The sequence below is a fragment of the Chionomys nivalis genome, chromosome 8, assembly GCF_950005125.1.
Source record: "Chionomys nivalis chromosome 8, mChiNiv1.1, whole genome shotgun sequence".
NCBI classification, from domain to species: domain Eukaryota; kingdom Metazoa; phylum Chordata; class Mammalia; order Rodentia; family Cricetidae; genus Chionomys; species Chionomys nivalis.
In genome coordinates, this window is record NC_080093.1 from 53,599,039 (window position 1) to 53,732,436 (window position 133,398).

At 50.7% G+C, this 133,398-nt stretch overlaps 4 protein-coding genes across 7 annotated transcripts in view; all 4 read left to right on the forward strand.

Moving 5' to 3' along the window:
- Positions 1 to 5,107: 5,107 nt before the first annotated feature.
- Positions 5,108 to 8,641, forward strand: Mrgpre (MAS related GPR family member E). Of its 2 annotated transcripts, none has more exons than XM_057779788.1 (2): positions 5,108 to 5,244; positions 7,638 to 8,641. In XM_057779788.1, the coding sequence occupies exon 2, from the start codon at positions 7,712 to 7,714 to the stop codon at positions 8,639 to 8,641; it is 930 nt and encodes a 309-aa protein (XP_057635771.1). In that variant the 5' UTR covers positions 5,108 to 5,244; positions 7,638 to 7,711. The 2 variants fall into 2 exon arrangements, with proteins under 2 accessions (XP_057635771.1, XP_057635773.1); XM_057779790.1 differs by having other exon boundaries at positions 5,215 to 5,244; positions 7,644 to 8,641.
- A 16,812-nt stretch (positions 8,642 to 25,453) lies between these two features.
- Mrgprg (MAS related GPR family member G) lies at positions 25,454 to 27,063 on the forward strand. The gene has a single exon (XM_057779700.1). The coding sequence runs from the start codon at positions 25,454 to 25,456 to the stop codon at positions 26,324 to 26,326; it is 873 nt and encodes a 290-aa protein (XP_057635683.1). The 3' UTR covers positions 26,327 to 27,063.
- Positions 27,064 to 35,455: 8,392 nt separating this feature from the next.
- Positions 35,456 to 109,613, forward strand: Osbpl5 (oxysterol binding protein like 5). Of its 2 annotated transcripts, none has more exons than XM_057779028.1 (22): positions 35,456 to 35,484; positions 78,640 to 78,796; positions 80,967 to 81,049; positions 85,422 to 85,502; positions 85,834 to 85,935; positions 86,269 to 86,472; positions 88,071 to 88,155; positions 90,859 to 91,030; positions 91,292 to 91,496; positions 92,690 to 92,874; positions 93,255 to 93,336; positions 94,639 to 94,737; positions 95,103 to 95,199; positions 96,415 to 96,513; positions 102,424 to 102,521; positions 102,893 to 102,982; positions 103,074 to 103,210; positions 103,622 to 103,807; positions 104,236 to 104,362; positions 105,157 to 105,283; positions 106,135 to 106,237; positions 108,428 to 109,613. In XM_057779028.1, the coding sequence occupies exons 1-22, from the start codon at positions 35,470 to 35,472 to the stop codon at positions 108,564 to 108,566; spliced, it is 2,673 nt and encodes an 890-aa protein (XP_057635011.1). In that variant the 5' UTR covers positions 35,456 to 35,469; the 3' UTR covers positions 108,567 to 109,613. The 2 variants fall into 2 exon arrangements, with proteins under 2 accessions (XP_057635011.1, XP_057635012.1); XM_057779029.1 differs by lacking the exon at positions 35,456 to 35,484 and adding an exon at positions 52,914 to 53,039.
- A 17,109-nt stretch (positions 109,614 to 126,722) lies between these two features.
- The window catches only part of LOC130880381 (tumor necrosis factor receptor superfamily member 23-like), an 18,509-nt gene continuing 11,833 nt past the window's right edge, over positions 126,723 to 133,398 (forward strand). For both annotated transcript variants that reach the window (XM_057779380.1, XM_057779378.1), the window contains exons 1-3: positions 126,723 to 126,777; positions 130,714 to 130,825; positions 132,966 to 133,094. In XM_057779380.1, coding sequence (XP_057635363.1) covers positions 126,727 to 126,777; positions 130,714 to 130,825; positions 132,966 to 133,094 — 292 coding nt within the window. In that variant the 5' untranslated portion in view covers positions 126,723 to 126,726. The remainder of the gene's footprint in view (positions 126,778 to 130,713; positions 130,826 to 132,965; positions 133,095 to 133,398) is intronic.

A 133,398-nucleotide genomic window follows, 5' to 3' on the forward strand; every position in this document is an offset into this window, starting at 1 on the left:
CTCCTGAGACCTGGGGAGGCTTCGCTTGCTCCTCAACTGCTCCCTTCCCTCTCTGGTTGGAAAATTACAGCCAATCCCAGTCCTTGTTTCCAGGGTGGTATCTTTTACAGCCTAGTTCCCTGCCAATCTGACCATGGTCTCAGTGTCCCAACCCCCAGTACCGCAGGGTCAGCCCCAGAGAGGCTGGTGGGCAGCAGTGATGGGGGTGCATAGTAAGAGGATGAGGGTCCAAAGTTTTCTGTGTTCTTAATGTGTGCAACCAGCATAGATATCAGAACACTACTGCCTCTAAAAACGGATGGAACTGTTCCTCTCAACCATGTACTATAGAGTTTTGCAAGGTTTAAATGGTCCCCCTCCTTTTCTTTCTGTGTGTGAGTGTGTGCGCATGTGCGCGTGTGTGTGCAAGTGCCTTTGTGTATGTTTGTCCGTGTAGGTACAAGTGTGTGGAGAACAAAAGTCTAGCATTAAGTGTCTTCCATGGTTTCTCTCCATCTTATTTTTTGAGATAGAGTCCTTCAAAGAACCTCGAGCTCAACAATTGGCCCGACTGGTTAGCCAGCAAGCCCCAGAACCTGCCTCTGTATGCCCCTCCTCCCCCAGCACTGGGGTTACAGACAACAAACTCAGGGTCTCGGCCTTCACAGCAGTACTTACAGATGGAGAGAGCTCCCCAGCCCAGGGTAACTCATTTCTTAAATGCCTTAAGGATCCATGGACTTACCAGCTGTACCATTGGAATGGAGAATTATTTAAGGAAAAAATATTCAAATAGAATCCTAATTTCTAGCTGGATGGTGGTGACACATACCTGCAATCCCAGCGCTTGGGAGGCAGAGGCATCTCTGAGCTCCAGAGCTCTTCATGTCATCATTTGCATCTTTGAAGGAGTTATGCCATGTCTCCAGCCCTGTCACATGTGTCTGCACACAACTTGTGTTGGATGTTCCCCACAGCCTCTGAGTAGCTGGGCTCTGTGACATCTGCCTCTGGGCCATGACATGGGGAAGGGCAAGGCATACAGTTGAGTAGTAGACAAAGTACAAGGCCCAGGGTCCAGCCCCCGACACTCTTGAAGCCAGACATAATGAAGCACTTCTGAAATATCAGGACTGGGAGGGTGAGGCAGGAGGATCACTTTGTGTTCAATGCCAGCTTTAACTACATAGCTAGTACGAGGACTGGATTACAGGCCTGTTTCTAAGAGAAACGGGAGAGGCACCCCCATTTGGTAATTTGTATGTTTTTTTTTTCTAAGTCAATCTACATGAAGTTCTCAATTCTATTGTTTTGTTTTGTTTTTGAAGACAAGGTTTCTCTGTGTAGCCCTTGCTGTCCTGGAACTCACTCTGTAAACCAGGCTGGCCTTGAACTCCCAGAGATCTGCTTGCCTCTGCTTTCTGAGTGCTGGGATTAAATGCGTACAGCAGCACCATGCCCAGCTAGAAGTCTATCAGTCTCTTAATACTGTTTTTATTTTACTGATTTTTTTTTTTTAAAAAAAAATATTGTGTCCATTTTCTGTGGTTCTTAAGTTACCTTTCTGTCTTCACAATTTCCTGAAGTTTACTTACTGGAGTTTCTTGGTAAACTCCTTTAGTGCCTCTTCCCATGCCACAGTTAGAGAGTCTTCCAGACGGTACTGTGAGCAAACCCAACGAGACGCATTCTCTTGGGGAAACCTACCCTTCACTACCTGGTACCGAAGTCCTCAGCAGCACTACTTTCTGGTTTTATGATGGGGTAGCAATTCCAACTGGTACTCCTCCCTTATAAATGGGAGTGGAAGCCATGGTCCGTCCCAGGCCCTTAGAAGACATCACCCCATGCTGTGGTCTTTGCAGTATTCATGGCTGCCACAGGGCACTCCCACACTTTTGCTTCATCCACAGCCCATCACAGTGCTCCTCTGATTAACCCTGAGGCCACACATACCCTGACTGCTAGCATTCCTCTTAACGGCCGCCAACCACACTGCCAGACCCAGCCAATGGTGTGCTTGTGGTAGGACTCCTGGGACAATTGCAACACAAGCAGGGACAGTCGGGAGGTAAGAACTGCATGTCACTAAAGAGCACAACTGTGCAGAGGGAACCCTAGGACACCGTAGCCGCAGGGACTACAGGACCTTACTGCAGAAGGCAGCAGCTGCTAGAATCTTCCACACATCCCCACACTTCTCTCCAGGCCTAGGGTCTCAAAGGAGCTGCCATAGTTAACATTCGTTCAAAACCTTGAGGCCACAGTCACAGCTCAGACTTCAGAGGAGGGCAGGCAGCCGGGCTGGCGGTGGGTGTCTCTCAAATGTCAGACAAGAGTGGTTTTTCAAATTTTTCAAAGATCACAAACTGGAATCAGTGGTTTCCACCAGGCTGAGAAAATTGCTGAGCAGTGTGGACTGTAACAAAAACAGAAGCAAGAGAGGGTTCAACGCATGGGCACAGGAGACCACTTCCTAAATATAACCCTAGCAGCACAGACACTGAGAGAAACAATAAATGGGACCTCCTGAAACTGAAAAGCTCCTGTAAAGCAAAGAACACGGTCAACAAGACAAAACAACAGCCTACAGAATGGGAAAAGATCTTCACCAACCCTGCATCAGACAGAGGGCTGATCTCCAAAATATACGAAGAACTCAAGAAATTGATTATCAAAAGAACAAATAATCCAATTAAAAAAAATGGAGTACAGACCTAAACAGAGAACTCTCAACAGAGGAATCTAAAATGGCTGAAAGACACTTAAGGAAATGCTCAACATCCTTAGTCATCAGAGAAATACAAATCAAAACAACTCTGAGATTCCATCTTACACCTGTAAGAATGGCCAAGATCAAAAAAAAAAAAAAAAAAAAAAGAATGGCCAAGATCAAAAACACTGATGACAACTTATGCTGGAGGGGTTGTGGGGGAAAGGGAACACTCCTGCATTGCTGGTGGAAGTGCAAGCTGGTACAACCCTTTTGGATATCAGTATGGTGATTTCTCAGAAAATTAGGAAACCTACCTCAAGGCCCAGCAATACCACTTTTGGGTATATACCCAAAGGATGCTCAATAATGCCACAAGTACATGTGCTCAATTATGTTCATAGCAGCATTATTTGTCATAGCCAGAACCTAGAAACAACCTAAATGCCCCTCTACCAAAGAATGGATAAGGAAAATGTAGTTCAGTTACACAATGGAGTACTACACAGCAGAAAAAAATAACAACAGCTTGAATTTTGCAGGCAAATGGATGGATCTAGAAAACATTATACCGAGTGAGGTAACCCAGACCCAGAAAGACAAATATCATATGTACTCACTCATAAGAGGCTTTTAGACATAAAGCAAAGAAAACCAGCCTACAATTCACAATCCCAGAGAACCTTGACAACAATGAGGACCCTAAGAGAGACATACATGGATTTAATCTACATGGGAAGTAGAAAAAGACTAGATCTCCTGAATAAATTGGGAGCATGGCACCATGGGAGAGGGTTGAAGGGGAGGGGAGACAGAGGGAGAGGAGCAGAGAAAAATGTATAGCTCAATAAAATCGATAAAAATAAAAGAAAAAAAAGGGTTCAAAACGTGAGGTAGGGCTGGGATGGCGCTCAGGCGGCAGAGCTTCAGCCTAGCAGGACCAAAGCCCTGATTGCATCCCCAGAACCACGTGAGCAGGGTGTGGCGGCACAGACCTCTAACCTTGGTTTGCAATCTCAGCACTTGGGAGATGGAGTCAGGAAGATCAGAGTTTCCAGGTCATCCTTGGTCATATAAAGAGTTCAAGCCACTGTCTTAGTTTTTGTTAAACTGCTTGTTTCTGCAACCCTCCCTCCTGCAGTCAGTGAGATGCCAGGGCGTGGTTTCTGCCTTTAAAAAGCCCTGTGTTCTGGACAGTAGGGGCCACACCTAGGTCTCCCAAACACTTGGGTGTGTTTCCAGCTGGCTTGAATAAAGAGTTTCAATTGGCTGTAAAAAAAAAAAAAAAAAAAAAAAAAAAAAAAAAAAAAAAAAAAAGAGTTCAAGCCAAGTTGGAATAAATGAGAATTTCAAACAAACAAACAAAAGATGTGCACTCACAAAGCCCGAGAGAACCCTCCTCCTCTCCTGCCCTGGACCTCTCTAGCGCTCCCTGTTTGTAGAGCCTCCCAGGGATTGTCCAGCAAAGCCAGAGGCAGCTTGCAGAGATGTGGTACAGCATTCCAGCGTCAGAGAAGCAGGTGGGAATGGAGCCTGGAGCCATCCCAACAGGTGGTGCCCTTGGGACTCAGATGCTAGCAGTCAGCAGACACCATGATCTCCTAAGTGTGACTGTCACCCTGGGATCATGAAGGGTGCTGCCACGGCTTCAGGTTTGCAGTCCAGGTTTCTAAAGGGACACTACCACAGCCAGAAACTTGTCCCGGCTTAGCTCCACAAGGATAGGAACACAGGTGTCATTGCCATGGGAACCGTTTATACTTGGTGGATTTTGGGGTTCCTCTTGAGACTCTCCCACAAGTCTAAGGTTTTCCCCACAATACTAAGGTGAGGAAGAGTCACTGGGGTCTGTACTTCTGGAGATCCTGGAACTAAAACATGTATTTGCCCTTCCTCATTGAACACCAGCTGTGATCAGTGACCTGTGGTTTTAATATAATCATAGAGCCCCGAATTATTAAAGTTCACTCTTACAAAGCTGCCTCTGGTCCCCTCTTTGCTGGAGACTGTACACACTGGCTCAACACCTCTGCCTCTGCCACAACCTGGGCTGCCACAGCCCCGATGCCTGGAGTTGCAGGGTCCAGCAGCCTCCATGTTCTGCTTGTTAGAGACAAGCTTGTTAGACCTTGTCTGGCACATGGTGGTCCTTCTGTGTCATCAGTAGAGCGAAGTGGTCTCTAAAAGGCCCCTGGGTGTCTGAGTCTAGACAGGAAAGCCTGTGAGGTCATTACTGGGCGTGTCGATGCTCAGAAGGCTCCTCTGAGCTATCCTGATTTCCTCTGAGCGCCAGGCTTGCCAGGAAGGCTGACAGGGAGGAGCTGACTTTCTCTTGTTGTTCATACCTGGCCAGTAACTGAGCTCAGCTTAAGAGCAAGGTCCCCAGAGAGGCTCTTTCCTGACCTACCCTATCCCCTCCAACACCATGTGACATTGAGGAGCCAGCTGGCTGACGCTGAGCCGGAGCACCCGCCTGCAGCTTGGTAGCTCCAGCAGCGGCCAGAGCCTTGATTCCCTCCAAGGCCCAGGGTGGAGCAGGGAGGACCAGAACGGTGAGCAGCCAGGGGACAAGGAAGAGCTCTGCGGCAGCCCAGTAGCTGGGTGTCCTCTGGGCAGTGGGGGGGATGGCGGCTGGGCGGGTGGGGGAGGGGCAGCTACATGAGCCTGGCGGGCCTAGCCTCCATCCTCTGACTTGGGCTGGGTCATCTGGCTTGCAGGCAGCCCTGGGCCACACCAGAAGGGCAGCTGAGTTAAACAGCACTTCCTCCACCTGTGGTGAGGCTCTGTCCTATCAGGTCCCTTATGTGTGCCATGGTGTCCCTTGAGGGAGAGGAGGATGGATTTCACTCCATGGAGAGTACAAGAGACTCAGGGGACAGTCACCTGGGCACTGTTCCTCAATCCTCACTGTCCCCAGCCAGAGCAGAGCCCGGGCAAGGGGGACTCCATGCCAATCTGTAGAAGGCAGAGCCACACCTATGTCCTATCCCAACCTTCTGTGTTTCCAGGGGGAACCTCACCATTTCTCCTCCATTGTTGTTTTCCTCCCTCTTCATCCCCTCCCTTCTACCCACAGAGTTTGTAATCTAGTTCTTCCTACCACCCAACCCTGAGATTCTGCCCCCCAACCTCCAGATGGACAGGTGACCCCATACACAGCCCCCACAGGGTTCTAGTGGGAGAAGGACACTGGCCAGGCCTGGCTAAGCCTTGCCCTGCCTTTCACCCCTAAATTATTGCTGTTGTTATCATCCCCCTGGTGTGGCTACAGCTTTTGTTCTCGTTCACCTCCCCACTTCCCTCCCTCTTCTCTTCCTCTCCCTTGTCATGTGCTCTCTCCTCTCCCTTCCTTCCCAGGCTTTCCCTGGGGTCAGCAGGGCTGTGCCCTTCCTAGCCCCTGTCCCTAGCTGGCATTGAGGCCCTCGGTACACAGACAGGCCCCTTCAAGTACAGACATAAGGCATGCAGCTCAGGAGAGGAGAGGAGGAGCTTGCAGAGCCATGGTGAGAACCTCAAGGTTAGCGAAGACCACCTGGCCCTTCAGAGTCTGAGCTTCCCCAGGGTCCTGGAACCAACTCAGTGCATGGCTGTGTGGAACTGAGTAGTTGAGAGGGGTCTTCTGTCAGGGGTGTCACCTCTGAATGTTCCCCCTTGACGTGGCAACCCATCCAGGCTGCCTAGGTGTGGAAACACTGGCTAGTTCCATCAGTAAGAGCAGTTTCCTGGCCACGCATAGTGCTTCCCTCTGTGAAGTGTGGGTTCAGGGGCCACCCAGCTGGTTGTTACGGGATGATGGTACTTTAGAGAACCCAGCACCACTACCTGGACTCCACCTACCCCCACAGCACCACCAATACTCCCGCCCATTGCCCCACAGGCATCCCAATGCTTTGGGAGCTAAGATGGAACACGTAGCTAGAAATGGAGTCCTGAATCTCCACCTAGGGATTGACATGCTCTTCCCAAAGGAGACAAGAGGGCTGGCTACACCAAGGCAGGAAGAAGACTCCAGTCAGTCTCTGGGGAGAGGCAAGGCCCTGCCCTATCTCTCCAAAGCACAAGGAAAGGCTGAAGATAGCGATGGGGACAGATGACCACAGGTGGAAGGATGGGACAGATGGCCATAGGTGCTGGGGTAGACGGGGAACTGCAGGTGATGGGAAGGACAGGTAGCCATGCTGGCAGGATGTGTGTGTTGCTGAGGTCTGGAGTTCGGCGGCCTCAGCGTCACAGCCACGGTTGTGTTGGGTCAGGGTTGTGCTCCTCTCCGGCCCGGCCCTCCAGCATGCAGTGAGCCACTGTCACAGGCATGGAAGGCAGATGAGGACCCTGTCCAGCATCACCCTCAAACAAGTACCTCTTCCTCTCAGGGAAGGAGAAGGACAAGTGAGCAGCATTTGAAAAGGAGGGGCCTCCCTAGTCCCTGAAGGACTGGAGTACTGTCACAGGCTGCAGGCACATGGCCAAGAGAGAGGGACAGTTGCTGGGTCTCCCTTGCCTACATGGGATGGCAGTCAGCTAGAAAGTCCAGAGCCATTTGGCAACACACCCTCATGGAATGCTCCAGAAAAGCCTAGAAGACTAAGCTTTTCATGCTGATGACAAACACAAGGGGGCCTCCAGGTCCTCAGAGTTATGCCTTCAGCTCCCCTTCTCTCTATACAAAGGGAGCCATCAAATCTGGGCTTCTCTTCCTCTCCCTGTGTTCCAGGCCATCCAACTCCTCCAGGGAAGTCCAGAGAGAACAGTATTAGTAGGCTCCTGGAACAGGGCTCTGGAAGACGGACATTTCCACTTCATGCCTCAGACAGAGAGGGGGGTGATAAACAGAAATGGGTGTCCTCCACTGGGTGTCATCATTTCTGTCACCTATGATTCCCTGGCTACCTGAGTCCTCAGACGTGGGCAGGGACAGGCTCAGGTTCCTAAGTTAGTGTCATTACAGTTGCAGGGGTGTCCGGAGAGAGAAAACACAACACAGACTTCTGCAGCCTCTGCTGTGGTCACCTTCGCTCCACAATGTCACTGAGAGTGCACACACAGTTTCCCAGAACCCAGGAGGACATGGCATTCAACCTGACCATCCTGGTCCTCACCGAGCTCCTAAGTCTGGGTGGGCTGCTGGGCAACGGGGTGGCCCTTTGGCTGCTCAACCAGAACGTCTACAGGAATCCCTTCTCCATCTATCTCTTGGATGTGGCCTGTGCTGACCTCATCTTCCTCTGTTGCCACATGGTCACCATCATCCCCGAGCTGCTGCCGGACCAGCTGATCTTCCCGGAATTCGTACACATCAGCCTGCTCATGCTGCGATTCTTCTGCTACATCGTGAGCCTGAGCCTCCTGGCGGCCATCAGCACAGAGCAGTGCCTGGCCACTCTCTTCCCCGCCTGGTACCTGTGCCGCCGCCCACGGTACCTGACCACCTGTGTGTGCGCGCTCATCTGGGTGCTCTGCCTGCTGCTGGACCTGCTGCTGAGCGGGGCCTGCACCCAGTTCTTTGGTGCCCCCAGCTACCACCTGTGTGGGATGCTGTGGCTGGTGGTGGCAGTTCTCCTGACTGCCTTGTGCTGTGCCATGTGTGTGACCAGCCTGATCCTGTTGCTGCGAGTGGAGTGTGGTCCAGAGAGGCACCAGCCCCGGGGCTTTCCCACCCTAGTCTTGCTAGCCGTCCTCCTTTTCCTCTTCTGTGGTCTGCCCTTTGGCATTTTCTGGTTTTCCAAGAACCTGTTCTGGCACATTCCCCTCTACTTCTACCACTTCAGCTTCTTCATGGCGAGTGTGCACAGTGCAGCCAAGCCTGCTATATACTTTTTCTTGGGCAGCACACCTGGCCAAAGGCTGCAGGAACCCCTCCGGCTGGTGCTCCAACGGGCACTGGGGGATGAGGCTGAGCTGGGGGCTGTGAGAGAGGCTTCCCAAGGGGGACTTGTGGACATGACTGTCTAAGTCCAGTGGGTCACAACTGCAGCTCCGGCCCATGGGGGCCAGGGAAACTGCCTGGTATAGGTAAGAGTTGGGATCAGAGCTCCATCAGTAAGACCCTGGAGGGACATCTTTGCTGATGACCCAGTCATGTGTGCCCTGGGAGGATGCTGGGAAGGGGCAGACAGAGGGTGATGGTTTTTGCGGAGGGCCTGGGATTGTGCACATTAGTCAGAACTCCAGGACCACTTCATGATAGCTACTTCCACAGCCACCCTTCCCCCATGGCTACAGCAAGAAGAGATAGGCCAGTCATAGTGGTGGGCGCCCGCTCCTCCACTATCAGCATCCTCTTAGCTATAGAGCGTGGAATAAATGATGCTGAAATTGGACTCTTGGTTAGGTATGGGGGAATAAGTGGCTTGGGAGTCCTCCGTGGTAGAACTACAACAGAAGGCATCCTCCTGACCCCACACCACAGCCAGAGATCAAAGCCTGTCAGGGACCAAGCAGAACTGGCACAGGCCTGCTATCTCAGCTGTCTGACAAGCTGCAGTGGGGGAGCGGGGTTGTAAAACCAAGGCCTGCCTGTGCTACATCTAGTTTCAGGGGATCTGTCTCCCTCTCTTGGCTTCTGCAGTCAATTCATGCATGTGGTACACACACACACACACACACACACACACATGTGCACACATGGGCAAGTGCAATGAAAACAGAGTTCAAGCTCAGCTTAAGCTAAAGGGGACCCATTTCAGAAAGCAAAGCAGAGGGGGATGTGTAGGAGAGAGCACTGGATGGTGCAAACCTCACCCAACACTTCAGAAAAGTTGGTGGGCCTCAATCTCTGTGGACAACAAGGCCCCTCTCAGCTCTGGCCACACCCAAAGCACCTCTATCTAGCAGGACAGAGCCTAGAGCTTCAGTGCCCAGACAGCTCCTGCCTCCTTCCCCGCCCCCACATGCTACCTCTTCACCCCTATCCCATCCTGGACAGGATCTACTTAGCAGGGTTCCTCTGAGGAAGCAGCCTGGCTACACCCCACAACAGATGGTTGAGCTCCTGCCTAGCCAGGGGCACAGAGATGAATGGAAGCCCACCAATCCAGGGACAGGTGGCTGAGAGCCAGAACTTGTCACCACCCATGTTATTGAACTAACACCACCCTTACATTTCTGCTCCCTTACGGAATCCAGTAAGTTGATTTATACACACACAGTGTTTGGAGTTGTATCCAGGAAGTCCAGAGAGGATTTTATTACATCATCAACGCTTCAGGCCCACATCCACGATGTGCTGGCCTCCTTTGACATCTGAGTGGGTATAATTCTGACTTGGACCAGGCCCACAGATTGAGGGACATTTGGTCTCTGTCATGATTAAACTTGTACCCGAGTCTGGACAAGGATAGCAGAACCCTGCCTGGCATCCTGGAATTGACGACTCTGCCTCCCCATCCCACTCAGCTTGCATTGGGTTGCATCCTGTGGCATGATGTCTTCACCTCAGATGCTCTGGCAAGTCTAGACAAAGGGATCCCAGGAGGCCAGGAGCTTGCGGAGGCTGGTCCTCCTCTTCCAGAGAAACCCCTTCCATCCCCCATGAGGTCCTACCCTGTCCACCTCCAGGACAGAATTCTCAACCTCAGTTCTTCAGCTTGGAGAACAGAGAGCATGAAGGGAAGTAGCCTGTCCACAAATCCAGTTTTCAGCCTCTGGACACCCACTTCTCCCCGGGGGAAAGTCCAAGCCAGCCTTAAAGATGTCTCCCCAACTATGCATTAGCCCAGAGTCTGTCCGTGATGCTGGAAGGCCCTTCCGTGGCCCTGAAGTCCAGAGAGGCCTGTGTCTGCTTGAGACAATCCTGAACATGGAACAGACTCAGCTTGATGCAGTACGGAGTTGTCTGAGGGATTCTCAGGGAAATATTTTGGTCAGGTTGGCCTGTGAGCATTTTCTTGATCGCTAATAGATGTGGGCGGGCTCAGCCCACTGTGAGCAGTACCACCCCTAGGCAAGTGGGTCTGGGTTATAGGGAAAGCTAGCTAAGCATGAGCCTGGGGGCACATCGGTTCTTTAAGCCCCATGCTTCCTACCTCAGGCCCGCTTGAGTTCCTGCCCTGACGGCCATTACCATCACAGTGATGGACTGTGACCTGGAAGTCTAAGCTTGAATAAACCTTTTCCTCCCCAAATTGTTTTTAGTCATGGTATTTATCAGAGCAACAAAAAGCAAGCTAGTACATACATTTTCTGCCTTGTTGGGCCGGAGCTGGCTGGAGTGTCATAGCCCACCCTAGGTTCCCATGTCTCTTACACACTCAGACCCTTAGCCACCCCGGGGTACAGACACATCAGGGGCTCTCAGGATACACCCTTCCTTGGATGGGTTTGGGACACCTCAAAATTCTTCTCTGGACTTCATGAGTAGTGAACTCTTCCCAAAGATCCCCAAATGCACATATGAAGCAGTCTACCCTACCAACCCTATGGTGTGTGTGTCCCAAAGGCCTGGACTGGATGGCTGTTCTCTGGGCTCAGGTCTGCCTGTTTGGTCTTCTTCCAAGAGACCATCCTACCTTTGCAGTTAGCCCCCATCCTGACCAAATCTCCCCTTCTGCCCTCAGAACAACAAAGGCCTCAAAAAGAACCCCCAGCCATTTTTGACTCCACCCCCACCTAGTGTGACCCTGAAGCAAGGGTACCCAAGTTCCCCTTCCCTGGGCCTCTAGGCAAAGTCAGACCTTGAGAGTCCCAGGTCCTAGGAGAACTGGCCAGGGGACCAGGCTAGCATCCACCGCAGCCTACCCACTGCAGGATCTAGGAACACAGGAGCCTCTTGGGAATACAGACTTCTCAGGAACAAGATGTCATTGTGATGTCACCACTGGATCAGCCAGACATTCTTGGTAGCCATTGTAAGTCTGGTCTCTCCCATGGCCCACAGGGAGCATGGAGGAGCCCAGCCTATGTTTATAAGAACATAGCTTGTTGAGCAGGGACAGCAACCTAGTGGTCAGTGGCCTGAGATAACACCCTAGTGCCCACTCTACCCTGCTGCTTACTAATAACAGTGTTTCTCCCAAGACCTGTGAGGGCCTTGCTAGCCCACGCCTCACCTATCTCTCCATCTCAGAAGGTGCTACCTTCCCCTGGCCTCTGCCTTCTGATGTTTCTACGGTTGTGCATTTCACAATTCCTTCTAGCTCTGATCCTGTGTTCCAGTGTCCAGCCCCTCTGGTGCCTGCAGGGCCAGTCCCCAGAGAGGTCATGTGAGCCTCAGAGGTAGTGGGGTCCCACTTGCTTTCATGCTTCCACAACACTTAACGTGTGGTCACTAAAACACATCAGGCTTGGATCTTTCAATGAGTTAGTGTTAAAATTTGGGGCCCATTAGTGACATCCTCAGGTGTGGAGTCTGCATGGGACTGGGGATCACACAGTGACAGGTGTGATGTCACATAACCTTCATCGGATGCCAGAGGTGGAGAGGACCAAATAGAAGCCACAGCCCAAGGGATTGTGCACCTGTTGGTGAGAAGAAGTGGGTCCCTCTCAGCATGTCACATGGGGCCCCAGCCCAGGGAAAGAAGGACAGGAAGACCTCAGGTGGCCCCAGGTACCCCTTAACTTTAGCAACTCAGACTTCTCTGTGTCCCTGGTCCTGTTCGGTTTCCATGCTGCCCTGGTATCTGGGGCCTCTCTGAAAGACCCCTCCCAGAGCAAGCTAACTTCTAGAGACTCTCATGTACTGGTTCATGGTAACAAGCACAGGCCTGGATGCAGAGCCCATGCCCCTCCTTCTTTCTAGGGTTCTTATCCTCCTGTGGACAGTTCTTCCCTCAGTCAGGTCCTTAGATATTAGGATCAGGCTGGTCCACAAAAAAAAAAAAAAAAAAAAAGTGGAGAACCATCAAGAAGTAGCCAGGGAGTAGAAGCAGAGTGGGCAAAGCCCCCAGCAGGTTATCTAACCCCAAGCACAGAAAGCAGGGCTGCATGCTAAATGCTTCCTGTCTGCTGTATGGAATGCTGTATGCTGATGCCCTGAAATTAACAGGTATGGGTGGTTATTTGAATGCCACTCACCCCATGGCAGTAAGGAAAGCAAGAAGCCTCAGAAGTGGGGTGACCACTGTTTGGCCATTGTTGTCAGCAGTTCAGTTGGCCACTGATGCCCAACTGTCTAAGGATGAGGGTGAAGAACTAAAGGAGTTATAGCTTGAAACATATAAGCATCTTTATGTCCTTCTTATTCTTGAGACTTCCTGAGGGGAAACCACAGCTACAAGTTAACAACCCGAGTTTGCAGCTTTGGAGGTGGAGGATGGGAAGATAAGGCAGGTGCCAACTGTTAGCTGGGACTGAGTGAGACGCAATGATCTGGAAACCTGGGAAGAGGGTAGAAAGGCAACCTTGAGACTGAAGATACAGAAGGGCAGCGCCTGTGAGCCGCACCCCTCTCTCCATGGTTACACCATGGGAAGCAGACTGGGGGGGGGGCACTCTGAAAGGAGGCTGCTCAGGATCCCAGTGCTGCCAAGTAGTTCAATATAATAATCTAGGGGCAAGCTCCATGAAGAGAGGTTCAGGGAATAAAGTGGGTGGCATTCTCTGGCGGGACACAGAGCACCAGGGAATGAGTAAAGTCACTGGCCCCTGGGGATTTGTGTTTTGTTTGTTTTTTGTTGTTGTTTGCATTCTTTAGTATCTCGGGTGAAGGATTCATGAACTTTCAGGAGGCAGCATTGTGTTGCAGTGTCAAAAGGCTGGACCCATCTGATACATTCTACCCTTCAGATCTGAAGAATTCAGGCCCTTCTAGACTAGATCATCATGGCCTTGAGCGTGGCATAAGCCAGACAATCTAGCCAAAGCAGTGAACTCCAAGTTCAGTCAGCGATCTCTCTAAAAAGAATAAGGGTGATTGAGGACTACACCCAACAACGACCTCGGGCTTTCACACGCATGCCTATGCCCACACTCACATGGCACACATGCATGGTGCACATACACGACCCAGCAATAACAGGATTCTGCAGTAGCCTACCGGCTTAGCATGCCACTTTTTCCCTGATCTTAGGACTCATTCACAGACATGTTCTGCTGGCTAGCACACGCAGCATGCTCCATCATGCCAGCCTAGCTGCAGTCATTCTGCTACCCAGCAAGGGACACTGTCACCAGCATCATCTTCACATGGTGCTGATTTGCCCTGACAAGTCCTGAATGTGTCTTAACACCTATACTTTGGCATTCCTGTAGGTCCTGCCATCTCCTTCACTGAAGGCTCCCTATGGTGCCAGCATTTCCTGTGGTGCACAATCTCTGTGCACACTGAATGTATGGATGGTTTCTCCTTTTCAGATGTCTGAACCACCTTGTTGAATGTCTGCTCTCTGAGGACAAGATTGGAAAATTCTAGATAAAGAAATATGTCAGAAGCTCTGCACAAACAAACCATTCCGAGCATTAAGACTGATGTCAGTTGTTGGAATAAGCCTTGAAAAAATTCTCCAGACCCTGACCAAAGCCCTATGTTGAAACTCCAACTCCTTTCTTCTCATTGCCATTGCCAAACTCAGTCACTCACTATGACCCTCATCTTGATAGCCAGGACAAGGCAGCTTCCAAAGATAAGACAGCCTTGTCTGGATAAACAACTCCAGGAGGGAGAAACTGCAGGCTTGCATGTAGTCCTAGCCATCGCATTCCCCAAACTTCCTCTATGAATCCCAAGTTTCCCTTCTCCTTTGGCAAACACCCATTTCTCATTGTGTCTGCCCCGTGATGTTTGAGATAAGCACTCCTGTCTGCTGAGGTCAAACTGGTCTCTTTGATTCTGCCTCATTAATCTAACAACTGGTGCTGAAACCAAGGAGAACACCTGCCCCCTACCCCCAGCCCTCTTTCTAGGACTTTCTGACTTTCTTACTGTCCTTGCCAACTCCTGGGAACTGTTATCTTGGGGGCACAGATGCCTGCCAAACTCACCGTATAAGCTAAACAGCCACCAGTCTACCTCAGACCTCTGGTCCTTAGTGTCTCCATGAGAAATACAAGTCCCACTGATGGGCCTCTGGTTCTGGGGGATTCACTGATATCCTATGTAAAGCTAATTTGGGGCCTCAAGTAAGCCTGGCAGGACCACCCACCTCTTTTCGACAACTAACATTTCTCCATCTTGTTCAGACCTGGGACTCTTTCCAGTGACCCTGAGTTCCTGAAGTCCACTGACAGCTCTAGCTCTGGTGACCGTGATCATCTGGCACTTTTGCTGAGTCTCTTCAAGCCCACCTCACAGGTAGACCTGCCTGTCCATCACTCTCAAGAACTTCTCTCCTTCATCATCTCTCCTTCCCTCATAAAATCAAACATTTCTCTCCTCCCATGTCTCTCTGTTTCATTTTGACTTAGTGTGACCTCCAGATTAAATTCTCCATTTAACCAGACCATTACATCCAACACAGTCAAAACATTGGGAAAACATAACCCATGGGACCTAACTTGGACGCACCTAAGTTAGGTCTTGTGGGCTCATGGAAGCTTCCTTCTGTCTTGTCCTAAGACTCACTTGGTTAAAAGTTTCAGAAGCTTTCTGTGACCCCCATGAGCTGTAGTGATATTTTATTTGTATTTTAATAAATAAAGATTGACTGAAGATCAGAGAGTAAAACAGCCACAGTGGTCAGCTTTACAGACCAGGCAGTGGTGGCACACACCCTTTATCCCAGAAGCCACACTAGTTCACCATAGAAGCCCGGTGGCTGTGGCACATGTCTTTAATTCCAGCACTTGAGAGAAATATAAGACAGGAAGAGAGAGTTATCAGCTCAGTCTCATTCTGAGGATTCCTGGAGGCAGGTTTTCCATTTCAGTCTGAGGTAGAGGCAAGAGCCAGTGGTTGGCTGCTTTGCTTTTCTGATCTTCAGGTTGAATCCTGATACCTGTTTCTGAGTTTTTATTATTTGTGCTACAATGAGCTTTGCTCAGTCAAGAGTTCTGGGAACTCTGCACAGTCCAGCAAGGTTATTTCAGGGAGAAGCTCTAGGAGTTTCCCTGGCCCATTGTCTCTTGACTCCTGGAAGGTAAAATAAGGGCAATACAGTACTTGGGGGAAGCTCCAAGTGATTGGAGCTTATTGTTCGCTATTTTTACCTTGTCTCCACATCCACCTGTTTACTTGGATAATGTATCCTTCTGGGGTCTTTGATGGAGTTGAAGACTAGATAGTTATTGCTTGGTCGGAAGCATCACCTCAGCTCCCTGGTAACCCTTTATCCAAAGAGTCTGTAATATTTGGTTGGAGGCTTCACCCCAGGCCCCTGGCATTCATTTTGGAATGTTGGGTGAAAAGTTCCATTTCAAAGCTCTTTCCCCTGGGAGTTGCCTCAGTCCAAACCCCACCTCTGAGAAAACCCGCCAAATGGTGACCCCTCCCTGGGGAGGGTAAAGACCACTTCCAAAGGCTATTTAAACTCCCCCAGAGAACAAACACATGGTCTCCCCTTTTCCCTCTCTGTGTTTTCCCGGGAGGGCTGCCCAGGAGTGCTGGCATCAATTAAACCTGGACTTCTTCTAATTCGGTCTGATTTGGTTTGATTTGGATTATTGCATCAGCAGAGATATTTGTCAGCCAGAAAAAAACAACAGTTATAGTTTTCCTTAGTTATGATAAAAGATAATGTAGATGTGAAACTTTAGACTCACAAAGATAGGATAGATGATATTTTCTTTAAATACAAATAGACTAAATATTGTAACTGTAATTCTTGCTTGATAACCATTTTGTTATATGTAATTTTACTATGTTAAAGTTAAAACCTTTCTTTTTGGTTAGACAGAAAAGGGGAAATGATGTGGGATGTCTCTCTGTATGCTGTGAACATGTTTTATTACTATTGGCTAATAAAGAAACTGATTTGACCAATAGTTGGCAGAATAGAGCCAGGAAGGAAATCCAAAAAGAGACACTGGGAGAAAAAGGGCAAAGTCGGGGAGATGCCAGCAGTCACTGGGAAGGCAAGATGTGAGGTAACAAGCCACAAGCCTCGTGGTAAAATATAGAATAATAAAAATGGGTTAATTTATGTTATAAGAGCTAGTTAATAATAAACCTAAGCTAAAAAGTCAAAGAGTTTGTAATTAATAGTAAGTCTCAGAGTATTTATTTGGGAACTGGCAGGCAGGAGAGAAACCTCCAGTTATAGTTATGTCTTGTATTTGAATTTTTTAATCAAGTTAAATTCATATAGAAAAGTTAAAATGGCTAAACAAATTATAGATGTTTGACTCTCTAAATACTTTTCCCCCTTCTTGGTTCTTGTTTCTAAAAAAAAAAATGTTCCCCATTCAAGGAAATTAATATCTTTGAAGCTCTCACTTGAAGACAAACTTTCAGGGTAGCACTGAGGAAAAAAAAATGAGTCATGAGTGTTTGCCTTCTGTGGTTTTTAGATCTAAGTTAGTATATTGTAACAGGGCTTTAGTGAGGCGTTTCAAAAATGCAGAAGGATTTTCCTTCATATCTTGAATGACCTCTAGGAGCTTATTATAGTTTACTGGCTTGAGAGCAGCCTCATGGAGATCTGCCAGAAGGCAAGTCAAAAGCTAAAATTCCACCCGGTGTGTTATAAACCCAGTGTGGTTCCTGCTCACTCGGGAACCGCCTTTGACCCTGGTGTGGGGGATGGGGGTGTTGTGTTGCATGTTTGGTGAACCTTGACTGCATGTAGTCGGGCCTGCTCCCAAACTCGCCTGTGCTCTTCAGGAAGTAGGTTATTAGATAGGATCATATAGATATCCTTAAAGGTGAGATTGTAAGACTGGGACTTAGAGCTTAGATAGTAAAAGGCTTGGATATAAGGAAACGCCTTCCATTTGCCTGTGCGCTGACAGTAGTTAGAGAGCTCCCATAGAATACTGAGATCAAAGGTGCCTTTAGGTGACCACTTTAAATTGTTATCTAAATTGTAACGAGGCCATTTTTTGAACAAAGATGGACAAGTGTGGGAATCTGTAAGTAGGGCATTAAGGCCTGGGGTTTCAGGGCCTCTAAAAGGCATCCCAGGGGAGACGCTGGATTGATGGTCTTAGAAGACTTGCTACCCATAGCTGAAACCATGAAAACCCGCCTAAATGGCTACACCACAAGGCTTATAGGGGGACATGTCCCCTCTATAGGTAAGGTGTGATGGTGACAAACACTGTAGGGCAGGTAGGGGAGCGTCCTCTACCTACAGGTGAGGTGCTAAAGCCTGACTGGCTCCAGTCGGGGCAACTCAGAAGCCAGAGAGGCCACAGCGGGGACCACTGATGAGTGGTCCAAAAGAAAAGAAAAGAAGGAGAAAGAAAAATCTGAGGGACCCTGAGCCACCAGTCATGGGAGGACTGACCCTGGGACGTCCAAACACAATTTTAGCTAAGGGAAGCAATCCAGAGGTGAATGTCAGTGAAGGGCTCAACTGTAGCTATGAAGGCAGTGTTTGGGGCTGTCCCTCCCGTTTCTAGGAACACCAAAAGATTTCCGGGAGGTCAATGGTTAATTCCTCAGGTTTGGAGAACCAGTTAAGCTTACCAGAATGGGGAAACTCACCAACTGAAGCCAGTGGTGTGCATAGAAATACCACTCAGGCAGATGGAACATGTGATTGTTGTGGAAAAAATACCCAGTTCCAGATTCCAACCCCAGGAGAGGGGCTAGGGGATGGGAGAGCCTCCAGAGTCTCATGGCACCTATGAAATTACCCGGCGTGAGTGAGAAGGAAACACGGAACACACAACAAACCCACTTAGGGGTTTTACTAGAGGGGGGCGTGTACAGGCCTGGGGAAGTCAGTGTGCAGAGAGAGAGAGAGAGAGAGAGAGAGAGAGAGAGAGAGAGAGAGAGAGACAGAGAGAGAGACAGAGAGAGAGAGAGAGAGAGAGAGAGAGAGAGAGAGAGAAAGCGCTGAAGATGGCATCTCCACCTTTTAAGGGCTGCCTAGGGGGATGGTGTGGTTACGTCATACGCAGATGATGGGAGCTCATGCATGTGCGCAAGGGCTCACACAGCTGTGTCATACATAGATGATGTGATCATGCTGCATGTGGGTCACACAGGGTCCTTTAAGATTCCCGGGGCCATTAGGCACTACTGCCTGAGGGCTTGTGTGGAACCCAAAAGTGTCAGCTGTGTTGTGTGGCTAAATCTTTACACAACCTATCCCTTTTGTTACCCTAGGCATTGTTTTCAGGACTCAGAACTAAACCAGCTGGACTGAAGCCTCTGTCTCACCAGCTCTCAAAAACTGTAGAAAATTTTCAGACCATCTTAATATAGTGATATTTTATTTGTGTTTTAATAAATAAAGTTTGCCTGAAGATCAGAGTGCAAATCTAGTCACACTAGTCAGCCATACAGGTCAGGCAGTGGTGGCACACACCTTTAATCCCAGCAGCCACACTAGTTATCAGTAGAGGTCTGGCGGTGATGGTACATGCCTTTAATCTCAGCACTAGAGTGGAATATAAGGCGGGGTGAGACAGGAACTGGCGCTCTTTTCAGTTGAAGATTTCGTAGAGGTAAGAACTCTCTAGTTGGCTGCTTTGCTTCTCTGATCTTTCAGCTTGAACCCCAATATCTGTCTCTGGGTTTTTATTAGTCATGCTACATCTTAACATCCTTCAGGGCCAACTGGAATCCTCAGCTACAGCAGTGCTCCACAACTAGACCTGACCACTGCTAAGGATGAGATCTGTGCCCTCCTCTATAAATGATGCCGCTCTGTACCAACAAACCCTAGCTGATTTGAGACGGTGCCCAAAGACACAGGGAAAACAGGCAGAGAAGCAGACAGACCTGATCTCAAGAGCTGAGCCTGCTTTATTGGAACAGCGAAGGGCCCCAGCCTTTCTGACGGTTGAAGGTTGCGAGCATTTAGAGGAGTAGGGGGACATGTACATACACAAGCACACATGTGTAAGTAGCTACCAGGAAGTTATAGCTGTTTTTCTGAGGTTTGACTGGGAGCTGTCAAATATTGATACCCTGCATATTATTTCTACAGTGGAGCAGAACGGTTGGATTAGGGCTAAACCATTACTTACGGCTAGGGGCTATTGCCCAGTACAGCCTGACTCAATTCCTCATGAGCCAAGGCTATTGCTCAACAGAGACCCGACAAAAAAAATTCAACCACAAACCTCCTCCTATGTATGGGCTTTCGGGTCCCTCCCTCACTGGCTCCTCTCCTTTATCACTTCTTTGTTCCGTATCATCCCTGTAGTTATGTTTTCACCCGAACAAAATGTTCCATGTAAGTTATCTTAATGGGCCTCACCCTACACCAGCTCCATCTGATGCTGATCTATCTGCAAAACGACCTTTTAGGTGCTACAGAGAAACTCTGGCTGCAAGACCCATCACCCCTTTGACTCCAGGCCAGACACAATCATTTCCATGATTCCTCTGTTGTCTCCTGTTGCTCTGTGACTCCCTATTGCTTCTGCCAGCTCACTCTGGTGCAGCACTCCTGGCAGTGGGATGAGTCCCAGTCACCCTGTGCCCACTTCCTCTCACCAGCTTACCCACCTCCCCCTCCCCACCTCCCAGCCGCTTCCCCGCCCCCTCCCTCTACCTTCCTGGGCAATCTGTCAGTTTCAGTCTATAACCAAATCATCTGTTTTCAGCTCTCTACTGATTATTTCTCAGACGTTTCCCCCAGAAGGCATGATGGCAACCGTATGTCCCATCACAGTCAACCAGGTTAAAACTCTTCTCCTGCTAAGCACGCAGAGAACTCCCTCTTTCAGACTCTGAGCTAGATGGTGCCTACAGATTCCCCACAAAACTCCAGCCCTGTTCCTGGAACCCCTCTCTTCTCTAGTACATTCCTTACTTCTTAAGAGTTGGAATATGTAGGAATAAACTTTGAACAAACTCGCCAGGCCGTGACCAAGGAAGACCCTATGCTGAAACTCCAACTCCTTCCCCCTCACTGTCGTGGCCAAACTCAGTTGCCCACTATGGCACGCAACCTGATAGCCAGGACAAGGCAGCTTCTAGAGATATAACAACCTGGTCTGGACAAACAGCTCCAGGAGGGGAAACTGCAGGCTTGCACGTAGCTCCACTCATTGCATTCCCCAAACCTCCTATATGAACCCCACGTTCCCCTTCCCATTGTGTCTGTCCCGCGATGTTTGAGGTGAACATTCCTGTCTGCTGAGGTCAAACTGGTCTCTTCTGCCTCCTGACCCTTTAAACTGCCTCGGGACTCTAACATCAGTATTGTTAGCATGAGGTCTGGGGTGCCAAGGAAATGACCACACGACCCAAAAGCATTTCAGCTGAAGCGAGCAAATACACCCAGTTGGGTGCCCCCCATGTTTTTGTTCCTTATAAAGGGTCCAGTGCCTGACTGACAGGCTAGAGCAACCAAGTGGGGAAGCAGAAAGACGTTTCGAGCAGAGTGCAGCCTTGAGTTCAAGCAGTGCTGACGCTGGAAGAATTGGAGTTTCTGACGACTGGTTTCTGTGTAATGTCTTTTAGAGGAGATGTTGTCTCGTGTAAGAAATAACAGCACATTTTGTTTACATTTCCCACAGTGTTACCCAATGTCAATGACAAGGCCAGCCACAGGCCACCAGTCACGGAGTAACAAGCCACATGAATTATATGAAACCAAAATAAACAAAAGACAATAATAACCAAAACCCCACCAGGACTGATTGAGACAATGGAAAAGCTGGAGAGATTTGGGGCAGCATCAGGTATTTTCTGCACGTTTATCTGGCGTATGTGCTGCTAGGTGACTCTACAGCAGCCATGCTGGAAGGTCTGCACCCAGCATAGATAATAGCTGGGCAGATGGAAACCCTCCCTGTAGTCTTCCCCAGTGTATACTCCACTCTGGACCCTGAAGATGTGCAGCTTTGGGCAGAACTGCATACAAATGGCTGGGGGAGGGGCGGCGTTGGATACTCAGTAAGGTCCTCAGGACCCTTCCCAGCCCCTCCTTCTATGAGCAAGCCTCTAAAGTCATCAGGTCCACCTGGGATGATCTTTGTCAGGCAGACACAGCCGAACTCGTGAAGATGGCCACAGCTGGCTCAAAGGATGGGAGGATAGTGCTTGCTGTTCAACAGGGGCTGATAATATGGTTCAGTGGGTATAGGTGCTTGCCACCAAGTCTGACAGCCTGGGTTCAATCCCCAGAAACCATATGGTGGAAGGCGAGAACTGACCTTAATACACGCACACTTAAGTAAATAAATGTAACTTAAAATTGAGTGGGGGGGGAGATATTTGGGACAGATAACTTGTGGATGACCCTGGGTATGGGTACCCTGGTCAGCAGGCAGCACTGTGACGGGGCTGGGAATTGGGGAATCTGGCTTAATCACATGAGGACACTGACCTTAGCTTCTTTGGGTCAATTGTCTCTTGGAAACCTCTTGTGTGTCTCAGCAGCCTGGCAGTTTGCCATTCATGCCAAACAGGGTCCAATAGTCTCACTGACTAAACAGGTGGCCTGGTGACTTCAGAACACTTAGGATAGGACACACTGGCATTCACATGGATGCAAGGTAAGATGGCCCCTATTCTACCACCCAAGATAAGTTTGCTGGCCCTTTAATTGGTATAACCACTGAACTTTAGGGCCAGGATTGGACTCTGGTCCTACAGAACAGGGGCTGCTTTCACCTTCTGAGCCATCTTTAGCCTGGGGCTCAAGGTGTTGAATCATACCTTACACTTTTGGTCACATTCACACAGCAGCTGCTAGTGACAGCCCACAGGCCACATCCCATCCAAACAGAATGTCAATTCCACATGCCATCGCATGTCACATGTGAAAACCCAGAACAGTGCCCTGTCCAGTTCCACACTTACATAGGAGAGGTGCTAAGCCCTAGGTCCGACTCTGCTCTCTGCTGCGTCCGTGCTGTGCCCGGGCTCCTGCTGCTGCTGTCTCCTCTAATAACCCAGGCAGATCACCTCACAGCACCAGCAGACCCTGAGAATTATGTTAATCCTCAAGGACGACACCATGAAGAAGAAAAACAACTAAAACCCCACCCGAACAACAAAAACTTGGAGAGATTTGAGGCTGCACAGGGCTGTGTGTATCATAAGGGTTCATCCCACACGGGATAGTCCAGATGATGGTGGCCATGACTGAGTCACCACAGTTGGGCTTTCCTACACGTTTTGTTAGGGGACCGTAACACAGGGCTGTGAGAACATGTGTGTACTGGGTGACTTGGAGGGATGTGCATGGTTCTTGAAGGAGTCCGAAGATAAACCAGAGACATTCTGGCCCGAGAGCACACTTTTGTCCTGACTCATAATGACCCTGTCTTCTGTCCCAAATGCAGAGACCCACTCAGCGCTTGGCTGCCCAGCTCCCCAGGACCTTCCTCTGCTAATAAGTTCACCACTATTTCTCTCTGTGCAGTCCTAGCTCCGTCGGCTTCTCTCCCTCTCCGTCTCCCCTCTGCTGTGTGTCTGTGTGTATGCACATGTGTGCAGCATGTGGAGTCAACATGGGTGTCTTCTTCAAATACTCTCCACTTTGAAAGACATTTAAAATGACATTTTATTGTTGTTTTGAGACAGTGTTTTACTATGCTGCTCTGGTCATCCTGGAACTCTCTATGTAGACTCGCAGAGTCTGCCCCCGCCACACACACACACAAGTGCTGGGATTAAAAGAGTGGCCACCACACTGGTTTAAACACATGTTATTTGTGTGTGTATGCACACAAATGCACCACCACATGTGTCCAGATCAGACGACAACTTTCAGAAATGAATTCTCTCCTTCCATGTGGATCCCCAGAATTAAATTTAGGTTGTCAGGCTTGGTGGCAAGCACCTTTACCCACTGAGACTTCTCACTGGACCAATACCTTATTTTTTTTTAAAGATAAGATCTTGCATTAAACCTACCGACTGGCATGGCCAGTTGGATAGTAGGTACCGGGGTCCTCTGGTCTCCACCCCAGTAGTGAGGTTATAAGCATGCACCATCATGCCCAGCTTTTACCCGGGGCTGGGATCCAAACCCAGGTCTTCATGCTTGCATAGCAAGCGCTTTCCTTGGATCCATTCCTACAGTGGCATCTCTTTCTTTGGTCCTGAGCACCAGGGCCAGGGATTACTCCAGAGCCGGTGGTGTGGAGGCTCTCTGGTTTCTTCTCCCAGATGAGGAGGAGGAGCCGCCCACACTAACAGCTCTGTTTGAGCTCATTCCTTTGGTTCCTGTGAAAAGGTGACACACCCTCCCACTTCTAGGGAACTGGCAGGAGCCAGCCCCAGAGGACAGGAGGGGATTTAGGGGCCAGGCAGAGCTCAAGACAACTGAGTGTGGGCTGAGCGAGCTGGGGACAGCCACTGTCAGCAGGCAGTCAGCAGGTGAGAAGGGTAGTCTGTCCCTCTGCCTCCTCCCCCAAGCAAGGAACACCCCTTCTCTTACCCTCTATAGCACCCCGCTCCCTGCCTGGCTCTCAGAGGGGCACTGGCGACTCTGAGAATGTACTCCGTAAGGGAAGGCAGTTAAGGGAACCTTGGAGGCTGAGGCTGCAATCTTGGAATACACGGCTCTGGGTTCCCCGGAGAACAGGGATGAGGAAGATGCTCCAGTCCACCTTCTCATCCCCTTTCAGAACTAGCTTGCCTCCATCAGCCAGAATCCACACAGGATTTGGAGTCTGGATTAAACAACCCTGGGATACCATGGGGCACTAGGGGCCACCGAGGGAAGGGTTCCTGTCTCTGTCAACACTGTGATGCGTGAGAGGACCTGCACTCTGACCCTTACAGCTGGGCTTGTAGGTTGAGCCACCATCCCTTGGAGGTGCCAGGAAGGATCCTTGGTGACCAGCAGGGAGGTGACACTTATCAGGACACTGCAGAAGTTTTGGGATCAAGAGAGGAAGCAGGGTCGGTGGGGGGGGCTCTCTGGGAGTGGAGAGATAACTAAGGTATCCTCTTGGGCAGGGGACACAGCCCAAGCCAGGAGTGAGGGTACAACACCAACTACACAGTTATCTTTGTCACTGTCTCCTGTACCCCTCTCTGTCTCTGTCCCTGTCTCCTTGTCTGTGTCTCCCCATCTCTGACTCTATCTCTTTATCTCTCTGTCTCTTTCTCCATCTATCCTTTCCTATAGCTGCTCTTCCCTGGCAGCCCCTGTGCCCAGAACTTTGGGCCTGGGTCCTCATATCTGGAACATCCCCTGAGAAGAGGTACTGCCCTGGCATCTCTTCCACTGAGAGCACCAGGAACTTCCTTCTGCTAATCAGCCCCAAGAAGACTCAGGGCCCTGAAACCCATCACCAAAGCCCAGACTCTGGGAGGACGCTTCAGAGGAGTCACAGTCCTTCAGGACCATGGGGGGTTCAGTGTCCTGCTCCAGATGAAGTGTGTAGGGAAGTCCCCTAATGCCTCACCCAGCACAGAATAGAGTACCCTGGAGTCATAGCAGGCATCATCAGAGACCTCTGGGTGGGTGCCATCAGGGCTTTGGAGCCCTCACACTAGAACATGATGGGAAAGGGGGTCCTGCCACCTGTGGCCCCTTTGCTTGAATGTGGTAGGCCTCTGCAAGGGATACCTCACACAGGAAGGGTTGCCCAGCCAGGATGAGGGCAGAGAATGATACCTCTGAGCACAGCAAATGCTGGGGAGGGGGCAAGAGCATGCGCAGCTAGGCAGGGGGCCATGGCAACTCGAACTCCGGAAGCTAGGGACTCATGCTGTCTTGCCTTCCACACTCAGAGCACAGCAGCTGGGCAGCGAGCACCGCCACCCTTTGCAGGGGCCTCCCGGATCACCCGTGGAAGCTAGCCGGGATGTTCTCCATATTCAACATCTGGGGCACGTTCATCAATGTGCTCTTCTACCTCAGCCTCATTGTCAGCCTGGCGGGGCTGGTGGGCAATGCCCTGCTGCTCTGGCACCTTGGCCTGCACATCAAGAAGGGCCCCTTCAACATCTACCTGCTCCACCTGGCTGCTGCCGACTTCCTCTTCCTCGCCTGCCAGGTGGGCTTCTCTATTGCCGAGATCGCCTTGGGCTATGAGGACACACTCCACTTCCCGGTCGTCTTCCTATGGTTTGCAGTGGGACTCTGGCTGCTGGCTGCCTTCGCTGTGGACTGCTGCCTCAACTACATGTTCCCCTCTTACTGCAGCTCCAGCTGCCGCCCCAGGTACACCTCAGCTGTGCTCTGCCTCCTGATCTGGGCATTGACCATGCCAGCCGTGCTCCTGCCGGCCAATGCCTGTGGACTGCTGTACAAGGGGCTGAGCGTGTTCGTCTGCCTCAGATACCACTGGGTCAGCGTCATCTGGCTGGGCGTGCTGGTGAGCATGGCCTGTGGGGCCAGCATGATTCTCTTGATCTGCGGGAACTGCTGCTCTTTGCAGCCACCCCCCAAGTTCTGCAAGGTGGCCCAGTGCCTCGGGATCCTGCTGTTCTTCTGTCGCCTGCCCATGGTTGTCTACTGGAGCCTGCGGCCAGTCATAGCATTTCTGCTCCCCTTCTTCTTGCCATTGGCCACCCTCCTAGCCTGTGTTGACAGCAGCGTAAAACCCCTCTTGTACTACATGAAGGGCCGACAGCTCAGGAAAAGGGAGCCGCTGCGGGTTGTCCTAAACAGGGCTCTAGGGGAAGAGTCCCAGTCAAACCTTGGGGGTCTATCCCTGCCTATGAGCCAAGCATAGAGTGGCCATCCTATGCCCACTTGCTCTGCCCTCAGAGCTGCCCCAGTCTTGCTCAAACCCTTGCCATGTCCCAGCTCTGCTTCTACAGACTTCAGGGCTCCCTCTCATAAGCAGGGGAGAAGGGAAAGAGTCCTGGTTGCATGTTGGACATTTAAAGGACATGGCAAGGAGGACAGGAAGAGAGAGGGGCAGGTGGAGGAAGGTGGACCCCAGAGCTACAGTGAGGGCATGTGCCCTGCATCCTTCTGCCCCATGGTACCCAACCCAAGAAAACTGCCCCTCAGCCCCAGTGGGCCAGATGACAGGAGCTTTGCTTCCTCCTGCCATAGATGGGCCAGGTGACTGGAGACTCAGCACCAGCTCCTAGGGAGCATTCGCCGCTGCTCCTGGGGACACTAGCCCTTCAGCTCTGGGCACAGTGTTGGAGGCATCCATTACAGGACCTCTTCAAAACTGCTGTTTCTCCCTCCCTCATCCCAACGTTTGCTACAGGGCCTTCATAGTCCATGTGACTACACCGGGCTGCCTCCCCAATTCTCCAGCCTGGTGTTACCAATGAAGAGCACGAGGTGGCGCTGTTTTACCACTAAACAGACCCAATCTGTCCTGGCCCCAGGGCCACCCCAAGATGCTGCATCCTGGCTATTTCTGCCTTTCTGGTACCCCAGAGCACCCCTGGCTCCTTCTACTTGCTATTTCTGCTCTCAGTGCCAGCAGGGCTCCCCTGGCTCCTCCCAAGATCCCATCCCCATCCCTCTGTTCCTCCAAGATTGTGCTCAGTCAAGCTGTTTCTGTAAACTCCACCTTGCCTGGCCAGCCAGCTTCACTTGCAGTTAGAGAAGAGAGGAATAGAGCCGCGCTTCCAAAGTACACATTGTTTTTTTGTTTTTATGATGGTTCTTTAAACATTTTTTTTATTAAAAAAAAAAAGCTACTTTGATTGTCATTCATTCTTAAAGCATTCAAGCCCTGGGCTTGGAGAGATAGCTCAGCAGTTAAGAGCTCTGGCTGCTCCTCCAAAGGACCTGGGTTCAGTTCCCAAGATCCACATGGTAGCTCACAACCATCTGTTCCAGGGGGGATCAGGTGAGTGACCTCTTACGGCCTCTCTAGGCCCTGCGTGCACACATGCACAGACATAATACCTGGACACGCACAATAAAAACGGAAAGAAGGACTTTCAGACCTTCCCAAGAACACCAGGAAAAGAGTCAGATGAAAACACAGGGTATGAAAAACAACATTCCACCCGTGTCCCTTTCTGATAGACACCCTCAGAAAACTCCTCCCTTTTGTGTGTGGATAGGGAGGGGCAGGTGTATAGATGCCCATGTGGGGGTGAGTGCAGACACACACACATGTGCACAGAGGCCACAGGCCAACCTCGGGCTGATGTCCCTCAGGAGCCATTTGTGTTTTTGAGACAAGAGTCTCTCGCTGGGCCCTGGAGCTTGCTGATTCAGCCGGGTTCGTGGGCCAGCAAGTTCCTAGGACCCACCTGCCTCCGACTCCTCAGCAGTGGGATTCCAAAAGCATGCATCACTGCACCTGAGCTTTACATGGGGACCGGATTCAGGTCCTTAGGCTAACATGGCATGCACTTTACCAACTGAGCTGTTTATTTTGATATTTTAATTAAAAGTAAAGATTTTTTTTCCGCCTATGTGGGACCCTGTACATTGACCTGAAAGCTACTAGATAAAGTTGTGCTTCCCCATTTGAAAGATAGTATGCTACTCGTTCTGGGGACTCTGGAGTGGTGTAGGAGGATCTTCTTTCTATGTGTTGCTTTCATTGGTTGAATAAAGAAAACTGCCTTGGCCTTTTGATAGGGTGGAGTAGACAGAACAGAATGCTGGGAGAAAGAAGGCAGGCAGATAGAGCCGCCATGGAGCCAGCCACCAGGTCAGACATGCTGAATCTTTCCTGGTAAGCCATGACCTTGTGGTGACATACAGATTATTAGAAATGGGTTGAATCAAGATGTGAGAGTTAGCCAATAAGAGGCAGTAATGGCCAGTAATTTAATTAATACAGATTTCCGTGTGGTCATTTCAGGGGTTAAGCTAGCCGGGCAGCAGGACACAGCCCGCTGCTCCTCCTATTACACTGGAGAATATTCTTAAAATGGAAAGAAAACTCTGCTTGTAGTAGCCCCAACCAAGAGGAACCACCTTTGTAGGGTTTTAATCCTTCTCAGGATGCAACTGTCGCGACCCGGTGTCCCTAACCCTCCTTGAGATGAAGCCCTCTGGAGAGCTGTGAGACCCTTAGATGAAAGGCCAGCATGGGTTCAGGAAGGGTGGGGCCCAGTGGAGGAGGCTGCTTTGGGGAGGCAGAGTAGGAAAGAGCCGCCTATTCTTCATGTTCTTCACACCAGACCCCAAGGAACAGAGTGGTCCTTTCCCAGAAGGTTTGCCACTGGGATAAGGGTGAAATAAACCTGAAGTCACCTGCATCCTCCTTGCCCAAGGACACAGATGCGGGGCCCTGTAAGGCATCCATCTGTGCGTCAGATGCGACAGGCGAATATCACAGCAGCTGACAGTCCTGGGGCATATGATAAATGGCTTGGTCTAGACAGATGGCAGGGTGGGGTGGGGGAACACAGGACCTCTGTTCCCCAGGCCATTGCTGGCTATGAGGATGCAGTGAAACTCAGAGGCAGCAGCCATGTCTACCCTAAAATTAGTGGGGCTCACATAGAGTGTCAAGATTGCTCTTGGGCCAGCTTACGTTGTGGCAGATGCAGAACAGATCTGACTCCATCACAGGATGGCGAGGCTCCTGCCTTCTGGCACCTCTATAGCTAGATGACCTCTAGGGGTCACCGGGCAGCTCAGAGTCAGGTCTGCAAACATTTTCCGGACAGCTGAGCCAAGCATTAGCAGCAGATAGCCCCACCCCAGTCCAAATGACATTAATTTATCTCCCAACACTGACCTCGAGTTTCTTGGGTAATCCTCACTGGTTTGTGATAGTTTATCCACATGGCAGATGCTCATGTTCTGGTAAGGATGTTTACATGTATGTACACAGGGAGTCTGGCACCCGTCCACTGTTGCGTGAACTGTTCCTGGGGAGTCACGAAGAAAACATCTACTCGCGTCAGATGATGCATGGATAGACTAACAGTTTCACCAAGTCCAGCCTGGTGAACCAATGGGCCTAGTGGGGTGCTGGGAGTGTGGGTGACCGCCACCTAATAGCTGCATCGCTGAAAGTCCCACCACAGCATAGATGCTTCCTTCCTCGGAGAGACATAGATGTGGGTCCCCCTTCATTAACCTTCTACTCTATCCTGGTGCCTGCTAGGACCGCATACAGCTGGGACAGAATTTCCTATAGCTAAGAGGGAAGAGCAGATAGGAGTGGCTGGGATCTCAGGGGAGGGTCTATGGCCATCCTACTCACCCTCCTACCGGAGCATCCACAGGCTGCATCCTGAGTCTCTTGTAGGTCATCACAACTGCTCTGATGAGGATATAATGCTATTATGCTCGAGGGGTCAGTGCTCTCGGATCCTTCTCGGAGGTCAGTGCTCACGGATCCTTCTTGGAGGTCAGTGCTCCTAGACCCTTCTTTCCTTGTAAAGTCCTTGAAGAGGTTCAAATGTTCTTTGAAGAGAACAAGAGAGGTTCATTGCTCTTTCTCCCCTCACTGTGAATTTGTAGAAAACTAGTATGTTTCACCAAGGAAGCTCTCACAAGAGCAGCTTCTATTTCTTTTTCACCTGTTTGTTTTTGCCTTTTTTAAAACAAAAACTTCATTGTAGCTGGGTGTAGTGGCGCATGCCTTTAATCCCTACCACTCAGGAGGCAGAGGCAGGCGGATCTCTGTGAGTTAAAGGCCACCTTGTCTACAGAGTGAGTACCAGGATAGCCAGAACTGCATAGTAAGATCCTGACTTGGAATTTAAAAAAATAATAATAATTTAAAAGTGAAGGGTCTGGAAATAAGAGTGAACAAGACCTAGTTCCAGGACAGGCTCCAAAGCCACAGAGAAACCCTGTCTCGAAAAACCAAAAAAAAAAAAAAAAAAAAAAAGAGTGAAAATATAAAAATAGAAATATAGACACCAAACATTAGAATGTAGAAGTTTAGGATATAGGAAGAGAGACATATAAAGCTGTAAACCCAACAACTTTCTCAGTGGATCAGTGAGCTATTTTCTCGGATGCTTGGGAAGCCTCCATCAGTTTAGGTAATTTCATTTTACAACTGGCTGTTTTATTTACAAGGCCAGAGCTTCTCCCTACAAATTGAGAGTAGTGTCCTGGCCATCCCTGATAAACGACAGATGTGAATGAGTTAGCCTTTAGGAGACGGAGATACTGACCTCTGGGTTAGGCACTGTCTCCGGTTTGGAAAACTGGCACCACCAAAGGAGAGGCATGGGGCTCCAGCATACACTGCCTGGAGGAACCAGGAGAAACAGTGGACAAGGTAGAAACACAGATTTGACTAATGAGCTCTGATAATGGAGGTTGTAAAGTATGGCAGTCAGTATCTGAGCTTTATCTTGAGATAGTGTGAAAAGCTTTCTGCTATCTCCTAAATTCTCAGCATAAAACCAGTTAATCCTAATTTATTAACCTTCTGGTATTTCTAGCAGTCCCTTTCTGACTAATTGCTAAAGACACCTGTTTTCTTGCAATTAGTGACTATCGCTGTAATCTCCTCTAAAACATATTTCATGAAATCTGCCTAGTTACCCACTGACATTAGAACTCACTCCCCTCCTTAGGGTCTATGTTAACTGACCCACAGGGTCAGGGCAAGATCATAAAAATTCCTTTGTTCAGAGATAATGCTTGGTGCCCCTACTATAAAATGTGGGTTCAAAAGCCTGCCTTTTGCCACAGCCTAACAAACATCATCTCTGGTTGTGGTCTCAGCTAGCTGATAAGCTTCTGTGCCCGTGATGGTTTTTTGGTTTTTTTTTTTTTTTTTTTAAGTTTGCTTCTGGTTTTCCTAGGATCTGGTTTCTAGAATAAAGGTTGCTTCTGGTTTATTAGACTTGGTGGTGTTCTCTCATCTTTGTGCAACCCCCCTGGACCCAACAAAAGAAGATTGATTTAATCTGATTTATACGTGTGCGTGCTTATGTCTGCGTGAGTGTAAGTGTGCCCATTGCCCAGTACCCATTGGGGCCAGGAGAGGACATCAGAGCCCTTGCAGTGTCTGTGAGCTGCCCAGGGTGGGTACTGACTTCCAGAGTCTCATCTCATGATTAGGCAGTAAGTGTCCTTAATTGCTCATCTTCTATAGCTGCTTTAAATATATAAATATATATAGCAGTGAATATATTTATTTATTTAGCAGAAAATGCTAAAACTTGGAGTTCCTGGGAGGGAAGAGCAACCACCATAGACATACAGACTCTCTGGGTTCCTTTACGTGGAAATTTACGTGTTAATTTACAGTTTGGTGTGCTAAAGGGCAGAATGGGGTTCTGGGTTACTGGGATCATCAGGCCTTACCTAGAGGTTTGGAGGCCAGAAGGGCCCAGAGCTACCTGTGAACACACTTCCCCAAGGCACACCTGAGGGCATTTTCTCCTGACTATCAGATTGTCCTGCAGTATTCCACAGCCAGCTAAGTGGAGAAGATTAGTCACAAGTTATCCTCGAATTTAGGTTTGTCCTTAAAAGTTTTACAGGCTGTCTGCACAGCAACAAATATATCTTCTATGTAGCCCTGGTTAGGTTAGCCGTGAGTTCCCTGTGTAGATCTAACTTGGCTATTCCACCTGCATCAGCCTCCAGTGCTGGGTTTACAGGCATGTCCTTTATGATTGATGTGTAACAAACTTCCACAATGAATTCCCTGCCAGCTTAGGAATCTACCTCATCCTAGCCCTTAGCTCGATAGGAGAAGAAAGTCTGAGGCCCAGCCAAGCAAGGTAACTGATGTAACTGGTACTCAGCAGAGAGGGAGCCAGGGCCTCTGCTTAGGCAGAGATAGCCCCAGCCCCTCTAAACAAGCATACAGTCCCTCCAGCAGGGGCGGCAGGTGGCTAGACAGAGTTAATGGTCTGGAAGACGCTGGCTGCAGGAGGTGCCTAAGAGACGCTGAATAAGGACCTTTGGCAGCTTCCTGTGGAGAGGCAGGTAGACCCAGCTTCACCAAAGGCCAAGAGCCAAGCAGACAGATGGGGCCTCCCCTTGGAATCAGCAGGGCCTGGCAGGGCGCCATCTTCATTAGTGCCTTATTAGATCATGGGTGTGTTGCTTAGAATATGCACAGGGAAGGGGGCCAACTTCTCGCTCAGCACAGGACAGCCACTCTGGAGGAGAGTTGGGGAGCTATTCCCCACCCCAAATATTGCCTCCTTTCTCTCACAGGCTCCAAAATCCTATTGGTGTTGCGCTTTAGTGGGGTAAAGTTAGATAAACTGACCCACCAAAATAGGAAAGGAAAATGACACGGGAGATCTTTTCTTACAGAAGAAAAGGTGGACTAGTGTTGGCCACGAGCAAGAGGCAGAAGAGCAACCATATCACCCAGGTGCTGTGGTGAGAAATGTGGGGGCTCTGAGCATTCAGGAGAGCTCTGGAACTGGGGTGTGGCCTCATACAAGGTCCACTCATATATTCTATATCATCCCTGCCACTACACACCCTTCATCACTGTCACCATCACCACTCACATCAATGTCACCATCACCATCAACACTGTTATTACCACCAGCACCATGAGCACCATCACCATTATCACCATTATCACCACTATCAGCATCATCACCTCCATTGCCACCACCACTACCATCCTCACCATCACCAGTACCATCACGATCATCGCCATCATCACCACTTTCATCAACACCATGGCTTTCTTCATCACCATCATGACCACTCCTCCCCTAAGGCATCCACACCGCCTGCCAAGGACAAACACCAGTCAGGAGATCATGGGATAAGAAGCCTTGCCTTGAACTTGATACTGTCATGATTGGACCGCAGCCAGCTAGGTGCTCGGCTGATGCTGAGTAGAGGAAAGGGAAGGGAAGAAGTGAAGAGAGGAAGGGAGTAGAGAAAATGAGCGAGGAAGAGGGAGAGGAAGAAGTAGGGGAAGATGTAAGCAGGAAATCAGAGAGGGATTCCGGGAGGGAGGGAAGTCGGGGAGGAAGCTAGGTGGGTGGCAGACAAGGAGAGGACTGTAGCAGGCTTTCTCTTTGGGCTGCCATCCAGCTCCCAGATAAAGACATGGAGACTTATTATTAGTTATGATTGCTTAGTTTTAACCTGTTTCTCTTCATCTACGTTTTGCCTTTGGATATATATATATATATATATCCTTTTTTCATTCTGTTTGACCTACTTCCCCACTTTCCTCTGTGGCTGGCTGGCTGACTGGCTGGCAGCTGCCTGGCTGGCTGGCCCAGGGCATCTTCCTTTCTTTCTCCCTCATTCTCTCTACTCTCTTCTCCCAAGCCTAGATTCTCCTCCTACTTATTGTCTCTGCCCCGCCTATCCCTCTACGGCCTAGCTATTGGTCATCCAGCTTTGTATTAGACCAATCAGGTACCTTAGGCAGGCAAGGAAAACAAATGCAACACATCTGTGCATAGCTAGACAAATGCAGCATAAACAAATGTAACACATCTTTACAGAGGACGACAGGGATCTGCAGGTGTCCTCTTGGCCAATGCTAGGAATCCAGCTTCAGCTGCTGGGTTCAGGATGCCCGAGGAAGCCAAGGACACCCAGGATGAACAAAGTGAAGATCTCACACCTACTCCTCATGTCCTGCTTGTCCATAAAGCAGCCTCCTTCTGCCATAGTACCCACCAAGTACACATAGGATACTAAGCTCCCCATCTCTTGAAGTCCCCCACAGTGTCCAGGACAAGCCAGGGAGCCTCTGAGAGGGTCAGTGCCCACATCTACGCTCTAGGCAACAGGGCACCTTCCAGGAGGAGCGTCTGAGAGTTGGGTGAGAGAGCACATCCTTGTGTGTTTACTAAGCACTTATTATCACAAACTGCACTCATCTCTTTACAAAGGTCACTTCTCCTAACCCTTACGAGGTGGGTAAACTGAGACACGGAGAAAACCTATGTTCTGCCAGCAGGTGCCTTTACGGCCTCCTGTTTTCTCTTTGAGGTGGACAGGGCAGGGGCGGCCTGCTAGATTGAGTAACCTCTGCTGCTCAAATCCTGTGGCCCTGACCACTCTCCCCTGAACTCTGAGGTTCACTATCCAGGAGTCTGTGCCAGGGGGCAGAGCCAAGTGTAAGCAAGCTGGTCCTTGTCACATAGCAACTCACAGGGGCAGATACCCACTGTGGGGAGGCAGGGACAGTTTTGCTGACATCCTAAGTACAGCAGAGAGACACTAAGGCTGCCTGTCCAACTGCCTCCCACCCCCACAACTACCCCCAACGAGTCCTTATGGAGCAGGCATGGGGCTTCTTCCCAAAGAGGCTTCCTGGGAGCTACAGGGGAGGAAGGACACTGGACATGAGAGGAGAGAGAAGGGAAAGGACCAGGGAAAGGTTGGGCATTGTGCTGGGAAAAAGCTGGTGCCCACGTAATGCACACTGCACTAGAATACCGAAGGTGGGTCACACACCGTCTCTATGCTTTGTCCCTGGAGGAGAAAGACCATAGGGGGTTAGGGTGTCTGTCAGTAGGGTCTTCGGTGTTTGTTATAGAGCTATTTCTCCTCTTGCAGCGTTACCCGAATCAGCCGCAGAAGAGACAGCCCTGGTGTTAGGTAAGCGCAGCTCTCACCAAGGCAGCTCCTGCTGCATCCAGGTCGGGCTGGATGCCCAGAGGAAGGCTGCAGAGGACCAGGCTGGAGAGGACCGTCGTCCCCGAACATCACACACGGGACCATTGTGGGTCACTATTTGTAAGTCTCTGGGGTTAAGTCCCAGTAGTGAGCCTCTCAGCCTTAAGTTGCGTGTCTCACGCGCCCTCTACACAGACCCACACTTGCCTGTGGCTGCTGCCATCCCGCCAGGAAGAGCCTTCACTGGAGGCGGGGTGGTCGGGTCCTGTTTGCTACTGATTGGTTCTGAGCGGCTAGTTGGAGGCGGGACTAGCCCACTTCGCGGGGCCAAACCCACTGGAGATAGCAGAGCTGAGCGTGGCGAACTGAGGACCAGCCTGCAGGAGAAATCCGCCCCGAGCCCTCATGCCGTGCTGCACGGTGAGTGTGCAACACCCCCACCCCACGCCGCGGAGCCTTGTCCCATCCCTGAGCCTACGCTACTGCGATGCGTTAGGAATCTGGGGGCCTGGAGTCATGCGGGGAGGTTAGGGACCCTTTAGGGTTTTTCTGCTGACTTCAAAGTTTCCTGGAGTTGCACCTGGTCAGCTGAACCAGACGTCGGAGGGTCGGAGGGGCATCTCTGCTCAGGTCTGCTGTCACCCAGAAGTTGTCAGCCTCACAGGCGGATAGCAGGCATGATGGGAGCAGGCAGCTGGTTCCAACAACTCTGAGGTACCTTGGGCAAGATACTGCATTGCACCCACACGCAGGGCCCTGGTCCCTTGTCAAGGTGGCTTCTGTCACCACCACTGCCGGCACTACTGCCAAGAGTGGCGAGGGGGCTGAATACGCTTCCTTGGTAGGGAAGCCCAACAGGCTCAGGTCCTATGCCTCCTCCTGCAAAGCCCTCTTCCAGGCTGGCTCAGACTTCCAGCTTTGTTCACTCTTAAGAAGAAAGGGGCTGTTTCTAAATTCATAACTTAATATTGCAATGGTGAGATTTGGGGCAAATCTGAGGTGCTCTTTGGACGTATCTCTTCATAGTAAGAATGGTGGTGCTGGGGTCAACTGACTTTCCCTGGGTGAGGCTAGCTGAGGTCTTTGAGCATAGTTGGGCTCCTGGGACACTGACTGGTGCAGGTTCCCAGTGGTTCTCCACCTGTGGGTCATGACCCCTTGGGATTACATATCAAATATCTTCCATATCAGATCTTCATAACAGTAGCAAAATGACAGTTATGAAGGAGCAATGGAATAATTTCATGGTCGGGGGTCATCCCAACATGAGGAGCTATATTAAAGGGCTGCAGCATTAGAAAGGTTGAGAACCACTGCCCTAAGGAGAAGTTGACTTTGTGACTGATATGAAGAGACACACTGCCTTCCCCCACTGCCTATAGTCTGCCCCCCTTCCATTGCCTGTATGATGTCTATGTGACTATGGCTGTGTATGAGACATAGTTATCAGCTCTTGGGATGGCTCTTGAGAAAGGAACTGCACTACCCTGGTTTCCAAGAGCACATGTGTGGAGCAAGGCTGGTCCGAGACCCTCAGCGCTGGTCAGTGTGGAGGTGCTGGGGTCACATGAGAACTGCCAGGGGGGAACAGGTGCCCAAGGCTCTTGCTCGTTACTGCAGCTTCAAAGAAGCAGGGTTTCTCTGCAGTTCTAGACCCCAAGGGGCTCTGGACTCTGGGTGGTGGTACTGGTTAGAGAGGACGGAGGCAGTGATGGAGCCTTTGGGACCTCATGCTGCCCAGGTACTAGGAAAGTCGGGGTTACCACTCTCCATGGCCAAAGCCCAGGAGGAACAAGGGTGACGGCTGCTGCCCACTCTCTGCCAGCCTTTATGTAACACACCTTGCGAGAGGCAGCCATAGATCCTTGCCTGCCTACCGGGGAGCCCTGGTTCCTGGAGGCTCTTCAGACTCACGGGCTTTCCACCCTGGTCATCCTTTCCATGTGCCAGCTGAGGGTCCCACCCACCAGTGACTGCTGTGCTCTGGAGTCTTTGGAGCATCATGCCAGAACAGCCCCAACGTTTCTAGGCAAATATGGCAGCTGAGCAGCCGAGGTGGGGAACCTGAAGCTGGAGCCGATCCTGACTCTGTGGCCTTGGAGGACCACAATGCCATTCTGCACCTCAGTCTTCCCATCTGCAAATGAGAGATATGCCTGCATAGGACATGCACGCGCAGGGGGGACAGCAGGCTTGCTGTAAAGGCTTGAGCACCATGCCTTGAAGAACTCGCAGCACCAAGTCACCTAAAACTGCAAGGCAACTCCATGACATAGTCCGGGGTCCAGGGCTGCCACTCATCCTAGGAAGATAGAACTGATGGGGCTAGGTGAGTTAGGTGTGGTCGAGAGTCTGAAGCTGGGGCTACAGGGTCCTGTGAGTCCTAGCTGTCTGCTTCTCTGAAGGTCTTAACAGGACTTGGAGTGCTGTGGCCCTCATTACCACAGTGCCCTTTCCCCCTGCATTGCCTCTCTGGATAGCTCCTGACTAGTTGGTGGAGTCGTTACTGTTTCCCAACTCTGTGGTCCTCTCTGTACCTGGAGAGGAGTCTTCACCCAGACCTGCATCGCTAGGCTGTCCTTGCTGTACCCTCCCCTTGGACAGGACAGCAACAAGTCCTCAACTCCATTGACTGCTGCTGTGCTTGTTCCTATGAGGACTCACAAGCAAGGCAATGGCCCAGAAGACAGCTGCCTTGCCCTCCTTGTCTGTCCCTACTCCTGCCTGTCTGCCTCTTTGCCTCTGACTGGGTGCCCCAGGTAGCAGGCCACATCCCCAGGTGACAAGAACCAGGTCCAGATCTCAGTGTATCCTGTGGCCAGTGGGCCAGTGAGTACACCTGCCAGACAGCCTCTCCAGTGGGCCCTTGTGGCTTGTGGGTTCAGTCTTCACCCTGTTCTCAGATCTACTAGGTAGTGAGCTTTCATAGTGTCCCAGGATTTCTGAGACATCTACTGGACCAGTCAGGACAGTACAGACCCCTCTGCCCTAGCAACCCTGAGCTGGCTTGACATGTGGTGAGCAGCCCAGAACCCAAGGAAGCCCTCGGGAGAGGTCCTCAGGCTGAAGTACTCTATCCTATGAGTTAAGCTTGCCCTGAAATCAATAGCTGGGATGGAGCAGGGGCCAGCCCAGGGAAATGGAAAATGAGACATGGGAGGTCTTCATAGAGGCTCCTCTGACCCTTATCATTGGCCGTGCGTGGAGCCCATCAAATAACAAATGTAAGGTAGGTGGCAGGGACCAAGGCAGGGACAGTGGGGCGAGGTCGTGTTCTCAGAACCTAAGCTCAGATGCCAGTCTTGATATTGCTATGCTGAAGTGAGCATTTATAGCCTTCTTTGCTGTGCTTTTCCTGTCTGGGAATAATACCAATGACAGCAACCACCTGCTGTGTTCGGAACTCAATGCTTGTAGATTGTTTGCATGATAAGTAGTGAGATCGGTGTTTTGTGTGTTGGCTCCGGTGATGGTCAGGCCACTGGAACATTGCTCATTTCCATGTGACATTGCATATGGACAAATTGGAAGTTTGGATTTTTATTCACTTTGGTTTTTTGGGAGAGTTTCCTATAGCCTAGGCTAGTCTCAAAATGCCTATGTATAGCCGAGGCTGCCTGAACTCCTGATCCCCTTGCCTCCACCTCCTGGTTTCTGGGACCATAGGCATGCATCACCCCACCCAGCCGAGGACTCAGAGTTTTGGTACTTTTAACACGTCATGTAGACCCAGGTACGGTGCCCACAGGACCCACTAGCAAAATGTCCTTGAGCTTTGGGTCCCAGCAGGGTCAATCCCCTTCACAAGAAGATACCTCACAAACAAGGGCTACATTGAAGGAGCCTGCTAGAACCTGTATGCTAGGCTCTGCCTCAGGGGCTGCTGTCCCTAAGAGGTAGGACCTGCTGTGCTTTGTAGACACCAGGCCCCTAAGCCCAGGCTGGGCCCCATCCAGACATCTGTCACTGCCTGGGAGACTGGGCCCCATGTACTCTCCCTCGGGGATCTCTGGCTCCCAGTTCCTCGACATTCTTTGTCTCTGGCCGGCTCCTGGCCTTGGCGAGCAGGAGGAGGTGAGGACAAGAATAACAGTCAGGCTGAGAAAAGCCTCTAGAGCTCCTGTTTCCAGCCAAGGAGGAGCGGAAAGAGCGGGGCGGGAAGTGAAGCCAGCAGGTGCTCAAGTGAGAAGATGCCTGCTGTCCCTGAGAGCCCCTGGCTGATGAGGGCCAATTCAAGGCCCTCTTTAACTGAGGCCACAGCCATGGTTGGGGTAGAGGATCTATGAGCCACAGAAGCCAGGAACAGGGATGACAATAGGGGGTGTGTCTGGGTTGGTGGCTGCTGGGGAGGGGTATATCTTACCTGGATGAGGGACAGGGAGGGCTTGACAATACCAACGTCCCAATTTTGGGCTTGTTGCTCCTCTTCAGTCAGAGCCCCATCCCCAGACCTCATGCACCCCAAGCCTCTGGACCCTCATTGCACGAGTCAGACAGGACAGATCGCTCCACCCTACCTCCTCCTCACAGTCTCCAGGGCGAAGCTGGAGCAGGAACAAGGGTACTCGAGGCCTTTCAGCCAGCCAGAGAAACCTGCAGGACGCCCAGTGCCAGGGTGACCTGCGACTCTGTCCTCATCTTTCACCTCCATCTGGTGAGAGTCACACCTTGGCTGAGTCAGGAGCTGTCCTTCAGAGGACAGCAGTCCAAGCTGGCCCATCATTTGTCCTTGTCACGCCAGTGTCTGTTTCTCCAGACCCTGCTGTTCTAGGAGTAGGTGGCTGCCACGTCTTTTTGGCTCTGTCTCCAGACCCGGGGACTGTCCAGAACTACCTCAGACTGGGGCTCCCTGGTATCACAAGAGGTGGGAGACATAGTTGCTGCAGCTGTTGGAGAGATAACAGGCAGGGAGGGGCGACAAGGAGGGATATCCAGGCAGGCTGCCCATCTATCTTTTTGTGTTTAACCATATGCTCCCCAAGACAACAGTCTGCGAGATGGGACTCAGTCTCCCTTGCCACCAGATGGGTTCCCCGGGGACATACAGGGCCTGACCCTCGCCAGATTCGTGTCACTCCTGGGTGCTGACCAGCTGTGAGGCTGCTGCTGGCTGCCCATCTGGACCCTGAACTGGCCTCCCTGGGCTTCTGAGCCAAAGGTTATGACAGGCAAACTCTGCATTTCTCCAGACCTGGGACTTGTCCTTGATACTGGTACCCTGTACCTCACCTCAGCTGTCCTTGTCAAGTGTGTGGGAAAAGCAAGGTCATGCAGACCTCCAGCACAGGTGGGGCCCGAGGAAGGAGGCCCAATAGCAGGACACTCTCCAAGACGTTAACAAAGCTCTGTGGCCAGTGTCAGAATGCTCTCCTCTGCTCTCTCTCCTCGCCAGGCATTGTGGGTCCCTGGCCAGAGCCCAAGTACCTATGTGTGCAGCCAGTCCACACAGACATGCTACATATGTGTTCCCTGGTGATCTCAAAGCCCAATGGGTCTGGAAGCCAGCAGCTCTGCTCAGTGACAGACACAGCTTCTTTGGTTACTCTGTGGAAAGAGCCATCAAAGAAAGTCTGTCAACTGCAAGATGGCTGTGGGCCTCCCCATGCCACCACACTCAGCCCACGGGACCATTCATTTAAATTTTTAAAGATTTATTTTATTTTTACTTATGTGTGGCAGGTAGAACAGGCAACACCCCTCAGCATGTGGTCGACCATGGTGCCTCTCTGCCTAGGCGGAGACTGCTCCATTCTCAGAGACTTTCGACACCATTGTCGAGGTCAATTGACCGTGCTTGCCGGGGCTAGTGTTCCGCATCTGTGTGCCATCAGGTTCTACCTGTGAATTAGGGTGGTTTTTTTTCTAGTTCTGGGAAAATTCATGCATCTTAACAGGGACCCATCAAGTCTGCATGCAGCTTTGGGAAGTGGGACATCTTCAGGAGCAACTCTGGAACATTCCCACCTGCATCCCACCGCACCGTAAGGCTCTTTAAGCTGACATTTAAATTTCCTAAAGTGAGTTCCTGGGTTGCCTACTACACCTTCAGTCTGCATTCATGTGTGCTTGGTGGCAGCCACACCAGGCCACTTTGCTTATAGAATATTTTCATAATTCCAGAAGGCTCTGTAATATAGCATCCTTTTTGGTTGTAAGAGCCTGAAGGTGTCAGAACCACAAGTTCTGAGCTGGGAAGGAGATGGCTCCATTTGTAAAGTCCTTGCCGTGAAAGCACGAGGACCTGGGTTCGAGTCCCAGAACTTCACTTGTAAGAACTGCGCATGGTGGCGCATACTTGCAACCCCAGTGCTGGGGAGGCAGAGACGAGTGGCTCCCTGGGGCTCAGGAGTGAGCCAGTCTAGCCTAGCCTAATTGGAGAGTGCTAGACCAGTAAGGGACTTGAAAAAAAACAAGGTGAACAGTGCCTGAGGAACAACACTTGAGGGTGATCTTGGGGATACACACACGGGACAGGAGGATATACAGAGAGCAAACATCCTACTGGAAGCAGGAGGAGGATGGGGTCCCCATCCCAGACCTGCATACAGTCAGGGAGGATGTGCTCACCCCTTCTTTGCTCTGTCCTCTGCCCCATAAATGAATGTTCTTCTGACTTGTCCCCTCTGCCCTCAGGAATGAAGTTAACTTTCCCAGCTGAGGCCAGAGCAGTGGGCTCACGGAGGCTCAGGAAGGGCCTCTGCTACTCCCCATCCTTCTTCTGAGCCTCACAATCCCATCCACACCACTCCAGGTCACCCTGTGTCCCTTCCTCTCTGGCCAGCAGAATGAGACATCAAGGTCTGAGCTTGGACTGAAAGCCTGTCATAGAGCTACATGGCCTCCAATGGGGCAGGATACACCCCATTCCCTTTCTGTATACCTGGGACTAGGGCTAGGCCAGACTCTGAGCCAAGAGTTGCTCTTCCCAGGGTAGAGGAGCCCTGACACCTACTGCCCAGCTGCTCCTGTGCCGACAGGTTCCTCACCCAGGCAGGATAAGACTATACTCTGGTTCTGCTGGATGCTTGCTTGAGGCCCCAGGGTCAGAGACTGAAAATGCCAGTAGCCTCTATCGCCCCTTCTCATACCCCCAAGAGGGATGTAGGACCCAAGCTGTGCCCTGATGACTAGCCACAAGACCTACCAGAATGGATTTTGCTTTGGACTGGACCAAGTCTGATCTGGGACAGAATGACCTCCAGGGCCTTTCTAGGGTCAGTTGTCCAGCTTGTATCTATCCCATGGCCCCTCCGTACTTGTGTACATGATCTATGACTGTTCTGCATATATGTACATATCCTGTGGCCCCTCTATGCATATGTACATGTCCCATGGTCCCTCTGCATATGTGCACATGTCCCACAGCCCCTCTGCATATGTATACATGTCCCACAGCCCCTCTGCATATGTGTACATGTCCCATGGTCCCTCTGCATATGTGCACATGTCCCACGGCCCCTCTGCATATGTGTACATGTCCCACAGCCCCTCTGCATATGTGTACATGTCTCATGGTCCCTCTGCGTATGTGTACATGTCCCATGGTCCCTCTGTGCATGTGTACATGTCCCATGGTCCTTCTGTGTATATGTGCATGTGCTTTTGGGAGACTGCTCCCTGTCGCTGGCATTTCTTTCCATCAATGTGACTTTCTGGGCAGCTCCAGTTTCATTTCTGATAAATGTGCTGATAAAACACCCTGACAGAAGCAATCTAGGGGAGAGAGGGTTCATTTCAACTTACAATTCCAGCTTATAGTCCACGAGACCTGGGAAGTCAAGGCAGTACATTCATAGTCAAGGGCAGAGGGAAATTAGTCAATTAATTCAGACGCCCTTGCTTGCTTGCTTGTGCTCAGCTCCACCTCTCCGCTATCCCATAGTTCAGGAGCACCTGCCTAGGGACTGGTGACGCCTACAATGTGGCATCAATCAGCTTCATTAAGACAGTCCCCCACAGACAGGCCCACAGCCGCCACCTGTCCCTGCTCCCTGCCTGCCACCATCGTCATGTAGATGATTAATCCTTCTTGAGATTCTCTTCTTCCTGGGTGATTCTAGGCTGTGGCAAGTTGACTCTTAAAGCTAACTGTCACACAGGGTACCATTATAATCCACACAGACCATCTCGATAGTGTACAGCTGTGTGCCCACACTGATGTAACTACTGCCACCACCCATTTGCAGAGCAGACTGGACACTCTAAGAGCAGTCCTGGGGTTTCCAGGTGCCCACCTTGTCCCCTGGCAAACCTGATCTCTCTCCTGTCCCTACACTTCTGCCTTTTCCAGAAAATTGTATGGACAGTGGGTGGGTAGACATTTGTTTGTGCTTCTTCTATGCTGTGGAGAGCTTCAGCGATTCCTGCTTGCTGCTAAGTAGAGGAAGGGGTTGGGGAGGGGATGTCAAAGCCCTGGTGCTCCTGCGTCACATTGAAACGTGCCATCTTGCTTCTGTCTTGAGCGTCTGTGAATGAAGCCAGAGACAATACACACATTTCCGTGCAAATGTCGCTTTGCTTGGGTGGGTGCAGTGCAATGAAGCCGCTGAGTCTTCTAGAAGTGTGTAAATCAGAAGCTGCCAATCTGCCTTCCGAAGGCCAGAAAGCCACTTGGCGTTCATTTCAGCGACACATGGGGGCACTGTTGTTCCATGGTCGCCTACACCATCTGTTGTGATCTGATTTGCCAGGAACTAATGGGCTCTAGGTTCCAAAAGTCCCTTCAAGGGCACATCCCAGCCCCGCCTCCTAAGGGTCTCACCACCTCCCAGTAGTGCCACAGGTTGGACACAAATCCTCCTTACGTGGTTTTGGCAGACACTTCTCTAAGAGGCGGCATGGATCAAGGTTTGTCTGTCTGCAGAGAAAAGGCCAATTGTCACAGTACCTTTTGTTTGGCAGCATGCCTTTTCTCCACTGATCTGCCGTTTCTTAATCTTTGTGTCTGTGTCTAAAACCAATGGCCCATGGATTCCTGGACTCTGCTTCGTTCTGTTAAGCTGTGTCTTTCTTTTGCCAACACTAATACAGCACAGAATTGATTCCTGCACATTTACGGTGAGTCCCTAAGCCAAGTGGCAAGAGCCCTCCCACCACGCTGTGTCAAAGCTGCATCAGCAATTCTACTTTTAAAAACTATTTCTATTTTAATTATGTCTGTGGACATGTGCTTCGGTGGAGGCCTGTGCATTCGAGTGCAGGTGCCTGTAGAGGCCAGAGACATTAGTTGCCCCAGAAGTGTAGTTCCAGGCTGTTGTGAGCTGCGCAGCGTGGGTACTAGTAACCAAATTCAGATCCTCTGCCTGATCTTAACCACTGAGTCATCTCTCCAGCCCCAGCTACTTCAAAAGAGTTTTTTGGTTTTTTTTTTTAATTGTTTGGCAGTGGAGATGGTTTAACAGGGAAAGGTGTTTGTCCCCTCCCCTCCTCCCGCAAGCCTGATGGCCTGACTTCAATTCCTGGAATCCACGTAGAGATGGAAGGAGAGGACAGACTCCAGGAAGTTGGTCTCTGACCTCCACACACATCCTGCAGCATTGTGCCCCCTCCCCACATTACACGTACACACAACAACACTAATTATAATAAGTTTTCAAAAACTTATTAATATACGTGACTTGTACAAAGTAATGGGTTTCTTTTGGGTTTTGTTTGATTGCTCAGGTCCTGAAAGTGGTTTTTATTAGTATTGTGTGTATATATGATCCTCCCCTCCCACTTCCCACATCTCCCTTGGCACCCTTCTTCTTTCGTAAAAAATTTTAAATGTTTACAAATAAACAGGTTTTCATTGACAGTAGATATAACACAACTTGGTATTGCTGGGAACTGAACTTGGGTCCTCTGAGTCTGGTTTGTTTTGCTTAGTGTGATGCCCAAGTCTACCCATTTCATTCTTCATGCCTGACTACAACTCCATTGTGCACATTCATCCGTTGACCCTGAACATGCCTCATTTCTCCACTGTGCATCTGTGAATGCACCCCTAGGCTGTCCCAAATAACATCATGATGAATGCTGCCTATTGGTACGAATTTTAGAATCACCCTGCTGGGCTTTTGTTGGGATCCCACTGAGTCTTAGCAATGATGACTCCTGACTATTGCTGAGATTTCCGATTGTTTTGTCTGTAACTAAACCCTTGGTATATTAAACAGATAGATGCTGTGTGGTTAGATTGAACCTGAGTATTTCCCACACTTAACTGTATGTGAATGCTTAAATAATACCTAGTACTGATGTCTTCATTGTGTTTTCTTTCCCAGTACTTACACACACACACACACACACACACACACTCCACACACACACGCATGCATTCACGCATGTGCGCATGGTTAGGTGTTTTGTTTGTTTGTCAGGTTGACACAAGCTGTTGTCATCTGAGATGAGGGAATCTCAGTTAAGGAATTGTCTCCCTCATATTGGCCATGGGCAAAACTGTGAGGCATTTTCCTGTTGAATGATTGTTGTGGGAGGGTCCAGCCCACTGTGTGTGGTGCCACAATGGTCAGGTAATCCTGGACTGTACAAGAAAGCAGGCTGAGCAACCCATGTAATCACATTGCTCCATGGTCTCTGCTTTAGTTCCTGCCTCTGGGTTCCTGCCTTGAAGTTCTGCTCTGGCTTCCCTTCATGGTAGACTGTGACCTGTCAGCCAAATGAACCTTTTCCCTCCCTGAGTTGCTTTTTGGTCATGGTGTTTATCACAGCAACATAGAAACAAACCAAGACACCAGGGATTTTAAAGCTAGACAAGGGCTCTGCCACTGAACACCAGTCTCTGCCCCATGAAGTTTTACGTGTTGTTTAGTTCTGCACGGATGGGTATTTACACTGCGGATACCCTTTTCTTGTCCCACTGAGTAGTCCAGGACCCATAAGTACTGCTGAATAGCAGCGAGACCCTGGATGCCTCGCTCTATTCCTGCCTCAAGGAGAAAGCACTGATGTTTCTCTGTACCCTGTGATATTGGTAGTGGGTTTTCTCACATGCCCAGAGTTGCAGGTGGTTGTGAGCTACCTGGTGTGGATGCAGGGAACTGAATGTAGGTTCTCTGTCATAGCTCTATGCGCTCTTTTTAAAAACAAAACAAACAGTCAAAAGTAGTTTTGAAAACCAAAAGATTTTTTTTTAATATTTATTTATTATATTATGTGTACAGCATCCTTTCCACGTGTGCCTGCAAGCCAGAAGGGGGCGCCAGGTCTCTTTATAGATGGCTGTAAGCCACCATGTGGTTGCTGGGAATTGAACTCAGGACCTCTGGAAGAGCAGTCAGTGCTCTTAACCTCTGAGCCATCTCTCCAGCCCCCAGAAGATTTTTTTTAAAAAAATTATTTTTATTATTTTTATATCTATCTATCTATCTATCTATCTATCTATCTATCTATCTATCTATCTATCTATCTATCTATCTAGGTTTTTTTGTTGTTGTTGTTTTGTTTTGAGACAGGGTTTCTCTGTGCAGCCCTGGCTGTCCTGGAGCTCCACCTGCCTCTGCCTCCCGGGTACTAGGATTAAAGATGGTACACCGCCACCACCTGGCCAGAATATTTACTCTCTGATTGATTGCTGAAATCCTCAGGATGAACTGGATGTTGCAACAACTGCCCTTTTAGATTTAGGTGTTGTTCCTTCACAGAATCCATGCCCTTGGTGCCTCAGTCGCCCAGTCCTGCTACTGTTTTGTCCCTTGGCCTGGGCACTCCAGTTATGCTTTCTCTTGCACTGGGTAGGGTAGCCACATTGCCACAGGTCTGCTTCTGAAGTTGGTAGGCCTCAGAGCCCCAGCGGCAGCACAGATGTGTGTCTTATGTGATGCTCTCCAAAAGATGACTCTGCTGTCATCATCTTGCTTCTGCCACCAAGGTCAAAGAGCGGGTATGTAATCGTAACCACTGAGCCCTCTCTCCAGCGCCTGGGTTCTGCTGAGTGTTTAGTCTGCTCTGTGGGGAGGACTGTGTCGTTTTTCTTTTTCAGTGTGTTGTGATGATGCAGGATATTGACAGAGTAAGGAATCCTACATGGGCATGGTATTTACATACAGATGGACCTGGTTAGCTTTTTCTGCTTGTTTCTATGTTTCCTCTTCATGTTTTGGAAACAGGGTCCCCCTATGTAGCCTCTGCAGTGCTGGGAGCAGAGAGGAACACAGGGGGGCACCAGCAGACCTGGCAGTCACTGCCTATGATCTGAAAACAGTGTATTCATTCTTTTTTTTTTTTTTAACCTCTGTGTTATGACACTCTCAGTCATTCTCGGAGCATCTGCTGTGAACGCACTCTGGGGAGGGGACTCCTGGAGAGAAGGAAACAGGCTCTGACCTCCAGGAGATTGTGGCTGGCAGATAAGGTCATACGCACTGCATGCCGGCGGTGTTGTAGAAGACAAATGGTAGAATCTAAACCAGTGGAAATGTTGTAAATGCAGTACTTAAGCGTGAAATTCTTTTAATTTTTTTTTAAAATTAAAACCAGAAAAGAATCCAGGCAAGACTGCTGCTCAGGCCACACCCACTTGCTGCAGCCTCCTGTAAAGAAAAGGGCAGCCCCTGCCCAAATCCTGTCTGTGACTCCTTACCCTTTAAGATGCCCCAGGTGCAGGACTCCAGGAGAGAAAGGCAGGCACAAGTGCCCACGAACATTTCCAGGCTCAAGTTGCCAGAGTCCAGGACTTCAGAGGGCTGTGGGGTGGTCCATCCCCCACTTATATAGTGGGTACATGTTGTAATATGAGCAGCGGGGGGCTGCGTCCCCGGCACCCAGCCGCCCGCATGGCTAGCTTATGCCCCGAAATAATTACATGGAAACTGTATTCTTTTAATCACTGCCTGGCCCATTAGCTACAGCCTCTTATTGGCTAGCTCTTACATATTGATATAACCCATTTCTAATATTTTGTGTAGCACCATGAGTTGGCTTACCAGGGAAGATCTTAACCTGTGTCTGTCTGGAATGGGAGAATCATGGCGACTCACTCACTCGGCTTTTTTCTCCCAGCATTTTGTCTGTTTACTCCACCCACCTAAGGGCTGGCCTATAAATGGGCCAAGGCAGTTTCTTTATTAAATGAAAGTAACTCCTCCATCAGGTACACCTCAGCTGGATGTACCCCTCCTCCTCACTGCCCCACATCCACCTTCCTACAATACAAGACTCCCCTTTCCTTCCATACCAGCTCACTGGGAACCAGAGACAGCCTGACTCTGTGAAACCTCTCTCTTCCCTGAGACCTGTAAGAAGAGACATCGATCTCTGATGTGGGCTTGAACCCTCACCAGAAACCCCACCATGCTGTTTATCTATGATGTTGGGGCCTGAATTCTCCCCCAGAGCTCTTGCCATGCTGCTGTCTGTCTGTCCATAGTGTTAATGACTTTTTGAATAAATTTCTTACCAAATGAACACTCTACTTCAGTGTGCCCCAATTAAAAAATCTTGCAACAACGTGCTTTCGACATAGAAAGCATGTGCCCCTCAGTTACCCCAATGGAGATTCGGCACTCCTGGAAGTCCGTATTTGTGTTATCATGAAAGGACAATGAGGAAACCAAGGCACTTACAGGTCAAAGTCAGCTGTGGTAGGGAGCCACCTGGAGCCCTGACCCCCACGCCAGACACTACAGCTTTCCCGTCCTTAAACTGGGAACCTCCCTCCCCATCTTGGACGTCAAAGGATGGGTGTATGTCAACCTTAGTCTCTCCTTTTTGAAGATTTCTTTTACTTTTAATAATGTGCACATACGTGTGTGTGCGTGTGTGCATGTGGCATGCACCTGTGAGTACAGTTGCATGAGGAGACCAGAAGGGGGTGCCAGATCCTCTGGAGCTGAAGTTACAGGAAGTTTTGAGTCAATGTGAACTGAACTCAGGAATTCAACTTGGATTCTCTGCCAGAGCAGCAAGTGCCTTTAACCACAGAGTCATCTCTCCAGCCTCTTGACCTCCTTAAACAAGCCTAGACAGAGTTCCATCCTTTCAGGGGACTTTTGATCACCAATGCCAGGTGCTCTACTACAGAGCCATATCTCTCTGCCATGCTTGTCCCTCTACATCAGTGGTTCTCAATCTGTGGGTCGTGACCCTCCCAGGAGTGTCAAACAACCCTTGCGCAGGGGTCTCATATCAGATATCCTGCATACCAGATATTTACATTACAATTGGGAACAGTAGCAAAATTGCAGGTATGAAGCAGCAGCGACACCAATAATGTTATGGTTGGGGGTCACCACAATATGAGGAACTGTATTAAAGGGTCACAGCCTCAGGAAGATTGAGAACCACTGCTCTAAAGGGACAGATTTTTTTTTCACAATCAAAAATAATATCAATGGGTTGAGGAAACAGCTCAGTTGGTAAAATGGTTGCCTTGAAAATGGGAGGACCTGAATTTGATCCCTAGGACTCAAGTGAAAAGAAAAAATGTTGCCGGGTGGTGGTGGCGCACGCCTTTAATCCCAGCACTTGGGAGGCAGAGGCAGGTGGATCTCTGTGAGTTCGAGACCAGCCTGGTCTACAAGAGCTAGTTCCAGGACAGGCTCCAAAACCACAGAGAAACCCTGTCTCAAAAAAGCAAAAAAAAAAAAAAAAAAAAAGGTCAGGCTGGGCTGCCGTGACACAGGTCTTTAATCCTGGCACTTGGGTGGCAGAGGTAGGCAGATCTCCGAGTTCGAAGTAGCCTGGACTACAGGGTGAGTTCCAAGACATCCAGGCTTACACAGAGAAACCCTGTCTTGGAAAACAAGACAAAACAGAAAACAAGAACAAAACTAAAAAAAGAAAATGCAGGTGTGGTGGCAAACACTTGTAATCCCAACATTAGTGAGGTTAAAGCAAAGGGCTCACTAGTACTTGCTGACCAGCCAGCCTAGCCTCATTGGTGAATTCAAGTCCCAGTGAGAGCCTATCAAAGAGCCAAGTGGACAGCACCTGAGGACCCACACCGGGGTAGACCTGTGGCCTCCACGTGCACACAAAGAAGACCAGTCTTTCTTTTCTCAGAAACCCTATCTTAATCCTCTCCAATCGAAAGAAAACCTAAATCCATACATCTCCTAGGAAGCCCTGGGCTCGACAAACCTCCCAGCCTCCTTTCACCTCCTGCCCTTCTCCCTAGCCACCCCATGAACACCAAGAGCATAGCCTCCTCACTCCTGGCACCTGCTGCTTCCTCTGCCTGGGTTGCCTGAGTTCCAGATGCCACACGCGCTCCCTCCCTGGAGCAGCTGGAGGTGGAAACTGCTCTCGTTATCACCACTTACAGATGAAGAAACTGAGGCAAAGAGAGTTGCACAACTCGCTCAAGGCTGTCCTAGGTGCTGGAACTCAACAGTGTGCCCTTGCCCAACTTGCTCCTGCACAGCCCAGCTCCAAGCCCTTTTGCTCTTGTTCATCTGACAGTCAAGGAAAAGGAGGTCCATCCAGGAGGACACTCGAGCTGGGGCTCAGGCTCAGTTGGTGGAGTGCTTGCCTGGAGTGTACAAGACCCTGGTTTCTAGCCCTAACACCACACGTCTTAGGAGTTCTATTGCTGTGAAGAGACACCATGACCACAGCAATCCTTATAAGGAGAACATTTAATTGGGGTGGATTCACTTACAATTTCAGAGGTTCAGTCCATTATCATGATGGCAGGGAGCATGGCGGTGTGCTGGCTACATCTTGATCAGAAGGCAGCAGGAAGTCAACTGAGACACCGGGTGGTATCCTGAGCATAGGAAACCTCAAAAACCCACCTACACAGTGACGTACTTCCTCTAATAAGGTCATACCCACTCCAACAAAGTTACACTTCCTAATAGTGCCACTCCCTTGGGGGCTGGTTTCTTTCAAACCACCACACCACCTGAAACCAGGTGTGGCAGCACACACCTGTAATCCCAGCAATAGGGAGGCAGAGGCAGGAAGATCAGAGGGTCTGGCTCATCTTCAACTACACAGTGAGTTTGAGGCAAGCACGGGCCACATGAGGCTCTGTTTAAAACCCAAGAGGAATGAGGTGCTACATGGTGACAGCCAGGCTCAGCAGCGGCAAGACTGGAGCCTGCCTCTAGTCACCGCACTGCCTTTACCAGCCAAGCAAGGAACAGGATGGGGGGTTCTGGTCAGCCTAGTTCCAGCTGTGCACCTGTCTCTGAGCCAGACAGGTGGCACGTTCCTCAGCCCACACTTGGCCATCTGGCTCTGGGAGAACCTCATTCAAACTGTCCCCCACCCCACCTCACTCCCCAGCTCACTCTTCCTGTCTAGCCCTCCTACCTTTTTGCCAGTAATCTGGCCCCTACAGTCCAAGTTCAAGTAACAAGTGAAGGCAATTTGCTGAGACCTTGCCCCAGGGGACAGGGGCCTTGTTTTCTCCTTTGATTTCCCCTGAGGATTGGCCCTAGCAACCGCTGTTTTACTAGGTTCTGACAGCCACACCCAGCTTTTTGTTTGAGCTTGGAGCAGACCTAGCAGACAGACTGGTCTCCATCTGCAAGGTGGCCCATACTACACACAGCCCTGCTGGAAGGGCAGAGCCATCCCTCAGATCTCAAGGAGTTTCCACCATGGCCCTGAGCATCTTGTCTGAGCAGCTCTGCATCCGAAGGCCTCGCCAGGTGACTGGGGTTGGACAGGGATAGTCCTGGGGTGAACTGAGGACCAGCGAGTCCAGACAGCCCACCTGGCCTGCTCATCTGTGCACAGGAGGCTGGTACTCGTCCACCAGATGGAACCCCACCACCTAGTCTAGCAGGGTGGGCATGGCTGAGGCTGAGTGGACAAGGGGTCAACAGGGCCTGTGGTTGTATATCCCAGGCTTGCTTTCCACAGCTCTGCCCAGTGGCTTTTAGCAGCAGTGGAGCTCCACAGCCTGGAAGCGTGTCTGCTGGCAGCCACACTCACTGATAATGCAGGAATCAGGTGGAATTCTGCCCACATTCACGCCTGGATTCCTAAAGTTAAAGGTTCTGTTGGGAAAAGCCGCCACACCTGTGTCTGACCTGATTTCAGGGGTCCAGAAATCTGTTTAGGTGGCCCTTGGGAAGGACCCCTTCCACATACCCAAACACCTCATGCTGAGGACTGAGGCTGGAGACCCCTAAGATCAGCCCCTCTCTATGGGTGGTATAGAATTAGAGAAGTGTCTTCTAAATATGGAAGGAATGAGGTATCTAGAGAGTTCTTGTGGGGTGGGAAAGAATGGTAGTCACACGGGACTTTTCTTACAAAAATCGGGACTTCTAATTATTATTATTTCTATTCGTGTGTGTCACATGGTGCAGGTGCCAGTAGAAGCTAAAAGAGGTCGTCAGATGCCCTGGAGCTGGAGTTACAGGTGGCTGTAAGCAGCCTTACCTGTGTGCTGAGAATGGACCTCTGGTCCTCTGGAAGAGTAGCATAAACTCTCAACCTCTGAGCCATCTCTCCAGCCCCAAGAGTCAGATTCTCAGCCAAGGCATCCTGAAAGAAGTCTAGCGGGAATCATGGATGGCGACCTAGGGGTCCCCTTGACCCCTATGTAGGACAAGACTAGTGTGTTTGGTTTCTGGGTATCTTGTGCTTTGGGAAAGGAGGAGGCCCCGCACACAGGTTCACCCCTCAAACAGAAGACCCTCCCTCAAGACTAACCCTGCTTACCACTGTTCTCCCCTTCTCTGGCTATTTGTGGGGCGGTATCCCCAGCCTCGGCACGCAGGTGCCACCCACTTGTCTATACTTAAGGATTCCTATGTCCCCAGCGCGCACCGGGGAGGAGGAGCAGGCTCCAGGCTGGGACTGGATACCCAGAGCGTCTCCCCAGCAGCCGATCCGCCCTCCGTCCGCCCGGGGTTTTGCGTCCGCCTCTCCCTCCTCCTTCCTCCACCCTCCGCTCCCTCGCTCCGCCTCGCCTGGATCAGCCCTCTGGTATTTCCTGCTGCTCGGCGACAGCTGAGCCCCTCGCGGGCCCAGCGCGGCCCGGCCCGGCCCGAGCACTGAGTGCGACCGCCACGGTAGGAGCTGCACTGCTGGGCACCGGGAGGGATAGGGATGGTGGACAGGCCCGGGAAGGCCAGGAGGGGACTCAGCAGGCCTGAGAGGCTGTAGGGCCACGGAGCCGGCGTGGGGGTCAGGGAACCCTCACAGGCTGATCTGGGAGCTCCTTGGATGCAGCTGGGTAGACTCTGGCAGCAGCCGGTACGGGGAACAGCGCCTGGCTGGGAATCCCGGGTGTGTCGGGGACTTCTGCGTGGCGGGTGAGGCCCGCGAGTGGGTGCGGCATGCCCAGTCCCGCTTCCCACTTAGTGGGGCTTAAAGGAGTCAGGACCAGGCGAGTGGGTGGGAAGGTCTGGCTGCCTCCGACCCCGGGTCGGAATACCCCAGCCCAGTCATAGCAAGGAATTGATGTCTAAGAAGTCTGAGATCTCAGGTCTCTGGCTTGATTCCCAGATGATTCGGCAGGGTCAGCAGAGCAAGTGGCCGCTGACCCCACCTTGCCCTTGGACTCTGCCCATCCATCGCCTCCATCCATAGAACTGGGTCCCTAAAGAAAGGGAAGGAAATCGGCGTTGTCGAGATGACTTGAGACTGCGCTTGAGGTTTTCTGGGACTGGGGTGGAGTAGGACCTGAGCCCCTCCCAGCTACAAGTCTAGCTTGGCTTTGCCTCCCAACCAGACATCCTGGCTCTTTAGTTCCAAGTCCCTGGAGTCCCAGTTGTGGCTCCTAGGGGCATAGGCAGACACCTACTCCAGAGCCAAGGGGGCTGCTTCACCCCTCACCCACCTTGGGCCAGGCGGGTCTTATAGCTGGGAGGGGCTTGCTTACCAGAATCCCTGGTTTGAATTTCTTGTTTTTGCCATCTTAAGGTCTCCCCTGGAGGCTTGTCACCCACTTGTCTATACTTAAAGATTCCTATATGTGTCTGCCATTGGCTCCAGCCTCTGCAAGATGCCTTTGTCAGGTCACAGGCGCAGGAGTGGTGGCGCCAGGTCCTGGAGAAGTAGACAAGACCTTTGGGGGTGGCTATTGCACTTTTGAATTTGTTTGTCCTGATTGAGTCCAGCAGCCACCCCCACCCCCACAGGAACACACCTGCTAATAACAACCAAGTGGCTGTGTCCTTACTACCTTTTTGCGTCCCCCCTTACTCAAGTGGGGGCAGGGGTAGAGGTGGGGGTGCTTGCTGACATTTAACTTGGTGGGGTTTCAGAGGAGCCCAGAGAGCTTTGCAGGTGTCAGACAAGTCAGGGTGACCTGGGTAGCAAGTGGTGACATCTGGTTGTCCCTTTCAGGCTCCTGACTGCGGCTCTATTGTCTGCCTGCACGTGTATGGGGCAGCCTAGTGGGGGCTTTTAACACCAGGCTCTGGGTGCCAAGGAGGCAAGTGCTTGTGCCTGTCTGTTTGCCTGACCAGCAGTGTTTAGAGAAGGGTGAAGCAGCTGGGTGAGGCTCCTCCCCCACAGCGCTGTGCCTTGTCTCAGGGAGACTGCTGTGCTGAGGCCCAACCCCAGCAGCACATCCTGGATGTCAGAGGGGTTCTCTCTCTCAGCCAAAGGGTCTGAGGCCTTCAGAACTTGGCTCTGGGCTCTTGCCAGATGCCTCATGCATCCCTTCCCCCACACCCTATGTGTGTCTGCCATGCGGAGCTTTCCAGAGTCAGTCTCTCCTGACACGGGGCTTCTTCCAAGAAGCTCTCTGAGCTACAATAGAGATCTGACAGGCCACGAGGCGGGAAGACAGAAGTGGCACGCGCTGGGGAGTGTTGTGTCTGGCAGCTGTACTGGGGACTTGAGCCATCTGTGCGTTCTGTGGTCAGCCACATGCAAGTAGACACATGCCGCTCCTGACACAGGTTCTGAGCTTGCTCAGGGTGGTAGGGGCGTGTCCCACCTTCGTTCCCATTTATTGTTCAAGAGGAGGGTGGGGCTGCTTCTTGAAAACATGGGGGTCTCTCAGTGAGACCTAGGAGCTTGAATTCTGACTCCAAGATAGTGGTACAAATGACCCCAAGCACAGGGCTGTTGGGTTCAGATCCCTCCCTGGAGCCACTGCAGGCTGTTTGCAGGGTTGGCTGGGCACCCCGGGTGAGCATCTTCAGTGTTGGGTGGGGCAGCACAGTGAGGTTGACCTTTGCACAGGCTACCCACTGAAAGCCATGGCTGCCTGTCCCGGAATGCCCTGTCACTGTTGAAGGCTGTTCTATAGGAAAAATACCTGTGTACTGAGCCTTCAGCTCAAAGACAGGAATTCATAATCTGCCCCATCCCTGAGGGTTTACCAGCTATCCATTTGAGATGTATGAATAGATAGGGAATTTTGAGCCTAGAGTCAGGTACAAAGGCTTTGGACTTGGGATCACATCATTGTCTTTGTGTTGCAGTTCCCAAGTCAGGACTCACTCGGGATCATGCCCATGTGGATAACAGGTTGCCTTGTTCTGGCATCTAAGCCGGGGGGACTGGTATCAGTCATGGACAGGGCTTGTGATGCCACTGGGGCAAAACAGAGGCTCCAACTTGGAGTTCTTTGTCTGTAGAGCTAGTGGCAGAATCACACATGTGAAGAGAGCCAAGCTGGTTTGGGGACCCAGAGAGGAGATCCTTGCCAGGATGATGACAGACCTGTAAAAAAAGGGGTGGAGGGCTTGAAGGCAATTGAGAAAGACCTGGGAGCCACCCAGTCAGACCCCTAGGGTAGCCCTGGTCAACACAGCCTTACCAAGGTCATCCAGGTCATTAAGACATAAGAGAATGCTTTTACAGTTCCAGCCAGTGCAGATTGGGGAAGTGTAGAAGGGCCTAGAATACACAGTGGCCTTTGATCAAGGCTCAGAGCCACCCAGGCTGTAAACTCAAGCTTTACAGGGCTTTGCTAGCCTCCCACCTGCCCAGCTCCTGCATGGAGCATCATTGTTCCCCAGCTCACACCTAGCATCCAGCCAGAAACAGTGTGGCTGTATAACCTGGACTTCGAATCAGAGCCCTTAGTGTCTGTGAGGCTCTGGATTCCACCCCCAACACTGCCAAGGTGCAAAGGTGCATGCGTGTGTGTGTGTGTGTGTGCGCGCGCGCGCGCGCGCGCGCATTTTCATGTAACTTGACCCCTCAGAGCCTTTCTCTGGATAATCCCTGGTCACAAGGGACCTACCCTTGGTCCTTGTCCCCTGCTTTCACCTTGCCCCATTCCTCACTCCCAGGGACTCACCTGCATGCCTGGTTTCCTTACCCCACTGCCCTGCACTGACTGTACTCTGTGGTCAGCTCTCTCGCAGATCTGAACATGGTGAACTCCGTCGGATCCAGGTTCTACCAAGGCATCACTTCTACGAATCGCCCTCTGCCCCTGTTTTAAATTCACTATCTCCCATGTTTCTTTCTTAGCAGCATGGAGCTATGTCTGAAATTATCTTGATTTATTTAATTGGATGTCTAAATACGCAGGGAACAGTTGGGCCAGCGGTAGCCCGAGGGAGGCTGCTGTCACCTGTCTTCATTCTCTATTGTCTGAGTGTGAGCTCCAGGCTCAGTTCCTAGGGCCTGGCACCCAGAAAGCCTTGTGCTTGTGTGAGGTTAGAAGGGAACTCCCTGGAAGTCGGTGGTCTGAGACCAGCTGCCCATCTTGCCTTTCCTACCCCTTCTTCCCCAGCATCAGGGGCTAAGAGTTCTGCTTTGGTATTGTGTGTAACCCATGTCTCCCAGCCTTCAGCCGCTAAATTAGGACCAACTTCTGCAGATTAGCCTCAGAGCAGAAGACACTGGTATTCTTATGTGGTGTGTGCAGGTGGCTGCTGCTTTTGCCTCAAAGCCAGACAGAAGGGATTTAACTCATTGGGGTTCATAACTTAAGTAGAGACATCGAGATGCCCTGCCTGCAGGCTGCTGGCTGGTGTGGAATCGCCTTTCCTGGACAAATGCCTGGGCAGTTTGGAAAGCCAGCCAGGTCACGCTGTCTGTGAGGTCATCCCAGAAACACTGTCTCTCCAGGGATAGGTGGGCACACAGAGTGCCTGCACCGGGAGAAGCCAGGACTCTAGGACCTGATAGGAGCAGTGCCGAGAGTGTTGTGTGGTTCCACTAAGGGACAGGCTATCCCACCACACCTGGGGGGACATGAGCAGGAATAGGAGCAGTGGCACCTGGACGAGATGGCAGTGAGATTCCTGCATCCCTTCTGGGTGAGTGCAAGTGGAGGGGATCAGGCCTGGGCAGTGTTCTCCACTCACGGGCCAGACGAGGGTGGTTCCTGTCTGAGCTCTGCCTTCTGCCTTCTTTTTCAGGGTAGGAGAGAAGCCAGGCACCTCCCAGATTCTGGTCTGTGGCCCATAGCCAAGGCTGCTTCCCTAAGAGTGCAGAGGACTCTGGGGCTGATCCCAGGCACAGGGCAGGGGGAAGAAGGAAGGCCTGGTTTCCAGTTTACATGACAAATTTTATGCTCAGCCACATCAGAAAGTCACCTTCGTTCAGGAGGTTCCGGCCTTTGGTGCAGGGACCAGAGTAAGACCTGTGTTCCTTGTTCTGGAAGGGTGAGCCAGGGCAGCGAGTGGGTACTAGGCTCTGGGCTGCCCTTGGTCCCTTCAACCAGCAACCAGCCACAGTCCCAAATACCAGAACTGCCCTGGCCACTCAGATTGCTGGTACAGTTTCTGAGACGTACGGGGGCCTGTGTGGGATGAGTGGATGGAAAACCCTGGTCTATGTGAACCTTACAGAAATGTTGCAATCCAAGTGTCTGCCACGATGTTCTTTTGTCTCCAAGTTACCTGTCCTTATGTGTGTCACTGGCCTCACATGAAGTCCCCAGCATTATGTGATGACTGACTTGTATGTTCCCTAAAGTCCCAGTCAAAGCTGTCAGCCCTCCAGCTATCATCTCCCTTGGCAGTCGCCCCTGCTGTCACTGTGGGCCTTCTTCTGCAGGTAGAATCCCTTCTACTCAGGACCTTCTCATCCCTCCTCTTTACAGCCCCCTCTCTGCACATGACCTGAGCCTTCGTCCCAGCTGTCCTGAGCTGCCTCTGTGGATGGTGGGCACCCAATCTGCGAAGAGGCAGTGATTCCATGGGAGGGGCTTGTCTGGCCCCAGCTTCTAGAGTATGCCTATCATCCCCCACAGAGCTGGGATTCCAGCACACAGAATCCTCATGTGGAGCAGGTCCAGCGAGATGCTCTAATCCAAAGCCTAGAGAACTAGGGTGTCTTTATCTCTGATCCATAGTTGCATAACAACCAGCACTTCGCTTAGGAACCAGACCATTCATTCTGGCTACCAGAGCTGGTATTCAGTCTCCGAGATGATAGACGGTGATGGTGACAGTTCCCAGGCCATACTGGTCTCCGGAGCATGCCCTATCCCCAGAGAAGACTTGACCACGGGAAGGGACTGGCAGCTCTGAGTTCTTAGGTCCACCCTATTGCTCCAGAGCTCCACATGCCGGATCCTGAGCCCTGTTTCTCCATCCCTTCCCAGGCTCCCCGGGCAAATGCAGGCTTCTAGTACCCCAGCTCTCATTTGCTGGGGACCCAGGAATGCAAGATTACCCTTCACCTGGCCTCAACTTCTCCGTTCTTAAGTCTCCCTCCCTATGACACTGCCCCCTAACCAGCAGATCTGGGGACTCCTGTGAGCACATGATATCTAGACGGGAGCTTAGCCTGCAGCTGGACACCTCCAACGCCTAAGATCTCCACAGAGCGCCACCAGCGCTGCTCTTTGAGCCATTTTCTGTCATTGGAACCACATCGTGTTTTAGGCACAAAGTTTCCATTTGTTGTAAAGAGTTTGAAAGCTGCTCCATCCTCCTTCCTCCCACCAGCTCTCACACACTGTCACAGACAGCTGCGTCTTCAGCGTCACTTCAGCGCCCTCTAGTCTACTGCACATGCGGCCTCGTGTGGCCTCCCCATGGCTGATGTACCTGCTGTGGGAGGCAAAGCCCATCCTACTCTCTTGCAGTCCCTGGACCAGGATAGCGTGGAAAGGACAGAGGCAGATGTGAAGAGCGGGTACCAGCGTGAGCAACAAGCCTTTACCTGATGACCCTGTGGCATTCTTTGACCTCTGTAGGCAGAGGAACAGCCAGCTTTGAAGGGAGCCCTCATCCACTGTGGTGCTATGCTGGGTTTCCACTTTGGGCCTGGCACCTGCAGGAACGCGTGGGCCCCAGCTGCTGAGAGGCCTAGATTCTGCCTCTTAATAGCAACAGAATGACAAGTCCCTGGAAAGCAGGTCTCCAAAGGGCAGGGGAGGCTGCTGGGAAGAGGAGGCTACTTGGCTACGTACTGATGGGGAGTTTGGGATGTAAAGGGACTGTTGCTTTGACCTAGAAATTCAGCCCCAGTGTGTTAACCCCGGGGTGAGGCTGCTTAGGACAGGGCTTAGTGGCTGGTCCCGTCCCTGTGGCCACTGTTGGTTATCCCCACTGGCCAGGCAGGTGAGCTGTTATAGAGTCTTATGGGGAAAGGGGACAGAGGACTTCCCTGTTGATGACTGGTCCCCAAGGGGTTGTATTGGTTACACAGCCTTGATGGGTTGCTTAAGAGTGTCTGTCAATTGGTACAGGCTCCATGAATCCAGACTGGTAGGACCCACATCCTTGCTGCCCTCCCTCCCCTGTGTGTATCCCAGTGGGCTCTTTGCCAGTACAAGCCCTCCTTGATGGTGCCCACCATAATCAGCGCCCACCTTCCCAGGAGAACTTGAGCGGGGATGCCTGGGCCACACTTTTAGAACCTCATTTAGAAGGTGGAAGAGTGAGGCGTGCAGTCCCTGTAGCCAGGGGTACAGTCACCCTCATTCAGTACGACCTACAGTATGTCTCAGGGCAGCTGGTGCTAGTAGTAAGTAGCCTTGTGGCCACGCAACCAGACTGAACACAGGACTGGCCCTATGGACTTTCCCTGAACATGATACTGGCTTAGCTGGGCCTTTTTGCTGCCTGCATCTGTCTGTCCTCACAAATGTCCTTCCCTGACTGGAAGGCCTGTCCCTGTCTCTGTCTGGGGCACTAACCCAGCGCCCCTAGCACATGTATAGTAGACACAAGATATTTGGGGCAGGCTCAGCACCCAGGATCTGGTTCACACTACCCATGTCTTCTGGACCTCCACCCCTTTTACAGGGTGACCCTTCCTTCGTCTGACTTGATATACCTTTTATTTGTTTTGTTTTTGAGACTACTATATGTCCGGACTGGCCTGGAACTCCCTATATAGACCAGGCTGGTCCTGAACTCACAAAGCACTGCCTATCTTTGCCTTCTGGTTGCTAGGATTAAAATGTGTGCCCCCACACCCAGCCTTTTCCTTCCTTAAAAAAAAAGAGAAAAAATTAACTTTTGGGGGCAGAGGAGGAAACTTGACACAGTGCATGTGGGGGTCTGAGCTTGTGGGAGTTGGTTTTTTTCTTCTACCATGTAGGTTCTAGAGATTTAACTGAGGCCATGAGGCTTGCTGGAAGTGCCTTTCTTTCTTTACAAAATGAGCCATCTCATTGGCCTCCCTTAGTCCTCTTTCAGGCATGTCTAACCTGTGACCCATGCAGCGAGGTTTGTAATAAATATAGCCCAAGACAAACTGTGAAACTTACTTAAAACATTGTGTTTGGAGTGGGCCATGAGTTTGGGTTTTGTTGTTGTTGTTTTGTGATTCAATTGTGTGATTCCACAGTGTGAACTTTGTGGATGACAGTGTCCTGTCCTAGTATCAAAGACACACTTATTGAGTGGGCCGTGATCTCCTTGCTGCTGGCCCCATCCTTCTATCCAGGCTTAGCGGAGCCCACTCTTCTCTCTCTAGCCAGTGAGTGTCACATGATAGCTGTGTACATGTCTGTGTGGTTCAGGTGTTTTGTTGGGTACAGAGGCATATAGACTGGATCATTAGCCATGAAGCCAGGTGCCCCAGAAGGCTGAGACGCTTCTCTCCGGAGCTACTCACTTCTGACCCATGGGCTCTGAGTGGCGGTCTGATGTCATGGATGCCGAGTACCCGTGCAGTTAGAACATGGATCCAGTAAACTTCATGGGAACTCTGTCGCGAGTGGCCCTGATTGTTCAGACCTCAGCTTCCCCATTTGCCTGTGAAGTGGGCCATCATGTTGCCAGGTTCATAGGGATGCCGGGAGGACTCGGTGAGAGCACACACTGAAAGTGCAGGGCCCACAGTTCTGTTTGGAGATGGCAGGGTTCTCAGAATGGAGAGAAACACTTCCTTTCATTAATAAAACACATTAATAGCGAATCATCTTGAAAGCTTTAAACACTGAAACCACATAAAATCACAGAAGCCAGGCCAGCTGCACGAGGCCTAGTGTACCAGCGTTATCAAGGCACCTGTGTTTGCCTGTATTTGCTGCAGCTTGGCTCTGAGAGACCAAAGTCATGCTGCCGAGGAAGGGAGAAAGGACCTTGTTCAGCCCTTCAGCTCTTGCACCTTCCCCAGGGCCCTGCAGCCTCAGGTTGTCCAAGTGGCCATTTCCAGGCATGTTTTTACTGCCTTTATTGTTGGATGGTGAACCTTCATGAGTGGACGCCGTTCTCCGCCTTCCCCGCCTTCATATATATATACATATGGTCCATTCTCGATCTCTTGTCATTTGGTGTTTGGAGACAGGGTCCCATTCTGTAGCCCAGGCTGGCTTCGAAATCACAGCCTCAGCCTCTGGAGCTCTGGGATTTGATTTTGCTTATACCTTCCTTCTCCTTGCATCTCAGAATCTGCAGAAAGTGGTGCACAGTGTGGACGGCTGGCCTTTTTGCCCTCTGGTTACAGGACCTGCTGTCTTCCTGCTTTGTGTGGAAATGTCTCGTTTGCCGCAGTTCTCTCTGGCTGAAATACTGTGTCCAGTTTCCTTGGCCACGTCTGTGAAGATCTCCTAAGGAATGAATGGTTAAGGGTGCCCATCAGCGGCCCGTTGGGGTGTCATTACATTCCAGCTAAGGGCATTCCTGATTCTCCTGGCCCTAGGGGATCTATTTACCACATCCATCTAATCTCTTGTCCAAGAAGACTCCAATTTCTCTTATCCATTTAGAGAGAGGATTTTAGAGAGAGCGTGCCCCCCCCACACCAGCTTGCAGAATAAAAGCTTGTTCCCACAGATGCTTGCCAGGCCCTCCGGCGTTTCTAATTGGCCAATACATTTTGTTAATTAAAAACCAAAAAATTGGCCTGACCTTCCCTGAGGACCTGGATATCCAGAAGGGTAGAGTCTGGCTAATGGACTGCAGGGTCTGCCTGGAGTCAGTGGTGGCGCAGGCCCTGCTGCTGCCACCTCCTGTGGGGCCACATCGCTTTGCACGTGTGCTGTGATGTGATTATAGCCTTCTGTACCCATAAACACGTAACATAAATGTTCTCAGCATTCACCTATTCAAACTGTGGCCCAGAAAGCCTGGGCTAGGATGGCCATGGGCCAAGCTTTAGGTGAGCATGTCGACCCAAGCACTAACCCCTCAGGGCTCATACTGGACAGGGCCAGCAAGGCTCCATGGTCATTCCCTGTCAGTCACTGGTCATTTCTACTATAGGGCTGCCCTCACCCTGTCAATCATAGATTCCCAGCCAGGATCCACAGGCTAGAGCGCCATTGGTGCTCTGCCTTTCCTAGGTACTCGCTGCTCCCACTGTGTCAGGAGAACACATACCCCTAAGGCCACCCTCCTGCCCTTCACTGGCAGTGAGGGGTCTGGGTTTGTCCCTACGTTTCCTTCATCGGGCACAGCCTGTAGACCTTGAGAGGGTGCCCTCAGCACTCCTGGGCATTTGAGGCTCTCAGAGCCCCTGGCGCTCCTGGGAATGTTGCCTGTGAAAGAGGAGGGAGACACCCAGGGCTTCCTGCTGCTGGAGCCTGTGCTCTCAGAAGCTGAGAACTCCAGTGCCGTGTAGGGGGAAAGCTGGAGGCTCCTCCCAGGCAGCCATGGTGGACAACTGCCCATCCCTGGTGGCCGGGCCACGTGGGTCATTTGGGAATTTTCCCAACTTGGGTCTGTGTCACCCAGCAGCCCGAGCTTCCCGTTGGTGTAAACTGCAGTTTAATGAACGACTGCACACAAACAGCCACCCTCACCCTGAGTGTTATTTTTAACCCGGGTCTGCTTTCCCACTTCCTTGCAAACCTTGCCTGTACGAGGAACAAGCCGTGTATCTCCAGCAGGCATCTGTACCCTGTGACAGTGGTCATTCAGCGTCCCTGGAGCCTCCCCTAGTGTCATCAGCCACTGTGGACCCTAGGAGCTTCTTTAGGCGCTGGGACTTCTTTCCCAGATCACCCTGCTAACCCTGCTGGTATCCAAGTTTTGAACTCTTTTCCATGCTCAGTGGAAGTAGATTGGTGTCAAGGCACCAGGTACTCAGCTCCTTGTGACTTTAAGGTATACATGAGGAGTAGCCCTCTTCCTGCCAGCTGTGGTGGCACACGCCTTTGATCCCAGCACTCGGGAGGCAGAGAGGGGCAAGGAGATCTTCATGAGTTCAAGGCCAGTCTGGTCGACATATGGAGTTCCAGGCCATCCAAGGCTAGCTACATAGTAAGAAAATAAAAGCAATTAAAGAAATAACCCACTGCCTGTGACTAGGGTCATTTTGTAGGCCCTTTTGGCTTTTTTAAAAATTATTTACTTTTTAAAAAGTGTTTTGAGATAGGTCCCAGGTAGCCCAGGTTGGTCTTAAACTTGCTATATAGCTGAAGATAACTCTCAACTGCTGATCTCCTGTTCCCGCCTCCTGAGTGCTGGGATTACAGGCGTGCACCAGCTCACTTGTTTAGGAGGTAAACTCTGCCAACAGCCACATCTCCAACCCTGTAGGCTTTTAGTGACTAATCTCTGCTTGCACTTAAAATAACTCTAATCAGTAGACACTGTTGTCATCTCCTTTTACAGATGGGGACACTGAGGCTCAGAGGTGACAAGAACTTCCCCAGGTCACCACCCTATACAAAGCTGGGGTTGGAACTGGCACTGTGTAGCATCTCCCACACAGTGGTACACTAGACTCTAGAGAGATACCACGGTGTTCTACAGTTGTGCCTATGCCACAGCTTCAGAGTCCTTACACTTCCTATGGGAGGGGCTAAGTCCACTGTTGCCTGGGCAACCAGATAAGTGGTGGTGTTAGAAATGTGAACTAGCCTTGAGAACTTGGGAGGTTCTAGCAGAGGAGCTTTGGACCAAGACCCAGCCTTCTCTATTCAGGGAAGGTTGTCGTCTTGGACTGAGCACCGCGGCTTCCTGAGGGACACACATGGAACCACGAGGGAGGAAAGGAAAACCTGTCTAGCCATGGTATTGAGATGGGCTGCCCTGGAATTGCCCTCGGGACCTGTCTAGGGTGAGGAAGCCATGGAGGAATATGGCTGAACAGTATGTGGCTAACCTAGGAAGACCACAGGTTGCCACTGAGTCCTACTCACGAAGGGATGGTTCGAGGCAGCCCGGCCACTCAGGACTCACTATCTAGCCTAGGTTAGCTTCAAACTCAGGATCCTCCTGCCTCAACTTCCCAAGTCCAAGTAAGTGCCCTTGCACTTGGCTAGCATCTTGTGTGCCACATGACTAATTAAATCACATGCAGGAACCCATGCCTAGCTGTACTGTGTCTATCTATGCTGTAGCCACTGGATGCTTGCTATCTTTTCTTTGGTTTGTAATTTTTGAGGTGGTTTTATCTTTTTTTTTTTTTTCTAACCATGTAGTCCAGACTGGCCCCAAACACTCCTAGGTTAGCTCATCCACCACGGGCTTTGCCAGGACCACTGTCTCTAACAGATGAGAGGGAGGAGCGGGTTGGAGGCATGGGAGCCAGCCCCCTTTCCTTGATGGTGTCCGGAGACCAGAAGAGCATCAAGGGCAGATCTCATGCTTCCCTGACTGGGCTGGGTGAGGCCACCCAAGCTGCCAGTGTCATCAGGAGGTGCAGGTGACAGGGACACATTCAGTCTGACAGGGAGTAAAGAGGGACTTTGGGGGCTGGTTCTGAGAGCTCTGAGCCTTTCTCTAGGAGTGGGCAGGGGCTGGGAGCTGACCAGGCCAGGGGCCTCACCCTGCATGTGGGGCCTAGGAGAGAACAGTCTGCGTCCTGCCTGCTAGGAACTCAGCCGTCCCAGGGCATCATGCTGCTCTGAGAACCACCCGACTCCTAGGCATGGGATGGCCCCTGCAGCACCAACAACAATTCTCTGAGGCGACTTGGTTTCCCTCTGAGTTATGCCAGGCGGGTGCGCAGCAGTGGATCAAAGAGGAGCAGGAGATCTGGCTTAGTGCTAAGTAGGGAATCAGAATGAGAACTCACCTCCAGCCCCTCTTTTCTCTGTGGGGAGAGGCTAGGGGCTGTTGGGGAGCCCCTGAGATGGGACAGGCCGTACAGCTGGGTTTGAGTGCAGCAGTGGGTCACCTAGCGCAGCAGCGACTTTATCTGGGAGCAGAGACTTCTAATGCCACACAATGAGGGTGGGGAGCGTCCACTCCCTTCAGCCAGGGTTCCCCCACCTAGTTATGTCCTCATCCTGGGCCACCACCACAGAGGACCAGACACTGGATATCAAGACAGTAGAAATGCCTTTTTGTGTGGTCTTTCCTCGGGGTGGGGATAAGGGCAAGCTGCCTCTGTGGACCATCAGGGAGGGACCATCCTAATTCCTTAGCTTCTGGATACCTGGGGTCACTAAGCTGCGGCCACAACCCTCTAGTCCCTTCTGTATCTTCACATCACTCTCTGTGTGTCTGTGTCTCCGTTCTGTCACCAACAGGACCCCAGTTCTAGGAACCTCTTAACTAGTTACCTCTACAGATACCCTATTCCCAAAGACACCATACTCTGGATTAGGACTTAGAAGTATGTCTTGGAGGGACAAAGACCACTTTCTATACCCTTAGGCAGTGGTCAAGAGCTCCTGAGACTGAGGGAGATGAGCTAAGAGGCAGCATTGCAGACCCAGCTGATGGAATCGGTGGAGGAAGGGGCTGGGCCCTGGGACAGAGCGATGCTACACTAGCAACACCACTCAGCAGCTGGGGAGTGGGGTGGGATAGTGTGCTATCTTATTTACTGATATGAGCAGTGAAGACAGGGGCAAGACCTAGGCTGCCCAGGCAGTGGGCAAGGATCTGAGAAGGAGGGTTAGTATAACTGATAGGGAGATGCCCCTAAGGGGAGAGGTAGCCTGAGGGATCTTGTGTTTTGTGGTAATGGGCACAGGCATTGATTGAGCCTCAGCATTCCACACTGTCTTGGCCCTGAGGGAGACCTGAGCTTACCTCTCCAGGTCCACACTCCTGTGTTAAGTGGCCAGCCTGGCCATGTTGGATGTGCCCCTGGGTCCCTCCTAAGCTCTGAGACACTTGGTCTGAGCCTCTGTCCCAGAGGATCAACCTGGGAGGAGGCATCAGCAGCCATTGCATCAGCATATTTCCTTGGGAATGGAAAAACAGTCTTCCAAAAGCCCTCATCCAAACAAGGGAAATCAAACTGCACTGTCTGCTCCCTGGGGACCCGGGACTCTACCCCTGAGACCAGGTCTTCACTGGCTTTCTGTGGAGTAAGTTGCCTCGATGGCCATTCACAGCCACACAGCTCCCCAGCCCTGACCACACAGCAGAGGAAACAGAAGCAGATAGCTGAGGTGTTTGGCACCTCTGATGTGATGCGCATACACATGCTTGTGTGCCTATTTGCATCTCTGTGGTGTGTGTGTGTGTGTGTGTACAGTAAAAGGGTCATGAGTGGTGGGGGTGGGCGAGAGAAAGCAGGAAGCAAGGATCTTGTGCTACTATACAGAGCTCATCCGTAATGACCACAGCTGGCCCTTAGGCTCCAGTTGCCTAGCACCAGAGTGAGGTTGTGGCCACCTGTTAACAGTCCTTGGGAGATAGATTGTTTGATTAAAAGGCAGATAGACAAGGCACAGGAGGCTCTCCTTCTTGGAATATACCTGTGTGCTGGGACAGGGTCTCCAGAACCTTAGGCAGCCCATAGCTTTACCAATTTATGTTTATACCATGGGCATCTTGGCAGCACCTGTTTCTCGTGACCCCAGAACCAAATGAGGGCATAGGAGCCTAGACTAGCCATTCACCTTTAATGGAAGAGTCCCATGCGGCTGTGGCTGCGGCTGCTTCTGCTCTGGCTGTTTGTGGCTGCCGTGGCTGTTTGTGCCTGTCGTGGCTGCTGTGGCTGCTTGCTACTTGTTCCCTGGGCTGACCCCAAGCTCTGAACGGCCTTTGTCTGAGGAATTGTGGAGGTTGGAGGAGTAGAGCTGTGGTGGTATCATGTCAGGGTAGACATGAAAAGAGGGATCTTGGGCATGGCTGCCCCAGAACCCTGACTCTGCTACATTTAGGCCACAGGGCATGGCCCAGCCTGATCTGAGTGAGGTGATCTTGGCATAATCGTGGAAGATAAATGGGGAGTTTGGCAGTGGGAACCTAGGCTGTGTCTCCCCAACACCCCTGGCCTTGAGCTTTTTGATCCTGCTCTGCCTCAACCCTGGTACGTCTCACTCCTTACAGGACTCCGTGCTGTCTCCACAAAGGTATTTTTAGACTTAGCCCCCAGCTGGCCTTCTTTCAGCCAGAGTTCCCTCCCAAGGGTGATGAGCTGACCCCTCACCCCAAGGACTCCACCAGGCCTAGTGCCCCAGAAGTTCCTTGTAGGGTGTAAGGTAATGTTGCCCCACATATGCCCAAGCCCTTGTCCCGGGTGTCTGAAGGTGGTCTTACTTGGCGTGGGGTCTTGCATGTGTGAATGAGGGTCTTAGTGGAGATCAGCCTGGATTTGGGGGATAATGGGGAACCAATGAGTCCTCAAAAGAAGAAGCACATAGATTCTTGGAAGATGCACTAGATGCTTGGAGATGCCCAGGGTGCCCAGAAGGTGCAACAACAGGCAGGTTCCTCTCCTGGAGATCTTGAGGGGATTGTGACTCAGCTGATACCTTGAATTTGGATTTGGAGCCTCCAGACTCATGATCAAATAAACCTTTAAGTCATTGTCTGTGGTCCTTTGTCAAAGCTGCCCCACAGAGAAACACACCCCCTCTTGGGGAAGCTGGTGTCAAGGCCAAGGAAGGCCCTACCCCCATTAACTAGGTTTTCCATCAGAAGGAAGCTGAGGGCCTGGGTGTAGTGTGCCTAGAAGGCTTCACTTCCTGAGGAACGGTCCCCAAAGATAGGGATAGCATCAGACTCAGAGGCATGTGTCCCTAAAACGCCTGGGGGTGGGAAGGGTTGAGTGTGATGTGACCAGGGACCCATTATGGTCTCTACAGCACAGCCTGCAAGCATCTCTCTCTTCTCACCTGTCGCCTGCTGCTCACGGGGCCTGTGGCTGTGCTTCTGTTCTAAAACTTGTCATTTCAGAGTGTGACCAAAATGTCAGCATACAGATCCAAATTTAGGCCTGGGAATATTAAGGACGAGCCATGCCTTCTCGCTTCTCCTCTGGAACTATTTCTTAGCCCTGATAGCTCTGGGGACTTAGGACCACTGCGGGGGTGGGATGTCTCTGGACCCCTCTATGTCTCGGGTGCTAGTAAACTGGCCAAGCAACTAGCCAGTCATGGCAGAGGACTGGGTGTCCCTTGTAGTTCACTATTCAAGTGGTCTGTCTTCTGCCCCTCCAGGACTCTGCTAAAGAGTGGAAGAGTCAGGCCAAGGTCCCTGGGATGTTTAGTGGAATGGCCAATGGTGTGTCCTTATGGTAGCAGGGAGTAATCTTTACCCTGATCCATCTGAGTAACCGGGAATGGGGCTTCTTCTGGAGGGACTGACTTAGGACTTCCGATGGTTCTGATAAGAAGAGGAGAGGGCTAGACTGGGCTAAGAAGATGGAGGAAGAGCAGCTGCACAGTGGTCCCTGGAACCCCTGCCAGGAAGCATGCTGAGCCCTCCATAGAGATAGTCCAGAGTGGACAGGCAGGCCCTATGGTCAGTTCCTCTTCCACCTGAAAACCTATGCACCCACCTGTGGGCCTTTGGAGCTGGGGAGTGGGTTCAGAGGCCTGCGACTCGAGAAACCAGAACCACGGCCCACAGGCTGGTCACCCCTCACACAAACACTATGCCTGTCTTGGGGTGTGGTGGAGAATGGCACCTGGCATCGCTGGGCCCCACCCACCTGTCAGAAGGGCCTGCAGCTTTCACTGTGGCTTTCACCTGACTGACGGAACCTGTTTCCCCACAAAGCACAGGGAGGGGCCAGCTGAGGTTGTAACCCGTAGCATAGGCTATGGGGCCCAGGGCTGCCACAGCTGCTTATCCACGAGGGTCCTGCACCTACCGCCACCTCTCGCTTGCTTGGGTTCCAGCAGCAGCCCAGTAAGGCTGCCAGTCAGTTCCTGGAGTAATTAGAAGAGGCTGAGGCTGAGGCCGTGGCCGTGGGAGACCCTGGCCTCAGGTGAGTACAGGAGGTTGGGCTGGCAGAGCAGGGAGGCTCCGGCTCCGGCACCGGCCCTGAATCAAACTGTAGGACTCAGTTGACTTTTTTTTTCCTGTGTCTCAGTTTCCCTATATGAAAACTGGAAAGAAACTAACCACCAGGCGTGAAGCCTGAGGGAGGATTGTAGGTGGGGTCCCCTGAGCATCGAGTAGAGAGGGGCCGAGTTCTTGGTGGTAGCAGAGCAAGGAGGGAGGTGGACCCCAGGTGTCTGCACCCAAAGCTCTTCTTTTGGGCCATCTTGGTCTGGTTGGTGGTCCCCACAGATGCTGGCAGTCCTCTAGAGGGGGTGTGTGATTCAGTGTTTGCTTGTGCCTCAGTTACCACATCTGTCAAATGGAGAGAAGGCAGGAGAGAGTGCTAGAAGCCTCGGGACCCTTCCCCCTTTCTTCTTCTTTTTCCCTATTTTACATGTGTTGGACATGTGTGCATGTATGTTTTTTCGTATATGTGGGTACATGTGAATGTGTGTACACGTATGCAGTTACTGTGTGGAAGCCTGAAGATGTCAAGAATCACCCTTGATCACTCCTCCACTTGTTTTTTTTTTTTTTTTTTTGGATTTTTCAAGACAGGGTTTCTCTGTAGCTTTTGGTTCCTGTCCTGGAACTAGCTCTTGTAGACCAGGCTGGCCTCGAACTAACAGAGATCCGCCTGCCTCTGCCTCCCAAGTGCTGGGATTAAAGGCGTGCGCCACCACCGCCCGGCTTCCACTTTTTTTTTTTTTTTTTTTTTGAGGGAAGGTCTCACTCAAACCCAGAGCTGGTGGGTTTGGCTAATTTTCCTTGAGCCAGCTTGTCCTGGGAATCCCCTGTCTCTGCCTTCTGAAGCTGGAATTACAGAGGGGATACCAAACACCCATCAGGCTTTTACATGTGTTTCTGAGGACCAAAATTCTAGTTCTTATGCTTGCACGGTAAATACTTTAATTCCTGAGCCATCTCTAAATCTTCAGGGTCTTTATTGCTGCAAGCACCAGAATCCTTCTGGGCATTGGGAGGTAGAGAAGGGGAGGGGCCTGCTCCCTGCCTGGCATCTGCCATACTCAGCAAGCAGGGGCAGGAGCGCAGGGGTGGCTCCCGAAAGAGTTGTTGATGAGACTGAACTTGCCAAACCTAGGTATCAGTGGCAGCTTTGCCCTGTGGGCATTTCACATTTCACAGTGTAACCCTCCCCCTGACAACCCAAGCTGCGTGAAGCTCCCAGGTCCTGTGTCCACTCCAGGTCCTTCTGAAAGCCTCTCATGGGGTGGACAACAGAGGGGGCTGTGTGACTCGGCCCACAGACTAAGGCAGAAGGACATGTGGGGTCTGAAGCATTGCATGGAGGAAGCCAGAACTCTGACCACGCCAGGTGAGAGAGAGCCCAGGTGAGCAGGAGCCTCTCAGGGAGAGCCGCTCCAGCTTGGCAGGGGGCATGTGAGCTGGGGCATGTGAGCTCATGGGGAAAGGGGCCTCAGTTTACCCCTCCAGCAAGTGAGGAACTTGTTGCTCATTACATCTGGGGGAGGGGCTCCTCACTCCCCAATCTGGAAGCTTATTTCCTAAGAGGAGGATGTCTAGGGGAGAGGACAGTTTGATACAAAATTGGACCAGGCTAACATGAAGCACCTGTGATCAGGTGAACACAAAGGGGAGAGCTGCTGCATGGTGGAGCCCCAGAGGGGTGCTTTTGGGAGTTCCCCTCAAACCTTTGAAAAAGTGGGTTCTTGGTTTTAAGTTCCACTGCAACCCAGATGCACAACTATGCAAATCCTTCCTCAACCCTCTCAAGGTGGGATGCCTCTTGGCACCAGAGGACAAGGGAGGGTGGGAGGTAATTTGGGGCTATTCTGTAGTATATGTTACAAGCCTCCCCAAGCTGATCTAGAGCTAGGACTGGATCAAGACTAGACCTTAGTTACCATGTGGTCTCTACCGGCCCTGTCCCTCGAGTACCACTAGGGCCTGAGTGGGCATGTCTGATGTGGGTGGTGTTCAGTGTTTGACATTGAACTAGACTCCTCACAACACTTCCAGGGTTCCACACCTGTGACCCTTGACAGCAGATAGAGCTGAAGAAAGTATGGGAAGTCTGTCTCCAGTGGTCACTTGATCTAGGGCCTCCCGACAGTTTTCACCTTCCAAGGTCAGTACACTTTGGGGACCTGCTACAGGACCCCTGCAGCCATGCTTGGCAGTGTGGAGAGACCCTCACCCCACCTTGCTCCCTAGTATTGGGCCAGTCCGGCTTTGTTACACCCCACAGATGGTAGCTTCTAGATGTGTGGGGTAGCCAGGCACCCACAGATCCCATGGTAGGACTGGTATGGGGACAGCAGGCAGCAGCGGACCCTCTGGCAATTTCTTTGGTCTCAGACACCAGGCTCATACAGCTAGCCAGATCACCTACCACTTAGAGATACTGACATGCTGGGTCCTTAGTATCCTTCTTTCTGATTGAGAGACAGAAGCCATGTCCAGAGTCCAAGCAGGCCCACCATATCCAGGAAGCATGAGCTTCCCCAAGGCAGGAGTCCCCAGTGGGGATGGGGTGAGCAGAGGATGGGGGTGGGGCAAGCAGTGGGAGAGAAGGAACTGGGGGTGTCTGGATAGTCTACAGGTCTCTCAGAACCAGCACTTGCTGCCCTTTGGGCCTCGGGTCCCTGGTGCTATAGGGAGGAAGCAAGAGAGACCGTGGCCACCTTGTCTCGTCTAGTCTTTTTGTGGACCATCTAGGTAGGACAACCTACATGGAGAAAGTGAGTGGCTAGACCAGGTCAGCAAACAATTCCTGTCAGCACTCACCCAGCTTTCCTGCTGGGTGACCTAGTGGCAGCTGTCTGTGGCTCCATCAGTCGCCACCCAGGGTAGATAGTGACCTATAGCACCATCCCACTGGAGGTGGCATGCTGGGCTCTAGAGCTAAACTAAGGGGCGTCTCTGTAACACCAGCCCCCTCCGAGAGCCCCTCAGACATGCCCACTTGGTACAGGGCTGACCATGACTCTGCAGTGGAATTTTTCACAAAAGTCTGTCTGGTTGTCCCTGCGAAGCCTGGTCCATCCCTCTCCCTGGCTGCACTATCCCCTGTTCTTCCTCTCGTCTCTTGTCCTCTATAGTCCCCCATGCCAGCTTGCATGACCACTAAGAGCATTGTCTCTATTGCAGTTTGTTTCCAAAATCAAAGTCATCTCAGTTGGATGGGACAGCAGGGACTGGATGGGACATGGTGGGGACAGGCCTTTTAAGTGGTAGCTGCAATCATTCTATAGAGTCTGTCAATTCCTCAGTGAGCATGCAGAGAGCTGAGCTTGTAGGCCATAGTCCTTCACCCCTGAGCTGGTTTCAAGGGTTGACCCCCGCAATAGCCTTTAACAAGACTCCAAGTTCAGACAGAACCATCAGCACATACATAGAGATGGAGGTCTCCACACATGATAGAGAGCCCCAGCATCTGGAGCCTCACCTCTCCCCAGGGACCCTGGCCTGCCTCCCTCCAGCAGCTCCCTAGGGACTGTAGGTAAGGAAGCTACCCAAAGACCACAGTGCTAGCCATGGGAGATCACTTGTCTGCTGAGGCCCCACTCAGAGAAAGACTCTACACAGAGCTGGAAAATGAATGTGGCCAGCTGAGGCCACGCAGCCATGGTCCTCGTGGTCCCCAGGCCTCTGCAGGATGACAGAAGGGACTTAGACCGGAATGCCCCATCCACTTGAGTGTGCAGGTGGACGAAGGGAGTCTGGGAATGGGAGACTTCACTGATTCCTCCTCTGAGGTTCAGGCAAGCCTGGGCCCGGATCATAGTTCCACGCCTCCTCCTGTGTGGCCCTGACCTTTCTCCACAAAGAATCCATTGTTTGGGCTGAAGGTGGGCGTCTGTCAGCAGTGGAGGGAGTGGTACTTTGGAGGCCAGATCCCTGCTTGGAAGGCAGCCGGAGGTCAGTGAGCTGGCTCTTTCTTGGTGGGGCGACCCAGCTGGGAGGGATGTCCTCACTGGGGATGGAGGGTCTCAGATGGAGGGGTATTCTCTTTAAGTGGATGGCGTAGGTGGTGGTGTCCCCACAGTACGAGGTGTCCCAGCTGGCAGGGATCCTTGCCCACTTTCCAGACCCTTGTCCACAGGGACATGGCACTGACGGAACAGGGAAGCAGCATCACCCTGACGCCATGGCAGGCTGCTGTGCTCTAGATGGGAAACTGAATCTGAGGAGCCTGTCTGGGTCCATGTGGAGGGCAGGGCCAAGGTAAGAGTTGCAGTTACCTCCTCCCCCTGCTCTTGCTTTGCCACCTTCCTGACCCTCAGCTGGGCAGGAGAGAGCGGAAGCCCTGAGAAAATGGATAAGGAGGATCCATAGTCACGGGAAGATAGCCACACGGTGACTCTTAGGCATGAGTGGGAGACAAAAGTCAGCTGTCTGAGCTCCTGCTGCTTCCAGGCCCAGATACATGGATGTACTTAACTGTGGGCCCAGCAGCACAGTGGGAGCTATGGACACCAAGGGCCCCAGAACCCCATGCCCATTAGCCCTGGGTACCCATAGGGAGGGATCCAGAAAGGGTCTGAAACAGGAAGTTGAGCTCTCAAGAAGGGGTGTGTATTCCAGTTCTGGCTGGGCAGCCACTGCTTTGTCCAGAAGAGCTCATAGCCTCAGGGATGGGTAGCCCCCCCTGGTAGCACCCTTCAGGAACCTTCCTTGGTGTCAGCAACTCCAGCTTCTCCCGAGCCCAGTTCCCATCCATGAGCTAAGTCTCTGTAAAAGTACTACATTAGCCATGTGTGTACCTCGCCAAGAAGCACAGCAGGGCTTGAGGAGTCAGGTCAGCTGAGGATGAAGCCCTTCACGCAAGTGCAGTATCGCAGAGCACAGATCTCTACGGACTGTAGGAAAACATGGGTCCCTGAACAGCAGCCTGAGGAAGTGTTCTATGGAAAAGCTAATTCACTAAGGAAGGAGAAGAGTCCCACAAAAGGTCCTGTGGAGGCAGAGACACACCTCAGCTACCTGGGTGGAGAGAAGAAAGGCCATACACTGACTGGGGTGGGTATGGTGGCTCCCCCTTTCTCCTCCTCTCCTACCTGCCCCTCGTCTAGCCACACTCAGAGTATACCCTATAGACTCACCCTCACCACCTCCATTTCCATATGCTCTGCCAGCAAGCGGGCTCTCCCTGGTCCTCATGGCATCCACACTTTCACTGACTTGACACTGAGCTTTGACTCCCTGTGGATCAGGAGTCCACCCCCTTCTTCCCCACCCCCCATACTTCAGCCACACTCCCATCACACCTCAGAGTCACGTGTCTGGGCTCTGAAGCCACATTCAAAATGTCCCTTCCTGAAGGTTGTATGTCCCTACCTTCTGTGGGCTCTAACTACAGAGCAAAGAGGTTACCTGATGACCAGGCCGAGTGGCTGTGTGGGAATTGCCAGGTCAGGGCCACTCTGCCAGAACCAGCAGGAGGAAGAGAGGTGGCATCCATGCTTCACCTGCAGCCTTTGTAGCCTAAGAAGTGGGTCTGGCTGACACAGAACAGGAAGGCCGTCTGCTGTAATCACAGGGTCTATGCCAAGCTGTACTGAAGCTTTCACTCCCAAAGCAGGGGCGCTGGGTGGCGGGTTCCACTCCTGCCTGCCAGATTGGCCTTTCAAGACCACACCTTACTGCATAGTGAGAGGTTATGGCCTTCACTCTGGAGGTAACTGGCTTAGGCTATACCATGGGGAGTCCTAGCTCCCCAGCCTGCCCTTGACCTCTTGGATTGCCTTGGGTTCCTGTCTTGCAAAAACTTCTCTTCTGAGGCCTGGCCCAGAATTGGATGTTGCTGGTCATGGCCTCTGCCTCATGGCCTGGCCTTCTGTGTGATCCTACCTCAGGGGGTCAGGGTCTCTGGGCTAGGTCTCCCCTGGGCAGAAATGGCACCACCTTAGACTTCCACCCCATGAACCCGAGCAGGTCCCGGTGTGTTGTATGCTTGCCTTGGGTTTTCTTCTCAGGTCCCACAGGGTCCCCTCGTGCACTTGGACTTGAGGATCATGAGAGCAGGGGGATGATACAACTAAACATAGAAATGGCATCCTCTGCAGCAGGGAGGGGCTCTGGAAACTGTGGGCAAGGACCAGCTGCGTTCAGATGGAACTGAGTAACGGTGAGGTCTGAGGTGGCCTTGCTGACTCTGGTTAGAGAAAATAGTTGGGGTAAGCACATTTTGGCTTCTAGTGGCCTTGGGTAAGCAGAATTCGGGATCCAGAGAATCTGGCTGGACCTTGGTACCTAGCGTCAAAGTCCAGGAGACTTCCCAGAAGTCTCATGGGCCAGAGGCGGACAACATAGCCCTCCTGAGTCACTCAGAGGACCAGGACTCTGCTGTCGCCGCCAGCATTCCACTTCCTCGTCCATCCTTCTTTCTAGTCCCACTTCTCCCTTGGAGCTCCCATGGGTGGGCATACATAGGGCCTGAGTTCCCAGGACCTGACAACCTAGAGCTTCTATTGGGAGGAGACCATTGGCCCAGGGCTGACTGACAGCTCCCTGCTTGGCCCTCTTTACGTAGGATGCTCCCTGCCTCCTACCCCATTCCTTAGCCATTCCAAGCACTCTACAAATACTGCCCCTTATACTTAGCCACTAGCTAGAAACAGTGACTGTGGACAGCAGCCCTTGTCTTGGTCACCTCTCTGAAGCTCCTCCCTGAGCTGGAGACTGGGCATGGGCATGGTCTATAGCCCCACATTCCTAGGTCCCTGTCCAGGACCTGTCTCACTTGTTGCTTTCCCTGGGTGGCAGGATCACATGGTGGGCAAGACAGAGCTAGACAGAGTGCACATTTGAGCACAGGATACACATGTGTGCTCATGCATATGTGTGTACACCTCAGGTGCAGTTCCTCAGAGTGACAGGGACTCTCACTAGTTTAGGGCCTTTAAGATCTGGCCAGACGGGTTGGCCAGCCAGCCCCAGGGATCCACGTGCCTCTGCCTCCCCAGCACTGGGATTACAGGTTCTGAGGATTGAGCTCGCCCCCCCCCCCCCCGCTTGTCTAGCACACATTTTATGAAATGAGCCATCTCTCTTGCCCAAGAGTTTTAACAAAGTAAAGAACTTCCAGGGAGGGTGTCTAGGAGCCTCCAGTGCTATGCAGAGAATGCGCACAGTGCAGCCAAAGAGTGGTCACCCAGAGGACACTCTTCCTGAGTGGAATGTGACAAAACCCAGCCTGCACAATAGGGGTGGGGACATGGAGAGAGCAGAGCAGAGCCGAGCCATACGGAGGTCGTTCAGCAGGCTTGGGCTCAGTGTTTGTCAGGACTGTGAAGAGGCCAGAGTCCAGTAGGAGAACGAGGGCCAGCGGCACAAGGTGGGCAGAGCTCAGGACTACTGGTACAAGGTGGGCAGAGCTCGGGACTACGAGACTGGCTGCCTGTGAGATGTACCCCCCCACACACACACACCTAGTGTGTGACAGTGTCCTCCAGACAGCAGGCCTCTAACGGGCAGGGCACAGAGGACAGGGAAGTAGGGGCCTCAGGATAGCTCTGCAGAGTTGAAGCCTCCTGCTGAGCGAGCAGATTGAAGGAAGCTGCTGGGCCACCACTGGCCTGTAGGTGTCAGCTATAGAGTCCATGACTCTGGGTGTATGCCTGAATTGTACTGTGGCTGCGGGGGCGGGGTTTCTGTTCATGTTGTCTGAGTAGTCATTGCCCCTCCCTCCTTGTGTGTCTGAGTGTAGGGGAAATGAGAAGAAAGTGGGAACCAGTCTGGTCAGCTGACTGATTGGAAAGATTTAGGAAGGGAAGATGAGAGAATGAGAGGATGGATGGATGGATGGATGGATGGATGCTGGATGGGTGGGTGGGTGGATGAGGCATGGATACACTGATGAATGGATGACTGACACATGGATACCTGGATAGGGAGGTGAGTAATGGATGGTTGGAAGGAAGGAGGGAGGACAGACAGATGTGTAAATGAATGATTAGGTAGATGGAGAGAAGTGAGGAAGACAAGATAGTGCGCATGAGGTGTGCATGAGGTGCACTTTTTTTTTTTCAAAATGTTTATTTATTATGTATACAATATTCTGTCTGTGTGTATGCCTGCAGGCCAGGTGCACTTTTTGATGAGTCCCTCTAGTTACTTACACACACCCTCCCCTGACACACTTACTGCAGATGGCCTGATGGGATAGCTGAGAGTAAACTGTAAACCCTGCCCCAAGCCTGTGTTACCCAATCCCTAAAGAAAGTGAAACTCCAGGTGTGGCAAACCAACTCTGTCAACACCCTTTGTTATGCTGCCAGAGATAGCCCTCTTGCCTGCCCCCTGCAGGTCCCTAAGGGTCCAGCTTGCCCTGATTGCTCTGGGCCTGGCACAAGCCAGGGAATCTCAGCTGAATTAAAAGTAGACAGGGGCTACAGACAGGCTTTAGACTGCAGACAGAAACCCCTGGAACCATTGATACCCCAGGTACCCTGTTTGTTCCTGAAGCCCCACCTGGTCCAGCAGGAAAGCTATGTGTATTTGAGATCAGGCCATTGGAAAAAAGGGAGGTAAAGTCGGCTCTTTGGGAAGCTATTAGCCAGCTAAAAGGGCTCAGGCCATATCCCTAGAAAGCTGGGCAAGGGGGAAAGCTGGGCAATAGACTGAAAACTGGTCAGGCAACTCCGGAGCCAGGCCTTTGTGGTTTTCTCATGTATAAGAGTAGCTGAGACTGGATGGGTTCTGTTCAGTCAACAGGGAAAGGCTTGGGAGGTGGCTGCTCACCTGTGCTCAGCTGGCAGGCCTTGTTTCGGGTGAGGCTGTGGGGCCCTGGGCCCTGCTAAAGGCATTGCAGTGGCTGAGAGTGTGGGAGTGGCTGGCTGTCATTCCTCCCCTGTGGCCTCTCCTGTTCCCAGGGTTGTTCCTAGCAGATAGGTGATGTCATAGGCTGGTATGAACCTGTCAGAGCACACTTGCACCTTCTCAGCTTGTTCAGGACTTTGAGTCCAGGGAGCCACACAAGACCAGAGACACTCAGGCAGTGCCATGGATCTCATGTGCCCTAAAATGGAACAAGCGGGTGGAGAACACCCCAGTCTCCTTATAATGCTTCCTACCAGCTTATCTCCTGACACTTTGGGGCCACCTGGTCTGTCCTCTTGACTTCTCTGTGGGCTCATCGGAACCCTCCCCCTCTGACCACGTGCCCCCCTCTTCTTCTTTTCAGAAGCCCCCCAGTACCCACGCCATGAAGGAAGAGGCCTTTCTCCGGCGCCGCTTCTCGCTGTGTCCACCAGCTTCTACTCCACAGAAGACTGACCCCCGGAAGCTCCCACGGAACCTGGTTCTGGGCTGCGAAAATGAACTTGGTCCCATCACCCCAGGTCGGTGCAGGCAGTGGGCAGCAGAGGTCCCCCTGACCCTGCAGTTGTGAGAGCTCAGCTGGTGTCCCACCCCTCCAGGACCTTCATGGCCAGTGAGGGTGGCTCCCACACAAAGGAGACTAAGGATTTCGTGAGCAAAGGGGGCATGGCATGCTGAAGGACCAAGTTTGCTGACAAGGGACTAACTTAGGGACGGCAGAGGGCAGTTGTATCAAACAGGGGCTGTGAGGACCGGCACCTGACCCAGCCCTAGCCGGGTGCCTGCAGATCAGTTATTGGGACTCAGTTTACCTATTTATTTATTTATTTATTTATTTATTTATTTATTATGTATACAATATTCTCTCTGTGTGTATGCCTGCAGGCCAGAAGAGGGCACCAGACCCCATTACAGATGGTTGTGAGCCACTATGTGGTTGCTGGGAATTAAACTCAGGACCTTTGGAAGAGCAGGCAATACTCTTAACCTCTGAGCCATCTCTCCAGCCCCCACCCATTTATAAAATGTAGACAACATCAGTACCTATGTCCCACTTCCAAGAGGTCCTAAACCCTGGGAGGGAACAGTTCAGTCTGTGCTACCTCCACGCCACTTGTGGATGAAGTTCTGGGTCCTGGAATGTGGACCCCACCACAAAAGAATGCTCTCGTGGCTGCTGGGCCTATGGCTTCCATGCCTGCCCACCCATAGCCGAGTCTGAGCTGAGCCCTCTCTACACTGTAGGTCACAGCTAGCCTTAACACACCTAGCTTTCTCTTTCAGGAGTCCCTGAGGAGTGGGAAGTGGGATCACGCTGCTCCTGAGGACTAGCCCTGCCCTCTTCTCTCTTCCACCTCCCAAGGCTGGGTGCAGAGTGAGGAGGAGACAGGTGGAAGGTCGTGACAGGGAAGGAGAGTCATGCCATCAACAGTCTCAGGCAGCAGAAGGGAGACTGAGGCTCAGAGTGAGGAAGGCACTCTGGACAGTCACTGGCATACAAGGAAGGTGGATGCCAAGGATATAACCCACAGGCCTCATTCACCTGTGCCACAGGAACAGGGGGAGGAGAGGCGAGGAAGACTGGGTTCCCATGGGGGGGAGGGAAAGAGAGGAGGTAGTGGCAAGCCTCACTCGGATTCTGGAGACTTGAACTGTGGAAGGACTGACTGGGCAAGGCAGGACTGGGAAGCTCCAGGCCCTCTTCAAGGAATGCAAGAGGTCCCAGGAGCAGGGGTGTGGACAGGATATGTATGGCGGCAAAGAGCCAATGCTAGGCTGTCTGCACTGGCGTGACGTGACACCTCTGTGCTCTTGGGTGCTTGGAGCATGATCCCTCCTCATCAGGATGCGCCTTTCCACATGTGGCCTCTGAGAGTGGACAGCTGCCTCCCTGTCATCAAGGCCTGAGTCAGGGCTGTATGAGCAGAGAGTGGGAGCTCCTGAGGCTCAGTCACATGTGGGGGAGGGAGTAGTCACCATACCAGATTGGGATGTTAGATGACCTCAGATGGCTACTGCTCTCTGACTGGTGGGTAGAACTACTTCCGTAGGTCACTGTCCTAGCTTTTCTGGAGAGAATGTCTCCATTGCCCAGCCCTTCCCAGAGTTCCTGGGAGGTGATCTACAGAACTCCCAGCCTCCCAACTGTTCCTTCCCCTTATACCCATCGCTGGCCTATGGCTTCAGGGAGAGTTTCACCCCACCACTGACTCATGGCCTCTTATAAACCACAGCTCCACCTTCCCTAGGCAGCGGGTGACAGTAGCCAAATCATACCCATGGCTGGCTTCAGGCCAGCCCACCATCATTTCTCTCCTTCAGGCTGCAGAGTGCAGGGAAGCAGGGCAGGGTTCCAGGTGCCAAGCCTCCCTCCCACCTCTTCAGCTAATCTGGAGCAAGACTCCGGGACTACCGGAGTCCTGGATTTTGAACCAGTGTGCCTCTGAGCCTGGGCACCATGCTTGCTTGGTGATCCAAGGGCCTCGGTCACACCCCAATGGCCCAGCTGCCCCCCGTTTCCGCCAGCTCCTCCCGTTTCCTTTCTGTGGTTGTGAGGGCCTGGCCGGAGCCTCTGGGACCCTTTGCTGAAGCTCACGCCACCTCTCAGGGCCACAACACTCTAGTGGTTTCCTGCCCCTCCCAGGCAGCCTCCAGGGCACTCTCTGAGGAGTCCTACCCACTGTCTTCCAGGGAGGGACATGGAGTCCAATGGCCAGTCACCACCCAGAGATGAAGAGCCCCTGACCCCAGGCTCTGCCACGAAGGTGCCACCGGTAAGAGCCTGTCTGTGGGAGGACTGGGAGGCAGGGAGCCTAACTAAAGGGCGCTGGCTGAGCCTGCGGTCCCCATACTTAGAAGGAAAAGCCTCAACTCTCAGGCTACACCCTTGCTGCATGGGATTTAGTCTCTGTCTCTCGGCTTATTAGAAGCTGAGCATAGCACAGGAGACCTGAGAAGAGATGTGTGCCGGACAGAACTCTCTGGGGTTAGGAAGTCCCCATGAAAGGAAGCCCCTCTGTCTAGGGGGAGCCTCCAAGCTATTAGCCTGCTCCATTCCTCCTTCCACACTCGTCTGAGCTGTTCCCTTTGCAGCCACTTCTTGGTGGTTTCCATTCTCTAGCTGCAGTAATCAGCTTCCACGGGCACCCGTGTACACAATGTGTCTGGGCCACAGCCCTCTGTGAACTTGCCAGGTGCTAAAGTAACTGTAGACTTCTGAAACATTCTTTGTTTCATTTTTGAAGAACTGCTGAACTCCTGTGCGCTTGGTGAGCCCCAGCATGTCCCCGGTCGCCTTCCCTCAGGTCTCCCCAGCCAGCACCGAGGGTTTCTATTCTGTCTCTGACTGTAGCCTTCCTGATTGGCGTCTCAGTATGGCTGGGTTTCCCTGTTGACTCAGATCTGCATGGCATCATGTGCATCCTCCTGGGGGATGCTGCTGAGTCTCTCACCTATCTTCCGTTTGGGTTGCTTGTCTTTTCTTAGTGAGCTGTAAGCAATATATATATATATATAATATATATTATATATATATATTATATATATATATTCCCAGTCCTTCGCCCTTCTCAGATGTGTGGTTTGTTCCAAATTACAGCTTATCTTATTTTACTCACATGTATGTGTGTGTGCAATGCGAAGTTTGCGTTGGTATATGTGGTATGTGTGCATGCATGTGGAGACCTGAAGTTGATATCAGGTGTCCTTCCTTCTCTATTGCTCTCTCTCCGAACCCAGAGCTAACCAATTCTGGCTGCTCTTGCTAGCCAGCTTGCCCCAGAATCCATCTCTCCCTCTCAATTGGTAGGATTACAGGCGGTTACAACATCTGTCCTACTTTTCGATGGCTTGCTTCTAGGAATCCAAACTCTAGCCTGCATGCTTATGTAGTGTGTGCTTTATTCATCCCCAGAACCCTCAAATTCCACAATTCTGAGGGGCCTTCCCATTTCCTAGGTGTCCCTGTGTGGCCTGGTACACATGAGGACACAAGGGTAACCTGGGGCCTCTGGTGTGCAGGTACTCCACCCCAGACCCCCAGCTGGCCTCCCCTCTTTCTCTGTGGTTAAACCTGGTCTGGTGGAAGGCTGTAAATAGTGGGGTTGTTAGATGTATTTGTTTTTATTTTGTGTGTGGATGTTTTGCCCGCATGCACATGTGTACACCTGTGTGCCTGGTATCCTAGGAGGCTACCACGTAGATACCAGTGATCGAACCTGGATCCTCTCGAGGGCTCTTAGCCACTGGGCCATTTCTTTCTGTAAATAGTGTTTTAATTTAAACCACTGGTTGATTTGCCCATCTCTTCACAGTTCTTGAGAAATGCCAGCTGCTAGTCTCAGCAGGGACTGAGTTAGCTGCCCACAGGGGCACTCTTGACAGACAGCTAACCGCAGTTCCTGCAGGGCTGGGACTATCTAAGCCCTGGTCAAGTCAATGGAGCTTGTCACCAGCAGTGTGGTCAGAGCTGTCCTCCTTCTATGCAGGCCATTTGGGGGCTGAGGAAGAGATGTATCTGCCCAGCCACGTGGAGGGGCAGGCCAGGCTGGGGAGCTTTCTGCAGAGTACCCACAGGGCCTGTCCCTAGGGGCCTGCTGCTTGGCCCGTGCTTTGTCATTCACCCTCAGCTCAATAACTGCTTCTGAGCAGAGCCCCTGGGCACTTCCTCTGATGTCTGAAGGGAGACTGCCAGGTTCAATCCCAGCATGGCTCCTTGGTTGCTGTGTGACCAGGGCATGCTTCTGAGACTTGTTATGGTACGGTCCCCTTCTCTGCAGGTGACACATGACCTGAGTTGTTGTGGTCAGTCGGTTTGTCTTTGAGAGGGGGTCTCACTGTGTAGCCCTGACTGGCCTGGAATTCATTATGTAGACTAGGTTGCTCTCCAGCTCACAGTGGTCATCCTTTCTTTGCCTTCCGAGTGCTGGAATTAAAGGCGTGTAACACCACACCCAGCTGAGCTGTTCTCTTTACTATGCATATACAGGCCAGTGACATGGCTCTTCAGGTAAGGCACTTGCCACTGTGCCTGATGATCTGAGTTCAATCCCAGGAACCCACACTGTAGGAGAGAACCTACTCCTGCAAGTTGTCTTCCCACCTACACACACACACACACACACACACACACACACACATAATGTTAAAAAAAATGAGTACAGATGTACCCACCAACACAAAAGCCCACACATAGTACTTCAACCCCTCACTCTTACAGCCTCCATGAACCTCTGGACTCCAATCTGTCCCTCAGAGCCAAGTATAGGTTACAGTCCATCACTTCAGGGAGGACAAGGCACCAGGAACCTGGAGCTTTGGTCACCTACACCACAGTCGACACCCATACCACAGTCACCCATACCACAGTCAAGGGCAGAGAGCAGCTGAGCTGACTAATCCCCTAGGCTGGAGCTCAGCTCGTGCTCCCCTTTCCGTTCAGCCCAGGGCCAGCCCAGGAGATGGTGCCATCCACATCTAGGCTGGGTCTTCCCACCTCCGTCAACCCAGCTAAGAAAACTACAGCCAACCTGATCTTGAGAGCCCCTCGCTGAGACGCTTCCTAGGTGGTTCTAGATTTTGTCAAGTTGACAATTAAAACCGGCTCTCACACCATAATTTTCACATCATGAAATATACATTTGGTTTTTTTTTTTCCCCAGACACTTCATCTTGTACTGTGCAGGAGAGTGAGTTAGGACAGCCAATAGATAGACATGTTTTGAATTTTGAATGAGTATGTTTAGTTTTTTTTTTTTAATTAATTAATTTTGGCTTTTCAAGATAGGGTTTCTCTGTAACCGTGGCTGTCCTGGAACTTGCTCTGTAGACCAGGCTGGCCTCGAACTCAGAGATCTGCCTGCCTCTGACTCTCGAGTGATAGGATTAAAGGCGTGTGCCACCACTGCCCAGCTATGAGTGTGTTAAGTATTTACCAAGACAAAGTACAAGAACACATGTAGGTAGCCAACAGAAAGAAGCAGCAGATAGCAAAATATCGCCAAATCAGGCGTCTACAGCAGAAGTGACTGGAATAGGCTGCTAGAGAGGATGAACAGAGGGACTTCCAGCACCCGGGGCTCACAACATCTGGCAGAAACTGTCTGGGGAAGTTGAGGCTGTCCCCTGGAGTTCTCACTGTGCTTTTCTGTCTGTCGCTGAGTTCTGGCTTCTTGTTCCCACTGTGAGCACTGTTACACTGTGGGAAGAACCATGGTAACCTTCACCATTAGAAATGGTCACCCTCCGCTCTTCTCAAGAGCATGGTATTTGAATTCTTTAGGGCTGCTCTCTTCTCTCTCTGTCAGAGACCAGAGGCCTTGGGGGACACTGTGACAAACATGCATGGGTCTGAAATGGGGTGGGGTGCAGCCTTGTTCCCAGAGGCGGCTTCTCAGTGAGCTCCAATAGCCTGTGGCAGCTTCTGTATCATGTGCATCACGCCTGTAGAGCCTAGGGACCCGGCAACAAGTGGCATGTGGGCTTCACGGCACAGTTTGCTATCCCCAAACCTGTGACCTTTAGACAAAGTTATGCCTCTGTACCACAGACCTCAGTTTCTTCATCTGTAAGGCTATGGCTCCTTGCATAGTTACTGCTCTAGGTCCAGGAAGTGAGCTGTGGCCCCAGGCTCAAATGCTTGGCTCCCGTCTGTAGACATTGACCCTCCAGATGTACCTCCCCCAGAGCCAGTGGCCATCCCTACCCCGAAGTCTCCTTGTTGACCCTGCCCAGAACCAAGGAGTGGTTCTGAGCATCGGGGAAGATAGGGATGCTGTCCTTATGGCTGACACAGCCTAGGAGTTAGTCACCACCTTGGCCAAGCTGCCACCAAAACCCTCTTTGCAAACCCCACCGTGTTTCTTCTCTCATTGCTGAGACAAGATGCCCATTGAAGGCTCCTTAAGGGAGGGAGGGTTTATTTGGGCTCAGAGTTCAAGGGCACAGTCTGTCGGGTGGGTGGGAAGGCGTGACTGCGGGTGCTGAGGCAGTTGGTATCCTCACATCCAGTCAGAAGCAGAGATGAATGCTGGTGCCCAGATCACATTCTCATTTCTGTTTATTCTGGGCCCTCTGCTTTCTCTGCTCTGGCCCTGGCAGCCCCAACCACACACTGACACCCCCAGCACCCCATTTCCTCTCTTACAGGCTGAGTACAGACTATGCAATGGATCTGACAAGGAATGTACCTCCCCGACGACCAGGGTCTCCAAGAAGGATGCTCTCAAGGTGGGCCTGGCTCAGGGTGAGGATGGAGGAAACACCCACACCCTCTACATCAGTAGTTCTCAACCTTCCTAACCCTGTGACCCTTTAATGTTAAAGTTCCTCGTGCGGTGACCTCCAACCATAAAATTATTTCATTGCTACCTCATAACTATAATTTTGCTACTGTTGTGAATCATAATATAAATATCTGATATGCAACCCTTCTGGAAGGGGTCACAATGCACAGGCTGAGAGCCACTGTTCTGCATCCTCCTATGCTGGTGCCCTGCTGGCAGTGGGAGGAGCTGGGGCAGCTCATGCTCTCCGTGACCCACTTCTGTTCTGGTTGCAGGCACAGAAGGAGAACTACCGGCAGGAGAAGAAGCGGGCCACAAAGCAGCTCTTCAGTGCCCTGACCGATCCCAGTGTGGTCATCATGGCTGACAGCCTGAAGGTAGGCAGGTGCCACTCGCAGGGGCTCCTGTATTCCAGGACATCTGTGGCACTTGGGAGACATGTGTGTTTGTCACTACAAAACCCTGAACTACGATAACAAATGACCCGATGCCGAAGCCAGCTCCTCATAAGTCTATTTGGAGGCCAGAGTCCAAAGTCAAGGTGCTGTGAGGACCACACTCCCCCCAGAAGTCTGGGCTACTCCTCCTAGTTCCTGCAGCCTCCGGGAGTCCATCATCCCAGTCCCTGCCTCTGGTCACCCCCACCAAGCTGTGTAGCTGGCTCAGGGGGTATCCTCCACGGATGCCCCTGACCGGGAAGTCCTCTGCAGATCCGAGGGACCCTGAAGAGCTGGACGAAGCTGTGGTGCGTGCTCAAGCCAGGCGTGCTGCTCATCTACAAGACGCCCAAGGTGGGCCAGTGGGTGGGCACGGTGCTGCTGCACTGCTGTGAGCTCATCGAGCGCCCCTCCAAGAAGGACGGCTTCTGCTTCAAACTCTTCCACCCGCTGGACCAGTCTGTGTGGGCCGTAAAGGTGAGCTGATCAACAGGGCGCCCAGGTGGGGGTCCAGGGAGATTGGGGGTTTCTCCTGGGATCCCAGTTCCAAAAACGGGAGCTCTAGCAAGGGATCCCTGGGGTCGAGCATCCTGTGATGAGCTGGGGGAAGTGGAGATGGGGCAGATCCAGGCTATACGTTAGGTCTCTCATCCAGTGCTGTCTGGAGGGGAGGAGGGGCCTGTTCCTGGCTCAGACCTCATCCCTCATCACCAGGACTGTTCAGCTAGGACTCATCAGGAAAGGCGTAGGTCCCAGGAGAAACCTAGTGGCATTTGGGTTTCAGAGAATCAACTAAGTTTATGTTTTGCTTGGATTTGGGGGTGGGAGTGACACAAGGTGACACTGTGTAGCTTTACACAAGGTGACACTGTGTAGCTTTGGCAGGCCTGGAACTCACTATGGAGGCTCCTCTCAGATTCATAGAGCACTGCCTGCCTCTGTCTCCTGAGTGCTGGGATTGAAGGAGTGTACTACCTCACCCAGTTTGGTTTGGTTTTTTGAGACATGGTTTCTCTTACTCTATGGCCCATACTGATGTAGAACTCACTCTGTGGTTCAGGCTAGCCTAGAACTTGTGACAATCCTCCTGCTTCATCCTCTTAAATGCTGAGATTACAGGCAGGTATAAACTACCATACCTGGACTTCTGTTAGTTTTAAAAGTAGTATTCTCTCCACTTTTGGTGAAATCACAGCTGAATAAACTCACTGTGGCTTAAAAATACTGCACCTCAAAAATTTATGAATATGACTGAGCTAGCACTGCACAGCCTCCCTTCAGCCTGCTGAGGACACTCCATCGCCCAAAGGTGGGCAGCACTTGAGGGGTCGAGGCAGGAAGATCAGAGGTTCAAAGCCATCTTCAGCTACATAGAAAGTTCTAGGCGGGGGCTGGAGAGATGGCTCAGAAGTTAAGGGCACTGTCTGCTCTTCCAGAGATCATGAGTTCAATTCCCAGCAACCACATGGTACCTCACAACCATCTATAATGGGATCTGTCGCCCTCTTCTGGCCTGCAGACACACATGCAAACAGAATACTGTATACATAATAAATAAAATCTTTAAAAAAAAAAGAAAGAAAGAAAGTTCTAGGCTAGTCTGGGCTGTAGAGTGAGGGTGACCTTGTTCAAAACAAACCAACAACAAAAACTGTCTGAAAAACCAAAAAGGAGAAAAAATAAAACTGTTTTATATGAAAATTCTGACTGTATAGATATTCTCCAGCACTCCGGAGGCAGAAGTAGGCAGGTCTGAGTTTGATGCCAAGCCTGGTCTACAGAGCAAGTTACAGGCCAGCTAGGGCTACATAGTGAAACCCTGTCTCAAAAGGAAAGCAAAACAAAACATTTACTCCAAATACCAGACATTTTTCCTTATACTGAGCGTCCTTAGCTGTCCCTCTAAAGCTCATTCCACTATGACTCCAGGATTTTCCTTAGCTGGGTGTGGCCACTGTAATCAGGGATCTGAACTGAAGAGGCCCCTGCTCAGAAAGGGATGGGGAGTGCCCCCACCCCCTTCCTCCTGGCCTTCCTGGCCCAGTGTCTGACACTGCAGGTCTTTGCCTTTCCAGGGCCCCAAAGGTGAGAGTGTGGGCTCCATCACCCAGCCACTCCCCAGCAGTTACCTGATCTTCAGGGCCGCCTCTGAGTCGGACGGTGAGTGCCACCTGCCCTGTTTCTGCCATCCCAGTGTCCCCTGGAATCAGCTACCCAAAGTCACAGACTGAGTGCCCTACAGTGATACCTCTCTCTCAGCCGAGCCTCAGTTTCCTCGTGGATTAAATGGGACTTGCTGTACCTGTCACCCCAGTGCTTTGAGAATCTCAGGGCTGTATGGAGATAATCAGGTGATAGTTCTGAGTGCCACCAACGAGTTCTACTGTGATACTTCATGTTTGACAGATGGGGACACTAAGTAACAGGCAACACTAAGTCTAGCAATAGGTTATAGGTATTAATGTGGGCTTCCAGATTCTCTGAATTAGATAACAGATTCCAAGCAGCAGCTCATCTCTGTAACTAGGAATCCTTCAGGTGACAGCCTCTAGCCAAGGCTATGGCTCCTTATCAAAACCTCAGAGCTGGTGCCCCCTGCTGGAGGTCGAAGGCCCCACATTTGGGGTCCAGCTGTCCTGACTTGGAATCCCGTATATAGCTTAACTGCTGGTGCTATGGCTCCCCCTGGTGGTCAAATATATTATATCCATACTCCTGACCAGACTATCTTGAATGCTTTTAATATTATTATATACCCTCTCTGTCATGCTTTTAATATTGTTGTTCACTTTGGTCCTGCTGGACTCTGTGGACAGACAACCTGTGCCCTAACAGAGCCTGCACACCTTGGGGGTCTGAGCACTGAACTGCCAACAAATGGCAGACCTGAACTGAAGCCTTGATTGTCGGGGGCCACAGTCAAGGAAGATTATCTGCAGCCCCATGTGTATCAGGGTAGGCTTCCTACAGGAGGAGCCAGAGGCTTTCAAATTGGTTTCTAAGGCTGTGTAGCGTTCAGGATGTCTAGTCTTTTATGGCCACCACACAATGCACATTTGGACCCTACGTCCAATTCCACAGTGATCTCCCCAGGTCTCACCCTGAGTTATGTAACCTCCCATGATCCTCTCACTGTCCCCACAAATGCCCAGTGTCACTGGTGGCAGTACTGTGCTCAAAGCAAGCCTACAGCGAGCCCTTCAGGATCCCAGGCATCCTTCAGCAAGAGGGCAGTTCCAGGGCACCAGGTGGGTCCCCTGAGCTTCCCAGTGTAGCCCTAGGGGCTCACTAACAACAGGCTGTGTAGCTTTAAGTTAGGAAAAGAAGCCCACAGTACCCGGGTACACCAAGCATGGAAGCTTAGGAATCAAAAGCTTCCTTATCTCACCTTAAGCTGGGGCCCTCACACATGAGTCCCTCGGACACTAAGGTATCATTTATAGGAGGCTCTGAGGCATGGGGTGGATGGAAGCCCTGCTGTTAGTAATCATGCCAGACACTGGTGTCACCTGCATGGGTGCCTCTCCCCATTGCTCCTAACAACACCCTCCTATCTGTCACCCCCTCCCTGCTTCTCAGGACAGTGGTGTGACACAGGTCTAACCAAGCCCTGCACACACACACACACTCACACAGTCACAAAGAAAGTGGGACCTCAGGGCCACATCAGAGGCCCCACTCTGCCTGTCCCCTGACTGTCTTTTGTTGCCTCTTGAAGCCTGATCACTGGCTCCTCACTGGCACAATAGACCCCTGCCCAGCCTCTGTCCCTAGTCACACACGATCCCTGATGTGTGCCTCATGCTCTGTCATTCCCATGGGCACACACATGTGCACACATGTTCCCAGAGCTGCTGGCAGCCCCAACAAGCTGGACTCAGCCATCTATTCTCAGTTTATGAGTTAAACATTCAAACAGCAGTGAAACACAGAGGAAGGAGATTTATTCAGTGTGGATACATTGTGAAGAGAAATGAAGGCCCTCAAGTCCATCTTTAGGATCTTGGTGCGAAATTTAGGTTAAGGTAGAGGGCAGGAGGTGTGCGTAGCTAAGCAGCCCTGGTCAGGGTGTGGTCCTGCCCATCACTGACCCATCACTGTCAGTTCCAGGCTCTCCTGCAAGGCGGTCTGACAAGTTCTCAGAACTCTGTGAGATCTCTCTGGGAGACAGGCTCCCCCTCTGGCTGGCACCAGGCTTCAGCCTTTCCTTTCCCCCGCTTGAGACTCCTGGGAAAATTCCGGTGTCTTGAGGTCCATTGTTTCAATAGTCTGATGGCCATAGGAAGGGGCAGGCCTGTCTCTAGCTTATATTCATTCCTGCTAGGATGGCTACATGCAAGGCTGGGGGTCTGTGGGGAGGCAGATCTTTAACTCTTTAACTTGACCCTAGTGGGATGGAGTGAGGTGTGGGATCAGACGTTTTATGACTGAAAGACGGGGTACCTTGGCAGGAGATTGGTTTTTGAAAGCTACTTCCCATCATTCCTTGGTAGGTGTCTTAGTTAGGGTCTCTATTGCGTAACCATGGCCACTCTTATAGTTCAGAGCTTCAGTCTGTTATCATCGGGGTGGGACATGGCAGCGTGCAGGCAGATGTGGTGCTGGAGAAGTAGCTGAGAATCCTACACCTTGCAAGCAAAAGGAGTTGACTGAGACACTAGGTGGTATCCTGAGCATATAAGACCTCAAAGCCCATCACCGCAGTGACACACTTCCTCCAACAAGGCCATATCTACTCCAAAAATGCCACACCTCCTAACAGTGCCACTCCCTATGAGATTATAGGGGCCAGTTATATTCAAACTACCACAGTGGGGAAGTACAGGGAAGGCCACCCCACCAGACTCACTCTGTGTCCCCCAGGCCGCTGCTGGCTGGATGCCCTGGAGCTGGCCCTGCGCTGCTCCAGCCTGCTGCGACTGAGCACATGCAAGCAGGGCCGAGATGGAGAGCAGGGGTCCTCACCCGATGCCTCGCCCTCTTCTCTCTACGGACTGCCCACCTCAACCACCATCCCAGACCAAGATCTGTTCCCGTGAGTGATCTGAGTGACAGGGGGCCTGCATGCTGTCCCCATAAGCAGCAGGAGGGAGGCCAGCTAGGGTGGCAGACTTGTTCTCCCCCGTGGGTACCAGTCTTTGCATCCTTACTGGTAAAACAGGAGCAATCGTACAAAGGCAGGTCACTCAGTATAAGGCAGTGTGTGAAGTCCCTACAGTGAGAGAGGCAAAGATGGGTGTCTGAGGTCCTAGGTGCTGCCTGGAATTGGGGGTCCATGGGCATTTCCACTCTCCAGTCTGAACGGGTCTGTCTTGGAGAACCACCTGGAGAATGATGCATTCTCCGACAAGTCAGAACGAGAGAACGCCGAAGACTCAGATGCTGATACCCAGGATCACAGCCGCAAGACCAATGAGAGTGGGAGCGACCCGTTGGACAGCCCTGGTGGGCCACGGAGAGGAACGACCTATGTGGAGCAGGTCCAGGAGGAGCTGGGAGAGGTAAGAGCCACTGTCGCCTTAGAGAGTGGAAATGGGACACGTCAGGGCTAGGGCGGCAATCTTCGCATCTGCGTCCATGAGTGGACATCTCTGAATACCCTGCCCACTGAGCATGAGATACAGGGGTGATGTGAGGGCCCATATCAGCTCTCCTGCACTGGGGTGGACTGTGACCAGGGGACAGGAAGCTTAGGAAAGATCCCAGCCCTCCCTGCTGGACAGCTGACAAACTCCTGTACACACTGGGGACCTGTATACACCTAGCATGACCCTGGGAAACCCGTGGGTCGGACGACATTGGGCCCCTGAGGAACCTGTGCTGTCTCTCACTGTTGTCATCTGCATGTTGAGCATCCTCCAAAGGCCAAGTGTGGACAGCTTGTCACTGCTGGGAGGTGATAGAACCTTGAGCAGTTGGGACCTGGGAGGAGGAAGTTAGATCACTGGGGGCGTGGCCTGAGAGGGGTCTGCTAGGTTTCTTTCTCTGTTGCATCCTGATCGTGAGCACTTGTGCTGCCGTGCACTTCCTCCATCCTGTACCACCTCTCCAGAGACCCAAAGCAGTGCTGCTCAGCAATCCACACCAAGCCCTCCACACTGAAGATAAAACTTGTTTCCTTTGTGACTGGGCCGTGTAGCTCTGATTGATCTAGCACTCAGGAGCACAGGCTGGCCATAAATAGCAGTCCTCTTTGTCAGCCTCCTTAGTGCTGAGATTAGCTCAAACCTTTCTTCTTTTAAAATTGACTGCCTTGGGCATTTCTTACAGCAGTAGAAAGCTGCCTGGCACACTCGCAAGCACAGATGACCCGGGAAACTGGAACTTCTAGAGAAGAGGGTTTTTAGCTTGGGTTTTGAAGTCCAGATGTACAGGATCGGGCAGCCCTGTGGGTTTGGCCTCTAGTGAGAGCCTTGTGAATGAGCCATGTGGCACCATAGCAGTTGTCTCTGTGAGGAGAGCCGGGACACCAGAGGTAGAAAACAGCTGGTCTGTTCTCAGACCCGCTGACGAACCCACTCGCTCCCAAGTCCAGAATGGGCGGGGGCACTCATTCACACCGGGTGGGCATGTATCCTGTGGGCAAGGACCAAATGCGCCGTGCTGACTCCCTGTCCCTCAGCTCCTTTGGGCAACCCAGAGCGGGGGCTCCACGTCCCAGCTCACGGAGGCTGACCGTGTCGCTCTGCTGCAGCTGGATGAGACATCCCAGGTGGAGACCGTGTCAGAGGAAAACAAGAGTCTGATGTGGGTGCTGCTACGTCAGCTGCGGCCGGGCATGGACCTGTCGCGCGTGGTGCTGCCCACCTTCGTGCTGGAGCCTCGCTCCTTCCTCAGCAAGCTCTCGGATTACTACTATCATGGGGACCTGCTCTCCAGGTGCGGCACTGACAGAAGGGGCTTCCACAGCCCCTGAGGGCTGCAGAGGCAGGGGGCAGGGTAGAGCCAGCAAGAGGGAAGTAAAGGCATGCATATCAAGGGTTCTTCCTAGAGGTGAGGGCACCCCAGCAGCCCAGAGCGTGCAGAGCTCTCTCTGCCCTCATGTGGAACTGGCCACAGCCCTTTCTGGCTATGTTTTAAGCACACTTGCCTGTTTCTGGCCCACCTGGAAGTATGACAAGGGGTGTTGAGGTCGTCTGGGATGAGGCTGCCTCTTTCAGACAACTGGATGGAGGTTGGAAGGGTTGAAGAAAGGGGTGAGTGCTTGGGGGGGTAGCTGGGGACCCCAGCCTGAGTCAGAGCTCTCCACCCCATCCCAGGGCAGCTGCGGAGGAAGACCCTTACTGCCGCATGAAGCTTGTGCTGCGATGGTATCTGTCTGGCTTCTACAAGAAGCCCAAGGTGAGGGGGGCCTGTGGGAAGGGCAGGGTCTCAAGCAGGGGTCTGTCAGCCCACCATGAGTGGGACCAACACTCTCCTCCATGGTCCAGAAAAAAACATCTCTGCTCACCACGGCCCCAGATCCTGAGAGGTGGAGGACAGTCCTTTCTTGGACTTCTCAGGCCCAGCTCCCAATGCTGGGTCCACTAACTGGATCCTTTCTCAGTCTCCAAGGAGACAGCCTCAGGCTGTGTGACAGGTGCCACCACACACAACAGTGTTGACCCTGAGTTACACAGTGCCCCTGGGATCTGGGGTTATCTGTCACAGAGCCCCTTTTGAGAACCCCCAGCCCAGCACTCTGCTGGCAGTAGCTGCTCTGGTTACGGAGTGCACTGCAGGTCTACCTGAAACTGGGGTTCCATAGTACACAAACTTGACAACCAAGACTCTGGCCAGACCTGGTGGTGCACAGCTGTAATTCCAGCACTAGGGGAGCACCAGCAGGAGGATTTCCTGTTCAAGGCCTTCTGGGCTATATACGTGAGAATCCATCTTTGAAAGGGGAGGGAGGATGGGGGAGAGCTCAATTAGTAAAATGTTTGCCCTGTGGGCATGAAGACCTGGGTTTCGTTGCTTAGGTTCACAGGACTGGGTGAACCAGATGGCAGTGCTGAGGAGTCAGAGATGGGAGAACCTGTGGCTCACAGGCCAGCCAGCCTAGCTTGCTTGGCAAGTGCTAGGTTAGTGAGCGGTCCTATCTTTGCCGGACAGTATTCAGCGTTGACTGCCAGCCTCCACAGGCATGTCCACTCATACACATGCACACATGCACAAGCACACACACAGGTGTGGTAGCTCACCCCTAAAATACTAGCACTCAGGAGGCAAAAGCAGGAAGATTCCAGTGAGTTTAATTCCAGTTCTATAGTCTCATATAGATGTGAGCCTGAGGCCCAGAGAGGAGAGACCAACCCAGAGTCATATGGTAGACTGAGATAGACCAAGGGAACCCTGGTACCTCCCAAGCTTGGCTTTGACCCAGTTATGTGTGGGCTGTGCCCCAGTCCTGGCCAGTCAGATTTGGTTGAGGTCTTGAGGCCCCTCTGAGCTCAGTAAAAGCCAGGGATTCCTGAGGCGCGCCTCCAACTGTGAGCCATCCTCAAAAAGTCGTCCCCTCAAAGCAGAAGCAGGGTGCTAATGGCAACTCAAAACCCCTTCTAGAGGCAGGAGCACCCCTATATTAGGTGCTCACCCCGTCTAGACCCCTGGAAGTGACTTTCTCCTCCTGGTTCCTCCAACTTGTCTTTGTGCTCCCCACAGGGCGTCAAGAAACCCTATAACCCCATCCTGGGGGAGACCTTCCGCTGCCGCTGGCTGCACCCTCAGACCAACAGCCACACCTTCTACATAGCAGAGCAGGCAAGACCCCACTGCCCAGATCAGCCTTCCAGCTCGGTGTGGGCGGTGGACAGGGGCCTGTGCGACCAAGGGTGGTGTTTTCAGTGGCCCATACCCTACCATAGGAGAGGCTGCACTCTGGTCACTGTCCCTGGGGATTCTTCAAGAAGTGACAGAGCGCCCCCTGGAGGAGGGCAGCAGCCTCTCAGCACGGGGCATCCATAGATGACTCAGAAATCTGAATAGGTTCCCAAATACTGGGATTCAGGTTCTGCCCTGGTACTTCTAGGAATGTGCCCCTCACTCCACACTTCCCCCTGGGACCCAGAGGTATGTCATTTCTGGGACTGCTCTTTCTGGAGCCGTCTCCAATTCTCTTCATGCAGGTATCTCACCATCCTCCTGTGTCTGCCTTCTATGTCAGCAACCGCAAGGATGGCTTCTGCATGAGCGGCAGCATCACAGCAAAGTCCAGGTTCTACGGTGAGGAGGCTCCCAGGCGGCAGAAGTGGGAGGAGAACTTCACTCCAGAAGCCAGTGAACCCCAGAAGCCCAGTGGGGGAATGACATGGGTGGCCTCACGTCTGCTTAGAGTGGACACCTTCTGCAGGGGAGCAAGAGAACAAAGGAGGAGAAGCCTGCAGGAAGGATTTCCTCCAGCACAGCCACCTGATTCTATAGCTGTCAGCCACATGTGGCTGTGTGTAGCCATTAAAAGGGGAGCTGGTCTGTAGATCAGTGGAAAGTACGTACCTGGTGTGCAGAGGTCCTGGGTTCCATCCCCAGAGCTGCAAATGGATGATGGTGGATATATGACAGACAGACAGACAGACAGACAGAAGGTAGGTAGGTAGATAGATAGATAGAAAGTCAGAAAGTCAGTCTATAGATGATAGATAGATAGATAGATAGATAGATAGATAGATAGTCAGAAAGTCAGTCTATAGATGATAGATAGATAGATAGATAGATAGATAGATAGATAGATAGATAGATAGATAATACATAGGTGGGTAGGAGGCAGAGAGATAGGTAATATGTAGATAGAGAGAATGTAGGTAGGTATATAGAGGTGAAATCAGAGTGAAGCACAGTGTTCCACTGCATGGGTCCCATCAAGTGTTTTGGTATCCGCACATGGCTGGTGGCAGGCACTGGAGTGTTCTAAGAAGGCCAGAGCAGCCTATGATCACAGGACATGCTGCGTTTCTGTGCTGCTCTGAGCTGGGGAATGGCAGTGCCCGGCAACCTCACCAACACCTTTCCCCTTTCCCCCTCAGGCGCCTCTTTACCTTGTGTGCAGGTGTGTGCTCAGGGTCTGTGTGTCCAGTAGCCGCAGACGGTAGCATGTGGCATCTGCACCCATGTTCCATTCACCACCTATGCCCTGGGCTCAGGCTAGCTCCAGAAGGTTTATAGTCTCCACCCTGAAGCTCCCTGGTGGAGTAACTGGGTTAGACCACAAACATGCTGCAAGGCAGATGATTTTCCCAGGATTCATAATGGGTGCAAACCAAAGAGTTTTTATGATATCCAAGGACCAGAGGTTGTGTGTCTCTCCCTCGGTGCTCCAGCTTTCCAGTTCTCCAGGCACTGGAAACTCTGGGATATTTTGAAAGGGCACTCAGACCTTGAGGTCCAGCAGGAGACTGATGCTAAGGGTCTGTGCCTTCAACAGCCCCTGTTCTGTCCTTGCAGGGAACTCCCTGTCAGCGCTTTTGGATGGCAAAGCTAAACTCACCTTCCTGAATCGCAAGGAGGAGTACACCCTCACCATGCCCTATGCCCACTGCCGAGGTGAGTGACTGTGCCACGCCCTACTCCCCGATAGGCCAGGCTAGCCCTCAGTCATGGTGTAGGGGACAGTGTTAGTTACTTTTCTTCTTATGACATGGTAAAAACAACTAAGAAAGGAAGAAAGAGTTTATTTTGGAAACCACTTTGAGGGTACAGCCCACCATGAAGGGGTAGGTGACGCAGCTGGTCATATTGAATCCACAGTCAGAAAGCAGAGATGATCCTGGTATTCAGCTAAGGACCCCGGGATGTGCCATCCATACCTAGGGTGAGTCTTCCTTGCTCTGCTAAATTTCCTTGGGAAGACCCTCGTAGACCTACCCAAAGGTATGCCTCCCAGGGGATTCGAAATTCAGGCAGCACTGACGACCGAGATGAAGCAGAGCAGATGCTAAACATTCCTGTGTTTGCTTGTTTAAAAGTGTCCTGACCTAAGTGACTTTTCAGAACTGGGGGTGTAACTCTGGGTGGACTCCTAGTTTCTCCTCACTGATTGTTGCCTCTGGTTCCTGTTGTGTTAGTGATCAGTCCCAGCTATTGAGGAGGCCAAGGCAGGAGGATTGAAATTTCAGAGCCTGCCTGGGCTGCAGAGTAAGTTCAAGACCAGCCTGGATAACTTAGTGAGACCATGTCTCAAAATTAAAAGACAGGAAGGGAGCTGGGCTCACTGCTCAGTGGTGCACACTTGCCTGGTATGGTCAGGTCCCAGCACCGCACACACAGGTCAAGAAGAATAATTCCTGTAAACCCCTACCCACCCCAGGCTCCTGTCACAGACACCTTCCTTAGCATGGTGCACATTGTTACATGTTCATGGCAAACCCAGACTAAGACTTAGCTTTTAGCTGGAGTCCACAGTTTCCTTTAAGGCCCACTCATTGTATGTATTCTACAGGTTTTAAGAATAGTGACATTGAGTTACCACTGTAGTGTCAAACCGAAGAGCTTCCCCACCCTCAAAATCCCTCTGGTTGGGGGCTGAAGCTGACGCTCAGCGGTAGAGCACATACTGAGCCTGCGGAGGCTAGTATTCAACCCTGAGAACTTCCGAAAATAAAATTGAGAATCCATGCTAAACCTGCTGTGGTGGCTCATACCTTTCATCCCAGTACTTGGGAGACAAAGGCGGGTCTCTGAGTTCAAAGACAGGGCTACATAGTGAGATCATATCTTAAAAAGCAGGGGGAAAAAACCCTCGCCTTTGACCTGGCACAGCTCTGATAGCTCAAAGAATGAGCTGGTCAAGTGCAGCTGGATTTGGGGAGCAGCATTTAGCTTATGCCCCTAAGTCTCCACACCCTGCCAGCTAAGCTTCTTTCTCGAGTGCCTCTAAGTCTCTGGCAGAGCTGGTGCTGACCTGGCCTGAGAGCGACAAGTATGTTAAAGCAGCAGGGCAGATGTGCTCCTAGAGAAACAAACACAGCACACAGCCAAAGCACAGGCAAAGCCAGACTCCAGAAACGCACGTGGCTGTTGGCGCTGGGTGTGCCGCCTCCCTGATCTTATCAGGATTCTGACCGCGCACTTTGCTGCAGTACAGCTGAGCAGCAGCTTGCTGTGACGTGGTTACTCTGGTTAGGTTCCAGAGAACTATCCTCACTATTGTTTTAAATGTGATTGTCTTCCGTCTCTGTCTGGGAATATTCATGCCCTGTTGTGTGAGTGACCTGTATTCCACAGCCAACAGCAAGACTCTAAAAGATGCTCAGGAAAATTTGTTTAGTGAGCTAGGCATGGTGGTATATGTCTTTAAACCCAACACGCTAGGGACAGGCAGGGAGATCTCTGTGAGTCTGGTCTACACAGTGAGTTCCAGGACAGCCAGAGCTATATAGTGAGATCTTGTCACAAAAAAAAAACAACAACAACTAAGTGTTGTTCTTGTTCAGGGGATGACTCTGGGGTCTAAGGTCTAGAGTATAGGATGTGTGCATGTCATAGGGTCACACAAAAGGAAGCATTCAGAGATGTAGGGGTAGACAAGACCCAGGAGCCAACAATGGCTGCCTCAGACCCTAGATGAGATGATGTGATTTTTCTGGGTGTCTCTGCCAGTTCTACAAAGCAGGCTGTTTGGGGGCCATACAGGAAGTGTCCATTGAAATCCCCAGAGCCATAGTGATGTCGCTGGTCCTTGGTGCTTCTTTGGCTATGGAAGGCCTTCTGTAGCAATCTCTTATGACGGAGACACTTTATAAAAGTCTCTGTGGAGTGAAAATGGCTGGGGACAAACTGCCAGCTACGAGGGCCAAGACCTGCCAAGGTCTCGGATCCTTAAGACTGCCTCTTCTTCCGTCCCATCTATTCAGCTCTCCCCCATCTCCCTTCTTCCTTATCCTCTTCCTCACCATCCCTTTGTTCTTTCTAGTTATATCTTATGTATGTGAATGTATGCATGCTTGTAGTACCCACAGAGGCCAGAAGAGGGGGTCAGCTCACCAGATTCTTCTAGAACTGAACTTACAGGTGCTTGTGAGGCACCATGTGGGTGCTGGGAATTAAACTCCAGGCCTCTGCAAGGGTATCCAGTGCTGCTAAAACCCGCCCCCCTTACCCTCACTCTCTCCTACTTTACTTTTTTTTTTTTTTTTGACCTGGGATTTCCTTTATCTTCTTTCCTCCCTATCTGTTCATTCAGGCACTTAAAAGAATATCCTAAGAGCTAGCTATGATGGTACAAACCTATACCCCAATATTTAAGAGACTGAGGTAGCCCCAGGCCAACCTGAGCTACATTGCAAATGTAAAAAAAAAGATAATAATAAATTAAAAATAATAATAAATAATAAATAATTTTATGCCGGGTGGTGGTAACACATGCCTTTAATCCCAGCACTCAGGAGGCAGATCTCTGTAAGTTAGAGGCCAACCTGGTCTAGGACAACAAGTTCTAGGACAGCCAGGACTGTTACAGAAACCCCGTCTCAAAAAACCAAAAAAAAAAAAAAAAAATTTTTTTTTTCTATATTTTAAAATACCAAGTTCACATTTACACTTCCTGCCAGGCTCAGGGCAGCAGCTGTGGCTTGCCTCTCCAGGTTCCAGCTCCAAGAATCCAGGCTGATGGCCTCACCTCGGTTCTCCTCCCATCTAGCCATGTGACACAGGAGGAAGCAATCTTAGGATAATGGGACTCTTGGTGCTGTGGTTGAGAGCACAGCTTGTTTTCCGTGGGTGGCTTTGTGTTCAGCATATCTTCCAGGGGCTTTCGGAGTCCCATGGACTGGAAAGGTCCCCTCCATGATTACACCACTGCTCACACCTGTTGTAGGAAGCCTCTTGTTTGTTCCCGGCTGCCCAGACTTGAAATAACCACTCAGAAACTATATAATTTAAATCACTGTTTGGCCAATCACTTAAGCATGTAGATAGCTAGCTCTTATATCTTTGACTAACCCATTTCTATTATTTTATATTTTACCACAAAGCACACGCTACTGCACATATGTGGAGGTCAGAGAGCAGCTTGAAAGAGTTGGTCCCATCCAATCACCATGTACAACCCGAGGATCAAACTCAGCTCCTCAGGCATATTGACAAGCATCTTGCAGCTTATGAAATAAAGATTTTATTTGGGCTTCCAATTTCAGAGAGATGATTAGCCATCATTGTGGGGAGGCATGACAGCAAGTAGCAGGCACGGCAGCTGGAGCAAGAGGCTTTGAGTTCGTATCTTGAACCTCAAGCCGGAAGCAGAGAGAACAAAGGAAAATATCAAAAAACTCCCAACGCGGCCTCCAACTTATAAGTCCAACCTCCTGACTTACGTCCTCCAACAGGGCCACACCCCCTAAACCTCTTCAAGTGGAGGCCAGATATTCACATACGTGAGCCTCTGGAGGACATTCTCATTCAAACTGCCAGTCTCCTCATGTAGTCCAGGCTGGCCTGGTGCTCATTCTGTAGCACAGGCTGTTCTCCAGCTCATAATCCTCATGCCTCGGCCTCCAAGTGCGGAGATTATACCAAACTTGTAGCTGACTTTTCTTACCTTGTAATGCAGCCCAGAGTTAGGCTAACTCTAACCCTAACCCTAATCCTCTGGAGCAACAGGAAGATCCCGCCTTCCTCTAAACTGTGTAGTTCCCTGTGGCATTTGCTGGGTATAGCCAGTCCCCTTGGAAGAACATAGGGGTAGAAGTTGAGCCTTTTGCTGGTACGAATGGCTCTTCCTGCAGTGATATTTTGTTTATGTTTTAACAAATAAAGCCTGAAGATCAGAGTGCAGAGCTAAACCACTAGAGGCCAGGGAGGGGTGGCGCATGCATTTAATCCCAGGATTCTGGGGCTCTCTGTTAGTTCAGGGTCACCCTGGGCAACACAAGATTGAATCTGCCTAAAAGAGAAACAGAGCTCACACAAAGGTGATCCCAGCACTTGGGGTCAAACACCTTTTAACCCCAGCACTAAGGAGATGGAGACAGGAGTGATGGCTGAGTGGAGAGAGGAATATAAGGCGGAAGGAGACAGGAGCTCAGAGCAGTCTGAAGTTTGGTAGAGACAGTTGCAGTCTGAGGATCGGCCCTGCAGTGAGAGAAGTCTGAGGACAGGATGGCCCGTTGGACCTGAGCCTGGATAGAGGTGAAAGGTCCCACTAGTGGCTGGCCTCCCTGCTCTTCTGACCTTCAGCATTAACCCCTCTATGACTCTGGGTTTTTATTAGTAAGACCAACTAGAATTTGGGCTACACTTACTTTTATTTTTTTAACTTTTCATTTTTGAAAATGAAATATTTTATTTCACATTTCTGAGTTTTCACATAGAAATGTTTGGGTGTTTTGTTTCATCATTGTCTTGCTGTCCCATTGCTGTGAAGAGACACTATGACCACGGCAGCTCTTATAAAGGAAAGTGTTTAGTTGGGTCTGGCTTACAGTTCAGAGGTTTAGTCCATTGTCATCATGGCAGGAAGTGTGACGGCAGGCAGGCAGAGTGGTGTTGGAGGGGTAGCTGAGAGTTCTACATCCGGATCAGCGGGCAGCGGGAAGAGAGAGCTGATGGGCCTGACTTGGGCATTTGAGACCCCAAAGCCCACTCCCAGTGACACATTTCCTCCAGTAAGGCTGCACCTACTCTAACAAGGCCACACCTCCTAATCCTGGTCAAGTAGTACCATTCCCTAATGACCAAGCCTTCAAATATATGAGCCTATGAGGGCCATTCCTATTCAAACTACCACAATCATGGTGGTGATTTTTAAAGTAGATTCTATTTTCCATATGACCAGAAGTGGACTGAGAAAAAGACATACTGGGTTTTCAGATGCACGCGACACAGTCCTGGGGGACAGCTGGGAACAGACACACCTGCACAGTCCTGGGGGACAGCTGGGAACAGACACACCTGCACAGTCCTGGGGGACAGCTGGGAACAGACACACCTGCAGAGTCCTGGGGGACAGCTGGGAACAGACACACCTGCAGAGTCCTGGGGGACAGCTGGGAACAGACACACCTGCAGAGTCCTGGGGGACAGCTGGGAACAGACACACCTGCACAGTCCTGGGGGCGGGGGGGAACAGATACACCTGCACAGTCCTGGGGGCGGGGTGGGGGAAACAGACACACCTGCACAGTCCTGGGGGACAGCTGGGAGCAGATACACCTGCACAGTCCTGAGGGCGGGGGAGGGGGGTGGAACAGACACAGCTACTCTCTAGTTTTGCTGCAGAACCCAGTCACAAATGTGACTTCTCAGATACTGGAGTTGGGGCTCCTGAAGGAGCTGACCCAGCAAAGGGTGTGGCATCTCCAGACCAGAGCAGAGGCTTCTTCCTGGGTCACGGTACTGAAGGACAGGCAGGCTTCTGGCTCCATCTCAGCAAACCCCTTTACACACCCTCCCCATCCTCCCTGCCTGTCTGCCGACACAGGCTTTCAGGGATGAATCCCAACACCAGTTGCATTTCAGGGATCCTGTATGGCACCATGACGATGGAGCTAGGGGGCAAAGTGACCATTGCGTGCGAGAAGAACAAGCTCCAAGCTGAACTGGACTTCAAGCTCAAGGTAATGGATGCAGCTTGTGGGAGGCAGTGCATGGCACTCAGAGAGGGAGGGAGGGCCGATCCCCTCCTTCCACACCAGGTGAAGTGCCCCAAACAAGTACACCTTTGTATCCTCATAGTCAGGGCCTAAGGAGAGAAAGGGTTGCCCATAGGCCACACAGCAGAGCCTGCAGGCCTAAGTCCCATCGTCCTCATGGTGAAAGACTACAGATTTGAGTCCAGACTAAGGCACTGGAATGAGGGCATCTTTTTTCAGTAGTAAACCTCATCTAAGCCATAGTCATGAGAATGAGTGTCCTGGATCTCTGAGGGTGAGCCTCTAAGCAGAGCCCTCCTCCTCCCCACTCACCCGGTGGCCACCTTCTCTTGCAGCCTTTCTTTGGGAGCAGCAGCAGCATCAACCAGGTCTCTGGAAAGATCACGTCTGGGGAGGAGGTCCTGGCACGCCTCACCGGACACTGGGTAAGACATCATTCCTCAGGAGCCTGGCTGAGCCCTAGGGTGGTCACCAACCAGGCCAGCAGCTCTGATGCTGCTGTGCCATCTGGGGCAGGACAGAGATGTGTTTATCAAGGAAGAGGGCGGTGGAGGCACCGAGCTTTTCTGGACTCCGAGTGAGGAGGTCCGCAGGCAGCGGCTGAAGCGGCACACGGTGTTATTGGAAGAACAGAATGAGCTGGAGTCTGAGAGGTGAGGCCCTCTGTCCAGGAGCCCTGCTGACCGCAGACTGTGCTAGCCAGAGGGGTGGGTTGTCAGAGTCACAATGCTGGGAGCACTTTCCAGGGTGTCTGTCAAAGACAGAACAGACCCCTCAGGCCAGATCAACTGTCCTGCTGGGGACAGCTGGAGGAGAGGGCCTCATCATAGCGGGCAAGGAGATCCTTGCCGGTGGCAGGTGGGAGCCCATCTTAGTTCATAGTGTGGAGTCAAAACCTGAGAGACACAGGCTTCCTGCCAGATATTCAGCCCTCTGTTGCTGAAGGCAACCAAGTGGAGAATACTCTAAGTCTCCTTCCGATGTAGAGGGGACTGATTCTGGGCTGCTGACTAATGGAGCCGCCCCACTCTGAGTCCCTGGTGGGTTGATCCTCTGGCCTATAGGCTCTGGCAGCATGTCACCAAGGCCATCCGTGAAGGTGACCAGCACAAAGCCACACAGGAGAAGTCTGTGCTGGAGGAGGCACAGCGGCAGCGTGCCCGGGAGCACCAGCAGAGCCTCACTCCGTGGAAGCCACAGCTCTTCCACCTGGACCCACTCACCCAAGAATGGCGCTACCGATACGAGAAGTGAGTGGCTCACAGCACAGCTTCCCCTGCCCAGGGATGACAGTGGGCAGGACATCCTGTGTCAGTCATCCCTCAAGACACGCCCGCAGTCAGTCTGATGGGAAAACCCTCACTGAGACCCTTCCCAGGGGATTCTGGGTAGTGTCAAGTGACAGTCGAAGCTGGAGCCTGCAGACCGACTCCCCGCAGTGCCGGCTTTAACTTGGGGGATGTCACGGAGTCTCTAATCTCCTCTCCCTGCCTTCAGCAGTACCTTAAGGATAAGGGATACAGAGGGGTGGTCAGACAGGCCCCCTAAGCCTTCCCTACAGACCCTGAGCAGTGGTCATCCCCTGGGTCATCATGAGAGGCTGAAGTCTAGGCTAGGACAGAACCCTCTCCCGTGAGGGTCATCACCTCTACTGATGGACACCATCTGGACCCTCCAGCCACAGCCCCTGGGACCCCCTGAAGGACATCGCCCAATATGAACAAGATGGGATTCTTCACACACTACAGAGGGAAACTATGTCTGGCCAGACAACTTTCCTAGGGAGTCCGGGGTCCAGGCACAAGGTCAGTACCCCTCACCAAGGCTCCAACCCAGGTTTGAGCTCAGCGACTGGCTACCACTGAAGCCCTCACTCCCTCCACCTGGCCACCTGACCCTCCTTCCTCAGAGCCCGTGTCTGAGATGTCTCAAACCCTACCTGGCTGCAGGCCTTCACTGACCCCAGGCTTCTCATTACTCCTTCTTTCCAGTGGGGAACCCAAGATACAGAATATCTGATTCATGGGTATCCTGGACCTCACGGTTTAAGATACAGAATATCTGATTCATGGGTATCTTGGACTGCCAGCCTGTTTACCCCCAGAAGCCCAGGCTTAGGGTAGCCTAGGGAGGAAGAGGAGAAGCCAGCATCCATACATGCCTAGGACCTGGGAAAGGCAGGAAGGAGTCAAAGGGTTGGGGGAGCTCCAGGAAAAGAAAAAAGGAGGGAAACATATTTATGTTAGGTGGGACTAGGAACGGCTCCACCAGGTGTACCTAGTTGAATGCTCTGGGTTTCAGTGTGAATAGCACTGGCCTTGTGACAACCTGGTGGCCAGACCATGCAGAGCTGACCACTCCTCATTCCTGAAGAGGAGGTCAACGGTTTTATGTTCCTGATGGGAAACTGAGGCCCCAGAGATGGAATGACTACAGTTCATGCCCGGTGATCTAAACCACCTGTGTCCAACTGCAAAGCCACTGGGCCCACCCTGTGCACACTGCCCTACTCTAGTGCATCCTGACATTAACAGGCCACCATGTCCCCAAAGGGCCCTTGGGAGGAGACCCTAGATACAGTAACTCCATCTCTTTACAGAGGCCTGGCCCTGACCGGCGGCTCCGCAAGGCCAGTGACCAGCCATCTGGCCATAGCCAGGCTACCGAGAGCAGCGGTTCCACACCTGAGTCCTGCCCAGACCTCTCTGATGAGGACTTTGTTCCTGGTAAGTAGCTCCCAGGGTTTCATGCATGCTAAGCAGGCCCTGGCCCTGGCTGGTGGAAGGCAGAAGGAGAGGACCTGTCCCTGCCTGCAGCCCCTCTGCAGGATGGTAAGGACCAGGATGTACCTTCCAGAGATGAGGATGCAGGGGCAGGTGTCTTCATAGTACATCTCTACTTGTCCCTATGAGATCTGCTTTCTCAGAGTCTGGGGACAGTCAGACCTGATGAGGACTGTAGTCAAGACATGGGGAAGAAAAGAGAGTACTGGATGTGTGGATTAGTGGTAGAATACCTGGCTAGCATTTATGAAGCCCTGGGTTCAGTCCCAGCACAGCATAAACCCAGCCTGACAATGCACAGCCATAACCCAGCACTCCAGAGGTCACACAAGAGGTCAGGGGCTAAGGTGATCTTCAGCTACATAGTGAGTCCAAGGCCAGGCTAGGATACATGAAACCTACTTAAAAAATGGGGATTGGGAGAGCACGTGGTCCTGGGGTAGGATTTTCATGAGCCTCGGGGATACTGTGAGAGGTTGTTTGGGTGCTGTTCATTGCCCAGCCCCTGACCCTGCTCTGACCCTTTCCTGATGGGACTCTGCTCATTTATTGTTACTGAGCCATCTATGTCTCCCCAACATTATTCCCGCCTCTGCAGTGGACCAGCCTTGTCTTGGTCATTCATCTCTAGTGCTTTCAGGTTAGCTGAGCCTGTATCCCCTATTAACTTTCCCTGTCTCTTTGTGGTTGGCTCCTGAGGATTTCTCAGGTAGTAGATCAGGACCTAGGTCAGCCAGGACATCCCAGCTCACCCTGGTAACTTACTCCCTGCTGTCTTCATCTTGGACTTCCAGGTAGCGAGAGCCCATGCCCTCGGTGCAGGCGAGAGGCTCACCGGCTCCGGATGCTACAAGAGGCTGTGCTGTCTATTCGGGAAGCTCAGCAAGAACTGCATAGGTAAGAACACGGGAGGCGGAGGGACCTGCCAGCGTAGGAGAGTACAACCCTCATGCAGGAGCCAATGGGCACAGGCAAGGGGCTTAGAAGAAAGGCAGGGCTAGGGGAGACCCTCTTCCCACCCACTCCAGGTGTGTGAAAGCAGGTAGCAGCCCTCCTGCATGTCTCAGGCTCCCTGTAGCTCACCAGCACCCCTGTACAGACTATCCTCAAAGCAAAGGGAGTGTCTGAGAGCCATACTATGTGACCTCAGTGGGTACGAACCAGGGTCACACAGTTCCTTCCTGTCAGCACACAATATCATGTGAGGGCTCCATATGCCATCACACTTGGTTCTTGCCTGTAAACGGGGTTCACAGAGCCAACTGAGAGGGGGCAGAAGGAGTGGGTGTGGAGAGCAAGCTTTGTGCCCATCCTCTAGGCACCCGGCACGGTACTTGACTCTGATTCCTTCTCAGCTCTTGCCAAGAAAGTTGGTTGATAGGGATGAGTCATGGAGCAGAGAGAAATGAGTCAGGGCTGGGACACTGAGGAGGGTGGGACAGGAGTGGGATGTGCTGAGTACCTCCTGGGCCAGGCAGGCTCCAGATACACAGCACCACATAGAGATCTCGATACCTGACTGTGGGCTGGCTGAAGTCAACTGCCATAGTTTTGGAAGGTGAGAGGTGACTAACTAGAGGCCCTTGGATACCTGTAGGGAGGGGGAGGAACGACTTAAGACCCTGGGATCTTGCTGGGCAGTGGTGGAGCACACCATTCATCCCAGCGTCAGGAGGCTAAGGCAGGCACATCTCTGAGTTCAAGGCCAGCCTGGTCTACAGAGTGAGTTCCAGGACACCCAGGGCTACACAGAGAAACCCTGTCTGGGAAAAACAAAACAAAACAAACAAATGAAAAAGACCCTAGGGCCTGAGGGGCAGAGAGCTTGGAGTGGCTGTATCTTGGCCCCAGGAAAGCTGATGGCTCTGCCAGCCTAGCAGTGCTCCTGTGCCAAGTGCCAGTTTCTCTTTATCATATCTGTGAACTCTAGAGGTTAAACAAACAAACAAACAAACAAACAAACAAAAAACCTTCAGTAATCCACAGGCGTGTGTAGAGAAAATTGGCTTGCCATCAGAGGCTTTTTAGTGCTGGGATCTGAGTCAAACATGACCTCTCTCTCTCTTGTTCTGGGAACTGTATGTCTTGTGGTTTGCCTGCAGACGGCCATCAGTGAAGCCATGAAAATCTCAGTGCTTGCTGCCTTGTTTGCTTTCCCTGCTGCTGCTACATAAATACACATCAGCTAATGAGAATGGGGAGTCCAAGGACCTCTGGGGTTCTTCTAATGTCACAGTGGGGCGCCCCAGACCCAGAAGGCTGACAGAGGGCTGAGGGATGTGAAGTGGGCTGTGCACAGCCTGCCGAGGAGAAGGTCTTCCCGGAGGTGCTTGACCAGGTTCCTAAGTATCCTTTGGTCAGTCCAGGTTGATGCTTCTAGCCGATGTCTCAACAGTACAATGACTTTTGTCTTTCCATCCATTCCTTACCCAAGTAGTGTGGGCAAAGAAAGGGAAACCTGGTACCCGCCCTCCCAAAAGGACTGTTGCCATCCAGGAAACAGAGCCCAGACATCAAAGTCCAAGCTTGGTGGATCTGCTCCTATGTCCCTGGCTGGCACCCAGCCTGGGGTGTCAACAAGACACTGATTGTTTCACATTCTGGAGGCTGAAAGTTCAAGATGGAAATTTCAGGCCTGGCTCTTCCCTGTGCCCTGTCCTTGGCTTGCAGCCATGGTCATCCCCTGGGTGTCTCTGTCTTGATCCCCTCTTAGGATCCCAGTCTAGATTAAGGGCCCACCCTAGTGAACCTTTTAATGTAGCTTCCTCTTCAGAGATCTTATCTCCACATAGCTGAGGGGACTTCAGCACAGGTTTGAGGAGGAGGACACCATTCAGCCACCACCCCAGGGGTGGTAGGAAGGATGCAAGCGGCCTATTCCTCAAGCCCAGACCCTCCTGTACCACAATTGATACCCAGGAAGCACAGCCCAGGCTCCTGCCCTGGGACCCCTCTCTCTAAGGAGCCCCCACCCACCCTGTAATCATGTTCCCGGCAGGCAGACCTGCCATCCTGTCTCATACTCCCTTGTAGGTTGGGAGGGTAGCCATGTTGGTGTTGACACAGCCTCCGCTCCTGTCTTTGCAGGCACCTCTCAGCCATGTTGAGCTCCACAGTGCATGCTGGGCAGCCGTCAGCCCCCAGCCTTCTGCAGAACCCCCGCTCCTGGTTCCTGCTCTGCATCTTCCTGACATGTCAGCTATTCATTAACTATATCCTCAAATAGGAGCCCTTGGGGTCTCTAGGGTAATGCCTGCAGAGCCCCCTGCTAGGCACCCAGCACTTTACACCAGCCCACGGAGGCAGTGAAGCCCACAGGCGTGGCCACTGGGACAGAAGGGTCCTCGTACAAGAGGATGACAGGTGGGACCTGGGGCTCTGAGGGTGCTGTGACCCCAGCTGTAGGACACTCCAGGGAGCATTGGCCTCCCCTCCAGGGCCCTCCACCTAGCACCGGCCTTAATGCTAAAGCCAAATGCAGTTTCTGCCCTGCAGTGTGCCCCTGGGCATCTCAAGTTGACACTCCCAAGCCAACCCCCACTTAGATCTGGGGGTCAGGAGGACCTATGCAGGCTCTGGACAGCCACTCACTGCAAAGCAGGGGAAAGCAAGGAGGTTTCCAGGAGCAGCAGGAAGGAAGACCCCCAGGACTTCTCAGGGTTCTTTGGATGATGATGGTGACTTCTGGACAGTCTGCCCGCTCAAGCACTGAGAAGCTGTGGCTGCTCTGGTGAGGACATTGGGACTTTTATCCTGTTATTAAGCTGTTTGGAAAGGAGCCTGTTCAGGGAGTTACTGCACCCACACCTGCCCTACAGCCAGAGGAACCTACCTGTGCCAGGGGAGTACCCTGACCAACGGCAGTATGAGCTTGTAAGCAGGAGAAGTGCCCAGGGGGTATCCCCCAAAAGCCAGGGAGCCTCAAGCTTGCCACATGCCCTGACCAACACAGTCTTCCCATTTTGTTGACATTCTGAATATATAGAGTTGCAATATTCCAGGCAGCTGTGTGCAGTGACCAGCCTCTGCATCCGGCCCCCAGCCCTGTGTGGATGGCCCTCTGTGCGTGCGTGTGCATATGTGTGGGCACCTACACGTACTCACATTCGGAGCCTTAATACCTTGTTGGTGCCATCTCCACTGTAACTGAACCTTTCAAGATTTGTATCCATTTGTCTCTCTCCTTCCCCAGCCCAGGGGTGTGTCTGCTCCATGCCTTGAAATAAATGGAAATACATGTATGTTCTCTTCTTGAGCACAAGGAAGAACTTCTGGGGAGGTGGAAAAACAGTGTAATAGGGCTGTCTTGAGCTGGAGGTACCAAGTGTGGGGTCCAAAAGGTGGGGTGCAGGTTCACAGTGTGGAGTGAGAAGATGGCCCACCTGGAGCCCTTGGGAGCCAGGGAGCAACTGTGGACATGGGAAGGATGCTGCCTGTCGGGGCATTCTGGGAAGCTACCAGAACTGGGAAAGTGAGGGAAGGGATGGGGGCCCAGTTCTTTAAGTCACCACAAAGGAGTTTCTAAGACTGGGCAGCCTGCTGTTGCCAGCATGGTGCTGCTGAAACGATTAAGCTTCTGTAGGCTCACATAGCTTGGAGGTATTCAGAGTAGCCCTAGGTGTTTGGCAACAAACCCCACAGTACCTCAAAGAGAAGCTGTAGCCCGCATAACAACACATGGAAGATAACAGAAACCAGAGGGAACAAAGGTGGCCAGGCAACACCCAGGAGAGGGTGGGACAAAGAAGAGCCACATGGGATCACATCCACCCACCCCAGGACTAGAGGACCCTGCTCGTAGGACCTCCATGAAGCAGCCAGTCACCCTGAAGCATGAGTGCCTTCAGGTGGCCAGTTTATACCACAGACATCTCTTTCTGGTATAGACAGGAAGCCCTGAACCCATCACCTTGTCTCCTGCACCCTGTGCCCATGCGAAACTAGGGCCTGTCTCTCACAGCACCATCATACACCCTGGAGTTTTGGAATGTCCTCCTGAATTCTACTCCTGTTTCTTTATAAACTTAATAAACTCACTCAGTAGGGGGCTGTGATACAGACTTCAGCCCTTTATAAAAACATACACACACTGGGCTGGAGAGATAGTTCTGCAGTTAAGTGCACCGATGCTCTTACAGAGGACCTCAGTTCTATTCCCAGCACCCCCATGACAGCTCACAGCCATCTGTGACTCCCGTTCCAGGGATGTGAGCAATGCCCTCTCTGGACTCCATGGTCTACTTACATATATACAAGCAAAGCAGTCATACACATAAAACAAAAAACTTAAAAAAGCACAAAGAAAGATAAAAATGTTGATTTCTATTTTATTAATTTTATATCTTCATTCACATGTGTTATGCTTGCATGTATGTCTGTTCACCATATGCATGCCTGGTCCTGTGGAGGTCAGAAGAGGGCATCAGGTCCCATGGAACAGGAGTTAAAAGTGACTGTGAGTCACTGTGTGTGTGCCCAGGTCCTCTGTTAAGAGCTTCCAGTGCTCATAACCACTCTGCAGTTCCTTGATTTCTATTTCTTTTAATAGACTTGAGCCAGATATTCAGGGGGGGGAAGAGCAGCCTCCTTAGAAAATGACTCAGGGAGTTGGATATCCATGTGTGAAAGTGAAGCTGGACCCTTCTGAATTCAAGTCCAGCAAGATGTTATCCCTGCTCTGTAGAGGTAGAAGGAGGTTAAAGGTTATTTAACCTGAGTTTGAGGTAAGCCTGGGTTATGTGAGTCCCTCTTGGCTTCTCAAATGCTAGTACAGGCATGCGCCTTCATGTCCGATCAAAAGACCCACAAGAGAGCACAGAGTGTGAGCAGCATCACTGATCATGAGAAAACGAAACCATGCAAGACACTTCACATCCATGAGGACAGATACTAATTTGAAACAAAATAAAACCTAAGCCAGGGAAACCAGAAATGTTTGGGAGGATGTGGAGTGATTGTAACCTTACACACTGCTGGTGGGCACAGGAGTCATACAGATGCTGTGGAAAGTTGCATGGATATTCCTCAAAATATTACAAATAGCATCAATGGATCAAACCAGCCCACCTCTGGGTATATCCCTACAAGATCTCAGACCCATCTGCACATCCAACATCCCAAAGGTGGGAGCAGCCAAAGGTCCACAGGTAGATGAATGAACTAAGAAATACAGTTTGTATATTCAATGGAATGACATTCAGCCTTGAAAAGAACAGAAGTTCTGACATAACAATATGATAAGCCTTGAAGGCAGCATGCTAAGTGGAATAAGCCTGGCCCTAGGGGCAAGTGTGGTTGTACTCCCGGGTGGTCCTGGAGCAACAAGATGACAGCCGGGAAACCACAGGCTGGGGACAAAGCTGGGAAGCAAGGGTCCACTAGGGGTCAGAGGTCAGTGAGAGAAGATGAGAAAGTTCTAGAGACTGGTGTGGAGATGGCTGCACAGTCACATAAAGACACCTCGGGTTAACCAGCTGTGTTCTGAAAGTGGATAAGATATTAAGTTCTGCGTGATGTGTGTTTTACCAAATTGTATAATACTCAGCAAACTCTTGGGAACATGTGTAAGTGTTACAGCTCGGATGGAAAGGTATCTTGGCAGCTGGGAGCTAAGGGTTACTATGCTGTCACACTGCACAATAAACCTCACAAGAGATTTATTGGGAGAGAAAAAAACCAGGAGGGTGTCTGCCTCTGCTCCTGTGAGAAACAGCAGCAAACTGAAGCAGATACAGGCAGGTATAGGGGTTCTTGGGAAGGGGGTGGAACTTTTCAGGGTGGAGCTTTCCAGGAAGAAGACTGGTGGGATTTCATGGCCAGAGACTGGGCCTTTTACTCTGTAGGGTGAAGGCAGGGTCCAGCAGTTAGAGTATTCTGTGGGTAGAACCGGGCAGTTAGAGGTCCACAGGGGAGGGACCTGGCCACTCTTGTGGCTTGAGAGGCTTACAACATTGATGTCTCCTGTGCTGGAAGACCTCAGGAGTGCCAGTGTGGTGCAATCTGTTAGGGCTCTTGCTGCTGCTTTCATGGGCACGTTAGTGGTTTTGCTGGCTTTTCATGCTCTTGGTGCAAGTGGGTCGTTCCAGCGACCAGGCTCTGGCTGACAGGCCATGGAGGCATGGGAGGGCAAGGCTGGGAGATAGGTAGGTCAGAAGGCTCTGAGTCTAGAGGGCAATTCTGGTTAGATTGGCTGTGAGCAGCAAAGGCAAAGGAAGATCAAAAGTTCAAGCCAGAGGCTGAAGAGATGGCTCAGAAGTTGGGAGCCTGGCAGCCCTTCCAGAGGACCCAGTTTCAATTCCCAGCACCCCCATGGAGGCTCACAACCATTTGAAACTCCTCTTTCAGGGAATCTGATCCCCTCTTCTGGCCTCCTTGAGTACTGCATACATGGAGTATACAGACATACATGTAAGCAAAACAACTATACACATTTTAAAAAGTAATTCTACTTTGAAAAGAGGAACCCCTTCATGAGTCCAGTGGTTACCAGAATGCCCCCCTCCCACCTCTGCTGCATTAAATCCAATTGAGTCTAATTAAAACATAAAAGGATACAATAGAGGAAATAGACTCAACAGTTAAAGAAAACATTAAATCTAACAAAAGCTTAACCCAAAATATCCATGAAATGTGGGATAACATAAAAAGGCCAAATCTTAGAATAATAGGTATAAAAGAAGAAGTTCAACTCAAAGGCACAGAAAATTTAACAAAATCATAGAAGAAAACTTTCCCTACCTAAAGAAAGATATGCCTATGAAGATACAAGAAGCTTACAGAACACCAAATAGACTGGATCCAAAAAAAAGTCCTCTTGCCACATAATAAAACACTAAACATACAGAGTAAAGAAAGAATATTAAGAGCTGCAAAGGAAAAAGACCAAGTAACATATAAAGGTAGACCTATCAGAATTACACCTGACTTCTCAGTGGAGACAATGAAAGCCAGAAGGTCATGGTCAAGCATTATGCAGACATTAACAGACCATGGATGCCAGCCCAGACTACTATACCCAGCAAAGCTGTCAATCACCATAGAAGGACAAAACAAGATATTCCATGACTGCTGTGGGAGTTCCTTCCGCTCCTTCAGCCAATAGCCTTTAAGATACCAGCCCACTGGGGCGTGGTCTCTTTTGCTTTAAAAAGCAAAGGTAGCCATGCACTCGCTCTCTTGCTTCCAGCTCCACTTCTGGCTACTAGACTCCTTTCGTGGTCGTGCAGAGGACTGTTGTCTAGGAAGGTGATCTGTAAGTTTCTCCCTTTAAATAAATAACCCTTTTATTAATCATAATTCCAAACTGGTGTGGGATTGTTTAGTGACTTACGCCTTCACATGACAAATCTAGATTTCACCAATACCTAGTCACAAACCCAGCCCTACAAAAAAATAATAGAAGGAAAACTCTAACCCAAGGAAATGGCTACACCAACAAACACACACACACACACACACAATTGATGATCTCATTATAGCAAATCCTGAAGAAGAAAAAATGTACAAATTAACATCACCAACAATGAAAACTAAATTAACAGGAGATAGCAACCACTGGTCATTAATATCCCTTAATGTAAATGGACTCAACTCACCTATAAAAAGGCACAGGCTAGCAGATTGTGATGTAGGAGGGTCTTCTATCTATCTGTTGCTTTCATTGGTTAATTAATAAAGAAAACTACTTGACCTGATAGGTCAGAACATAGATAGGCAGGGAAGGCAGAACAGAATTGTGGGAGGAAGAAAGCAGAGACAGGCAGACGCCATGCTTCTCCTACCCAGGATGGATGGTGGTTAGACTCATGCCAGTAAGCCACAGTCAAGTGGTGATACACATTAATAGAAATGGGTTAATCAAGATGTGAGAATTAGCCAGTAAGAGGCTAAAGCTAATGGGCCAGGCAGTGTTTAAATGAATACAGTTTGTGTGTTCTTATTTCGGGTGTAAGGCTAGCCGTGCGGGAGCTGGGCGGGATGAAAAGCAAGCCTGCTCACCTCATCACTACAAGATTGGATAAGAAAACAGAATCCATCCCTCTTCTGCATACAAGAAATGCATCTCAATCACAAAGACAGACATTGTCTCAGAGTAAAAGGTTAGGAAAAAAAATATACCAATCAAATGGACCTAAGAAACAAGCGGGTGTAGCTATCCTAATATCTAACAAAATAGACTTCAAGCTAAAATCAGTCAAATGAGACAAAGAAGGACATTTCATATTAGTCACAGGAAAAAAAAATCCATCAAGAGGAAATTTCAATACTGAACATCTATGCCCCAAATACAGGGCACCCTCATATGTCAAAGAAACACTTCTAAAGCTTAAATCATATATTAAACCCCACACACTAATAGTGGGAGGCTGCAACACTCCCCTCTCACCACTGGACAAGTCAATCAGACAAAAAATGAACAAAGAAATGAGAGAACTAACAGATGTTATGACTCAAATGGACTTAACAGACATCTATAGAATATTTCATCCAAACAGAAAAGAATATACCTTCTTCTCAGCAACTCATGGAACCTTCTCAAAAATTGACCACATACTCAGTAACAAAATAAACCTCAACAACAAAAAAAAATGGAATAACCCAATGTACCTTATCAGATCACCATGGTTTAAAACTAGAAGTCAACGGCAATACTAATTCCAGAAAACCCAAAAATACATGGAAATTAAACAATGCTCACCTGAATTATCAATGAGTCAAGGAAGAAATAAAGGAGGAAAATTAAAGACTTCCTAAAATTCAATGAAAATGACCACACAACATGCCCAAATTTATGGAACACAATGAAAGCAGTGTTAAGAGGCAATTTCATAGCACTAAATGCCTACATGAAGAAGCTGGAAAAATCCCACAGTAGTGAATTAACAGAACATTTGAAAACTTCAGAACAAAAAGAAGCAAACTCACCTAAGAGAACTAGATGGCAGGAAATAATCAAATTGAGAGCTTAAATCAACAAAATAGAAACAAAGAAAGCAATATAAAGAATCAATGAGACAAGGAGTTGGTTCTTCAAGAAAATCAACAAAATAGACAAACCTTTATCCAAACTAACCAAAAGGCAGAGAGAGAATATCCAAATTAACAAAATCAGAAATGAAAAGGGGGACATAACAACAGACATGGAAGAAATACAGAGGATCATCAGGTCATATTTTGAAAATCTGTACTCCAGAAAATTGGAAAACTTAAAGGAAATGGACAACTTCCTGGATAAATATCATTTACCAACATTAAATCAAGACCACATAAGCAAATTAAACAGACCTATAACTGCTGAAGAAATAGAATCAGTCATCAAAAGTCTCCCAACCAAAAAAGCCCAGGACCAGATGGTTTCAGCTCAGAATTCTACAAGACTTTCAAAGAAGAACTAATACCAATACTCCTCAAATTATTCTACAAAATAGAAACAAAAAGCACATTGCCAAACTCTTTTTATGAGGCTAAAATTGCCCTGATACCCAAACCACAGAAAGATAATACAAAGAAAGAGAATTACAGACCAATCTCACTCATGAACATTGATGCAAAAATACTAAATAAAACACTAGCAAATTGAATCCAAGAACACATCAGAGCCATCGTCCACCATGACCTAGTCAGCTTTATCCCACAGATGCAGGGATGTTTCAACATACGAAAATCTGTCAACGTAACCAACCATATAAATAAGCTGAAAAATAAAAACCATATGATCATCTCATAAGATGCCAAAAAAGCATTTGACAAAATACAACATCCCTTCATGATAAATGTCTTGAAGAGAGCAGGGATACAAGGAACATACCTAAACATAATTAAGGCAATATACAGCAAGCCAACAGCCAACATCAAACTAAATGGAGAGAAACTCCCAGCCACTCCACTGAAATCAGGAACAAGACAAGGTTGTCCACTCTGTCCATATCAATTCAATATAGTTCTTGAGATCCTAGCTAGAGCAATAAGACATCAAAGGGAGATCAAAGGAATACAAATTGGAAAAGAAGAAGTCAAACTTTCACTCTTTGCTGATGATATGATAGTTTACATAAGCAATCCCAAAAATTCTACAAAGGAATTTCTACAACTCATAAACACTTTCAGCAATGTAGCAGGATACAGGATTGACTCAAAAAAATCAGTAGAACTCCTGTACACAGATGATAAAAGGGCTGGTGAAGAAATCAGAGAATCAACACCCTTCACAATAGGAACAAATGGCATAAAATATCTCAGAGTAACTTTAACCAAACAAGTGGAAGACTTGTATGACAAGAACTTTAAATCTTTGAAGAAAGAAATTGAAGAAGACACCAAAAAGTGGAAAGACCTCCCATGCTCTTGGGTAGGCAGAATTAACATAGTAAAAATGTCAATCTTACCAAAAGCAATCTACAGATTCAATGCAATGCCCATCAAAATCCCAGCAAATTTCTCCAAAGACCTCGAGAGAACGGTACTTAACTTCATTTGGAAAAGCACAAAAGCCAGGACAGCCAAAATAATCCTGTACAATAAAAGAACTTTTGGAGGCATCACAATCCCTGACTTCAAACTCTACTACAGTACGGAAAACAGCCTTGTATAACAGACAGGAGGACCAATGGAACAGAATAGAAGACACGGATATCAATCCACACATCTTCGAACACCTGATTTTTGACAAGGAAGCAAAAAATATCAAATGGAAAAAAGAAAGCATATTTAACAAGTGGTGCTGGCATAACTGGATATCAACATGTAGAAGAATGAAAATAGACCCATATCTATCTCCATGCACAAAACTCAAATCCAAATGGATCAAAGACCTCAACATAAAGTCAGCCACACTGAACCTCAGAGAAGAGAAAGTGGGAAATACACTTGAATGCATTGGCACAGGGAACCACTTCCTAACTAAACCCCCAGCAGCACAGACACTGAAAGAAACAATTAATCAATGGGACCTCCTGAAACTGAAAAGCTTCTGTAAAGCAAAGGACACGGTCAACAAGACAAAATGACACCCTACAGAATGGGAAAAGATCTTCACTAACCCCACATCAGACAGAGGTCTGATCTCCAAAATATACAAAGAACTCAAGAAATTGGACATCAAAAGATCACACAATCCAATAAAAAAAAAAAAAAAGGAGTACAGACCTAAACAGAGAACTCTCAACAGAGGAATCTAAAATGGCTGAAAGACACTTAAGGAAATGTTCAGCATCCTTAGTCATCAGAGAAATGCAAATCAAAACAACTCTGAGATTCCATCTTACACCTGTAAGAATGGCCAAGATCAAAAACACTGATGACAACTTATGCTGGAGAGGTTGTGGGGAAAAGGGAACACTTCTGCATTGCTGGTGGGAATGCAAGTTGGTACAATCCCTTTGGATGTCAGAGTGGCGATTTCTCAGAGAATTGGGAAACAACCTTCCTCAAGACCCAGTAATACCACTTTTAGATATATATCCAAAGGATGTTCAATCGTGCCACAAGGACATGTGCTCAACTATGTTCATAGCAGCTTTGTTTGTCATAACCAGAACCTGGAAATAACCTAAATGCCCCTCGAAGAAGGATGGATAAGGTAAATATGGTGGTACATGTACACAATGGAGTACTACACAGCAGAAAAAATAATGACATCTTGAATTTTGCAGGAAAATGGATGGAGCTAGAAAACATTATTTTGAGTGAGGTAACCCAGACACAAAAAGACAATTATCACATGCACTCACTCATGGGTGGTTTTTAAACATAAAGCAAAGAAAGCCAGCCTACAAACCACAATCCCAGAGAACATATACAACAATACAGACACTAAGAGAAACTTATATATATCTAATCTATATGGTAAGTTGAAAGCAGAAAAAGGCAAGATCTCCTTGAGTAAATTGGGAGCATGGAGACCTTGGGGGAGGATTGAAGGGGGAGGGAAGAGGCAGGGAGGGGAGCAGAGAAAAATGTAGAGCTCAATATATATCAATAAAATAAAAAATAAAGCATAAAAGGCAGGTTTATTTAATTTGGAATTCAAAACCAAATGTCTGGGGGTTTTTTTTTTTTTTTTGGTAGGCACAGGCTTCTTGGCTGGTTTCCTCCAAGGGTTCTTTTCTTGGCTGGTTTCCCAGACTTCTGCGTAAGCACAGGCTTCTTTGATGAGTTCCCGGATTTCCACAGCATCAGCTGTGGCCCTGGTAGGGAGTGGGGAGCGGGACACCACTCTCTGTCTCAAAACCTCTATCTTAACATCACCTCTTGTAATGGATTAATTAAAAATGCTGCAGGATCCCCGGCGCAGAAACACTGCAGGTCTCTGAGCAGTGGCAGTGGTCAGCGGGTCTTGGGCTGGTCCCTGGTAGGGAGACCCATCATGTTGGGTGAGAGACAGAGACATGGATAGGTACACCATGCAGAGTGAGGTTGGATATTTTATTTAGTGGGTTATGGAAGAGAAGAGGAGAAGGAGAGAAGAGGACAGAGAGAGAGAGAGAGAGAGAGAGAGTAAGAGAGAGAGTGTGTGAGAGAGAGCGAGAGAGAGATGGGGGGAGAGAGAGAGTAACGGGGGAAGGTGAGAAGTGGGGAGAATGAGGTGGGCAGGGGTGGGGGGAGGCAGGCAGGGGAGAGACAGGAAAAGGAAGAGACTCAGGCTGCAAGCAGGAAGGAAGATCTGCCTGCCTCAGCAGATGGGGGCAGGGTTGTCTTTTAAAGGGACAGGACAGATAATTATACCTGTAATCCCCAGGTTCAGGATGCAAATTAGAAATTCACAGTCATCCTCAGCTACATTGGGTATTTAAGGCCAACCTGAGCTACTTAGTATCCTGTCTTTTTTTTAAAAAAAAATATGTATTTATTTATTATGTATACAATATTCTGTCTGTGTGTATACCTGCTGGCCAGAAGAGGGCACCAGACCCCATTACAGATGGTTGTGAGCCACCATGCGGTTGCTGGGAATTGAACTCAGGACCTTTGGTAGAGCAGGCAATGCTCTTAACCTCTGAGCCATCTCTCCAGCCCCATTAGTATCCTGTCTTAAAGGAGAATTGGAGGCATAGGTTAGTAGTAGTATGCTTGCTTAACATGGAAGACCCTGGGTTTGATCCTAGTAAGGGAGAACCTTAATGTTTTGTGTCCTGCCAGACATGTGCCCAGGCCAACAAACAAGGGGCTCTCCAAATAAGTCAGTCTCTACATCAGCTTTGCGGACACCAACCAGGCGAAGATTGGCAGGATAATTTCACTCATATGCCTACTCATAAAAAAACTTATTGATCTCTTAACACTTGTGGACACTTTTACAGGATGGATAGAAGCATTTCCGGTCTCCAGGGAAACAGCAGATGTGGTGGCTCAGGGTCATGGAGCTCATGTCAGAAGCTCTCAACTCTCCTGGAAATTCCACACCCCCTACCATCCACAATCCTTGGGGAAGGTAGAGAGGCCCAATGGACTCATCAAACAACAACTAACCAAGCTCTCCATTGAACTCAGGTTATCTTAGCCCTCCTTTCTCCCCATTGCCCTTACTCGCCTTAGGACCACCCCATGTTCCCCTATGGGCTGAGCCCTTTTGAGCTACTTTATGGCAGGTCCTTTCTCCTTAACCATCACCTCTCAGTCAAAACTCCTCCACTGGTGGAGTTCCTACCCTACTTCTCCCTTTTAAGGTCCCTTCTCTGTTCACACGCTGACAGATGTCTCCCTGCCACCACACCAGTGGACCCTAATGCCCCTAAACCTGCCCGGCTCTCCCCAGGGGACAGAGTACTCCTCAAACAGTTAACTCCTAGGTCTCTTGAACCTTGATGGACAGGACCTCACACGGTAATCCTTACCACCCCCTCGACTGCCAAGCTCTTGGGACACCCATGCTGGTACCATCTCTCTAGGCTCAAATGGGCACCTACTCAGGACACTTGGTCTGTTTAGCAGACAGGACCTTCCACCCTCCAGTTTTCCAGGATGCCACAATGAAGGGCCTACCTGCTCCTCATCCTGGCACGCTCATTTTTGGTAATAACAATATTTTCTTGCTAGACATCTGCCTTCTCACCTCCACCAAGGAACAGATGCCTGACGTCTCCCGGATGACAGTACATGGAATGCCTTTCCAGCCAATTCCTCTCACTGAGCATGGACCCATCAACACCTAGCTCTCCTCTTCCCCATGTTACCCTATACTTGCAGGAAGTAGCCAGACTTCAGCCAATGCCCCTTTTTTTCTAGAGAGCCCAAATTGTTGGTCACAATTATCATTTAAATTTCCTGTCATCCCTATATCTAGAGTCTAGAATGTTAAGTTGGGCACATAGCCTCCGGCCCCCAGGCCTGAGAGTTGTATTGGTCTGGACTCCAAATCCCAGCATGCCACCACTCCCACGGATATTTAAGTGAACTCCCAAAAGAGGAACCTAACAGGTTGCAGCTCTTTTTACACACCCAGGATATGTCTTTCCACTTTGCTGTGGCAATCCTGCTGTTAACACAGGTAGGTGTTTCTGCCAGTGAGGCTGGAGCTAGCAGAAAGCATCAGGGCTGGAACTCCTGGAGGAGAGAACTGGGAGGGAGGACCCTGTGAACTGTAGGAACCAGCCATGATAAGCTAAATATGAACAGCTCACCCGAAGGAAGTTCTTCCGACCATTAGCACCTGCCAGAGTAGGACTCAGCCATCGATAAATGTAAAAGAGGCCTGAGTCTCAGCAGTTTACTCTGAAGCAATACCTGGTTGCAGGAAGAACCACAAACTGAGATTACCCAAGCACTACCCAAGAACAGACCATCCAAAGGAAATACCTAATGTTCGCTGTAGATAGGATCACCTGCCAGCACACACTCACCAGGACACCCCTAGACAAATGTCAGCCAATCAGGGGTCCTGAACCTCAGAAACCCCTCACCCCCCCTTTACTACTACAAAAACCCAACTCTAACTGAGCTCGGGGCTCTCCGTTTATTCCAATACGTTGGACATGTAGGGAGACTGAGTTTGCAAACTTGCATAAAATAAAGGCTCTTTGCTTTTACATATGGGACTTGGTCTCCTTGTTGGCTTTTGTAGGACTTCGCAGATTTGGGCATAACATGAACCAAGCCTGAGTCTCTAGACTCGTGAAGCAACTGTGGCAGGAAATGCCCAGGCGTACGTGAAGAGGAGAAAGGTGTCCTGGATGGAAGAGAAGAGAACTTAGAAGCCGCACCCCTTCCGTTCGGCTCTGAAGTATGATCTTTTGTCTCTGCCTGAGTGCTCAGCGGAACTGGGCTCAGGTCAGGCGGGGGCTAAGGTCCCAGCAAGGTTGCTGGGGGCTGGAGAGATGGGTAAGAATACATTGCTTTGGGTGTGGTGGCACTTGCCTTTAATACCAGAGCTGGGGTTGGGAGGCAAAGGCAGGCAGATCTCTGTGAGTTCAAGGCCTGCCTGGTTTATAGAGTTCTCAGATGGCCAGAGCAGCAAATATTCTAACCCACCTCTCCAGCCCTTAGCACTCTCAACTCTTACAGGAGCAGTTCCGAGAGGCTCCTGTACCAGCGCCGCTGGTCTCTTCCTCTGAGTCAGGCTCTGAGTCAGTGCCTGGATCTCAGCCCAGCTTGATGGACCAGCCCAGCTCCACAGCTCTGGCAAGAGGGACCAAGGTTCAGAACATGTCACTTCCTGTATGCCTGCTCTATCTACCTGGGTAGAAACCTCTTTAAGTAAGAATCTTTCCCAAGAAATCATGTGCAGAGAACCCACTCTCCTAATGGGCAGCAGGAGGCAAAAGGCAACAGGAACTGCAGGTTTCCTGTGCAGTACCAGGCTGAAGGCCTACCCTGCTTCCTGCGACCTGGGCAGCACTGCTCACCCTGCAGGGCAGCAATGGAGTAGAAGGGAAAGAGCAGGGCAGGGAGGGTAACATCACGAAGATGGAGATTGGGTTGCGGGGGAGCATGGTCTTCCTGAAGCTCCCAAGGGAAACCACAAGATCCCCAAAGGATATGAAAAAAATTGGGTAACATGTTATGGTTTAGATAAAATGCTGCGGATCCCTGAGTGGCCTACAGGCCACGAGGGGCAGTGGGCCCCAGGCAGAGAGCCATGCAGCAGGTGAGAGAACTCGGAGGGGCCGCCAGTCCCATGAGGAACCGCAGCTTCGGCAGGTGGGTGACAGACAGAGACAGGTAGGCACACCATGCAGAGAAAGTGGGTATTTATTTAGTGGGTTATAGAAGGTAAGGGAAAAGGGGAGAGGGAGGGAGGAGAGAAAGGAAGAGAGAGAGGCAGAGAGAACCAGGGACGGGGAAGAAGAGGAGCCACAGTTCGGGAGAAAGAGACAAAAAGGAAGGAACGCAGGTTACAACTGGAAGAAAGATACTGACTGCCTCAGTGTATGGGGAGAGGGAAAAGAGTAGGGAGAGGGCAGGGCTTGTCTGGTTTTTTTTTTTCCAGTTTTTTTATTGATATTTATTGAGCTCTACATTTTTCTCTGATCCCCTCCCTGCCTCCCCCCTCCCCCCTTCAATCCTCCCCCAAGGTCCCCATGCTCCCAATTTACTCAGGAGAACTTGTCTTTTTCTACTTTCTACTTACCATGTAGATTAGATCTATGTAAGTCTCTCTTAGTGTCTACATTGTTGTCTGGCATTGTGGTTTGTAGACTGGCTTTCTTTGCTTTATGTTTAAAAACCACCCATGAGTGAGTACATGTGATAATTGTCTTTTTGTGTCTGGGTTACCTCACTCAAAATAATGTTTTCTAGCTCCATCCATTTGCCTGCAAAATTCAACATGTCATTATTTTTTCTGCTGTGTAGCACTCCATTGTGTAAATGTACCACATTTTCCTTATCCATTCTTCAGTCGAGGGGCATTTAGGTTGTTTCCAGGTTCTGGCTATGACAAACAAAGCTGCTATGAACATAGTTGAGCACATGTCCTTGTGGCACGATTGAGCATCCTTTGGATAGATACCCAAAAGTTGTATTACTGGGTCTTGAGGAAGGTTGTTTCCCAATTCTCTGAGAAATCGCCACTCTGACATCCAAAGGGATTGTACCAGCTTGCATTCCCACCAGCAATGCAGAAGTGTTCCCTTTTCCCCACAATCTCTCCAGCATAAGTTGTCATCAGTGTTTTTGATCTTGGCCATTCTTACAGGTGAAAATGGAATCTCAGAGTTGTTTTGATTTGCATTTCTCTGATGACTAAGGATGTTGAACATTTCCTTAAGTGTCTGTCAGCCATTTTAGAGTCCTCTGTTGAGAATTCTCCCTTCCCTTCAATAACTCACTAAATAAAACCCCCTTTCTCTGTATGGTGTGTGCCTATCTCTCTCTGTCACCACCACGGCTGTAGCTCCTTGTGGGACTGGCTGTCCCACTGAGGTCTCTCTCCTACTGCATGACTCCCTGCCTGGGACCAGCTGCTTTCATGGCCCTCTATGGTCTCATGGCCTGTTGCCCACTGCCACCACTCAGGGAACGGTGCCATTTTATTTTTTACCATAACATAACACCCCATCCAGTCTGATCTGGTCTCTAAAGGAAACACCCTCTCTCCTTTTGGTCAAACTGAGTAACAGAGGTTTACAAATAATGATTTTTTTATACTAAATTTACCCATAATCTTTGAGACTGAACTCAGGTAAAATGTAGCCAATCCATGATAAGCAAGTTAAAGCCAAGCTCTAAGAAAAGACGTCTATAAAACAATCTAGCTGTCTTATTTTTCAATGTGTAGCCTTGGTGGCCTGAAACTCACTATATAATCCAAGGTTCCTTATCTAGTGCTGAGATTAAGGCCGTGTGTGCCATCATGTCCACCTATTTTATTTTCAAATAGCTTAAAAAGTGTTATTATTGTGTGTGCATGATGTGTGTATGTGCACACGTACAAGTGCACGCATGAGTGCATATGTGTGTGTATGATATTTGACTCAGAGGACAACTTAGTGCAATTGGTTCTGTGGTAGTCCCCCCCCCTTTTTTTAACCCTCATTCAGGGTTTCTCTGTGTAGGCCTGTCTGTTTGGGAACTCAGTTTGTGACCTGGCCTCAAACTCAGGCACCCAACTGCCTCTACCTCCCATGTGACACCACCTCCAGGTCTGTGGTTTCACCATTATGTGGGATCTGGGGATTTAAACTAGGGCCTTCAGGCTTGGATAGCAAGGTCTTTTACCTGACAAGCAAGAGCAACAAGTGCCAACTCGTGAGCCTTCTCTCCAGCTTCTAAGGTTTTCTGTCTAAGTCTTTCATACAGTGGTGTTGGGAGACTGTCATAGTTAGTTTCCGTTGCCAACTCAACACAAACTGGAGTCATCTGGGAAGAGGGAACCTCGACTGAGGAATTGTCTCCAGCAGATTAGCCTGTGAGCATATCTGTGGAGCATTTTCCTGTCTAACAGGGGATGGTCCATACAACAGGGTGGTCCTGGGTTGTATAAGAAAGCAGACTGAGCAAGCAGGAAGAACAAGCCAGTAAGCAGTACTCCTCCATGGCTCTGCTTGAGTTTCTATCTCCAGGTTCCTGCCCTGGCCTCCCTCCATGAAGGATGTGGCCTGGAAGCCTAATAAACTCTTCTCCCCAAGTTGGTTTTGGTGAAGAGGGGCTAAGGCAAACTAGCACAGAGATGTTCTGTCTGTCACATGGGGCTGTAGGTATTGTATACAAACTAGCACAGAGATGTTCTGTCTGTCACATGGGGCCATAGGTATTGTATACAGTTTGCATACAAACGTGTTTGAAGACAGCGAAACATTTAAGTTTCCAATAACTACCATCATAATGAATCTGTAAGAGACTGGACGTATATAGTAACATGTGTATCACCTGCCCGGAGACGGACAGGAAACTACACTACATTCACCCTAAGAACGTTTCCCATTGTATGTCCAGTCCAAAAAAATGAATACAAAAGAGAAAAACTCCAGGCTGGGCCCATAGGTCACACTAACTACTGGGCCTCTCTATACCACTGAGTACTTGCTCCAGAAAGATCTACCCTCACCAAAGTCCTTCCCCTCCCTTTGTAGACTTTTATTACTGTGTGTAGTGATGAAACATTGCTACAAGATCACACGGCAGCCCCAGAAATGGCAGAGCACAAGCAGAATCCCTCACATAGTCCCAGCAGTAACCTGGGACTCTCCCCAGAAGAGATTCCCGCATCTGTTTTAGAGGTGAGAAGATTCCCCTGGTATTGAGCCACCCCTCACTTCCATGTGGGCAACCTTCTGGGCATCTCTGCAGAAAGACCATCAAGGGCTACTATACTCACGTGAGAGAGTCACTCAACTGCCTTGAACTGTTACAGAGTTCCTGGACCAGGATGCTATTCCACTTTAAAGAACAAGGGTGGACACAGCTGGAGAGATGAGTATGCCCTGGTCTTGCAGAGGACCCCGGTTTGATTCTCAGACTTACATCAGGCAGCTCACAACCCACTTGTAACTCCAGCTTTAGCATATCTGTCACCTCTGGCCTCTGGAGCCACCTGCACTCCCAGACACACATACCTTAAAAAATAATAAATGTTTTAAAATAGCAAAGGCCAGGGATCAGAGAGGGGCTTGGGGCACAAAAAATCTACTGGAGTAGACAGACCTTTTCTTCTTCCCTCCCCCTGCAGAGTGGGATAGACAGGCCCTGGAGTGTGTAGGGGGAGGCTAGCGGCCGGGACGGGGGGGGGGGGGGGGGGGCGTGGACGGAAGGGACGAGACAGGACAGCAGGACAGGGTCGGGACTGGGACGGACGACCACGACGGGGGACGGAAGGGACGCGGGACTGGACGGCGACGGACGGGGCGGGGGGGGGGGAGGGGGGCGCGGGGACGGACGACCACGACGGGGGACGGAAGGGATGCGGGACTGGACGGGGACGGACGGGGCGGGGACGGACGACCACGACGGGGGACGGAAGGGATGCGGGACTGGACGGGAACGGACGGGGCGGGGTGGGGGGGCGCGGGGACGGACGGCGACGACGACGGGGGACTGAAGGGACGGGACGGGACGGGACTTCAGAGTGTTGAGCTAATGAGTACCTCAGGGGATCATCAAACTTTCCAAGGAAATTTGTTTGTGTTTTAATTTGGTTTAGGCCTGAGCAGACACCAGATCTGAGGGAAGACAAGGAATTCGGAAGGGAACAGACTGGCCAAAGAATTGGCCCCCTCCCACTGTCCCGCCTAGGTGAGGCCCGGTGACTCTCCCACCTTAGGCTCCATTTCCCAGCCCTCCGGAAGAGAGGCAGTTCCAGCAGGGGAGGCGGGGTCGAGAGGGGGAGGCGCTGTACAGCTCAGAGACTGGACAATCATACAGGAACCAATGGGAGGAAAGACGCGGTCACCTCTGGGTATATATAGCAAGCAAGCAAGCGCCACACACACACAGAGGCGTGCTTTGACAAAGTCATGAGTTCCCATAGTTTGTCGGCCACCAAAAGTTTGCTTCTGCTGATACTGGTGAGTGACGCCATCACGGGGCTCGGAACTGAGACCCCGGTCCTGGAACCGGGTCTCTGGGCTGCAGGGGTACGCTGCTGGCTGTGGACCGGTCGCCGTCACGGGGCTCGGAACTGAGATCCCGGTCCTGGAACCGGGTCTCTGGGCTGCAGGGGTAAGCTACAACTGGCTGTGGACAGGTCGCCATCACGGGGCTCGGAACTGAGACCCTCGTCCTGGCGCCGGGTTTCTGGGCTACAGAGGAAAGCTACAGCTGGCCGGTGGACAGATCGTGGCTGTGTGGCGCTCCGGGATCAGCCCCGGCACCGCCTAGCAGCACCTCGGAGCGAGCGGTCCGTCACCTACCCCTTAAGCTGTCAGGAGTCGGGGTGCGGGTTAGGGTGGGGAGTCAGGGCTGAGGCAGGAAAATGGCCAAGTGCACAGCCTAGAGAAGTACCGGTATCTCTGAGCACTGGGACAACCGGGTTAAGCCGCACCGCCCTCTCATTGGAAAGCATCTAAACGCACAAAAAATTTCTTCTGGGGCAGATGTAGGCTCGCGCACGCGCTCAGTGGCTCGGTCCTCTGTTCCTTGGGTGGGGGTCCAGCCAGGCTGGTACGGAGGTGTGCTAACTACTCTACTACAAAAATGGCTCTGCCCACTGCCTTTCAGGGGCCTTTCGGATTTCTGTCCCAAGATCGCTCATTGTCATTTTAATAGTGAACAGCAGTTAAATTTTAGTGGGTAGCCTGCTCTACATATCAAGCTCCAGACCAGGCAGAGCTACACACAGTAAGACTCTGAAAAACAGACAAGAAGCCTAGACAACCCTGTAAATGACCTTTTGGTTACAGTCAACTTAATTTTATGTCAATCCTTTCTCATGAGACTTCTCTTAAGCCTGTTTTGGTGTCACACACCTGTAATCTCAGCACTCAGGAGACAGAGGCAGAAGGACTGTCACAATTTTGAGGTCAGCCTGGTCTTTGTAAGAATATTCCAACTCAGCTGAGGTAACATAGTGATATCCTGTCTTCAAAACTAAAACAGCAAGGTGGTGATGGTACATGCCTTTAATCCCAGCACTCGGGAGGCCAAGGCAGGCATATTTCTATGAGTTCAAGATCAGCCTGGTCAACAGAGTTCCAGGACAGCCGTAGACAAGGCTGCACAAAGAAACCCTGCCAAGCAGGGAAAGATTTATGTTTTATAAACCCGATAGGATATAGCATTTGTGTGATACATTTAGATGCAACAACAGCAAAAAATAATCCTTATGTTGTTCTAAGATAGTATTTGAGCACTCAGAGACCATTTACTTCAATCGGTGCTTTATAAAATCACCCGGGGCTGGAGAAGTACTTCACTGGTTAAGAGCCCTTCTTCGCTGGCTATTTCCGGGTGGCTTCTCCTCTCAGAAGCAGACTTGGCAGGGACTGCCACTCTATCTGATTGTCCCTGGGATTTTCTCCACAGGCTGCCAGCAGATGTGCAATAATGGTGACTCAGAGCTGACTTCACAGTTAACAGTAGTTTGAGGACAGCTACATCCTGAGTAGCTCTTAACCTGGCAAACTTCTCTGGACCTCCAGGTTGGGGCTGCTGAGGCATCTCTGGAGACGTCTTGGCTCTGCATTTTGTAATTCCAGAAATCTCCAGAAGCAAGCTAGACAATGTTGTAAAGGAAGTTGTAAAGAAAAAAATGATTGACTCAAATACTGTCACAAAAAGAAGATACTTCAAAGAAAGATTGAAGATAAGCTGGGTGTAGTGTCACATACCTTTAGCCCAACACTGGGGAGACAGAGACAGGCAGATTTCTGTAAGTTTGAGGCCAGCCTAGTATATATAGGGAGTTCTAGAATAGCCAGAGCCATGTAGTGAGACCCTGTCTTGTAATAAATAAATAAATAGAATAGAATATTGAAGATAACATCTCTTTAAAGAATACAAAAAAACAGACTATCTTCAAAAAATATTGAAAATAAAGATTTATTTTTTATTATTTTTCGAGACCAGGTTTCCCAGGGTAGCCCTGAATATCCTGGAACTTTCTCTAGACCAGGCTGGCCTTGAACTCATAGAGATCTGCTAGCCTCCGTCTCCAGAGTGCTGGAATTAAAGGCGTGCACCACCACTGCCCTGCCAAAAATAAAGATATTTTAGAAAATCTACAGTCTCACCGATAGTCATTGTCCTTCCTTAAAGAAAGCACAGGTGAAGCAGGCAAGCATTCAGTCCTTGCAAGGCAGGGGGAAAGTAATGAACATTGCCTTCAGGACATTGATGACAAGTTGTCACATTCGACAGATAGTGAGGGTGACACTGAGAAAACTTCTGCCTGACTTAATGACAGAATTCCTGACTGAATAAATGGGCCAAGACTATGGCAGAGTGTGTGTCTAAGGGGGGGGTATGAATTTATGTTATATGATCCTAATCTCTGAACCAGGAAATCTTGCAGGCAAGGAATTTCTCTCACTTATTGAGGAAACCTTGCTGAAGGCGGGAGCTCAGAACCAGAGGAAGATAAGACTGTGGGGAGGATGCTAGCCATGAGATGGGAGCAGAGAGCAGTGGGGATGTGAGAGAGGACAGCTCCCAGCAATGTGCAGATGGGTCCTAAGGGCTGCTGTTGTGGGGAATTTTCAGGAGTGTGCCATGCGAATGCAAACATGAAGCGGAGGGCCTCGCTTGCTGACTTCTTCCGCACAGAGCTCAAGTGATCTGCATTCTTACTTTGGGTCCCTTACGTTTAGGCTGTAGATCAAGGCAGGTCACTTAGAGCAGGAAGTGGGGAGGAGAGAGAACATGCTGGGGACATACCAACTGTTTTACGTGCATTATTTAATCTCACAACCCTAAGTAATAAGGACGTTACCATCTTCATTTTACAGAGGAGAAAAGTGAGCCGTGACAAGGGTGAAAAGCTTTCCCAGTGTGTGTCACCTACTGATTTATAGGCTCTGGACTTGCCTGTGTGATAGCATATCTCCACAGATAGTGTCCTTCCAACAATCCCCTACCAATGACCACCACGTCAAGCCTTTTGCTTTGTTTTTTTGAGGCAGGGTTTCTTAGCTTTGGAACCTGTCCTGGAACTAGCTCTTGTAGACCAGGCTGGCCTCAAGCTCATAGAGATCCATCTGCCTCTGCCTCCCAAGTTCTGGGATTAACACTACCACCAAGCCTTTTTATTAAAAGACAAGGTCTCTCTACATAGAGCCCTGACTATTCTGGAACTCACAGAGACTAGCCTGCTGGCCAGAGTGCTGAGATTAAAAGTGTATGCACCATGCCCAGCCAGCATATACTCTTGACTGCCATCTCTCTCCAGCCCAAGAAAAACATTTAAAACATTTGGGTACTCAGAGAAATAATATGTGAAGGTGAATTTAAAAAAAAAAAAGTGAGGCAGTAGTGTGCATGCGTTCAATCCCAGTGCTCCGGAGGCAGAGGCAGGTGGATCTCTGTGAGTTTGAGGCCACCCTGGTCTACATAGTAAGAACCAGGACAGCCAGGGACACATAGTGGAGAAAAAAAACAACAAACAAAACCCAAGCAGAGCCCTGACTCCTTTAACCCTTTGCAGTTGTTCCCACTGGCGCCTCCATCTGCAGCCCCACCACAGGAAGCAGCCACGAGAGCCTGATGTTTGGATGACAGGGTCCTTGTAGGTCCCAAGTTGCTCTAGAACATGCCCTCCTGGCTGCTGGAAGAGAACTGGGGAATACTTCTGTGCAAGCAGCAGAGAACCACCCAACTTTGCAGTGATCTGTTGTGCAGCCTTCCCTAGACAACTGCAGGCTCCAGCGTTCTACAGCACAGCCTCCCATAGTCCCTGCCCCGTATGCTTTCCACAAGGGGGCTCCTTTTTTGGTATGTCCTTTTCCACCATAATCTGACCACCCTCTGCAGTTACCAATAAACTTAAGCTGTCCCTTATCTTTTTCCAGCTACTGGGAGGTGTTTATTCAGAACCTCACTCCAGACAGAATGAGAACCACTTTAACTGCGGCAGTGATGAGTACTTGTCTGGGGACCTCTGCTGCAAACTCTGTCGTCCAGGTGAGTTCTGCAATGGGACCCAGTGCCGGAGCATAGACATGCATGGCCTTTGAAGCACACCAGAGGCTGTATAGGATGAGGAAGGTATGGGCAGGGAGCTCAACTCAGCCACTGCCTACTCCCTCAAACTCTAGGAAGTGCCTCCTAACCCAGGTACACAGACCCCCAAAGGAACATCTTTGAGTGTTCAAGAGAGTTGGTACCAATACTTCTACCAAGGCCTCACTAGTGGAAGGTCGCCCACCTACCCAGCTGAGAGGAAAGTTCAGAAAAGGGAGCTGGGAGGGTTTATAGCACCTACCTGTACTTGCGACAGGTGCCAGGAGACCCCCTGCCCTCACTCAGTGGGATCTTGGCAGAACAGCTCACCAAGCTGTAGTTCATAAGGTCTTCATGACTCAAGGAGGCCCAAAATTTAGGGCTTGATTTTTAATATTCTTCTCTATGATCTCTCACTTTCCCATTTCAATGTGGTTTGTTTCAAAAAGGACACAGGGACGGAGGGATGACTCATCTGTGAGAGCTGTTACTCTAACAGGAACCCAAGTGTGGTTCCCAGTACCTACATCAGGCATTTCCTCTTTACTCTCTATGGGTACCTGCACATACACATACTTGTGCGCTCTCTCTCTCTCTCTCTCTCACACACACACACACATACACACACACTAAAAATCTTAAAAACAGCAGCAACCATCAATTTCTGTAAATGAAAAATTATTGGTGTCCAAAGAGATACAAGAACCAAATGCCGGGGGCTGGAGAGATGGCTCAGCGGTTAAGAGCATTGCATGCTCTTCCTAAGGACCCAAGTTCGATTCCCAGCAACCACATGGTGGCTCACAACCATCTGTAATGAGGTCTGGTATCCTCTTCTAGTCTGCAGGCATATATGCAAACAGAATATTGTATCCATAATAAATAAATATTTTTTTAAAAAAAAAAAAAGAACCAAATGCCAAGACTCAGTGGGTCGTCCACCAGGCTGTCACCTGGTCATGTCTGCAGCTGTCCTTCGGGGAACACATGAGAGACCATGCTTGCTGGACTTGATCATTTCCCCTACATTAGTAGTTTCTACTTTCCTCTGTAATTCATAGGAAAGGAAATTCCAGGGCCATCTAAACATTTCTAAATTGGCATCAGAGAGCCTGAACCCAGAGGTACAAAATGGCCCCAGGAGAACCTGCTAGGACTAAGAACTGTCCTGCCTTTCTTTAGGAAAGGCATAAGAAGTTGAGTGTGGTGGTTCACAGCTATAATGCTGGCACTGAGAAACTGAGGCAATGGGCCTGCCGAGAGTTCCAGGTCAGCTGGGACTATTGAATGAGAATGAGACTTTATCTCAAAAAAAGAAAAAAGCAGTAATAAAGAAAAAAAGGTAAGCATGGTAGCTCACATCTATAATCCCAGCACTCGGGAGGCTAAGGCAAGAGGATTGCTATGAATTTCTGGCCAACCTGAGCTGTACCGTGAAACCCTGACTTAGCACCACCAACAACAACAAAAAGAGGCCAGAGAGCCGGGCGATGGTGGCGCACACCTTTAATCCCAGCACTCGGGAGGCAGAGGCAGGCGGATCTCTGTGAGTTGGAGACCAGCCTGGTCTACAGAGCTAGTTCCAGGACAGGCTTCAAAGCCACAGAAAAACCCTGTCTTGAAAACAAAAACAAAACAAAACAAAACAAACAAACAAACAAAAAAAAAAAAAACAAAGAGGCCAGAGAAAGAAAGTTCTTGCTAAGTGACATGTTTATGAGGCAGTTAATGGAAGTGACCTGACTTCACCCAGGTCTCAAATGCTTCTCAGAAACCTGGGACTGCCCACTCAAAGGGGAGGACATGGGACTTGAAGGGCAGGAGTCCGTTACTTGTGGCTTAGAAGCTGAGCCCTGCAGGGAGCCCAAGGAGCCCATTCTACTCACCACTGGTTCTCTCGGTTCCTAGACGCTGAGGTCAGGTATCCATAGGAATGGGTGCAGCACAGGAAGCCACCAGCCGTTACAGATCCTCAAGCAGTTTGTGACAGCCCAGAGATTATTTAGAACTTGTGTTAAAGACTTAAGGCCACCTGGAGCAACACAGGCCTTAGCCGTGTGCGCCTGGAGCAAGACTGATCCCTGTCTGCCCTTATCCACAGGTGAGTTTGTCCAGAAGCCCTGCACGGTCCCTCAAACTCAAGGAAAATGTGAGAGGTGTCACCCAGGAATGTTCACAGAGGCTAGTAATGGCCTCGACTCTTGTAGAGCTTGCTCCAGCTGTGATAAAAGTAAGTATGTGACTCAGCAGAGACTGGACTAGGAATGACATTCACTGTCTAGCTGTGAGAACTGGCAATAGAGTCAGAAACACATTTGTCCAGCACTGGGACAGAGTAGCCATGACCGATGGATGCCAGGATGCAGCTGGGGAGTCCCACTAAAATTTGTTTCTTTTAAATTTTGTTTTCTTTTTGTGGACATGGTTGCACAACATTTAATCCCAGCACACAAGAGGCAGAAGCAGCTGATCTCTGAGCTCAAGGCCAGCCTGTTTACATAGTGAATGCCAGGGCAGCAACTGCTACACGGTGA

Coding starts and splice junctions, on each gene's coding strand:
- Mrgpre (XM_057779788.1), top strand. CDS start 7,712: ATGTCACTGAGAGTGCACACACAGTTTCCCAGAACCCAGGAGGACATG.
- Mrgprg (XM_057779700.1), top strand. CDS start 25,454: ATGTTCTCCATATTCAACATCTGGGGCACGTTCATCAATGTGCTCTTC.
- Osbpl5 (XM_057779028.1), top strand. Junction 91,497..92,689: donor TCCAGGAGGAGCTGGGAGAG/GTAAGAGCCACT, acceptor GCTCTGCTGCAG/CTGGATGAGACATCCCAGGT. Junction 104,363..105,156: donor GTCCGGGGTCCAGGCACAAG/GTCAGTACCCCT, acceptor ATCTCTTTACAG/AGGCCTGGCCCTGACCGGCG.